General features: G+C 42.2%; 7 protein-coding genes across 7 annotated transcripts; all 7 read right to left on the bottom strand.

Annotated features, from left to right (window-relative positions):
* Nucleotides 1-22,567: 22,567 nt before the first annotated feature.
* Nucleotides 22,568-40,859, bottom strand: LOC128296814 (beta-1,4-glucuronyltransferase 1). Its single transcript, XM_053032301.1, has 4 exons — nt 40,623-40,859; nt 37,329-38,296; nt 31,014-31,167; nt 22,568-23,816 (listed from the first exon to the last, which is right to left on the bottom strand). Exons 1-4 carry the CDS (start codon nt 40,629-40,631, stop codon nt 23,532-23,534), a joined length of 1,416 nt encoding a protein of 471 aa, XP_052888261.1. The 5' UTR covers nt 40,632-40,859; the 3' UTR covers nt 22,568-23,531.
* A 2,503-nt stretch (nt 40,860-43,362) lies between these two features.
* LOC128303674 (thioester-containing protein 1 allele S3-like) lies at nt 43,363-48,632 on the bottom strand. The gene is made up of 12 exons (XM_053040720.1): nt 48,528-48,632; nt 48,248-48,443; nt 47,515-48,187; nt 47,181-47,449; nt 46,999-47,093; nt 46,668-46,923; nt 46,395-46,604; nt 45,880-46,333; nt 45,525-45,824; nt 44,190-45,460; nt 43,975-44,128; nt 43,363-43,909 (listed from the first exon to the last, which is right to left on the bottom strand). The coding sequence occupies exons 1-12, from the start codon at nt 48,587-48,589 to the stop codon at nt 43,872-43,874; spliced, it is 3,978 nt and encodes a 1,325-aa protein (XP_052896680.1). The 5' UTR covers nt 48,590-48,632; the 3' UTR covers nt 43,363-43,871.
* A 1,377-nt stretch (nt 48,633-50,009) lies between these two features.
* LOC128302971 (thioester-containing protein 1 allele S3-like) lies at nt 50,010-55,205 on the bottom strand. Its single transcript, XM_053039858.1, has 12 exons — nt 55,144-55,205; nt 54,864-55,059; nt 54,125-54,803; nt 53,786-54,054; nt 53,604-53,698; nt 53,273-53,528; nt 52,653-52,862; nt 52,138-52,591; nt 51,779-52,078; nt 50,455-51,710; nt 50,238-50,391; nt 50,010-50,172 (listed from the first exon to the last, which is right to left on the bottom strand). The coding sequence occupies exons 1-12, from the start codon at nt 55,203-55,205 to the stop codon at nt 50,078-50,080; spliced, it is 4,026 nt and encodes a 1,341-aa protein (XP_052895818.1). The 3' UTR covers nt 50,010-50,077.
* A 3,709-nt stretch (nt 55,206-58,914) lies between these two features.
* LOC128299682 (thioester-containing protein 1 allele S3-like) lies at nt 58,915-63,775 on the bottom strand. The gene is made up of 12 exons (XM_053035718.1): nt 63,714-63,775; nt 63,434-63,629; nt 62,695-63,373; nt 62,361-62,629; nt 62,178-62,272; nt 61,820-62,075; nt 61,543-61,752; nt 61,028-61,481; nt 60,673-60,972; nt 59,319-60,604; nt 59,102-59,255; nt 58,915-59,009 (listed from the first exon to the last, which is right to left on the bottom strand). Exons 1-12 carry the CDS (start codon nt 63,773-63,775, stop codon nt 58,915-58,917), a joined length of 4,056 nt encoding a protein of 1,351 aa, XP_052891678.1.
* Nucleotides 63,776-66,982: 3,207 nt separating this feature from the next.
* On the bottom strand, nt 66,983-73,179 carry LOC128302698 (thioester-containing protein 1 allele S3-like). Its single transcript, XM_053039565.1, has 13 exons — nt 73,118-73,179; nt 72,838-73,033; nt 72,099-72,777; nt 71,765-72,033; nt 71,582-71,676; nt 71,224-71,479; nt 71,052-71,156; nt 70,206-70,310; nt 69,690-70,140; nt 69,329-69,628; nt 67,999-69,269; nt 67,772-67,925; nt 66,983-67,708 (listed from the first exon to the last, which is right to left on the bottom strand). Exons 1-13 carry the CDS (start codon nt 73,177-73,179, stop codon nt 67,650-67,652), a joined length of 4,002 nt encoding a protein of 1,333 aa, XP_052895525.1. The 3' UTR covers nt 66,983-67,649.
* Nucleotides 73,180-76,385: 3,206 nt separating this feature from the next.
* LOC128299678 (thioester-containing protein 1 allele S3-like) lies at nt 76,386-81,813 on the bottom strand. The gene is made up of 10 exons (XM_053035705.1): nt 81,755-81,813; nt 81,489-81,684; nt 80,739-81,420; nt 79,886-80,067; nt 79,609-79,818; nt 79,093-79,543; nt 78,732-79,031; nt 77,402-78,672; nt 77,175-77,328; nt 76,386-77,111 (listed from the first exon to the last, which is right to left on the bottom strand). The coding sequence occupies exons 1-10, from the start codon at nt 81,811-81,813 to the stop codon at nt 77,053-77,055; spliced, it is 3,564 nt and encodes a 1,187-aa protein (XP_052891665.1). The 3' UTR covers nt 76,386-77,052.
* Nucleotides 81,814-91,825: 10,012 nt separating this feature from the next.
* Nucleotides 91,826-136,832, bottom strand: LOC128309403 (uncharacterized). The gene is made up of 10 exons (XM_053045777.1): nt 136,436-136,832; nt 109,562-109,695; nt 106,096-106,385; nt 104,716-104,793; nt 104,183-104,371; nt 96,837-97,056; nt 96,453-96,747; nt 96,266-96,385; nt 95,855-96,200; nt 91,826-95,794 (listed from the first exon to the last, which is right to left on the bottom strand). The coding sequence occupies exons 1-10, from the start codon at nt 136,830-136,832 to the stop codon at nt 94,687-94,689; spliced, it is 3,177 nt and encodes a 1,058-aa protein (XP_052901737.1). The 3' UTR covers nt 91,826-94,686.
* Between the last annotated feature and the right edge of the window lie 7,347 nt (nt 136,833-144,179).

The following is a 144,179-nucleotide window of genomic DNA, read 5'->3' as shown; positions in this document are numbered from 1 at the left end:
GAGCGTTTGGATGAGGGCTGGATGGTCCCGAACAGGTGGGGCAGGCAAGATAGAAATCATCACCGCTTCGCTTCGTGACGGTATGAGCCGCATAGTGGTTGCCATGGTGACAAATGCACAATGCTGTGCATTTATCACGCGCTCAATGGCGCTCGCCGGAAAAGGCGTCTGGCGTTTGTGGCCGGAAAACCGTTGCGTTGGAACTATTTTATCTATTTGTGGCGTTTGATGGGTGGAGCGGTTGCTGGTGCTGCCGGTCACTTTTTCACCGTGCGCGGAGGCAAAGGTGTGTCCGTTTCTTTCTATCAAACACCGACGACGCACTGATGGCTGGATTTTTTCCTAATTATTTCCATATAACCCCTTCCAGCGCACTGGTTATGATGAAGCACGGTCACTCGTCTTTCTTTGTGCTCGGGAAATGGGAAAATTGTGACCCGTTTTTTTCCTCTCTCTCTGTCTAAACTTCCTGTTTTGCTGTTCGGATGAGAGCTTCCTCCAAGACAAGTGACGCATTCTTCGTTACGCATCCGGCAACCCTATACAAACCCAACTCCCCGATGGAAAATGGACGACCCACTTTTTTGCCGCCTGGTTCACCCACTTCCGGAAGGAAGCATTTTCCGGGCGGTTTTTCCATGCGTACGGTAGCGGCACAAGGGGCACAGAAAAGCAAGATAAAAAAAATACACAAAAGCACACGGAATACTACACATGAAATTAATTACCGTCATATTCAGCTCAACCCGTCAACATTAACCGTAATCCGAAAGGGGAGTTCCAAACCCATCCAACCGACCGAACCGAACCGAACCGACCGACGTCACAGCGTTGACGGGTGACGATGGGGGGGGATGAAAAATGGCTTCTCGACAGAAGTGTTTAGTATTTTTGCCACACGAGACCCCCGTGCCAGGTGGGTACGGATCATAACGCGATGCGAGAAGATGCGTCGGACGAAGGATGGGCCCCGGTTTTCGATGCCGAGCTGCAAGTGGCAGCGGGAAAAATTAGAACCGCTCGCAACCAAATGGCGCACGCTGTTTTGCAAAACAAAACGCAACACACTTGCGTTGGACGGTTTCGGTTTTACCCCCGGCCACCAAAAAAGTCCGATGTCCTGCCGTCCGGGTTGCTTCGGTGCGGTGAGCAACTTGAACGGTGGGAAATCCGTTCCATTTCGAGCTTGACAGGCTGTGTATAATGAAGAATTTGTTTAGCGAAAATCATTTCGAATAATAATAGCGCAACGTAAAGAGGTTATAAATTATGAACGAAAAAATGTTTTTCTCAACCATCGAAGCATCACCGATTGGAGTGCAATACTTTTCCATCCCGTAAGGAAGAATCCATTAACGAAATGGCACTACAACATCAGTCCTTTATTCCATCCGTACCACTTTCATAACTTGCCAAACCGTGTGCCTTGGTGTTGCTGTCAGCGCTCGCAAACGCATCGGAACGGGCATTCATTTGCACTGTGGCACAAATTAATTGATGTTTCAATTTACAATTCGCTGTTTGCCATTTTGTGCGCAAAAGCGTCATAAATCATTCCTGCAATTTTGTTGGCGATAGAGAAAACACAGCGACGGCCCCGGGGTAACGGGCAAGGTTTAGAATTGTTGAGTGTTGCTCTATCTCTCAGGATGTTTTTTTTTTTTTGGAATCGTTCTGACTAACGTCAGATGAACAGAAAGCTGCTAACAACATTTTAAGTTCTCAGATGTAAGCGAAATCAACAACCATAACAGTCTTTTTTAATCGATTTCTTTGATGGAAACTTTTATTATCTTTTATAGTACTAGATTTATTGTTTTTTTAGAAATAACTTTATTTAGGAGTAGTGTAGTCAAAATAAATTACACAGCAATCACATAGTCAAACATTTTGGAAATAATTAATTCTAATCTGAAATTTGAACTCCCCAAAGCATTTAAACATAATCCATAGAAATCGATCTAATTTGATTTATTTTGTAATGTGAGCTGCTTCCAAATTCCCTAATATACGACACAATTTGGCTTCGTGGAAAAATAGCGTTGACTAATGTTAGCATTTTGTACTAGACATTTCGCCTTGAAAAATTGCCCAATCGTGGAAAGATTCGATTGCGATTGTGTGTTTTTTTTGTTCACTTTATTGCACACTTATTTGCATTCTTCCTAGACGCTGAAGCAAGTCAAAATTAACTTCATTATTCCTTTCAAAACACAATAAACAGTCAACATGTTTCCTTGTGTCTAGATGATAACAGTTGAAGGAAATTTTTTTAGGAGATTGAACAATTTCCACATGCGTATGAAAATTCTAAATCGCAACGTAATATGTAACATTTAATTGCATTAGTCCCTAAACAACGGTTTTCCAAATCTCATTTTATTGAAAATCCTGATAATCATTAGTACATGGTTATACGTACGTGCCTATTTTTTACAATAGTTGTAGCATTATGTGGAAACTGAAGATTGATTGATTGATTGGTAAAGATGAGGAAGATCATGATATAAAATGTAATTGAATAGTTTCGTTAGTTTTAAATTAATATAAATAAGAGTAACAAACAACTGAAAAACGTGTTTCGAGGTTTCTTGCAGCACACCAGGATCGTTAATGTAGTGCTGAAAATGTAGACCTTAAATTACACCGAAAAAACTTTTTATTTGTTGTTTAAATTATTTGTCTGTTGTCTTAAAATTTAATAATTTTCAAAAAAAAATAATAACAAAAAGGCACTAAAACTTCCCACACGATACGCAGTAAAACATTGTATAGTTAAATGGACTTCAAAACTACGATCTAACCCTTAAAGCTACAAGCGACACGACAGGTAGAATTCGAATAAGTGAAAAGAGCAATTTGAGCGAGAGCTACACAACATTGGATCAGTGCAACCTGCAGCGATGCATCATCGGGGGCAACATTTTTAACTCTTTTTAGATGAGCAAATCATTTTTTCCTATTCGTTCAGAATTCATTGGAACCAGGAAGAGAATGTAATATGCGATTGACCTATTCATGCGAATTATAATTACATTCCAATTTTCAAAAGCAAACCCAGAAGCGTTTTTCTAAAACCTTTCCAAGCTAACTTATGGCACGATAATAACAGACGGAAAATCGACAGTTAGCCAGTGCGCTGTTAATTTAACCCATTCTAGCAGTTTGCTTCATCAGGCTGTAGCATTCGCTTGTGTGCTGTGGAGGCAGTGTGATGGTGTCCCAGAATTCATCACATAAAACAGTGTTTTTCATGCTTTTATGCTATTAAAATGGTTTCAAAACGTTTTACAACATTTTTGCTTTATCCGTGATGGCATGCTGAGGAAAATATTTTCCTCTAATGTACCGTTTAAATACCCGTGAAATTGAGGGAAAATCAGTATGCCTCAAAGACCCAATTTCAACATGTCAAAACGGCTCGAAAGGGTAAATTAAGGACTTTTAAATTTATTAAAATATTGAATTAAATAACCATTAAATTACCCGATAAATTAGGGGTGAATTGAGTGTAATTTAACGAAATTTGGCTTACTGGATCGCATATTCTAATATCTACCTTATGGGCAAACAAATAATAACCGGACACAAAAGACAGCATCAGCCATGAGCGTGGCACTGTTGGCAATATGAGATCGACCAAATAACAAAGCAAAGATCATCGAAAGTGTTAATATTTTACGAAACAAAACAATTACCAAAATTCCGGACTCTTCGGACCCGGACTATCGCTTATTAAGGCTCACTTAGCAACGCATCCCAGCCGATACATAAAACATCGCCCGATGGTGATGGTGCCGTCCGAGGAAAATTTACATGCCATAATATCCTGTCTTGTTGCTGTCGTGTTTCGCGAACGGTCAGCTATGGCCGTTATATTATTCAACTTCTTTGAGCCCATGTGCTGTTATTATTGCAGCATTTACCTGTGTCTCTTCGGGCGACGGTAATGTTTTTTTATTTGTTTGCATGAGAGTTTTTTTTTGTTTTGTTTTGGGGATACCAATCTGCACTCCACTTGGAAAAAAAAGGATGACACAAATTTTCGGTACATAAAAACGGAAACATTCCACGGGGCAGATCACCTGCCGCAGCGGATAAAAAGCGAAAATGGTATGAATTTTGCATCCGGTGTCATGTGAGTCGCCCCGTACCTTGTCCGGCTTGCAACCGAATTGTCGACGGGGGGGTAGGGCCTTCACCGAACACGGGACACGTGTCCAGCTGCATGGCACCATGGTCAATCGTGTAGGCTGTTGGACCAAAGATAAGCTTCATCAATTGAGACTGTTCGCCCCGTTCCCATGACAGATGCTTGGACCGGTTCGGTAAGGGTCCCCGTAGCGACACTGCAGGGAAAACGGAAAAACGAAAAAGAAAGCTTTTCCCTCGACACACACACCCACACACACACACGCACACAAGCGGACAAGCTGCAGTGAAAATAAATAATGTTATCATATTGCTGTCCACGTGTCCACGTCTGCCAGCTTTCGTCCACGGGCGGACGACAGGGCCGTCCGCGCTGATGGATCGTTGCTAAATACCGTCCGACCGGTGGGACAGAGCGAACCGAAGGAAACAACAACGATTCTACATGCACGCCACACCTTAACCCACCGCCGACTCCCACAAACATTACGCGCGTCCATTCGCGCCCGTGTAAGTGCCCCGTGGTTGTTTGCCCGGTACCGGCAACGGCATAAATAATCAAATTCGATAAATGTACAATATTGCTCATTATTTATTGAAAACCGCGCTGCATAATTTATGGCAGTCTGCGTTTTGTCGCGTGCGTCTACGTCTGCCCACCGTGTGGCGTAGCCACACGGTCCGGTGGCTCGGGAGAGTTGATCACGGTTATCTTGTCCGGTGTTCGGTGTGCTCGCTTCACCAGCAGACGGTCCACCGGCGGTCGCGTATGATGAATTCTTTTGCCGAGTTTTCTCGCTAACTGCGAGCGGTGACATGTTCATGTCATGGCCTGGTGAAGTACTCATTATTGGGTTCACATGCAGCTACGCATGCAACGAGATTCACTAGAAATAATTTAAATTAACTTTGGATTTTTCGGCATTACACTGTTGTTGCGATGCTACGGAACCTGATTCGGTGGGATTCCTATTGCACCGAAACTAATTATCTACGTTATGAGGAATGGACAGCATCGGTTTTTCGAGGAAAACAGCCTTCGAGGCAATCTCTACCGACCGTCATGGCCAAATTACCTAGGAAATCGAAAAGCAATTTGCACTTTTAACAAACTTTTCGGACTGATTTAATATTTCTGCAAATCAAAACGGGATGATGTAAGTATAGCTGATGCGTACGCTTCACGCTTACGCTGAATCAGAGAGCATGTTGTACGTTTGCCCCTAGGCCGATTCATGTTGTTGATGGGGTATATAGTAGATGTTTTAATTAAGAAGTATTGTGCGATTTAGTACGCTTTGACGGTATTGATGAGGATTTAAACTCTGCATAGCATTTACTTGGAGCAGCCTGGAGTGGCATGATGGTATCGACGCCGATCTTTACACGAACGGATTCCCCCGTAGCAAGGACTCACTATTCGGGGAGGTGGTTAAATTAAGTCTTGTACGTCAGAAATGGCAGGCAAGTGACCTAGTAGGTCGTTACGCCAAGAAGAAATAGTAAATACTGCGTTGAAATCATACCTAGACGGTATTTTGGTTTTCACAGACTCAACAGATCGGTTCTCTCAAATAAAAAAAATAATCTTCAAAGGCCTCAACAACCCTATACGCGACAAACTCATGTCTGGCAGCTTTAAAACGCCACGCCAAACCATGATGCAGAAGAAGGCCCACTTCGCGAACAACATACGGAGAGATCAAGAAAAGGAACCGAATTTATTCACTTCGTTCACTTGGAAAAGATGGACATAAAGGAATTCACAGGGAGGACTTGGATCAACGATCTTTCACCGCCTTCAGTAAGGCCTGTTTTAGCCAATCAGGCTGCCTTCTCTTCGCAGGGAAATTCACAATAACAAGGGGTAGATATGATAGATAGGGGAACCACCTAGTTGAATATTCAATCTAGCAAATCATTAATTTTTATTATAAAAATATGGCTCTTATAGCGCTTAAGTATTTTAATACTCTTGGATAAATAGTTGCATGACTGTCTGTAAGTACTAAATATTGAAGACTATTTTCATTAAAATCATAGTTCAACTAAATTCTCTCAACTGCCTTTAGAAACTAGTATTAATTCATTAGAAATTCACAATAACAAGGGGTAGATATGAAAGATAGGGAAACCATCTTGTTGAATATTCAACCTAGCAAATCATTAATTTTTATAATAAATTTATGGCTCTTATATCGCTTGACAATTTTAGTAATCTTAGCTAAGTGACTTAGCTAAAGACTGTCTATAAATACTAAATATTGGAGATTATTTTAATTAGAAATGCAGTTCAACTAAATTTTCTTAGCTGCCCATAGAAAGTAGTTTATTGTTTAACATCTATTTATTGTATTTATATTATTACATAATATTAGGTATTTTTGATGTTTTCTTTTCTTTATCAAAAATAGGTGTAATATTTTTAAAATTTTCTAACATTCTCCTTTGTTTATGTAAATCACTCATAATTATTACTGTCATTTAACTTTCATCAGATAGGCCCAATGTAACCTATTCAAACACGAGCACCCCAGCGACCTACACAAAGAAGAGTTGAGACTTTCGTTCCTAATACACTCCCTCTTCCTGGAGGAGTTTCCCACATGTGGTATCAATTATTGTCATTAGTGCATAAAGAGTCGGAAAACCTTTTGTATCGTTTCCTGCCATTTGTTCGGTTTGCTTTCAATGGCGCATCCATGCGAAACAAAGCGTCTTCGTGGAAGTTGCTTTAAGAACAATTTCTGTACGGGGAAAAATTTCAATTAGCAAAGTTGCTGACGGTCGGGAACACTTATGGCAGGATTTTAAATTGTGTTCCGAAACCCGTACTGACTCGTGAGTTCATTCGAACACCACTCGAAAAGTGTTCCGTACCCGCGCGTAGTGCAGGCACAGCGCTGAAAGTTTAGACAAAAGAAGTTCCGTTTTTCGAGTAGATAATAAAATAACGAAAAATATTCATTAAAGGGGTACTTAGTTGTCTGTTTCATCGCACAAACGGTTGAGGCCCTTTGCTTCTAACGCATTGGACCACACAACAATTATTAATCAGCTTGAGTGACGCATGAAAATTGCAACGCAAGCCGAAAACTACTTGCTCGACCGCACTAATTAAATACAACTCTAGTGGGCATCCGACATTCCCGTCGCTCGAGAGCGCAATGCACTCGTAGTGGCGGGTATTTAAGACGAACCCTTCACTGGCCGAACTGGCTCAGTAAATGAAATATCCCGTAAACAACTGAATCGCGCCCCGGTACGACGTTGATTGAAATCAAAAACCTCAACCCACGAAAGCGCGCGACTGCAGCGGTTGAATTTTCATCAAACTCGAAACTTCAAACTTCATTCCATGGGTCATTCCTGGCTGCAGGTTGACCGCGTGCCGCGGCAGGATCGTTTCTTGTTTGGCTTTCATTTGAAAGTGCAATGAGAAAACAATAACACGCTGCAATCGGCTTTTCCTACGGGCAGGTGGTAAGGAAGCACCGTGAATTGCGATACATCCTGCCACGCCGTACTTCCGGACGCTACTCGATTGCGCGGTGCACCCCCCACTGACCGGTACGGTGAGACACGAATGTGCGCTCAAGCAAAATGGCAAAGACATCGTTCCCGGCCCGGCGATGCAGTGAAGCCAACCGATTTCACCCTTCACATACGGCCAGCGGACAGCCACACGCCTACGAACAGGCAATCCTTACGCGAAGGAGGGACCCGGTCAACCTTCTGTTTGCCTTCGCGTTGAACTTCAAAGCACTTCAAACCGGCGAGAAAAGGTTGAGTACAGCTACCTATTGCACAGGAAGTGGGGGACGCTTGTCCGGTACGCTGTCATCCACACTCGCAAGCCACAAGACACACACACACACTCGCATACACAAACGGACGCATTGCATACATACCGGCGCATCGCGAATCCGCAGTGCATCCACAAAACGGCAAAAAGGTAAACCAACAGATTGCAACCACTCTTGTGTTTTACGCTTATTTGCACCAGACCGTACGAGACCGCACGATCGTCGTAAGACATTAGAATGCTAGTGGAACTCTCTGCGTTGCTTCGTTGCACGATATTACGTCGAGGGGAACAAAAAATGGAGCCGTAAAGTATGCAATCCGCATGTCAAAAACTGCTCAAACTGTAGAATTGCATTTTGAATGTTGTTTTGTGAAAGAAAAAATCCACAAAGCATTTACAATCGATCGATTGCAGAGTGCTAAAAACACAAAAAGCGAAATAGATGTGATGAACAACTTAATTATTTAACCAAAGACACTTTGGTGCGATCGTGTACTTAAACTTCTTGAACCAAGTTGCACAACTTTGACAGTCATATCAAGCACCTACCCAAACACGGTACTCTCTTATAATAACGTCTCATCTCATCGAAACAAAAAAAAACTCATCTGTGCTTATCCTTCCTGAAACGGATGATAGCAACTTCTGCTGGATGTCGGATCCATCTACTCCACTGGACAACGAATTTCCCCCTACACAAAAAAAATAAAATCCTCACGACCACACCGCGAATGGAATGTATAACGAACGGGTTACAACCATCATTTCGCAGTACCGCCACTTGTCCACATCCTGAGAAGACATTCCCGTTTTCACGCTCCCAAATTCCCCCTTTACGCAGCGCGGTAGAACTAAGGCCCGTACCGGCCCATCGCATAATTTATTTACCAGAGTACCCCGGCTTACGAAACATCCGGCAGCTTTCGCCGGCGCACTCGCATTCGCAAAAGGGTCCTGCACTTTTGCCCAACTGCACAGCGTTAACGTCACCGTCCGCCGTTCGCCCGGCACGGCGTGGCCGTGGAGTGCAAGCAAGCGCAAAAGGATACACGCGCTTATTTCAAACGACATCATCACTTCAAATTAGGCGTCCGAAACAAGAAAAACAAAACAAACAACCAGCGTAACACACACGAATGGGAGGACAATCTCGTGGCAGCCCACGCGTTCTGCACCAGTGTGCCACTTGCTCATCATCCACTGCACCGGAAAATAAAGTTTCTGGGTTTGCGGGTGAATGCGAGATGAAAGGGCTGATACCCCCCCGGTTAAGCCTAGACGAGCTGGTACGAAAGACGACCCTAACACGGCCAAATGGACCCCTTTTTTTCTGTGCTGGTCCCAGCGAAACATGAAAATATGACTGGCAAACTTTCTGTCCCGGAAACGTCGCATTAGGTGGGTTCCGTTTTTATGCTTTATGCTTTTCTAGCATTAACATTCTCATTAAGTGTCGAGCAAACAAACAAGACAGTTGCCTTTGGGCAACGGCACAAACCATCCTGTGGTGGGGCGAACGGGTGGAAATTAAGTGTAAGCCTTGAGAAGTTTGCTTGATATGCGACACATACCAGCCCAAAAGGAATCACAAAGTGGACATTTCACTACGCCGGAAGGAGAATTTAGCAAATGCTTCAATTATACAAATAGCCTACTAAGAAAAACGTTTCGCTGTTATGCTTTTTCATTTGAAGTTAACATCAAAATAGTTCCATAAAAACAAATAATCAAATTACTGTAGCTTAGAGAATTGTTTTAATTGAATATGGAACTACGCAATGAGTACTGATAATTTTAATTATCTGTTAGCCAAACACTTTCCTTCCCTTGTCCACAGCCCATCACCTAATCGAGGTACCAATTAAACAAAAAGCTTTTTACATCAGTGCCCGTATCACGCTGGGAAGATCTGATCGAACCATCACAACCATCACACCATTACTCGAATTTGTTCATTAAACATTTATTTACACCATTTTGTGGCATGAAGGTTCTGCTTCTCACACCGGCGTGCGTGCGTGCAATAATCGGAAGTGGAATGTTGCTGGTTTAATGATAGGCATGCCAGTCGATTGACATTCCAGCGACTCAATTAAACGATGTAATGAACGGTGCACGTATGTATGAATGTTTCTATGGTTAGTCAATTCGCTGTGCCTGAATGTGCCTGAATGTGTCTGTGTGTTTGGTTAAGGCAATCAATTTGATTTAATTATAGAGTAATATAATGGAAATTGGATTAGTTGCAGCTTATCGAAATGAGAAGTTAAATATAGGGGCCAGTACCGCACACGTACACGCATTAGGATGTTAGTTTATGTTGAAAGACTTCCGAGAACTAAATGTTACGATGCACGATGTTCATTTTGCATCAAAGAGAAATCATTTAACAATCCTTATACTCTAAAATCTTACGGAATTTGCATATCTCATCTCATTTGAAATAATGCAAGAAACTCAGGTTTGGCCGTTGCTGACATTCGTAGCTACATATCATTCTATTCGATAGCCTAGTTCGCTTCCAACACTAACAAAGTGTTATCATAATGAACGATTGGCATAAATATATTTTAACAAACAAATAGATTGATTGAACCGATTAAAACAGTCATTAAACGTTGACGAGAGTCCCTAACCCAATGCAAACGTGAACGGTTGACTCACTTACTGGCTGATCCGGACAACTGCCAGAGGAATTTAATTTTCTATTCATCAAGGTAAAACGCCATCACTTTCCAATCCGTTATGTTGGACTTTCCGATCCAGGTTACTCCAAAGAGCGGTAATTGGTGGTCAGGAGTCGTCAGGGTTCAAATTCATATTCAACCAGGACAATATATCACGATCATCAATTTGTTCTCAAGGTAACGATCGTAGAAAAACGCGACTGTATTTCCTGTACAGATTGTAAATATTCAATGCTAGTTGTTGAATATTTTTCAACGGTCGATTCGAATGCGACAGCTGGTTTCGACCGTTTGACTGTAGAGGGCGCCACAGCGAGCGGTGCAGGCGATCGAGCCGAGCACGTGATTTTTTAGCTCCTCTTAAACAGCCAAATCGGAGGCAATCGATTTGGCAAATAAAGCATGCTAAAATAAGTCTTGTTTGTGTGTTTTATTATGTTTGTGCATTAGTGTTTTAAGTAGTTGAAAGATCGCTATTTGCTGTCGCAACACTATGCAACTATACTTAGATTTCGCGATACTTAGCAATTACAAAGCAAAATAGTGTCTTTGAAAATGATTGAAGGTTCCTAAGACAAGGACAGATAGTTTATTAGTTAGCTTAGATTATATTAGATTGATTGTATTAGGTTTTTTTCCAAACATGTACAAGCGCGATATACACTTATTTCACTGGGTTTTTTTTCCCACGTTGTGTTTAAATATAACTCTTCCACGGTGAGCTCGAAGGGCTCGAAGGCCAAGAGGTCTTCCTCGAAGAGCACGTCAGCCAAGAGGTCTTCCTCGATGGGCTCGAAGGCCAAAGGATCTTCCCTGAAAGGTGAACGAATGCTGGTGAAAGTCGAGGAGAGCCGAGCAATGGTTACTAGATGGCTAACTAAACACAGAGGTTTACAGAGGATCCTATTGTAGCCCTTTTTGCTGAGCAATCGGATCATGCGCTGGAAGTTGTTGAGTCTTCGCTCTAGCAGCAACATCTGATACCACAGAATCCTGCGCTAGGGACACATTAAGCACATTAAGTACGGCAGTTGATTTTTCGTCGGGTTTGTTTCTAACACAACAATGGCCATTATGATGAATGAGGATTGTGTTATTGTCACCCGTTTTTTATTCGTTTGGACCACGCTTCCAACACTATGAGACCTTGCCCTGCCGCAAAATTCCTCTAAACCGCTCACGGTCCAGCGCTGACGTCTTTGTGGGATGGATTGTTCGGTGTCATTGTCATGACATGACGTGACATAAAATGAGATTGGTTGGCAAAAAATGGGCAGTTTTCAGGAGTAAAAGTTATGAATCGCTTGGTGCTATCTACAAACTAAATGTTAAATTTCCCAATAACGCATCTTTAGTTTCGGACGAGGCTCTGTAATAAGGGATAGATAACCAGGGAAGGAAACACTCTTCATCAAGAGCCTCTTTTGTTCACGATGAGATTTATTGCTCTACAAAAAAAAACCCCGAACATCAATGCAAAACTTTTCATTGCAAATAAAGCGTAAGCCCTCATTTTTGTCGCACTTCAATTAAAAATGTAAGCCGATTCCCGATCGCGCCCAGCGCAGAGTCTCATGATTGATGATGATGATGATGATGAGTGGTTGCGTAGGGGGCCATTTTACATTGCAATCGGATCACCTCCGTTCATACGTAACTCTACCCATTTTCGGTTTTAAAATAAAAACAACTTTTGAAATGATTCTTTTTTCTCACCTCACTGGTCAACCAGTGCCAGAGTGAACCTCACAACCTCACCGGACCTCATTAAAAACGCTCATTAAGCAATCAGACACAATCAACCATATAATTGATTCCCGGGTTTGAATGTTGCCGAGCGCGCGCTCGCTCGCGCTTGCTCAAAATCATTATTCCACTTCGAATGTAATCCGGCCCGATGACCGGCGAGCACGGGTGCAAAGCTCGGGAGGGGGGTTGGAATGGGGACAGCTAACAAACGATATTAAATTGTTTGCTAGAAATTTCAAAGCAACCAAACAGTGACGGTACCGTACCCGGGGCAGCCGTAGATTGCATACGAAAACGCGAAAACGTGCGGGATGCTCGTTCCGTTCTTTTTTTTCCGTTGCTGCTGCACCTTTTTGCGAAAGCATAACTATAATTCAATCAACCCCACTTTGTTTCGGTGTGCCCCACCAGCACTGTCCCGTTTGAAGGGTGGAATAGTTTTGCGGTGCTTTTTTTTTCGTATGCCGGAGTTTGTGTTTTGTTGCTGTTTGCCATTCCACAGCGTCCTGACCCAGGCAGTGGAACGTTCGTACGTTCCTTCACTGCAGCGCTTCGAGGGCGTTAGAAAAGCGCGCGTTCCCGGTGCAGTTCGATGCAGTGATTTAGCAATAAATATATGACTTCAATTACATTAATAAGTGCTTGCGAATCGTTCGTACCTTATTTGCCGTACCCTCGGGTCGGGTGCGGACGATTCGGGCCGATTTCGCCCGCTGTGGTGACTTTCGTAGCGAACCGTTCCGCTGCAGGTCCGCAGCTTTTGTGGCATTATTTCACTTGCACGTTGCGGGTCCGGCTGTTTCGCTGCTTTTCGGGACAGCAGAAAAACCCCAACCCACAGGGCCCGGTGAACAGGTTGCCCTCGCCGTAAGGGTTCGCGACTTTCCCATCGGATGCGGATGCGGATGGATGGATGGTACGGTTCCGGTCGGTGGGAACGGGAGTTTTCGCTCGCCACACCCACACATAATCTATTGCAAACCGCAACGCAATCTCCGCAACGTTCGTGTCATCGACGGTTTTAAAATGTATTTGCTGTGAAACCGACGCACCACGCTTCGGTCCTTCCCTTCCCTTCGAGTGGCCCCATTCATTCACCACCACGCAATATGGTGAACGTAAACGTGCACGTAAAACGGCAGACCAAAAATGCAGCGTTAATGCGTACGGGTTAAAACGCGGGGTCGCGGTTTTTCCGCGATCGGTACGTGAGAACCGGCGGTAGCCTGCTGTGCTGGGCTAAACCCGAAAGACGATGCATAACTTTAGGCGTTATCGGCCTCGCGGCTGGACGTAAACTGTGTAAAACGCACGTTGTGCTGGCTGTGGGTTAGAGAATGGAAAGCCACGGTTTGGGATGACACTGTAGGTCACTTTACACGTAAGCCATCCATGGAACCAATCGCAAAATGATGCAAAACAAAGGAACCATTCAAATCGGTGCCAAAGGTGTATTATCACCGGGAGATAGTATTGTGTAGAGTGTGTTCGATTATTCGTGTTTATATTTGTTTTTTATTGAATATTTGAAAGTAATATGATACGGTGAAAAAAAATTGGAAAAATAAGAAAATATATGACTGGACATCATAAAATCGTTAAAATCCCTTTAAGTGTGCCCTAAAAAAAAAAACATTCCTATACTCTTGTTTTAAAACAAATGACAATTTATCTGATGTCAAGTAGATAAAATTTCAACGAAAATAAGAAAACAAAAGAGCCATAACATAAACCTTGATCAAAAAATTTGTGTCTTTTGCTCAAAATTTTAATAATACTATATTTATCGATTTTTAATATATTTATAAATATTTGATATAATCAACGAGAAAATAACACGAAAATGACAACATGATAATCTAAAAAAACTGTAATGATATCTCAATTATAGTTAGAAGAATAGCAAAATGAAAAACAGATAATAAATAAAACAAACAAAAAAAAATAAATAAATAAAACAAATTAATCACATTCATGATATTAATGACGAAATAAGAAAATTCTACTAAGGCCTTCCCAGGAGTCACTTACCCATTACTTGAAGCTTATGAAAATACATAAGCGAATGTACTTATTTATAACCTTTACTTATGTAATTAAACTACTCTTCATGTTTTCAATGTCTTTGAATGATTATTAGTGTCAACAATTAACAATTATCAATTAAAGAAAGTACTAGCTGTCATTAGAGGGCGCTCCTGATCGCTTTTCTATCGAGGTATGGTTGGTTTTGGAGATGAAGGTGCGTAGATCAACCAATTGCCGACGATCGACCCTGTACGAATCTTGATCATATTAAAGCATGAAGGAAGATAAGCAGAAGAAGGGAACTTATAAAATGGTTGAACGATCATTCGCATTCAAGATACGAAAAGCATGATTTTTAGCACGCCTGATAACGGATGCTTCAGATAGTATTTACATTTCTTTCTGAGTGCGTCATCCGAAAAGTGGGTAGTCTAACTCGCGCTGCGAATAATAATAAGAGTGGATTAATTAAGTCGTTTATGCTATGTTTTGGAACATGCATAGCTCGGGAAAAATCATGCCAAACAGATAAGCATTCTTATTTTTAAAAAATGACAATTTATCTGATGTCAAGTAGATAAAATTTCAACGAAAATAAGAAAACAAAAGTGCCATAACATAACCCTTGATCAAAACCTGATCAAAGCGTTGACGAAAATTCTAGTTTATTACAAATAATCAATAATTAATTTAATTATGTAAACAATTGGAATTATTGCACAACCATTTTTATAATTTGTTTAAAATAGGCCATAAATACAAGTATTGTTGATTCATCAAAATTTTCATTAAACTTTACATTGCTTCCGGTAGTACGAGTCACAGTAATCACGATTGTTTTGTTTTGATATCGTCTTTCCGATAGTATTCCTGCATTACTTTTCTTTTGTCATAACTCACAAATTTATTGTTTCATTTCCTCTTGTTTGCTATACTAACTTACACTGCTTCCATATTTGTCTGCTGCAGATCGCTATGATGTGAAATATTGAGGACAAATTTTCACGCAACGAGCCCAACGCGACTGGTATGGACCCGTTAAATGCAAGAAGAAAACTTCGTCTGTTCGACTCTTTTCGATCGGTTGGAGCCGTCGCCCAACCACCGTTCAGCTAAGAGCACAATAAAATACCTTGTATAGCAACCGCCATAAAATGTTGTACCAACCGTTCGCAACCGTGTAACGCCCTGTCCCTTCGCTAGGCATGAAAATATTCGCTAAAGAAAAACATTGTTGCCGTGCCGTGTGAATCGAAAAAATCTAGAACGGATTCTATTTCCCTATTTTTGTTATTTCTCCCTCGCACTGTAATCTAACCCACTAGGGCAGGGAAAAATAGTAAACTCATTCAATAAAACCCTACCCGAACGTCCACTCTTTATTCATTCACCAGCAATAGATACACACATACACGAAAATGCGGTGCAGCGAGCGGGAATATGCATGGTAACGCACCACCATCACTCGTTTCGGTGGAATCGCAAACAAGGATCGCTTTTTCCAATATATCTTGGCAATGAATCGAGAAATAAACGTTTGCGTAGCTAAAGTACACTAATTCATTTTTATGTTTGCTCATGTCCTGTTCGCCACGACCCGCACCCCGCCGCGGGTAGGCGGGCGTAGGGCGGAGCGGGGAACGAATCAATAAAAAGCGTCTCGGTATCAATTGTAGTGCCACACACGCTACCCAAGCTACGGTAGCTAGTGCTATCGCGTAGCAATCGTGCTGGAAGGTTGGAAGGCATTAGGAACGTTTTGGAAGCGCATCGGAAATCTATTATGCCACTTTCCAAGTGAACGATTGCACCGGTTCTGGTGCGATGCAGGTGCGACGGCTACCGAGGGAACGGTGGGGATGCGAGCCCCCGGTATGCAAATGTGGGGCCATCCCCTATCACGGATTCGGTGGGCAAACAATTAAGAAAAATTCTCTTTCACCGATCGGGAAATGAATGAACGCTGTGCCAATGTTGTGCTGGCAAAAAAGGTAGGACTGGAGAAAAAAAAAAGGACGCCAGTATGAACTAAAAGCAATCCTTTGCAAAAGGACACAAGTGCAACGGGGGGGAAAAAATGTGCAAATTCTATTCTATTTTTGCTGAATTGTAAGCACACCGTTGAGGTTTATCTGCTTTATTTTTAGTTAAATTTATAGGCCATTTTGAACAACCTTTAATTGAGTGGAAAATATGCGAGTAAAATAACTGATCGCAACAATTAACGATTGCGAAGTTAATTTAATCTAACTTCTTTTCTTCAGAGAACAAATCACAAAGGAATTCCAGAGTACCTAGGGCAAAAGGGAGCCTTTTGGAGGTGTTGTTTGATCTACAAATCTTTAGATCTACGCTGGGGGGGAATATCTTTCACTGAAGGTTACATCTGAGTTATTAGAAGTTGTGCATTTTGAACAGGGCATGCATTCTGCTACCTTGATTCCTCATGATTTTCAGCTCACTTATCTCGTCGCCTTTCTGGTCGGGCAATATCACACGGGCGGATTAAGTGGTACGCTATCCAAAATTAGTTGATGCCGCCAGGCCTCAAAGAAACTGTTTAGTATAACGGCAAGCGAAGTAAAGCCACTTGGGGCTCCGTCGTTAGGGCTCATTCAATTATTGCGTAACGCTGATAGGGGGGGGGGGGTCAGTACCAGCGTTACAATTTGTTACATAGGGGGGAGGGGGCTTTAACTTTTCGTTACGTAACATACAATAAGATTATACTTAGATTCCCGCTTCATAGTCTATGTATGAAAAATTATTTTATTAAAACGATTTTTATGCAAATTCCATATTACCTATCTACTTTTCGACTATTTAAAGGTCAAGTTTCTTGGTATCTTTTGATACCCACTCATTGATGGCTTCTGATGTCCACTCAGATGGTGATTTTGGAATCCTGTGTGTTGTAGTGGATCCAGTTTGCATCCATTGTCACATAGCAAGCATCGTCGACTCTTAAAACTTACATTGAGCTTGAAGAGCTCTAAACAGACTCAGAATGATGCATCCAAGTTATCCACTATCGTAAAGAGCTTATACATCAGTTAATTATTCGATATCATTTAGTGCTCGGAGGCTCATTTACGGTACAATGAATAACTTTTGCCAACCAGAACGTGCAACATCGTGATCGGTGCTTGTATGGCCGTGTGCGAAGTCAGGATACCGGCTAAAATTGTTGGGTCCTCTATTTTGCTGTACGACTGTAGGTTCGCCATACAACTCATAGAGCTCATCATTGTAGCGGCTCCATTGTCATTCCACACATACTGGGCCAAAAAACCTTCTGAGCATATTTATACTTTCGTTATGTTTTAGATCCTTTAAATCTGTATTTTATCAAAAAATAAGATAGTTAAAAAAGAGAATGAATAATGAGAATTAATAGAAGACTACTACGCTAAAGAAAGGTTGCTGGATAAATAAGAAAGGAATAGTACTGATAAATAATTTACGTGCGAATTCTTTCTCTTAATAGATTACGTCGATTCGTCATGTAATGTAAACTTTAAAACGAGCTTCTCCCATTCTCAGTGGACGATTAGCGCTTTTCTCAGTGGACGATTAGCGAATGAATCCTTCGTTTGGGATCTGTGGTGTTGAAGACTTTTTAACGAAGCGTCTTCCAGAAATTACTATCTTTATCCAGAACCTATCCAACCTAGGTTTAGTTCACTTTGTACATGCCAATGATGAATTATATTGATGAAAGATACGGACAGCCTGAAAACAAACATTAATGAAGTTAATGAAGTATCGTACGCAGAATCGTAGCTGTATAGATAAAAGTAGGTTCTAAAACCGCTTCAAATTATTAGCAATGAGCAATGAATTATGAGCAAGTTATTCTGGCGTGAGTAGTAAATTTATTAGGCAGCATGTTTGTTTATTTTTGCATTAGTCAAAATACGATGGGATTACATAGATTACTTAAGAAAATTTCATTTTTTTTTTCAAACAAAGGGGGGGGGGGTCAACGAAATGTTACGTAATGAATGGAGGGGGGGGGGGGTCGAAAATTGTCAATTTTTGCGTTACGTAATAATTGAATGAGCCCTTAATGCGGCCCCGCGGGAAGTTAACATCAGTACTGTGTCGAACAGAGATTTCCCCACCCAACCTACCAAACCGTGAGTTTATATCGATCAAAAACCCGCCTGTCGGTTGAGGTCCAATATTACTATCACTAGTGAGACCATCAACTACCTTCCTGCCTATGGTCTCCAATGAGGTTAATCCGCCTCTGCTCGGAAGCCGTACTAAGCTCCCACAAATAATTAACTTCCAATGCTGTTCTTCATCCAAGTAGCTCGGTTAAGCCAAATGTTGCTCATTTTAAGGCTATGCTTCTTCGAACTAAATTCTTTTTTACGTTAAACACCTCATGGCGATTGCAGATTTAATTGATTGATTCAGATTCTACATTTCCAATTATAAATAATATATAAATAATATTAAAAATGACAGTAATGATAGACCTAGAGGTTTTGAGGTTATTATGCCACTAAAATCTGTATTCCAATACAACACCGTGAGCTATGTATTCTACGCCGAAGTTGCCGATGCAAGTCCTGAGGATTATTTGAATTGGGGATTTTTTTTTGAAGAAGCCAGAAAACTGCATTGGAAAATCAAATCAAACGTGTGTCATTGTTACTTTTTATTGGTGTGTAGGAGCCCGAATTTTCGAGAGCTTTTTATGGTAACTCCGAACAACTAGAAAATGTAATATAAAATTATTGTTACTGGATATATCAAAGAACAAAAAAAGTCGAAGTTTAGAGTGTTAATGTAGAAAAATAATTGTACTTGATCGACAGTGTTTTTCTCGTAATAAATGATACGAAATGATTTACAATTTGCAACAAGAGCTGTATTTGAACAAAATTCAAAACATTTTAAAAATATTATACGATAGCATCTTCCACATGCGTCAAATACTCGATCAACCTCATCAGTGCATCCAAAACCCACCATCAAAAAGCTTACGGTAAACCAGATTATTTACTCCCGAAGGACTCATAAGCTTTACAGCGGGCACCTAGGCAGTGATGCGAAAAGTGAGATGCTAGATCATTTCCGTGCCTCGTTCGATTCCGGCACGCGGTAAAACACACGGTCCACCGACGGTGCAAGCTGCCTCAACTGTACAAACTAGCAAATTGGGAATTGAAATTGGCCGTCATTCCGATTATTGCAGGCCTCGATGGTTCGTTGTGATGTCGATGTTGCGCTAGCCGTCGATTAATGGTACTAGAAAATAGTTGGAAGTCTTTTTGCTAGGTTGCATATCGACAAAAACGCATGCAGCAATGATTTACCAAAGCAAAACAAAAAACACAACAGCATCCCTATGCTCGTGGCCGGGCCCAATCCGCTCTTCCGTGTGGTCCGAGCTGCAACTTCCGGTGCATCGGATTGCTTTCATGAAATCGGCTTTCGATGCAGCGTTGTTCGATTTGTGCTCGGTGGTCCGAGTGCATCCGAGTGTCGATGCATTTTTTGGGTGATGAAAAGTGGCACTTCACTAGGAAGCACAAAAATATCGCCCGTGGACGAACCCTCGGTTTGGGCAGGGAAACGTGGAAAAAATACCACTCCGAACCAGGGCTCTCCGGTTGATTCACTGATGCAATTCGGGCCGAGAGCCAAACAACGGGTTTGAGTTTTAGTCTGTTTGTGAGCTGTTGTTTTTTTTTTCCTGTCCCGTTTCATGTTGTATGTGCTGCTCGAAAATGGGATTTCGATTGGATGAAGTTCATCGATGAAGCTGGTATTAGTTGCGGTGAATTGGTTCCGCTTTGGTTTTATTATTTTCTTTTTTACTATCGATGCGTTTTGCAATAGCTTTCAAGTGGTACGGTCGGGCTCGGTGGATTCCAGCATGCGTTCGCTTCTAAGCACGCGTGGTCGGGCGTGAAAATTCCAACATACCCAACCCAAAGCCTCACGGGCAAGTCCTCGTGCGTGCTGGACTGGAAAGACGTCGATAGCTGGCGGAAACTAGCATGCCGAGTGTTTTGTACGGAAGCGGCCTCGGGTTCTGACCACAACCAAACCCCCGGCAGCTCCGATACGGCAAGGAACGGAACGCAGAACCATCGCATGGCACCGTTCATCGGCAGCTGGGGCTGGGCCACAATGCTAAATCACCCATCGACCAAAGACGTACCGGTACGGTCATTGAAAACCACATTTTAAATCAATGCACCGCCCAACACCCGCCCTACCCGCCCTACCCCGGCCCCCGGGACAGGCTAACCGTCAATTGATATTCACAAATTTCAATTAATTACACGCTTGACCCAATTTACACGCATCTTCACACAGATTAATTCGGTGTCGATGTGTCGGCCTCGGTCACACGGGATGCAGCAGCGAAGAAGTCACCCGGCTTGGTGATGATGATATGGCTTGGTGTTTTGCACCCGAGAGACCCGATGGTACGACCCTGGTGCACTCTGCCGCTCCTGATTAGACGGTCGGTCGATTGACGAAGGTGCTACCGTTTGTGACGATTCGATTCCATCCCGCACCAATCGGGAAAATTATCCACAAAGGTCGGGCCACACCTGCAGCCTTTGATGGAAATCTAATTTAAATCACCTAACCTCCCACCACGGATTGGTTTCGTCCTACAGGTCACAGAAGGACCCGAGAGCCTCACACGGTGATGTAGCTTCTATGAAGACATCACCCACCCGGTCCGGTAGCTCTTGAATTGTGTAGAACCGATGCAACATAAAGAATACGGCTTAGAGGCGTAATTTAGGCTCAATCAGTGACATAATTGTTCGACGATGACCCCTTCAACAGGGCAGTGATGCTTTTTTTTCATCCGATTAAGATCCTATTTGGATAGGCAAACGAGGTTCAAAATACGATCATAAAAAATATAGTAAATTTATAATGCAAACATGAAACTTTTGTGCGTGAATTCCTTGACAATTTAGCAAGTTCTCCAAATAAAGCTTAACTTAATGTTGTCAAGATGTCGATATTGTAAAGAGACTGAGTGACTCTGGAGCATTTGATAGTGAAATCAAAATGCACAAGAGTAGAAGTAATTTTAGACCAAGGTCCAACTAAACAGTCTTCTACTCACTGATAGCTCTCTTGGTTTGTGGAAAAAGTCTCCTGAATTATTAAGAAATGTTGTCGTTAGTCTAATATTAATCGCATTTAACATAATTACTTTGTGACATTCTGGGAGATTAAATATTCAGCAGCTCCGATCATCAACCTGACAAAACCAGTGCCATTTCTCTGTACGTAAGATTTATTATCCAGGTTTAGGTAAATAAGGCCATAAAAAGATCAATAATAGTAGACAAAGACCATTTGTGGTTAAAGTGTCACATAGTAAGAGGAACAACATAACCGTGCAATTAGACGGTGACAATTGTCTCGGCGACTTTTTCTCTGAGACTTTTAAAAGTAGCTCAACCCTGCAAAAAAAGCTTTTTATTTATATAGGGCTTAAATATAGTAGCTTTATATTTGTTTGTTTACAAGCCGGTTTGTGGGTGTTTTGTTATTATTTAAAACAGTGTGCGTAATAAAATTAATAAATGTAAGTTTGTTATACTATTATTAATCAGCCAGCCGCCATTGCTATCATCATCATCATTATTATCCTCACGGCGATGGTGTCATTATTATCATTCCGAAGGATGGTATCCTGCCATCGAAAAAAATATATAATAAATAAAATATTAAAATAATTAATAATTTCACGACACATCTTGAAATTAATTGTGTTTATGGATGTAACTTGTGTTTATGAACAAATGACGGCAGAACGACAGCCAAAATTGAGCTACTGCATACACGCGATGAAAATGATGTCTCCATAGATTGCTGTTCCACAATTTCCCTGCTTTGATGCTTTCCAGTAGAATGGAAAGCTCAATGAAATAATAAAGAAATGTTCTTAATAAACACAAATAAACTGTTGCGACAAGCAACAGCGTTATTGAAAGAACAATAACATTTTCAAACGGTCGATACTAGTTGTCACATTTGAATCGACCGTTGAATAATATTCAACATAAACACTATAGTTTTCTAAGAAATTACGATACTTACCAGCTTTCATTTCATTTCATTCCATTTCATGAAGAAAACCCCAGGATGAAAATTCAAAAATCGTCACATTTATTTATGGCATTTACTTTCGTCACATCCTACGCCTTACAAAATACCTATATACAACGGACGAACATCAACAAATAAGTCTAGGCGCTAGGGATTAGTTTCATTTTAGCACAAAGCATAAGACTTCGATTTTCTCCAACGCGTGAGATCAAGTTTGGGTTTACAATTTATCTAAACATGGCGCCGGTGGCTGCCATTTTGCGGCCCGTAGCCTGTACGGTTAAACGCCTTTTGGTGGTAGCATTCTTTGTACGGGGATTATAGTTTCTAGAATGTTTTTTCTTTTTTTTTTGTAAACGAGGTGACTCATAACCTAAACACCTAAAACTGCAACATTTGCACGTGAAATACAGCTCTACCCTTGGAAAACACTTACCCTTTGCCGTGCTTAAGCTTCTTAAACGGTTGGTTTTTTTTTGGGTTTTACCTTCCAATAGTTTGCTATTATCTGCCGGAACGAATGAACATAAACGAAAAATTACATAGTATTATTATGTTTTGGATAGTAATTATTGCGTGCCAGTTTGTCTGTACTTCTGGCTCGAACAAACGAACTCGGCTCGGCCTGCTTTGCTTTGCTTGGGTGGCACTACAAACAACATGGACGTGAAGAGCGAAGAGAACAATAGGGATAGTAGCCTTAAACCTGCACTGCTGCACGTGCGGAACAGCGTTTGCTCGCACACGCTCCGTGCAACACATCCTGGCGAACAGAGTACTCTAGTAGTGTGTGGAACGGTGAAAAGCTATCAACATGCCTTACTGCCAACGGGTGGACTGCCTATCATTTGTACCGGGCGCCGGGTGATGTCTTCATTTGTGATCGGTTTTTTTTTTCTTTTGTATTAATTTACATGTTTCACTGCCGTACTCGCCGACGCGACCCGATCGAATCGTGTTTATCTATAACGCAACATTCCCCGTTCTTCTGCTTCTTGTTACTAATGCTTCTCCCCAGCACCGACCGCAACACCGGCCACACCGGGCCCGACCGCACCCGGCCCGTGCTGCTGCTTCGGGGACTTCTTCGGCAGCAGCATTCGCAGCGGATCCTTGTGGTAGCGTGCAAACACTTCGCGCTTAAACACCTCGAAGTACTTGCGATTGACGTTGTTCTGACGTTCGCGCCACGCCGGTCGGCTCTTCTTGTTCTGCAGGCCCCAGTGCACGGTAAACAGGGGCGTCAGTACCTGGAACTGATAGCCTGCCACAAACATTTCGTACACCTGCAATTGAAATTGTGCGGAATAAGGGGATCGATAGCGAACGGAAATCGTATTGCATTAAGCTTGTGTTGCGTTGAGTGTGATTTAAGTATCGGACAAGATGGGCAACAAAAATAGAGAGGAATGAAACTAACACGCGCGGCGTAGCGCATCGGTAGTGAGTCAGTAATGTTGATCGCACTGATTTATTGATTTATGCAAACATTAACAGTTTGGTCGGCAGCAGCTGTTGTTGGGCAGTGAGGCATTTTATTGAGAGGCACTTGAAAGTATACAAGTATCATCTCACTTTAAGGCATGAGTGATTATTGGATTGTTATTTGATATAGATGAAGAAAAGCGCCTAAAGTTATGCAATATATTTTCAAGACATGCTCATCAACGGGACGGTTGCAGTTTGTTATTTTTATAGAGGCTTTAAGCTAGGCAGCGTCATTCGCCGCTGTCATCGTATGACTCAAGTTCAAAAGTATCAATACAGTCGTTAAGTCCTTCAATTTTTAGGCTACAAATTAATTAGTTCCTAATACTTTGAGGTATCAGAAATCCTAAATTCAACCCTTTTTTATTAAGCGCAGGATTAATGCTGGTAAATGCAAAAGAAAAGCTTTCTAGATCTATTTTATTTTTCAATTAATTGAAATTATAAATCTAACGATAGAATAAATTAATATTAACAGTAATAAAACTATTTCTAAGAGTCCATATTGCTAACCCTTATAATACGGCGAAAGCCGTAATAATGGAATTATTAAAAAATATATTGCTAACCCTTTTAAGTATAGTGATAAATAAAAAACCTAATTTTTGGAAAATAAAACAAATAACGAAAAGAAATTCTTTTTACAAATGTAAGTTCTATAAAACCTATAAATGTAACATAACTCTTCACAAACACAAGCAAAAAGTTACGATGTGTCGGTGACACGAAAATGTTCTTCCAATCCGCTACTTACACGATAAATTACAACACTCATAGTCATATTTCAGTGAAATGTTTGCTTCTCCGTTTATGTCCGCAGTAAAGCACATAAAACAACAGTCAAACCTAGTCATCGCCCGAAAAAAAAAATTGCTTTGCTTCCCTGCCACAACACTTCCCACAGTGCCGGTCCATTCAGCATTCATTGTCAGCTCGTGTGTCCTTTTCAGCCCGAAAGGGTCACGTTTCCATCATGATCGAAACAAAAAAAAAACCCCTCCAAGGGAACTGTTTATTCTGCCTTTTCGCAGCATCTTAGAACAAAAGGTGTCGATTTTTTTTTCTCCTTTCGCTTTCGGTCCAAACACTGCCGCTCGTAAAACAAGCCCCAAATCTAAACAAACCAAAGGCCCGGGCCCCACGACATATATGCCCGATAAACGGGCTTCCGATTGGTCGAATGTGTCGAACGTTGCGGGAGAAATCAATAAGATCACAGGATGCATGATGCAAAACCGGCACGTCTACGCGCTTCACGGTACATCAAACCGAATGCGGGTTTGGGGTTGGGGTTTTCGTGCTCGGGAAGGAAGAAAGAGCTAAAGTATGTCCAAGCACACAATGGAAAATTGCTCCATCAGTCGAAAGGTTCTATTAGGGGTGGCTTGTTTTACAGGTTTGAAGCGGCTATAAAGTGAGAAAACGGACAGACATGTTACGTTTGGCCTCGTAATCGGAGATGGCCGAAGCTGTCTGACGCACTTTTGCACGCACTTCTCGACTTTTGCTTACTATTCTCGTCGCCGATGGCTCTGCTGTGCTTGCTTTTTAAACAATGCATCACAAGCTTTGGTCTAGTAACCTTTGCTACCATTGGATGTGAAAAATATTAAGCTTACTGCGCTGCTAGATTCTCCACTATGCCACAAATACTTCGAGCAACGCCATGAATGCCAAAGCGTTAGCACACGCTTTACCCATAAAACAAACAACACCACTATCATAATGTGACAGAAATTGAATCATATAATATTTATTGGTGCAAACGAAAACGACCGCCAACCGCCGATCCACCGATCCGGTGTTGGTGGTAAAGGTTTTATTTTGGGGACGGGATTTTTACGTTGCGTTCCCTCGAAGATGGCGGTCGGAAAAATGCTGGCACAACCCCAGAAGTAACGAAACCCAACAACCAGTCCGAGGCCATACAAAACAAACACAAGACGATGGAGAATTATGGAGCTTGGCAGAGCGCTCCGGATGGCTCGAACACTTTCCATCTCATCACTTAACTGCTGCGGCCGCTTTCTGCCGGTTGTATTCAAACGCACGGCCATAAAGTGTTATTTTGTGAAATTTAAGAACGGAACGCACTAACGGAAGCCGATGTCGCCTTGGCCGAAGGGGCCAAAGGCTTTTGCCATTTGAGCCGGTTTCGGTTCGGTCGGGTCGGCCTATGGCCCCGGCAATGGTTTTAATATAGTTTTTATCAATTCCAAACACGCGCTAGTTAAATGTCTCCAGTGTAAGAAGCACAGGCTCTTCCTTACACTCTGTGCCATCCCGTACGCGATGACTACTGGAAAAACTACACCTCGGGAGGCAAAGTCATCGACTATTTTCCCATTCCCTCCTGCTTGCCAGTTTAATCTAAGCTGCAAAAAATGGACCGACAGCGTAAGAACGCTTCTGATTTCGGTACCGATGGTCGGGGGTTGAAAATGGAATTCTCTGCCATGTTTGCCCGGCTTGCAGAGGGGCAACCGGGCAAAAAAAAGGGGTAAGAATCTTACCTCCACTAAAGAGATCATCAGTATTCACCGATACGGGCATGTACGGGTTTACGGGAGCTCTTGTTTTGCTGGTCCCGGACCCTGGTTTTTATGCTGTCCTTTCCACTTATTGCTTCAACGGCACAAAATGAGACGAGATGCTTCGTTCGCAGGGGACATTTTTAAGGCAGTCGCCATTTATGACAGAAACCCCAGCAGCGACCGGGAAAACCGCCCACGCCCCACACGGTCGGTGGTATTATCGAAAAATTATCGAATGCAACAACCAAACCAAACCAAAAAAAAAAGGTCAAGCCGTCAAGGCGTGTTGGTGGGTCTGGGTTTTCCCGGAATATTTGAGGATATGGGACCCCGATCGCTGGTTAGGCGGTGAAATAATAATTGGATTTTTAAATTATTCATGTAAGCTGATTGGAAGTTGGGTAAAATCAAATAAACTTTGCTTGATCGAATTTGTGCGACCGGGCGATAATGGTAATGGTAAAATCTGCAAAACAACAATTCAATTGCACCGACGGTTGCCTGTCTGTGGGTATGTTCAAAAATAGTCTGTTTGACGATCATGTTCTATGCACTATACAATTTGTTCTTTGAGCTCGAACAACTGCCAATCAGCAATGAGTTATCTTGTATTCTACTGCTCTTAAACAATCTGGGTACTTTGTTGATACAAATTTAAAAAAAAATATTTTAAGTTCAACTTTTACCCCTCATTACTATTGCTTTCCTTGGCCGGACATCAAAAAGGATGATAGGCCTCCAAACTAGTGTTGGACGGATCGGATGGGATTCTAGGATGTGATTCTTTATCGGATAATAATAATCCATAACCTCGGATCCTCTGGAATGCTATCCAAAACAATCCTTCAGTCTGTCATCTGTCACAGCGAAAATCCGGGATCGAAATCCAACATAAAATCCAGATTTAGATCCCACAGGAGTATACCTTCTAAAATAGTATACCTAGTATAGTATAATAGTAATACCTTCTTTTAGTATACCGTCTAAAATTCTACTAGCTACGGCATTCTCTAAATGTACAAATTGAATACAGTGTATACTTAAACTGTACTAAATTGGTAAACCAAAGAAAATACTAATTTGCTGTATTAGCAAAATACTTATTTGGTAAAGTAGACAAATGTTTTACTGTCCTTTAAAAGTTTCCTTTTTGTACTGCTACTAAAAGCCAAATTTCAGCTAAATATACATACATGCAATGAGTATCAAAGAGCCAAAATTTAAATATTATCTTTACCTTGACATAAAATATGCAACTCGTGACACTTTATAGTACGACTGCCTGTTTACCATTTTTTAAAGAAGTAAATCGTAAAAAACAACCTATCGACATCTTACTCCAAATCGTCTTTCATAGAATTCTATGAAATTCCTGGCACTCCTGGAAGGACTATTTTTTTATGAAAAGCCGCAATGAAATTGTTGCTGCTTGCGAGCTGTAATGTACCGACCACTGCCCGAAACTATTTACCCATTTACGAGGTACAGAGGAGTTCCGATTATCCGTGCTCATCCGGACTCGACGGTTGCCGGATAATCGGATAACACGGATAATATGCACAGATCCTATTTATGATAAAATAAGCGTATAATGTGTCATAGGTGGGGTGTTTTTTTATAATTTATTTTCCCAGTGTGGTTTACTACAATGGCACACCCATCAGTTGCTCTTTTGCGCTTTTCATCACGACTGCATTTTTATTATTTTATTAAGTACAAAAATTTTTTAGTTGTTTTCTTTAAGAATTGAAGCTCATTCGATCAAACACAAATGGAGCTTTCGATTCTTCTGTCAACGGTGTTGCCGAAATATGTCAAATTTCTTTTGGATCTGTCATATCCAAGCTGCACGGATAATCCGACACCCGATTGAATGGCACCCGGATAATCGGTGCTCCACCGTGCTTTCAAACTACTAAGGCGTTTATTTTAAATTTGTTCAGAGTCATATGTCATATCTAATTGCGTGATCTTACAGGAGCCCTTATAGTCCGACTTTAATGTAGATGCTCCATTGGGGTAGATGCACACATAGGATACCCATCTTCCTCTGGATAACAATCCTTTTGAAAGAACATCGATTATTTATATTTTAAAAAGAATCCCATCAAGAACGATATGTCATTAGAATACTAATCGCGTCTAATGAATATGAGTTCATACATTGTAGCCTATTCATGGTGTATTTAGTGGCGGCGCCGGTCATTACACGCCAAAACCGAAACAAAATCCCATCCGGACCAATCCATCGTACGCAGCACTGACTAAACAGCTACAGGTAAATAAAGACAATCGCCTGCCAGTAATGACAGCCCTAGCCCTCTATCGGTTGTTGAAGCCAATAAAGAAAAAGTAGAATGATATTCGATTCGTCACTGGATATCAGACGAACCTAAACAACTTAAAAATAGCACGCAACTGCCTGTTCAGTTATAGACGAATATTTTCTTACACTGTGCCATCGCGGGAAAAGTTAAAGTCCAGTTGATACGCATCCCAGTTTTTATCAAACGTCAAGTGACATAAAATTCAGCCACAGAACACTAACAATAGAATTGTGCTGGAAAATTGTAAATTTAACATTTTCAGCTAAATTCGTTTCATAAACTTTCAGCATAAAACGTATGTTGTGAAACCTCGTTCCATGGCATGACATCCATCGTCAACGTTGCAACAAGAGCAGTGCAATGCACTCTTGTCACCAGTCACATTGTGACAACTTCTTTCATCAAGACACACACACACACATACACAAAAAAAAATACATTTGCATGGTAATGAAAATTATAAACTCATACCGAGGTAACGATGTGCATTGCGGTCGGCCAGATTAAGACGGAAAAAGCGAGGGGCTTTTCCGCGAATCTTGTATCAAACGTGTAACACAAAACTCGAAAATGGCGTGATGCACATCCACTCGGGAACGGTCGTAATTAACCGAAAATAAAAACCAAACCCGGATCCGGCATAAATGGAATAACAACAGAACGACTTTCGGCGGCTTCGGGCGCCCATAAACTACACCGTCGTTGAGCTGTTTCGCTGGTGCAAATTTCACGATTGTCTGCGGCTGGCACTGGAGTACTTCCGGCACACAGATTTAGCAGCAGCACTTCTCCCGAAGAGGTGCTTACCCGCAGGATTTGGTCCGAGGGTTCGGGCGTTTAGCCACCCATTTCGGATTCGAAATACGTACCAAAGGCAAGCCAGCCCATCAGCCGCAGCCACTCCGATTCCCGGTGCACTTCGGACGGCGCCGATGCAGGCTCTGGGAGCACAAGAGAGTGAGCGAGCAAGGGAGAGAAAGAGAAAGAGACAAAAACAGGCCACATCGAGCGTATGCAGCTTCATCCAGGCGTGAAACTAATTTCCATAGCCAATTTGCAATCGCCGAAAGTGTGCAACCGAAGCGCGGCAAGTGGCCTTCACGCGGTAAAAAACGCACGCAAGTATGGCGATTTGTCTTGCTCAAGCAGCTGGCCAACCATTATCGCAGCGGAACGCGAAATCGCCGGCTCAAACAAGGGGACACAAAAAAAACCCGGAACATGCTGCCTCCCTCCCTTCGGGGGCAATGCGTGCCACACTCACTGGAACTCGGAACTGGAAAATCGGATGACCAAAAAAAACACCCGGCCTGCAGCAAAGGCGCGGCATCAAAAGGAACTTTTAATTTTCAAGCAGTGCGTACCAGGGCGGATTATCTTTCCCGTTTTACGCGGTGGAGAAGTTTGGAACACCCCGGGGTAGGTTCGGTCTGCATTAAGTTGCCAAGTCGTTGCTGGTGCTGCTGCTGCTGCGAGCAAGATGATTTATGCGATGGATGGAAATTTCTCCAGAATCAATGAACCGGTTGATGTTTGAAACGCGCATCGAGTTGGGAAGAGCATAGGACCAGCAAAAAAAAAAGAGAAAAAAGTTTCTACACGCGCCGAAATGCGCCCGGAGCTTCTGCCGCGGACAACAATTAATTTCTGCAGCTTTCCGTATGGATGCGGATGCCGCGCATTGTTGGTCCGGAGCGCTCGCCGGTAAGCCGTAAAGCAGAATCCGATTATTGGATCCGAAGGCGCAGGTTTTTGATGTTATTGCAAGGTTGCTATTTTTCGGCCAAGTTTGCGCTAGTCGCGGTGGCATTAAGAGAAAGATTTTTTATTTTATTTAATGTTTCTAGCCACAGAAGCCTTCATTTCGATAAAGTTTGTTTTTATCTTGTATATAATACAAGTAGAATAAAAAATAAGAATTTATAATAAAAATCGTGAATTTATACTAATGCCCTGCTAACATAAATATCGAGCAACATAAAAACCAACATAAGTGCCAAAAGGAAGATAATATTTAATATGACGGGTCTTAACGGTATGCTCTCCTCCGGTTTTATGCTCGAATGGTCCCATCCAGCACGAGTAGTCTCCAAATATTTTAATATTCCCTTTCCCCATGGCCCAAAACACTTACCTGCGTATTGCGCGTGTAACCATAACCAAGGAAACGCTCATCATGCGGCGGTACCGTGTCGGGTGCAACATAAAACGGTTCATAAAGAAACTCAAAGTTCGTCACGTTGTGCGACACCTTCGTTTCGTCGCTTTCGGAAACGTCCGCCTGCCACCTGTGAAAACAGAGAAGAAGCAACAACAAAAAAAAACACAGCAGATATGAACATTGCGTTAACTGTATAGCGCATAAAATGGGACGTCATCGCTTCATAAGACCGGGCTTCATCGATCATTAACCGATTAAAACTTCCTAACCGGTCGTAAAAACGCCGTGCAATTACGGTGGATCCCTTCCGCCGTTAGGCGACGGAACGGTAGCTGCTGCTCCCTGTGCTAGTTCAGCATAAAGTGTCTAACGTACCATTTTTCAGACCCTCAAAAGTCACCAGCTCCAAGACCCCCAACATCAGGCACCAGGGAGGGGAAAAATTATGCGATCGATGTTGTAAAAATCCATTGTTCGAACAGCTCGTTTTCGGGCGAGGTATTAAAATCTGGGTTAAGATCATTTTCCCCTTCCAAACCCTGGGTCTGGGGTACACTTTTCTCGCACCATTACCCGACGACTTATTGCTTTCGTAGCTTGGCCGTACGGATGGAGGCTCCAAACATCTTCAAATATCGGACCGCACAAAAAAGAAAAACGAAAAGCCGTCCCACTTGGTCCCTTGTTTGTTGTGCGGTCCCATGTGTCAAGTCTCGCAGCATTACGGCCACGGCTCGCATGAAAATCAGAGCATCTCATCTTTTACGAGCCCTTAAATTAGAGAACTTATTTGAAGGGGCAAGCGTAACGGTTTTCGGTTTTTTTCGCAGCATCCCACCAACAACCGCCACTGCGGAACCGTACGCGGAATAAACCGCAAACGAACCGATGAGCATCGCATAAAGCATTAACCCGGCGCCGTAAGGAACCGTCGTGTTGTAGAGAAGGTGTCCAAAACCGTGGCAACACATCGAAGGGCGTAAATTATCGTAACAAACCAAAACAAAAAAATCCGAAAATAGCTGAAGAAAACCCCGAAGTCTTGTGACTTCACCGGCCAATTTCGATCGCAAATGGTCACGCTGCTGGCGTCAATGAGATATGAAAATATTATCGTCGCGCAGTTTGTCTTCCACTGCTCCTGAGGCGCGGGCTACGTTGACGACCCAGCGGCAGGTTCATTTAATGGCTTAATTGTTTAATGGTGGCAGTGGTTTATAAACCTGCCAAATGGTCGCTGCTAAGAAACTTTCCGTTCGGAAACACTTCACGCAAGTGCCTAATTTTCCCCTGCTGCAGGTTGACTGCATCATTGATTAGGGATTGCTGTGAGTTTGATAAGATATTTAATATGGCTCTTCCAATAACTTTTACCACGTTCTGTACCGCATCACCCAAACATGAAAGACGCGCAAAGTTTCCAGGGCGTCTGCGTCCACCCAAGTAAGGGTGACAAGTTTGTGCACTAAGAATACCGATTTAGTATGGGTTCTTTCAATTATTACGTAACGCTGATAGGGAGGGGAGGGGATGGGGGTGGTTAATACCAGCGTTACGATTTGTTACAATAGGGGGTAAGGGGATCGAAAATTGACCATTTTTGCGATACGTAAGAATTGAATGAGCCCTTACACGCTTTGACTTACATACATTTATAAAACACCAGGCGTCTCCATTGAGTCACATTAAATTGAATAATAAGTTATTAATTAATTATTAAAATATTTTTCTTCTGTTTACAAGTGTTTCTGTTTGTTACGAAAACACTTTTTTCAGTAAGTATAATTGAAATGAATTCCACTAGAGTGACCCAACTGCCAATGAAGCGCTTCAGGTTCAAAAGTATTTTTAGCCGTTCAAAATGCCAAGTAAACGAATTACCACGCTTTGACTTACATACATTTATAAAACACCAGGCGTCTCCATCGAGTCACATTAAATTGAATAATAAATTATTAATTAAATTTCGAAATGTATTTCTTCTGTTTACGTTTGTTCTTGTTTGTTATGAAAACACTTTTTTCAGTAAGAATATTTGAAATTAATACCATTAGAGTGACCCAGTTGACATTGAAGCGCTTCAGGTTGAAAAGTAGATTTTTTCCGTCCAAAAGACCAAAAGGTAAACGGATTAAGGGCTCATTCAATTATTACGTAACGCTTAGAAGGGTGGGAGGGGGTCAGTACCAGCGTTACGATTTGTTACATAGGGGGAGGGGGGCTTTTACTTTTTGTTGCGTAACATACAATAAAATTATACTTAGATTCCCGCTTCATAGTATATGAATGAAAAATTATCTTATTTTAGGGATTTTTATACGAATTATCTATCTACCTATTCATTGTTTAAAGGTCAAGTTTCATGACGTTATGTCCGTGCTTGAAATCAGCATACCTACTGAAATAGTTGATTTTAATGGTACTGAAATTTACGGCGCTTATCCATTCAATTTACCAGTTTTTTCCTAACGAAATGCAACTTTTTATTGATATTCTTAATCAATGATGTTCAATTGGGTGTTAAATGACAACAATGGGTTTGAGTTTTGAGTTTTCCAGCAGTTTTCCGGCCCTCTATCTTAATTTGGACCTACCAAGCCTCCTATGTCCATGAGGACGACCTAAAACGGCTTTATGGACAGGGTCGTCCGGTGTCATTCACATGATGTGACCAGCCCACCGGCACTGGTCTAAACCGCTGTACGACGGTAGGTTAGCCGTACAACTCATAGCTAATTATTGTAGCGGCTCCATTGTCCTTCCACACATACGGAGCTGTTCGCACAATGCGAAAGAAACCAACGCGCGTTACTAAACCTAGACCCACCTAGTTAACACGATCCGCTTATCCGTGTAACCCTGAAACCACACACACATTGATACACAAGAACAAGGAGTCTCTCAATAAAAGGTTTGGTGAAAACACGTGTAATTTACTGAGTTATATCGTCAGGAGCCAAATAATGAAGAATCGTATGCAGAATCGTAGCTGTATAGATTGAAGTAGGTTCTAAAACCGCTTCAACTTATTAGCAACGACCAAGCAAGTCAGCCTGGCGTGAGTAGTAAATTTATTAGGCAGTATGTTTGTTTCCTATTGCATTAGTCGAAATACGATGAAATTACGTAGATTACTTAAGAAAATGTCATTTTTTTAAACAAAGAGGGTGGGGTCAACGAAATGTTACGTAATGAATGGAGGGGGATTGCGGCCAGTGTTACGTTTTGTTACAATAGCAACTAAATTTTTACCCAACGGAATCTTCAACCATTTGCGAATAGTCGCTAAGGGTACAATAATCGTATTTGATGAAAAGATATTTTCTCCTAAAAAAAACGAGTTAATTCCCCTGTTTATTTGTTAACAAACACCGTACCCGGGTTGGTTCAATCAACATTTGCGTAGATGCTATTCCAATTCACACCATTACCACCTCGCAATACATTCCTCTAATGCTACACACAAGACAATCAATTACATCCCGGTACCGATGAGCGGTCGCACATAGATGGAGATCGTCTGCACAGACACGTAATAAGCGAAATTAAATCCTTTTTCATCCAGATCCAAACCGTTCGCGGTACCGTTTGCATCGGAGCCGGGCTCGACTGATGAATGCCCACACTCACACACAGCCACACGGTTCTCACTTTTAGCCCGATTGCAACCATCAGTTTGTTTTATTGCCCTACACTTACCTCGGCTCGGATAGCTGCCATTTTATTGGCGCACTCGTAACGTCCAACGACCATTGTACCGACTGGCCACATTTGTGGACAGATCCGACGCCGTCAGATTCATCTTCCCTTTAACCGATCACCGTTCCATGGCAATTGGATGTAGCAACTGTACGTACCCGCCAGTGCCGTGGTGTGTGCCCGGTTTTTCGGTCGGACTTCCTCACGTACGCTTAGAGGACGCATAGGGACGGAAAGTACATACGTCACGCGAGCAAGTCGCACCACTTCACGCACACACACACACAGTATTAATGATTGCATCAGAAGCGATGATAAATAACGCTGTAGTGCAAATGGCCCTTGCAATAATAAATCTTGTGCCTTGCTTTATGCGCCGTCGGTCGTGAAAATCGAAGCGAAGTGATTGTTACATGAAATAAATGAATAAACAGTCATTTGCACCATTGCGGGCACTACCGCGGGCGTACCAAACCCAATCAGCGCGGCACTGGCGTGGGCAACGGTACGCACCCATAAAAACCCCGAGCACTTGTCATGAGATACTAAAATCAATTTACTTCTTGCGGGCTTTATGAGCGGCAGCTTGCCTAAACGGCGCTCTATAAATCCTGGCTAGTTATGGTAGATGGTGGTGTGGTTTGGCTGATTGATATCGAGAGCAACACTAGCTTGAATCGGTTGAATAAAATCGTGAGTTCTTAGTCTGGTCATTCTACATGCTTATTACGATAATAAGCACGATCCGCCTTTATCGCTCAAACGCTTCTCAGGAATAGAAAACTTACAGCAAATACTAGAAAATATAATATTTTAAATTTGCTAATAATGTTGCTTTTATCACGGCCAAACACCGGAACGTTATGATAAATTGTGGCTAAACGAAAAATTTCACTACCAATGCTCTTTTTGCAATCGAAATTTTCTGCTAGTAGTTCAAGTTCAGTCGGCGAAGAATTTCCTTCATTACACTAGGTTAATTGATCGCGATCCTCAAACCAATGCAGCAACAGCTATAGGAAACAAATAAAACATTTCGGGTGAATTCGTGCTCTGCTCTGACAATTTCAACCACAATTCCTGGTTATTGTTTTATAACTCGAAAGTTTTATAACTCTATAATTTTCCCCTTCCCTTTATTAGATTGTAGGACGATACTTGTTTAGCTTGAGCTTGCATTGTAATGATCCAGGTATTATTTATTTGGTATTGCAGCGCATCCAGTGAAATTTGAAACTTCTATAACTGGTCGCCTGATAATTGTTGGGCCTAACACATAGATCGCGCTAGTAGATTTAAACTCATATCATTTTTAGTTTGTACCAATCTTCAGACAAGTTCTGTCAACTTTTGACAGCACTCGGACGATAACCTAGTGAAATAGAGTATTTTGTGTGACGCAACTTTTGTGTTTTGAGTAATCATGGAAAAGAAGGAATTTCGCGTGATGATAAAATATTGGTTTTTGAAGGGGAAAAATACAGTTGAAGCCAAAAATTGGCTTGATGAAGAGTCTTAGGACACTGTTCCACTAAAATCAATCAACAAATATTGGTATGGTGAATTTAAACGTAGTGAAATGAGCACTGAGGACAGTGAACACAGTGAACGACCGAAGAAGGTGGTTACAGGCGAAATCATAAAAAAAAATCCACAAAATTATTAAAAGCAACCGTAATGTGAAGTTGATCAAGAAAGCTGACACCCTAACGATGTCTAAGGAATGTGTTGGACATATCGTTCACAAGTATTTGGATATGAGAAAGCTCTGTGCAAAATGGCTGCCGCGCGAGCTCACATTTGACTGAAAACAACAACGAGTTGATGATTCGGTGCAGTGTTTGAAGCTGTTTAAGCGAAATAAATCCAAGTTTTTGCATCGTTATTAAACCATAGATGAGTCTTGGCTTCTCCACTTCACTCCAAAGTCCAATGGACAGTCATCCGAGTGGACTGGACGCGATGAACTTGCTCCAAAGCGGGTGAAAACGCAACAATCAGCTGGCAAGGTTATGGCCTCAGTTATTTGGGATTCACAAGGAATAATCTTCATCGACTATCTCGAGAAAGGAAAAACCATTAATTGCGACTATTATATCAAGTTATTGGAGCGTTTGAAGGACGAAATCGCCAAAAAACGGTCGCATTTGAAGAAAAAAAAAAAGATTTGTTTCATCAAGACAACTCACCGTGCCACAAATCAGTGAAAACAATGGCAAATATTCATGAATTAGACGACGAATTGCTTCACCACTCATCGTATTCCCCAGATATAGCTCCCAGTGACAATTTCCATTTATCAGATCGCAAAAGGATGCTCGCTGGGAAGAAATTTTCGTCAAATGAAGAGGTGATCGCCGAAGCAAAAGCCTTTTCTGAGGCAAGGAGGGAATGAGTATCTTATGCTCCTCTGCCATTGAGAACGATAACTTATAAGATTCCTTTCCATGCCAGTGTCAAATAATGATGCGGGCAAGTGTCCGACACACATAGCAAACGAATGAAATCATTTTCTAAACCCCATTTGATGACCTTCAATCAACCGCAAGCATAATTTCACTGAAGTAAAACCCCCGTAATTAAACTTACCGCGAAAAGTTTGTCGCAAACTGGTTGTAGATAAACACCTTGTGATGGAATGGGCGCGCCAGGCCCTTGTTTGCCAGCCGTATGAGGTCAGTCTTGTTGCGCGGGAACCGTACCCGCTCGTCCAGCTCGTACGTCGGCACGACGAACGCCGTCAGATGGTGCGGTTTCTGCTTCCGCAGGAACTTGTCCAGCTGCTCGGCAAAGTTAACGCTCGGCACGATATCAACGTCCGTCAGAAACACGTGGCTGCACTGGCAACCCTTCCGGGCGACGTTGCGCAGATGGTTCTGCGGGTACGGATTCTTGATGCGCCACTTGCTCGTGTCCGGTTTGCGCAGCTTGAGCAAATCGTTCAGGGTCGCTTCCGGTTTGGCACAGTCGAACTTGGTGAAATCGCTTACGTGTACGCTCTTCAGATGCGTTGGTGTGCGCTCCTTTGGCAGCACCAGATGAAAGCTAACCCGCTCCCGGATCGGGCGAAAGCAGGCCCGCAGGTAGGAGAGATAGATCTGCAGCAGGTACAGCTCATCGTTGCCGGCGGCAAATATTGCGGTCGAGATGGGTCCGGACCAGTGGTGGGACACCTGGACGAGCGAGTATATCTTCTCCAGCGAGCTCTGTGTCGCTAGACACACGCTGTAGCTATCGGAGAGCTCCGGGTAGCGTTCGCCCACCACAGCGAAGTCGAACACCTTGTACAGACGGCGTGTATCCCAGCGTCCCAACCGGAGATCCAGCCCGGAGAAGACGGCCTTATCCGTACTGTTGGCGAGACTTTCGGCCAGCACGTACTCCAGGCAGGTGGCCGGTGTCAGTATTGGGGCGCGCGGAACCATCGAGACGCCCTCGTCCACACCGCTGCTGTACTGGTTGCAGTCTCCGCTGTGCAGCAACCGCACCGTAAGGAACACATTGGACAGTGTTAACGCTAGCACGCTTGCAATACTGAGATTCCAGAGGCGGCATGTCTGTAAATATTGGACAAATAGACGTAGAAAATTATTCCACCCAAGATCGCTATGTTTTGTGAGATATTTCTAAGCAACTCATCGTTAAGCTAAGCTAATATTTTCGCAGTTAACTAATCGACACAAAATTCTCAACACGGTTCCCTTCTTTCTTTTCCTGTTTGCCTTATTTCATTACCGTGCTTTCTTTTTCTTTACCCTACTCCTATCTCCGCCGCCCCTACCGAACGTCCACTTCCGTAATCTTATTTTCGATTATTTCCACCTTCAAATAATCATCCATCGAATGATTGCTTTTCCGTGCCGGGCGAACAAATTGAGCAGCGTAACCGGGACAACTGTTGCATAATTTATGTGAACCCATCGTAAGATTTTTATCCCTTCGACCTGCCGCGACACGTTGGATTTGTACGCCCGTAAAGCGACGACTAATCAAAATGCAAAGCAGCGTCCCCGAGCCTTCCTTACATACCCGCGGAATGCGGAAAATTCCTCGCCTAGCGCCCAGCACGCACCCGAATTACAGACAGCTTCCTGGCCTTTCTGGCCAGCAAAGCAACAACGGGCAAGGTGAAAAAAAAACAACGGAAAAATAAACCAGCCAGGAACAAAACAAAAATAAAAATGCCATGAAATGCCGGCTAAAAGTTTCCAACCAGGTGAACAAGTCATGCCACGACTGATCATCGCGGGATTATTCAAACACCCGACTGTCGCATTCGCTGAATAATTCAGCGCCGACTTTTTCGCTTGGGGTCTGAGTTTCGTGCACTGTTTTCTTTTTTTATTTTCTGTTTTTTGTCAATCGCTTTGTTGTTGGGTGGCCCGAAAATATCCTTCACCCAAACCACGGCGTAGAGAATTATGAAACGCGATTAGTCATTCTTGCATTATTTAATTTCGCGACAGAATGAAGACAAAGATGTGCCCGGAATGGGTGGGACTTGCGTACCGGATGTAGGTGTTGCTGGGTGTCACATTTATCAATCAGGATTATCGGGCAGGTAATTTTCACGCGCAAACTGCACACGGCAGCACTCGACGGTTGGCTTTGGTTGAAACGTGTGCTACCCATCAATTGACACGCGGTTACTCATAAATCAGCGCCCGATGTTAAAGAAAGCAATGGCCCTGCCGATAGGGCTTCAGTGGTGCGCTGGTGGACGGGGAAAATGTGGCGACACATCTTGGATTATTAAAAAAAAAGAATCATTACGTTAGATATGGGTATCGTTCTTCAGGTGGAATGAAGTTTCACTTTTGCCGGCTTTGCAATTTCCATATCATAATATTGACGAAAGGCGCGACAGTGAAAATGTAGTCTATAACATGTGAACTCGGTTGTGAGTGTTATTGACAGATAGAAGTAAAGTAGTGCTGTACTTAAAGATTTGTTTTTAGAAGAGTCATTCGTAGCGAGGAGTTGGTTACATTAGGAAATGACTCTCCAATGATTCATTTACCCTCTCGCATTAATGAGTCCTCACAAATACATTCACCTTTCCGGGCACAAGCGGCTTATTTTGATAATTCAAACATGATTCGTTTTTGATTCTGGTTTAGCAATTTTTATTGCAATTGCAATTGCTATTAATTTATTTCAGTAATTGTAACAGTGTGATTTTTTTCAACTATTATAAGCAAAAATACGATGGAGAAAAGATATTGCTAACATTTTTCTTTCATAAGCAAAACTAATAAAAATAAACCAAAAATCCTCGTTCCGGAAGGATTCATGAACCTCTGAAGGTTCATAAATTTTTGGGATAGAGATTTAGATTCATTAATTCAGTTCGATGATCCATTAAGATTTATAAATCTGAAAAACATTCACTCAACACTATTTTAAAATGTATGATAAACTGCAGTTTAAAATAGTGTTGAGTGAATTTTTATTTGTTTTATAAGTTTAAGTAAGTTTTGATACATTTTTCGAAATTATGTTGGGTTCTTCTTTTAATCACAAAACGTTAGAAGATGCTCGTCCTTTCAAATTCAAGGATTTAACAGTCTTTTATATCTTTTCCCTAACATGTGTTAATATAATCATCTTGTGTAGCAATACATAAACTCAAGAAAAAGTTTACTCATACTAGTATAAGGAATTAAAACTGAAAACAAAAGCTTCGTAAACAAGTGATACTCATTTGTTTTGACTCAACAAAACTGAAATGAAAACTGATCCAATTTATTCATCTTTGAAGAAACCATTAAAAAATGTCCTTTGGGCTTCAGGACTTGACGAAGACTACGGACAGCAAATGGGTTTTTGAATCATTCACCAGTTAACAAATTAAAATAAATAAGTTATAAAATAAAACCTTACCTGAAACATTGATTATGATTGCTGATCTACTGCAAGATGAACACCACGGAGCAAATACAATCATCACTTGGTATCACCGGTCGGTAAATTCACTCTCTTACTCGCTTTCGAGTGACACAAACGTTCCCTGATCTGCACGTGCGTTCGAACTAGCAACAACTTCACTGCATTAACTCTCGCTGATTGCACGAGCGCTTGACAGTACCATCGCTAGACGGTAAACACTCCCAACCAAACTCACGCTGTGTACCGGACCGTACGACAGCAACTGTAACACGCCATACCGTAGCACGCGAGCCTAAGGCTTCGGAATTATCTGCGGTCGCATTAATGTTGCAGGACGATATTGCTTTTCCTTGATGGAATCATTTATTTTTGAAGCAACCTTTGGTTGCCGCTGCATGTAATCACGGCAACCGCAATACGTCAACGATAAGGGAAAATCAATTTATCGATCGAATTATGATGCACTTGCTCCGCAGCAGACTCAACTTGTTTTTCTTCGTCTTTGGCACGGCTACGGCTACGTGGAGAAGCGGATAAAATGTGCCGGGAAAGAATTCCTCCAGTTTCTGATCACTTTTCTTAGATTTCAAGGTCTTATCCAAGGACTTTCCGCTTGCCGATTGTTTGATCAGGTGAGTTGCACTGTTTTGTTTACTTTTTTAACGCATCAACGCTATTTATGTCGCCCTTAGTTATGAGATCCCTACGCTTGATATGACAAAGAACACCATTTGCTGGAAAACTATGTTGCAAATTATCAACCACGCGCTCTTTGAGTCGCAAATAAACTGATTTTATAGCCAAAATGCACCGTTTTCCTTTCACACGTGAACGTGCACGCCTTTATTTTCGTTTTCACGTTTTGACAAATCTCTGACAACACATTTGTGGGTCGGGGAGGTCACAAAAGGGAAACAACCATCATGATGTGGATATTTTCCGCTGTCAAAACGGAGATCCGTTCATTTCCCGGAAAAATATCCCTGCATGGGATGCGCCTGCGCACAGGCACGGGTATTTTTCCCAACAGATGATTTCCCGAGGTAAACAAACCTCATTTCACCACTTCCCGTGGTGAAATTGGGTGGTGAATAGAACAGGTTTATTTACAGAAGGCCACGTGCTTCCAAGGGGTTTGATGTGTATGAACATTTTCGAAACAACACATGGTTTAAAGAGTCATATAGTTTAATAATAACTTATGACTTCATATTTGTCATCTTCCATATAACTAAAGACACATATTTTATATAAAAAAACAACTATTAAAACTAGAAAAATATACGCTTTGTTCAAAGCATCTTTCTTTAAGATTATGTTATTTAGTAGAGAAGCAAAAGCAGATTTCACAAACTTGTAGTTAATTTGCTACGTAAAAGTAAAATGGCATTCATGTCCAAGAAAAGAAGAAAAATAAAAAAGAAAATTCGTGAAAAATGTGATAAACATACGTATCAAACACTTCGATCGACGGAATGTGCTGTAGAACCGCCTCGTCTCATCTGTAAGCCTTTTTGAACAGGGAGGTAATTTTCAAAAGACGAACACGTAAGAGGAGTTTGGATACGTTTGCCTTCAGCTTTTGTAACGTGCGGTGAACAGTTCCCGAATTCACCAGGTCCGCTCATTCCGGGGGAGGAATTAGCGAGATGCTGCTGCCGTCGCTGCTCCAATGTCCCTTTGAATCTTCTGCTGCTTCTTCGATTTCTTCATGTGTTTTTGTTGGCTTTGTTGCTTCATCTAAAAGAAAGAATAATGGAAAAAAAATAGACGCCAAACAGCATCTACAATGCTTTGTAAGGCTATACCGTCGTTGTCGTCGTCTTCGCTGTGCCGTCAGAGATCTCACTTCTTTCCAAAACTGTTGCAGTGTCATGGTGAGAAGTCCTGGAACCGTCGGTTGCGGTCTTAGCGTATCCTCGAGTTGCCGTTTCTAGATGTCCATTCGTCGTGGCAGCGAATGCCCTCGTCTATTAGAAGCACGTGCGGGATGGTACCGACGACAACACATCCTCTCTAAATACCTCACTGTAACCTGTGTACTGATCTGTTTCGTTGTCCTTCCCAGCAGGGTAAACGGCAAGTTATCCGCGAAACCGATGATGTCTGCTCGTAGTCCGTCGAGCGGTATTCAGAGTAGGTCGTCGGGTATAAAACCTGGGAACGCCTGCTCGTCATTATTCATTCATCGGTCTCGTAGTGCAGCGTCCGTCCTATGAAGCAATGCGGCAGCATGGTCAGTAGATACTTCGGGATGTCCTTCTAATGCAACGCCGCGCCGATCACCGTGTTGAATAATAATGGATACCAACTTCAACTTACTTTAACTACAGATTGTGACAACCCGTTTTTATATTAGCTGAATCTCAACAGATCATGGGCACAAATCCAGGTGAATGAGTAGCTGACGACCACCTTCTTGGCTAAAGAACGGCATCTTCCAAAATGCTCAGCTAGCTCATAGGCTCGACTCAAGAGAGCAAATATCTGCAGTCCTAACTGAATATCTTCAGGTTTTTGACGGCAAGCATAATGTTAGGTGGATAATGAACCTAAATAAATTACGCGTCCAGGGAGCCAATCGTCTAACCTACCTGAAGATGAGAGTCATCTACTGACGATGAACTAAAGGGTGTCCCACAACAAATTATATTTCAGAAATATTGTAAACAATACTCAGTAAAGTTTTTTTACTTTATAAATTTGAGTCGAAATTGTGTAGTGTTGTGTACAATATAATGAGATCGTTGCCAGTTTCATCCTCAAAGCAACGTCGCGCATAGACACCTCGCGTAAGCAACAGATGCTTATGACGCCACATTGTACCATTATAGAGAATCACCCAAAAAAAACGTATTTGTTCGGTAATTCGGTACGGTTTTTTATGGAAATTAAATGAATAGATGCGTACAATGATTAAATGAATAGAAATGAATCATAAAATATTTCGTTTCCTTCTGTTATTTTCAGTATGGACAGCGACTTTGTTAGTTGAGTTCACATGTACTAGCGCTCTGTACTTGCTCTGAACACTTGCGCGTAGCAGACGACTCCGGTTTGAAAATGTGAGTTCTGACGGGGTTCTTCTCCATGTTTAATCCTTGATTGGTTTCCACTCCCTTTCACTAAACATCCTTTCAGCATGCTCTGATGGGCACTTCCAGCAACACGTGTAAGATACGAACGATCAAAATTGCACGGTTTATGCCATCTATTACAGCATTTTCAATCCCAAGAGCTTAATTATGCGCTCACGTTGAACAGTTGAACGGTATAAAAATCTAACAAAATACAAAAAGTAAATGTATTTTTGCACTGCCTTAACATTACGAACCTAGGCACTTACTTGGGTTGTAATAGTCAGAAACGATCACATACGCTGTACGCTTCTTAGATTTATAGCCTTGTCTGTAAGCCGTCGCGGTGAAACAGGTCCATTCGTCACCCATACTGTGGTAATACACAACAACGGCTGTGCCATTATGTCTAATGTCAACATCCTGCAAATGGAAGTTTTCCTTAGTATTCCCATTTATTTGCTGATTCCTAAAACCAACTAACCTGCATCGGATTCCGCTGTGAAGTAGGCTCGAAGTAGGCTCGGTAGATCGAATTCCGATCGACAATGTACCCGCCAGGAAAGTTGACCTCAATCAGTGTCATGTTCGAATGACTGATTGATGCTTTGGGGATGAAACTAGCACACACCTTCAGGCGCAGTTCGTAGTCGAAGCGCGTGTTCTGTTTCTCAAGAACCAACTTGAATCCGTTCTCGGAGTTTACGAGATTTAAACTGTACTGATATTCCATCTTTAGCAATCCTGCTCCAATACCTTCAACGTTGATCTCCATAGACCTTGTGTCTTCCGGTAGGTTCTTGATATGTATGATGTTGTTGTTTTGTGAGTTTATGTGGAAATGTCTCGAAGCGTTCCTGAATTTCAACTGTAAAGTGTAGTTGTTTCGTGAGGAAGAGATTTTTTCCGCCAACTTTGTCAGTGCCTTCAGTCCCACGAAGGTGTCTTGAGTGCGCGGGAAGCTTCCGGTAACGTAGCGTTGGTTCACCAACCAGCGCATCACCGGTATACCGTCCAAATACTTTTCTGCTAAAACAATGGACAGCAAAGCATAAGCGGTAGTCTCGATGCTATTTGTCGTCCAGTACCGTTCCGTGCCGTTATTCGTGGCAGTAGACTTGTCTAAGAGCTTTTGCAATGCTGCATCTTTCATGCTGTGCCCATTCAACATCAACGCATAGGTCACTAGGGACAAATCGTAGGAATATTCTATGTATTTCACCTGCCTGCTTAAATAGTTCATTGCCTTTTGAATCACAACCGCGTGCTTCACTTTGGCGTTTTCATTTTCTAGCAGTGCAGTCACCACGTACGATGTCAGTGAAATTCCGTTGCGCAAACCACCTTGCATATCTTTGTACAATACGAAACCGACCTCATCGAACCCACCCGTATAATACTGCTTTGAGGCAAGCCAATCGTACGCCATCTCGACCTTAGCTGTGTCAATTTCACTTATGTACTTGGACGCTGCTTGCATCGACTTTGCAACGAAGGCGGTTAGGAACACGCTGCCACCATATTGCCACACACCAAACGAACCGTCAGTCTGACGATAGCGCATCTGATTTCGATAGCCTTCTTGAGACAGATACGTTGCATCATTAATCAGATCCTGATCCTTCGAACCAATAGCATGCAAGTAGTCGAGTACCATTATGTTTGGAACAAACTTCACCATATTATCCTCCGCATTACCGGTCGGATCGGCAAGCAGATAATTCAAGTTATTTAATACAGTTGTAGCCAAATTAGCTGTAATCACAAACAAACAATATAAAGGTACGATATTGATTACCTCTTTTCAATTTATACTTACGATTCAGACGGAACTTGATCTTTGTAGAACCACTATTGGCCTGCGAGTTGATGTATAAATTCATCAAGAACGTTCGTTTTGTGTATGTATCAAAGCAGAAGAACCGGGTTTCCATCTTTGACTGTACCAAACTTTCTGGCATAACTCGGATCACCTTTTCCAGGGCGTCCGATTCTTGGTTCATGTTAATCTTTGCCTCAATCCGTACCGTCATCTCGCCGAGCTTTCGTGCCGTTACCAGAAATGAGACCGGTACACCAATTTTCGGAGGAACCAGTACGGATTTGGTATAGCTTTTATCTGAAAACAATAATATTTAAGCTCAAACACAATTAAAGGAATTCCTAGTACCCACCTTCCACCGGTCGTCCTACGAACTCCGTCTGATTGGCCACATTGAATAGTGTCACGTCCGCAATGTACTCTCCTCCAAGATTGTTAAATAATGTAAACACCAACTCAACCGCTTCGCCTCGTTTGATGGAGTACGGTAGACTCTCCACGATGTAGAATGGCTGGATCGTTGTGAACTGGATCGGTTTTTTAATAATACCAAAGCCGTGCACCGGATCAATGGAGAATGCCGTCAAGTACCAGGAGGTGATCGTATCTGGTACTGACTCGATTAACGTGCGCGTTCCGGACCTGCCAATGGTCACATTCTGCCATAGCCACGATTCCGGAAAGTGCGTCCGATATGAGAATAGCTTGAAGGTCGGATTGCTTATCGACCTGCCATTTCGTGCTGACTTATTGTGGGTTACAGGAATCATTATGTCATCTGGTATCATACCGAACAGTCCTGTGCTCTATAAAATGAACAAATCATTAAATTGTAACCACATTGTTAGCTATACATTTTTCCCTTACATGAAACATTTCCAATTTATCCTCAATGACCTCATGAAACCCTTCAAAAACTTGCATAGCGTCCTCCCAGAACGGATCATGGTTCGTTTTGTAGTGCTGTAAAGTTTTTGCGTAGGCAGCCAATCCCACGTACGCTCCAGCTTGTCCAGATATGCGAAGTTCAATTTGATGTCCAGGCTTTACCTCCATTTCATCTATACTCAGCGAAATCTTTTTATACAAGAACACACCTATTACATTCTGCGTACTGTAACTCTATTTTTGATTACTTACATCGTTACGAAAACTTTTAAAATCAATGTCCACTAAGTCGTACACTACCGTACTGTAAATTATTGTCGCAACTATTATTTTTGATTTGGGTATCATCATTTCCGTGGCGTTCAACTGCAAAAAATATTTTTTCTGATTGTTTGGTCCTATGAAACCGGAATCAATGATATTGCCCTTCGACACTACGTAGAACACGAAGAATGACATGCGTTCGTTGCACGTCACCAACAGTCTAACTATTTGGTTCAATTTAACACTAGAAGTGAAATAAAATGTTTAGAAAACTGTACTACATTTTGCTTAAACATCCCGTAAATTAGGTGCTACTCACGGAGACTTGAGTTCCAATTTGAGGTACGCATTCGTCACGACGTCCACTTTTTCCACTCTTTCTTCGAAGAAAAATCCGATGTCATCGTCCGAAAACTGTAAAATGGACAACATCCAACAGAATTCTCATCGGCTAAATACCACAACATTGCTGTTAGAATAATCTTTCTGGGAAATACTTACGTTAATGTTCATGTCGTCTACATTGTCACTTGGATTGAGCTCTAGTTTGATCAAACCCTCGTCGTCACTAGTGGCAGTTGTTTCGTAACCAATTTCCTTTACTTCCACCTTCCCGGTGATACCTTTAGCAGGTGTTCCGTCGTGGTATCGGAACTGAAGTGCACACTTAAAGGGAAGCCCTGGGCGAAATTGTGGACTATCCTTAATCAATTCCACACCGTACTTGTATTTGTACACCGTGATGTCGGATTGCTTCACGACAGTGCGATCTAAAACAAAAACGAGCTAAAATTTACTCCTTTAAGTAAAATAAACGCATCCACCACATCTTTACTTGTAGCATGCTCGATGAATGTCGTCTTTACGAGCACATCTTGCCGATCTTCATGCACTTCGAAGTAATCCTTGAATTGTAGCTGCACCTGCATCTTCCCATACACTTCAAACACACTCTCCCGGTCCAGGATACCGTTTATCAAGTACACCTTAAACTTAGCAATTCCCTTTACCGGTTTGCCAAAGTGGTAGTTAGCATCTATCGTCAGAGTCAATCCTTGATCCTTCTCCAGAGGAACGACGGACGGTATCACCTCTACGTCAAACGAGGACAACACGTACTCCTTCACCTTGAACGTTTTTGATGCAACTACTTCCTCGTCCACCAGGGCCGAGATGAGCCAGGTTCCCAACGTTGGAGTTGACGCGATCTGAAGATCACCCTCGAACACTCCGGCGTACGGCGTCGACCACTTTCGGATTTCATTTGTTTGAGGATCACGGATTGTCACCTGAATTGATTTTACCCGTGCAGGAGGCTTCAGCTCAGAGTCCAGCACAATCACACGAAATTTTACCGTATCGCCCGGTTTGTACACGGGCTTATCGATCTGTATTAAACCGGTTATGGTTTTGCTAAGGTGTACCAATTCGGCTTCCTTATGAAAGCTAAAGCCACGTTGCCCGTCGACGATGATTTTGTAATTCCCAGCTACTAAGTCCGCAGGCATCTGCAAGAGAGTAAACGATCAACTTCCACACACTTATCTGTAGAATTACGCTCGTCCTACATTGAAAGTGATCATCCTGTTCATGTTTCGTCGCACATCAACCGTCTTCGTTAAATTCAGCACACTTCTGTCATCGTTGGATCGGCCTTCCATCTGTAGCATCAGGTCCACTTTGCTCACATTCGAGTTGAAGTTACTGATCACAACCGTGTAATCCTGGTTGGCCCGAATGAATTTGGGGCCCACAACCAGTATTCTGAAACGGAAGCACCACAGGGCATTTATTCACAAACCAATGTTAACTAGCGAACACTGCAATCACTAGAGCCTTGATTCCTACCCATGAGCAGCCCCTATGAAGATTATCACCGTAAGTATTCGTGACCTTATGAACTGCCACATGTTGTTCGAGCGTTGTGCGAAGTTGCGTCTGCTTCAGATCGTGCCTGGGATTGAACTGAATCGTGAGCTGTTTGCATCCCTATCATTGAAGCTGTGCCGTTAATGGGGAATTCCTTTTGATCAATAATCTTAGCTAGCATTCGACCTGCTACAATACTGGGTAAAGATAAGAATGATTACCCTTGTCAAGTTGATGGACGTAAAATTGCAACTCCCGCATTTGCTATCAAAATGCTTTAAATGTGTTGTTTATTAGCATACATTCAAGACCTATTTAATACGCTCAATGTTTAGCTTTCCTCAAGTACACGAAAAGAGAGTTCAGTTACCTCAAACAATTGGCATACTTTTCATGTACCCAAGCCAATGAAGTTCACCCTTGTTAGCAAATGAAGATCGTACGTAGTAATATAGAGAGTATTTGTAGCCTGAAGGGAAATATGGAAGAGGGAAGGGCGTAGTCCTGATCCACATCGTTTTTAGACCTTTTAAAAGTATCCTGAAACATAATAAGTACATGTGATTTATTCACGAACATGTTCCAAATTCCGACGGAGAAAAACTATAGCATTAATTCCTACCCATGAGCAGCACTTACAAAGTTTAGATTTCATGACCTTTTGAACAGCGTTGAGCAATTTTGGGTCTGTTTAAAATTGCGTCCAAGATTGACCAATATCAACTAACTTCCGTTTGGTCTGTTGACCTTAAGGGTCAACATCTTAACCCAACTAAGAGCAGAGTCTAGATGGCACGACTAAGAAACCTAAGCTTCTCCTATCTTGGTTAAACTCCTTCCTTAAAGATCGGTTTTGTTCAGTCAACCTCAATGTCCTTGGCTTGACCCCTTACTGTTTACCCTTTTTGTCAATGACATCTATACAAATACAAAAATACAGTGTGGATACAGTGGTCGCTTTCCTCTTTCACTCCCATCCTCAGAATCGAAAGAGTGCGGAAAGCATTCACACGCTTTGCACTTCGTAAAACTGTTGGCTCTAGTTATCATCTTCCTTAATATCCTGTCCGCCTACAGCTCATTTTACTTGACTCGCTGGAATCTCGTCGAGTCCATGATCATGCAGCTTTCATTACCTCTGTGCTGTTGAACGAAGTTGACGTCTATCGTCTTCTTTCTTCTATTAACTTCTATGTCCCGTGTCGCGTTCTCTACGTCACCGTCCCCCTAAATCTGATGCTAGACGTCGTACACAGTTTAGCAACAATGATCCTCTCCACATATGCTTTCGTCTGTTTCATGTTGTGGGCATTTTGTTTGATTTTTATTCCTCTTTTGCTGCATTTCGGGCTCGATCTTTTCTTTCGATTTTTACATGTATTACCATTAAAATATAAGAAGTTCTCTCTCATTTGCTCAAGCTTACAGATACTTCACACAATTAACAACGCATTATTGTTCAAGTTGCCAAAGTGATGGATTCTTCCGCGGAGCATTTTATTGGTTCGTTTCAAGTAAAAACAGACAAATTACTGTTTTTGGCATTCGTTTGGGCAATCACCTTTGTCACAGATGTCACAAATCTCCTGCTTGTCTACTTCGTACAATTGGATCGCATTCAAATCTAAAAAAAAATAAAAAAATTAAATTATTGTGTGCTACTTTGCGATACCCATTTAATGCACTCACTTGAACCGTAATATTCGTACACAACAACGTATGCTGCCCGCTTCAGCGCCACCTTGAACCGTCTGTAAGCCGTCACGGTGAAGCAGTTCCGTTCGATGCCCATGTTGTTGTAATACACGACAACGGATGTACCGCCGTATCTAATCTCGATGTTCTGTAAACAATTTAATCTGCTTAGTAATCTTGAACATCTCCACCTTCAATGAAATCATCTCACCTCAATCGGATTCACGGTAGTCTGTTCACTGATCGGATTCCGATCGACAACGTACCCGCTGGGAAAGTTAACCTCCACCAGTGCCATGTTCGAACGACTATCGCTCACTTTCGGTTTAAAGTTGGCGCACACCTTCAGGCGAAGTTCGTAGTCGGAGCCCGTGTTCTGTTTCTCAAGATCTAGCTGGAAGCCCTTCTCGAAATTCACAAGATTCAAACTGTACTGATAGATCACTTGCAGCATGCCGAACCCGATTCCGCCAACGTTGATCTCCATCGACTTTGTGTCCGCCGGTATATCCACGAAATTAGTCGCATTGATGTCTTGCGAGGAAACTGGGAAATATCGCGTAGTCTTCTTAAATTTCAGCTGTATGGTGTAGTCGTTTCGTGAGGGGGAGATTTTTTCCGCCAACTTGGTCAGTGCCTTCAGTCCCACGAAGGTGTCTTGAGTGCGCGGGAAGCTTCCGGTAACGTAGCGTTGGTTCACCAACCAGCGCATCACCGGTATACCGTCCAAATACTTTTCCGCCATGACAAAAGACAGCAAAGCATAAGCGGTAGCCTCGATGCTATTTGCCGTGTTCCAGTACCGTTCCGTGCCGTTATTCGTGGCAGTAGACTTGTCTAAGAGCTTTTTAAATGCTTCATCTTTCATGCTGTGCCCATTCAACATCAACGCATAGGTCGCTATGGACAGATCGTAGGGATGTTCTATGTATTTCACCTGCCCGCTTAAATAGCTCATTGCCCTTTGAATCACAACCGCGTGCTTCACTTTAGGGTTCTCATGTTCTAGAAGCGCTGTCAGTACGTAAGATGTCAATGCAATGCCGTTACGCAAACCGCCTTGCATATCTTTGTGAATGACGGACCCGACCTCATCGAACCTTCCCGAGCTGTGTTGCTTCGAAGCAAGCCAATCGTATGCCTTCTCGACCATAGCCGTATCCACATCGATGTACTTCGACGCCGTTTGCATTGACTTTGCAACGAAGGCGGTAAGAAACACGCTGCCACCATTTTGCCACACACCAAACGAACCGTCAGTCTGACGATAGCGCATCTGATTTTGATAGCCTAGGCGCAGCAGATTTGTAGCTTTATCGAGCAGACTCTGTTCCTTCGAGCCAATAGCATGCAAGTAGTCGAGCACAACGATGTTCGGTACGAACTTTACCATATTTTGCTCTCCACAACCAGAGGGCACGGCAAGCAGATTGTCTAAGTTGTCGATTACAGTGGTAAGCAGATTGGCTGAAAACACAAACAAGCAGATGAATGGAATGAAAAGAATACACTTTTTACCGATAATTTGTACTCACGAGTCAGACGGAACTCGATCTTTTTAGAACCATTGTCTGCCTTCTTATTGAAGTCCAAATTCATGGAGAACGTTTGATTGGTGTATGAATCAAAGCAGAAGAACCGGGAATCCATTTTTGGCTGTACCAAACTTTCTGGCATAACTCGGATCACCTTCTCCAGTGCGTCCGCTTCATATCCAAGCATAATGGAGGCCTTCACGCGAACCGCCATCTCTCCGAGCTTTCGTGCCTTTACCAGAAATGAGACCGGTACACCAACCTTCGGAGGAACGTTTACGGATTTGGTGTAGTTTAGATCTGCAAGCAAGACAGCGTAGTGTAATCATTCAACGCATTACAAAATCAACGATACTCACCTTCAACAGGTCGTCCTACGAACTCCGTCTGATTGGCCACATTGAATAGTGTCACGTCCGCGATGTACTCTCCTCCAAGATTGTTAAATAATGTAAACTGCAACACGACCGCTTCTTCTCGTTTGATGGAGTACGGTAGACTCTCCACGATGTAGAACGGTTGAACCGTTGTGAACTCGATAGGCTTTTTAATAATACCAAAGCCGTGCACCGGATCAATAGAGAATCCCGTCAAGTACCAAGTGGTGGTCGTATCTGGCACGGTTTCGATCATATTGCGATTCCCAGAACTTCCAATCGTCACATTCTGCCATAACCACGATTCTAGAAAGTTTGTCCTGTACGGGACCAGTCTGGTGATGGGATTTTTTGCCTGTAGACCATCACGTGCCGACTTGTCATTGGCCCCTTCAAACTGGATACCAGCTAACGTCATACCAAACAGTCCCATACTCTGCAAAGGGAACATACTATTGAAAAGTACTCATGTTCCACTCACAGTGTTTGCATCTTACATGAAACTTGTCAAACTCGTTTTCATCGATCTTATGAAATCCATCAAACTCGCGCATAACATCCTCCCAGAACAGATCGTGTTTCTTGTTGTAGTAGAGTAAAGCTTTATCGTAGGCCGCCAATCCTACGTACGCTCTTGGTCGTCCAGACATTTGGAGCTCGATTTGTCCACCCGGTTTAATTTCTACCTCATCTATGCGCAAATCAAACTGTATATAAAGAGATTAATGGTATTATAGGTACAAATATGCAATAAGTTGTTGAAAGTATTTTAAAATTTACACGAAAATTGGTAAGTGAATAATGAACGCGGTAGAAGCATAAATTAAAAACAAAAAATTGATAAATTTGCAATGCAGAAGTGACATAAGGTTGATAACAGTAGTTCATTTGTGAAAACATTTACAACAACTGATCTAGAAAAGAACGGTAGGATGAAAACTATTATCCAATTGATGAACTAGTAAATCTTACAACTTAAATGAGCAACCATCATTACTCCTTTCTTTGCTTCACCATCAGTAAAAACAATAAACTTTCACAGATAAACAACATACGACCGTCGTTCTTCTACGTACCAACAACATACGAAACATACAACGATGATTGATCTACTTACATTGTTACGAAAATCTTCGAAACTTATATCCACAACGTCATACACCACTATATGGCTTGCTACAGTCGCTACGATAAGTTTCGCCTTTGGTATCATATTCTCGGTGGCGTTCAAATTTAAGGAATATCTGTTCTGCTTGTTCGGTCTCATGTAACCGGAATCAATGATATTGCCTTTCGACACTACGTAGAACACGAAGAATGACATGCGTTCGTTGCATGTTACCGTGAATCGCAACATTCGATTCAATTTAACACTAGAAGTGAAATAAAATGTTTAGAAAACTGGACTACATTTTGCTTAAACATCCCGTAAATTAGGTGCTACTCACGGAGACTTGAGTTCCAATTTGAGGTACGCATTCGTCACGACGTCCACTTTTTCCACTCTTTCTTCGAAGAAAAATCCGATATCATCGTCCGAAAACTGTAAAATGGACAACATCCAACAGAATTCTCATCGGCTAAATACCACAACATTGCTGTTAGAATAATCTTTCTGGGAAATACTTACATAAATGTTCATGTCGTCTACATTGTCACTTGGATTGAGCTCTAGTTTGATCAAACCCTCGTCGTCACTAGTGGCAGTTGTTTCGTAACCGATTTCCATTACTTCCACCTTCCCGGTGATGCCTTTAGCAGGTGTTCCGTCGTGGTATCGGAACTGAAGCGCACACTTAAATGGAAGTCCTGAGCGAAATTGTGGACTTTCTTTAATCAATTCCACACCGTACTTGTATTTGTACACTGTGATGCCAGATTGTTTCACGACAGTTCGATCTGACGAAGAAAACACGATAAGAATCATTAAGACATTCCTAATTCTTCAACAATATTACACGATCCTTACTTGTATGCTGCTCGATGAAGGTCGTCTTTACGAGCACATCTTGGTGAAACTCGTGCACCACCAATTCGCCGACGAATCTCAACTCCACCTGTCCCATTCCGAACATTTCGAACTCTTTCTTCTGGTCCAGCCTATCATCCTCCAAATACAACTCCACCTTGACTAATCCCTTTACCGGTTTGCCAAAGTGGTAGTTAGCTGTTATCGTGAGAATCAAGCCGCGATCGTCTTCAAGCGGAACAGCAGACGGTACTACGTCTACGTCAAAAGAGGACAACACGTACTCCTTCACCTCGAACGTTTTTGATACGAGTTCTTCTCCGTCCAACTTTACCGAGATGTTCCATATTCCGAGCATTGGAGTAGGCGCGATCTGAAGATCACCCTCGAACACTCCGGCGTACAGTTTGGCCGTCGACCACTTTCGGATCTCATTTGTTTGAGGATCACGGATTGTCACCTGAATTGATTTTACCCGTGCAGGAGGCTTCAGCTCAGAGTCCAGCACAATCACACGAAATTTTACCGTATCGCCCGGTTTGTACACGGGCTTATCGATCTGTATTAAACCGGTTATGGTTTTGCTAAGGTGTACCAACTCGGCATCCTTATGAAAGCTAAAGCCACGTTGCCCGTCGACGATGATTTTGTAATTCCCAGCTACTAAGTCCGCAGGCATCTGCAAGAGAGTAAACGATCAACTTCCACACACTTATCTATAGAATTACGCTCGCCCTACATTGAAGGAGATCATCCTGTTCATGTTTCGTCGCACATCAACCGTCTTCGTTAAATTCAGCACACTTCTGTCATCGTTGGATCGGCCTTCCATCCGTAGCATCAGGTCCACTTTGCTCACATTCGAGTTGAAGTTACTGATCACAACCGTGTAATCCTGGTTGGCCCGAATGAATTTGGGGCCCACAACCAGTATTCTGAAACGGAAGCACCACAGGGCATTTATTCACAAACCAATGTTAACTAGCGAACACTGCAATCACTAGAGCCTTGATTCCTACCCGTGAGCAGCTCCTATGAAGATTATCACCGTAAGTATTCGTGACCTTATGAACTGCCACATGTTGTTCGAGCGTTGTGCAAAGTTGCGTCTGCTTCAGATGGTGTCTAAGGTTGAACTGAATCGTGAGCTGCTTGCATCCCTATCATGGAAGCTGTGCCGTTAATGGGGAATCCCTCCAAATGTTACGGTAAACATTCGACCTGCTACAATACCGCTTGTTGATAAGAATAAATCCCCTTGCCTGGATGATCGACATGAAACACCAATTCTACCGTCTTCTATCATACTGCACTGATAATGTTGAGGCTGATTACTACAGAATTTGCTCATCTAGTTTTGTTTAATGCGAATAATTTTTGAAATTCTATTTGCCCTGTAATTGAAGACGAAGCCGAGGGTTTAGTTTCGCAGAATACGCAAAATTCTTAAACTCATCATTTCAACTATTATTGTTCCATCGCGGCGAAGAGTATTTTCGTTCGTATTAAGCATTGCGTAATTCTTTACGAAGCGCCTAGAAAGAGTTCGTGAATTCCATTGCATACATTTAGGCGCACAGCTTGTGCCAGGGTTTAGTCGATGTTAACGCTAGCACTATGAAATGTTTCAATTAAAGTTATTCAGTGGATAATGTATAACACGTGTTTACCGCTTTGCTGTAAACTTCGGAATGATTTATTTCTGTGTTGCCAAGCGTTTATGTATACAGGCAGTCCCCGAGATACGCTATTATAGTGGACCGCTATAACCCAGGAAAAATCCGCGTAACTCGAATTTCCGCGTAAGTCGAATCCTGGTGCAATTTCGTTTATACCTCAAAGTCACAGAGTCGACTTCCTTCTCTGCATTTGATTTATGCAACGGAACAGGCGATTTTTAAAAAAGGTTACATTAAAATAAGCTAAAAACAAATGTTTTATGTGACATAAAAGATATTTTCGACCAATTTTTCACCATTTTGCTTAAATTTTGTGCTATAAACTAGCTCGACTGTCAAATTTCCAAAAACCGCGTATAAGAGTGTTGCTGCGGGAACAAAGTCGGACTGCTGGGTCCGCCGCCGTAGGTTGACCACGCGAAGGTTGGCCTACCCTGAGACTCTCGCGCAAGTCTCGTTCACCTTTCAGATCAGCTCGGATCAGACGTTAGGCTTCGTAGCTGGATTCCCAGGGCGAGTTTCTAACGTGGATCTTTACTTTCACTGAAAGGGCCGTAGAAGTGAAGGCGCTCGGAATTGTTCGGGTCGGACACTAGCCTGTTGTTCTGAATAATCAGAGTAAGTATCTAGTGTGGACCTCCGTTCAATTCGATTGCCAACCCAGCGACTTGAAGATACCGTGTTAGGATTTAAAGTACAAGTGAAGTTTATTGGCAATGTCTCCTGCTTATATACTAACAATGTGTCTCGAGATTTGAAAGTGAAAACGAGATGAACGATATAATCATTCTCCTTACGTTAGCAATCTTATGTTGAAAGATCGAATCATTGTTCTTACTTTAGCATATCTTGCATTGTGAGGATCGAATTATTCTTCTTATGTTGGCAAATCTATTGGTGTCGGGTGTACACGCCCGTTGACTGTCGCATTGCGTCTGCTTATTTGCGATAATTGTCGTATAGTCGATTGTATTTGTTTACAGTATCAACGGTGAGGGCTCTTATTGTTTATGCGCTTTTCGAACGGGTCTCCGGACGTTGTTTACTTACGAGCTCGCGTTTATGTCAACTGTTATGATTTGCGCCCTCACTTTGGGTGCTAGCATGCTCATTCATGAGTTCTGTTCGCGTTCTTAACATTTCGACTGATTTCGCGGTTTTCTCAATTGTTATGATTAACCCCCTTCGGATTCTAGCATGCTCATTCATGAGTTTTGTTCGCGTTCGCAACAAAGAGGATCCGCGTATCTCGGGGACTGCCTGTACATGCAAAAATAGTTACAGTAGGGTGCTTTGTTGAACTGTCAAATAGTGCAGGGTTAGCTTTCCTAACATCAACAATGCGTAGTTGCGCAATAAAGGAACCCAGGCTGGTCGTGAGACCAGCGACACGACATCGAAACTTGATAACATCCGTCCTTTCCACCACTAATATCCTGTTTTTTCATGATAATCGTGAGCTGCATTAGTCAGTCCCTGGTCTGTCGAGGCTGAATCATTGTAAAAGGAGATGAAACGTTTCAATCTTATTTATTCTCGCAACTGTACTCTATCGTTGCGTTTATCAATCTTATGCGTTGCGTTTATGTATTGTAAAACCCCAAATTATAGAGAACTTGAGTTACGCGCAGCAAGAATGATGTGAATTAGAAAATTTGACAGCACGTAAAAGGAACTGTTGTCTTTTGAACGATCTACTTATTTGTTGGCAAATATCCCAAACAGCAAGTTGTTGTTATTTAATCATAACGGACGTCCTGCCCATGTGGTATTTTACAACTTGCTTGCAGCCGGGTCAGATACTGTGTAAAATCTTAAAACACCGTGGTTTCCCCTTCTATCTTCACATGATTTATTTAACATCCGATCTCCTCGGCGGTTGACTCTAAAAAGCACTTTTTTTTCTAACTGCATCTGACAGCTCTCTCTGCCGCCAGTTTGGACCAGTGCACAACTGTCACTTTTGCGTCGCTGTCCAGACGCCTGCACAAGTTTTGTAGAATATGTAAGTGTAGTGTTTTGAATAAAAAGATCTTACTCGTCCAATTGTCTATGTGTAACTGCCTATACTTTATTGTTCTCCCAGTCATCAGTTCCCAGCTAACATACCGAGGTTTATACATTGCCAGGTTGCTACACTACAGTAAGTAGATGTAGTTTTGTGCTTGATTTTAATTTATATGATTCGAATTGTTCAAACTATACGGTGATCCCAGCACCCATGGGGCACTCTAGGCCTGGATTATTGAATTCCGTCCGAAAGATGAGAAAAAATTCAATTTTATCGCAAGAAAACTATCCGGTATAACGTGCCTGCCATTGAGTATGTCTCATTTAAACTATACATGATGACAAACACCACAATCTATTTCTAACCCAACAGATAACAAAAGATGATATTAACCAAAACGATGTTTGCGTTGCATATCAATATAACACTCACACTTGAGAAAAGTACAAAAAATTGCAAAAAAAGATCTTAGCGCCAAAGTGTTTGTTATTCCAGTTATTACGCTTTTGTGTCTCACAGAAAAAATCCATTAGTAGCGACTCGCGAACTAATAAATTAAAGGATTAAAGTGGACACGACTTCCGAGATCTGACTTCACGATGTTTATTGGTCGAAGGATCAAGAACGACTGTCAAAAGATGGCTTCGTATGCCACCAAAAACAGAGTTGCCAAACTGACAACGTCAACATACAATAAGGTTACAGATATTGTATCCCAACACGAACACAGTCATTTCAGTGTTTTAATGGATTAATACATTTGTAGTAGGTCATGTAAAACAACTTTACTCGATATTTTTATCAACCATTATATTTATTTATATGCCCATATTTATCAACCAAATGCACCGGTCTATACCGGAATCAATTAGACGACTCCTCCAATATCTACTGCCCCTTGCGCAATATAGCGGACCTCAGGGTATTCGTATTGGACTAAGTCATTGTGTATGCTGATTTCCATACACCCTAAACTTCCAACTACTTAACTACTCCATTGGGTTAAGGTTCCACCTGCGATGGAATGTGTTATTATATCTGTTAAACTATGTTATGGCATAGCCGAATTCATTTGTTAGTTTTGTTACGAAACAGACAATTTACGGATTATTGCAGTCCATTGGGCAATCACCTTTGTCGCAGATTTCACAAATATTCTGGTTGTCCACTTCGTACTGTTCAATGGCATTGTGATCTACACCAAACGAATAGAAACAAAAAGCGAAATGACTTATAGACGCTGAAATGCGAACAACGCGAACAACAACGCGCATTCAATACACTCACTTGAGTTGACAGAATCGTACACGATCACGTATGCTGGACGTCTCAGTACCACCGTGAACCGTCTGTAAGCAGTCACGGTGAAGCAGTTCGGTTCGTTGCCCATGTTGTTGTAATACACGACAACGGATGTACCGCCGTATCTAATCTCGATGTTCTGTAAACAATTTAATCTGCTTAGTAATCTTGAACATCTCCACCTTCAATGAAATCATCTCACCTGAATCGGATCCACGGTAGTCTGTTCACTGATCGGATTCCGATCGACAACGTACCCGCTGGGTAAGTTCACCTCGACCGTTGCCAAGTTTGATCGAGTATAGGCCAAAACCGGTATGAAGTTGACGCACACCTCCAGGGATAACTTATAGTTGGAGCCCGTGTTTTGTGGCTTAAGCTTCAAATTAAATTGCTTTTTGAAATTTTTAAGATTTAAACTGTATTCATAAATCACGTCAAACATTCCGAACCCGATACCAGCAACATTGACATCTAAAGTCTGTGTGTCCCCCGGTATGGTTTTATTGTTATGCAGGTAGATCTTTCCGGAGTTTATGCGCAAATGTTCCGTTATTGTTGTTATTCGTTTTGATTGGGTTGGCTTTGTACCCTTCAGCTGTACGGTGTATTCGTTTCGTGAGGGGGAGATTTTTTCCGCCAACTTGGTCAGTGCCTTCAGTCCCACGAAGGTGTCTTGAGTGCGCGGGAAGCTTCCGGTAACGTAGCGTTGGTTCACCAACCAGCGCATCAGCGGAATACCTTCCGCATATTTTTCCGCCATGACAAAAGACAGCAAAGCATAAGCGGTAGTCTCGATGCTATTTGCCGTGTTCCAGTACCGCTCTCCATCTTTATTCAAGGGAACTGCCATTCCCACAAGCTTTTCAAGTGCCGTTTTCTTCTTGCTGTGCCCATTCAACATCAACGCATAGGTCGCTATGGACAGATCGTAGGGATGTTCTATGTTCTCCACGCGGTCGCTTAAGTAGCTCATTGCCCTTTGAATCACTACCGCGTGCTTCACTTTGGCGTTCTCATGTTCTAGGAGCGCTATCAGTACGTAAGATGTCAGTGCAATGCCGTTACGCAAACCGCCTTGCATATCTTGATGGATTACGGACCCGACCTCATCGAACTTTCCCGAGCTGTGTTGCTTGGAAGCAAGCCAATCGTATGCCTTCTCGACCATAGCCGTATCCACATCGATGTACTTCGACGCCGTTTGCATTGACTTTGCAACGAAGGCGGTAAGAAACACGCTACCAATAGTATTTTGCCACACACCAAACGAACCGTCAATCTGACGATAGCGCATCTGATTTTGATAGCCTAGGCGCAGCAGATTTGTAGCTTTATCGAGCAGACTCTGTTCCTTCGAGCCAATAGCATGCAAGTAGTCGAGCACAACGATGTTCGGTACAAACTTTACCATATTATGCTCTCCACTACCCAATGGCACGGCAAGCAGATTGTCTAAGTTGTCGATTACAGTGGTAAGCAGATTGGCTGAAAACATAAACAAGCAGTTGAATGGAAAGGAAAGAATACACTTTTTACCGATAATTTGTACTCACGAGTCAGTCGGAACTCGATCTTTCTAGAACCATTGTCTGCCATTTTGTTAATGTTCAAATTCATGGAGAACGTTTGATTGGTGTATGAATCAAAGCAGAAGAACCGGGATTGTATATTTGGCTGTACCAAACTTTCTGGCATAACTCGAACCACCTTCTCGAGTGCGTCCGCTTCATATCCAAGCATTGTGGAGGCCGTCACGTGTACCACCATCTCTCCGAGCTTTCGTGCCTTTACCAGAAATGAGACCGGTACACCAACCTTCGAAGGAACCAGTACGGATTTGGTATAGCTTTTATCTGAAAACAATCATATTTAAGCTCAAACACAATTCAAGGAATTCCTAGTACCCACCTTCCAGAGGTCGTCCTATGAATTCTATCTGATTGGCCACATTGAATAGTGTCACGTCCACGATGTACTCTGCTCCAAGATCGTTAAACAATGTAAACTGCAACACGACCGCTTCGCCTCGTTTGATGGAGTACGGTAGACTCTCCACGATGTAGAACGGTTGAACCGTTGTGAACTGGATCGGTTTTTTAATAATACCAAAGCCGTGCACCGGATCAATAGAGAATCCCGTCAAGTACCAGGAGGTGGTCGTACCTGGCACATACTCGATTAATTCTTCCATTCCGGACCATCCAATAGTCACATTCTGCCATAACCACGATTCTAGAAAGTTTGTCCTGTACGGGACCAGTCTGGTGATGGGATTTTTTGCCTGTAGACCATCACGTGCCGACTTGTCATTGGCCCCTTCAAACTGGATACCAGCTAACGTCATACCAAACAGTCCCATACTCTGCAAAGGGAACATACTATTGAAAAGTACTCATGCTCCACTCACAGTGTTTGCATCTTACATGAAACTTGTCAAACTCGTTTTCATCGTTCTTATGAAATCCATCAAACTCGCGCATAACATCCTCCCAAAAAACGTCGTGGTTCGAATTGTAGTAGAGTAGAGCTTTATCGTAAGCCGCCAATCCTACGTACGCTCCTGGTCGCCCAGACATGCGAAGTACAATTTGTCCGCCCGGTTTAATTTCTGCCTCATCGATGTTCAATTCGAACTTTATTTAGTTATACATAAAAAGAGATATAGGACACAGTGTTTTCGAAAGTTGCAGTTCTACTTACATTGTTACGAAGTGTTTTGAAATCGATGGTCATTTCATCGTATACTACAGTACGGCTCGCTACAGTCGCTACAATAAGTTTCGTCTTTGGAAGCATCTCCTGTGTGGCCTGCAATTTTAATAAAAATTTTTTCTGACTGTTCAGCCTCATGTAACCGGAATCAATTATATTGCCCTTCGACACTATGTAGTACACGAAGAATGACATGCGTTCGTTGCACGTAACCATAAACTGCAAAATACTATTTGATTGTATTCTGCGAAGAAAAAGGGAACAGAACGAAACAAATCAGAGAATCGGCCAAATACGTCGTAACCACTTTACACTTTATCGTCTATTGTTAAGACGTGCTACTTACGCAGATCTTAATTCCAGTTTGAGGTACACATTCGTCACCACATCCACTCTGTGTACTATTTCGCTTAATAAATTTATATTGTCCCCAGTAGAGCACTGTAAAAGTAATTAAAATTCAGGAATTGTTCAATCTGAAGTATGCTACAAATATACGGTTGGAATCACAGAAAGCGAAACTACTTACGACTACTTCCATCTGTGTTGTATTGTCGCTTGGATTTAGTTCGAGTTTGATCAAACCTTCGTCGTCACTAGTGAGACGTTTTTCGTAATCAATTTCCAATACTTCCACCTTCCCGGTGATACCTTTAGCAGGTGTTCCATCGTGGTATCGGAACTGAAGCGCACACTTAAATGGATGTCCTGAGCGAAATTGTGGACTTTCCTTAATCAATTCCACACTGTACATATATTTGTACACCGTGATGTCGGATTGCTTCACGACAGTGCGATCTAAAACCAAAACGAGTTAAAATTAACTCCTTTAAGTAAAATAAACGCATCCACCACATCTTTACTTGTAGCATGCTCGATGAATGTCGTATTTACGATCACATCTTGCCGATATTCCTGCATTTGGAAGTAATCCTTGAATTGTAGCTGCACCTGCCTCTTCCCATACACTTCGAACACATTCTCCCGGTCCAGGATACCGTTTATCAAGTACACCTTAAACTTAGCAATTCCCTTTACCGGTTTGCCAAAGTGGTAGTTAGCATCTATCGTCAGAGTCAATCCTTGATGCTTCTCCAGAGGAACGACGGACGGTATCACCTCTACGTCAAAAGAGGACAACACGTACTCCTTCACCTCGAACGTTTTTGATACGAGTTCTTCTCCGTCCAACTTTACCGAGATGCTCCATATTCCGAGCATTGGAGTAGGCGCGATCTGAAGATCACCCTCGAACACTCCAGCGTACAGTTTGGCCGTCGACCACTTTCGGATCTCATTTGTCCGAGGATCACGGATTGTCACCTGAATTGATTTTACCCGTGCAGGAGGCTTCAGCTCAGAGTCCAGCACAATCACACGAAATTTTACCGTATCGCCCGGTTTGTACACGGGCTTATCGATCTGTATTAAACCGGTTATGGTTTTGCTAAGGTGTACCAACTCGGCTTCCTTATGAAAGCTAAAGCCACGTTGCCCGTCAACGATGATTTTGTAAATTCCAGCTGATAAGTTCGCAGGCATCTGCAAGAGAGTAAACGATCAACTTCCGCACACTTATCTGTAGAATTACGCTCGTCTTACATTGAAAGTGATCCTCCCGTTCGTGTTTCGTTGCACATCAACCGTAGTCGTTAAGTTCAGCACACTTCTGCCATCATTGGATCGGCCTTCCATCCGTAGCATCAGGTCCACTTTGCTCACATTCGAGTTGAAGTTACTGATCACAACCGTGTAATCCTGGTTGGCCCGAATGAATTTGGGGCCCACAACCAGTATTCTGAAACGGAAGCACCACAGGGCATTTATTCACAAACCAATGTTAACTAGCGAACACTGCAATCACTAGAGCCTTGATTCCTACCCGTGAGCAGCTCCTATGAAGATTATCACCGTAAGTATTCGTGACCTTATGAACTGCCACATGTTGTTCGAGCGTTGTGCAAAGTTGCGTCTGCTTCAGATGGTGTCTAAGGTTGAACTGAATCGTGAGCTGCTTGCATCCCTATCATGGAAGCTGTCGAATGATGCGGGAATTTCCGTAGACCAAATTTTACGGTAAATATACGACCAGCAGCAATTTCGAATGCTGATAAGCATGAATCTTTTTTCCAAAATATTTGACGCAAGACACCAATTCCAACGGTTTCCATCAAGCTGTGCTGATAGTATTTTAATTTTTCTCGTCTTCAAGCACTGTTTCTTGCGATTGATTTATAGCATTCCTCAAGCAAAAACCACACCGGACGGAGGTAACTTCACACTATCTGTATACTTTTCATACATTCGGCTAGTCATACTTATGCAAATTACAATGCTGTCTTCTCCTATGCGCAAACAATTCTCAGAATCAGAAAGAATTTGGAAGTTTCACAATGTTCTTGACTTGTAGATACACTAGCTTTAATGAAATACATAAACGAAGACTGAAATAAACTAAACCAGATTAAGAATAATAAAAACTTGAATATCAATTCTTACGTAATAGAAACATATATTTAGCTGTCTGGGATTGGTCCCCTGCTTTTCAACGTTAACAAAGGCAGGTTATTATGCAGATATATAACATTTATTGTTGCTCTTTTTAAAATATGGCTGCCATTGAAATATGTGAGTGGCTTAAATAAACCCAACTTTGGAACCTCATCACATCCTCGCTAGATTGTGAGCTTCTCTCACAGCTAACGATGATGGATGCAGCGTAAGTTATCAGTAACATAAGTTTATAGGTTATCAAGTGTATGTAAAGTGTAGGGTATGTAGCGTTGAAATAAAGTATAACATTAATACATCCGATGGTAAGACTCACTTTCGGTGAGGTTTGTAGACGTCAGCTACGAATTTTCTTCCAGTGCGATAATGAAGATGATTCGGCCCTGAAATCGCGAGCTTTCATCAATGGAAAGCGTGATTTTGCGAATGGATTTTGCGAACTCGCATGCACATCAACGTTGAGATGTTGACCCGCCATTATTTAAACTGACCGACGCCTATTCAACTGTCACTATGCAGTGCACGCGATACCATAATCAGTCGCCATAATCTGGTTTAGTAAAGTTTTATGTTTCTCACTATCAAACTTCTCGTTTATTTTTCGCGCGAACCAGTAAACTTTAATCATCGTATCCTGTACTTTACGGGGCCCTCCGCGCGATTAATATAAAATGACCCGACGCTTAACCCTGGACCCTGTTGGTCAAAACAAACACTTGTTCCTTAAGACATATCCTCCTTTTTAAAGACTCCCATTTCCAGTGCTTTTGCAAGACTCTCTGCAAGACCTATGTTAGGTTTTAGGTAGGATTAGAAATGAGCGCTCCGGGCCGGAATCATGATTCCGATCCGTTCCGATGCAGTACTGAGTCCGATCCGATCCATAACAGTGATTCCGATTGAGTCCGAGTGATCCGGTTTCAATAATAGCCCAGGAAATGTTTTTATAGTGAAAATGGTTCCGATCAGAATTATAATATGATTCAAAAAGGGAATAAAATGTATTGAAAACATGTGGCAACGATAAGAAAACCAATGGAAAACTTTTAAAAATCACTGAAACTACTGGACTATTATTAAAACAACAAGTAAAACTGAAGAACATCCAATATAGAACGACTAGTCCTAGAAAGTTGTTTTAAAGATTGATTTATAACATAAACCACGAAGAACACTGCTGGATGTCACATACTGCCAAAGCTATCAATGCAAACATACTTAACAATACAAAAATAGTTAATGAACCTAAGAAAAAATTGTTTAAAATAGTATCGCGAACTCAAATTCGTTCAATTTTGCTAATAATTCCATAACAAATACATCAGAACCCTACCAGTTTTGGAATTACATGGAAACTTTTGCGCTTAAAAATAATTATTAAATATTCTACTAAACCCCCCGCAAAATTCGCTAAATTTGCATATAAAACATTAATAAAATCGGTAATTAACAACAAGTAAATAAAATACAATAACAACAGTCAAAGTAAAATTATTCAAGATATTAATAATAAAATAAAAAAAAAGATAAAATTATTCATTATACAAGTCAAAGTAAAATATTATAAATTAAAGAAATATTATTATTATTTCGCAAAACGAAACAAAGAAACACACACCTGATAGATTCGACATTCCGGATCAGCCGGAGTTTTCATAGTGAGAATAATTCCACTAGGTCCGGCTGTTTTAAGTTCGGCTTTTGTATGAAGATCCGGAGCAGCCGAAGTTACTCTAGTGAGAATGATTCCGGTAGGTCCGGATTGTTTGAGTGCGGATCAGCCCATAGTAATATAAAACTTTAATGTGCATGGAATAGCATATTGGCCCCGGAGCATACCGGATTGATCCGATCCGGCAAATGGTCGGATCAACTCATCTCTAGGATTGTCTACTTCCACAACAGATGCTCTAACATATACCTTGGCCGATCAGTTCGATATTAACTCGATAACATTCAGTGAGTCTATTATCCTATCTTCTAATTCACGTCTGAAATCGTCCTATTGTCCTGGTAATGATGAAATACCCATGTCTGTCTTGAAACGTTGTAACTAGCGTTGTGACCAACTACCTCATTTTTCATTGAGTGAAATCCACAGTTGAATAGGTAAGTGAGAAATGAGCTTCTTTTTTGCTCACTAGGTGAGATTGTGTCATAAACCACCTGTTTGTAAATTATATCTGTTCCATTCGATCAGCAGGTTGTTTCCCCATGTTTCCGGAAGATTTCAAATTATTTTTGTCATTCTCTTCCTTCCCTGACGACTTACTCCTCCAACGCCATCGGGATAATTTTTTCATTTGGGAACATCTAATTCTGAAGGTTTAACGGTTTAGTACCAGCATTACAATTTGTTACATGTTGCTGGGATTTTTAAACAAATTCCTTGTCACCTATATACTTTATTAATAATCCAAAGATCAAATATCCGTTTTTCACATCTTCTGATTTCCACTCAGAAGTCGGTTTACAGTCATTGTCACATATCGACACATACAAGAAGTATCACCCATGATGAACTCCTGAGCCGTCCAAGAATCATCGTGCGTTTGAGTAAATTCGGATCCCAGTTTAGCTCACCAAGTTGTTCAAAACTATAAAAACATTATAGAACTTCAATTTTATTCATTCACGCTTATTCTCGGAACAATGATCGATCATCGACAACTAGAACGTGTATAACCTTGTTTAAAGTCAGCATACCAGCTAAAATAGTTGATTTTAATGATACTTTGAAGATCTGTCGGATGTTTCGGACGTTGCAATTTTAATTAGCTTGAACACATCCAATTTGATTTGCTTGTAAGGAGCACTTGCGGATGTAGTCCCATTGGTTAAATTTAATAACTTAACCGACGAAACTGCTAGTACAACAAGGACATAGCCATAAACCAAATTAGAACGTTAGAAAATCACCCAAAAGGATGGATTATAGTGTCTTCTGAAAACAGACTCGGAAATTAACTTCAGATGATATTTTAGGCACAATTTGAACTACTCATGGATTTTTCCTCAAACCAGTTACAATTTTAAACCCGCTTACTTTTGTGAATTCGATAGAAAAAGAAACCCTTCGCCTCGGAACCCCTTGTCGATGTCGATCGTGAGCTCAATCGCTAGCGCCCTCTACAGGAACTAACCGCTACTTCCCTGACGTTCAGGGTTGTTAAATTGTTTTATCAGAGGGGAACGGGTCCACAGTTGTCAAATTTTGCAGTAGATTTTGCGAAGCGCCGATTATTCGGGTGCAATTTAACCCGGTTCACTCATTATCCGTGCATCATAGATGCTTACCAGATGGCTCTTAATGGCAATCAACACATCTGTCTTGCGGGGCCTCGTAAGCTTTTATTGCTCTGAACACTGTTAACGATAGGAAAAGCATTAATAATAGGGTTACTTTCCAGCTTTACGCATACTACTTACGATTATGGTAGCTATCATGCACGAGAACATAAGCGGGCCGTTGAAATGCTACCCTGAACAATCTTTCTGCAGTCACCATAAAGCAGTTATCTTCCGGTCCTAAACTATAGTAGTATACCACCATCGACGTATAACCGTAGTGAAATTCGACATTCTGTGGAGAAAGAAACCAATTTGTTTCTGATTCTGATTTTTTTGTTTAGCAAAATAATCTTCATCCAGAATACCTTGACAGGGTTCCGTCGGGTGATGTCCACCATGGAATCTCTATCGACGATGTATCCGCTGGGAAAGTTCACCTCCACCTGTGCCAAATTGGAGCGCGAATGTGTCAATACCGGTGTGAAGTTGGTACACACTTTCAACTGTAGCACGTGATTAGCGTTGCTAAAATGCGGCTCTAAACGCAGGCTGAACTGTTTGTTGACGTATCTCACATCAATGCCGTACCGGTACTTGATCTCGAACAATCCAAAACCCCGACCATGCACACCCACTGTCACCGTTTTGTCCTCGCCTGTTAGCTCGTCCCGAAACTGGCGGTTTACCTCCATCGAAGCCATTTTATACACCTTTCGTGTCCTCCCGTGCTGAACGGAGACGGTGTAGTCGTTCTTGCTGGGTGAGACCGCAGCCGCCAGCATGGAAATTGCTTTCAGCCCGACAAAGGTGTCCTGTGTGTGAGGGAAGCTACCGGTTGCTTCGCGTTGGTTTACCAACCATTGCATCACACTGATTCCGTCCAGGTACCGTTTATCGTGCACTAAGCTCAGCAATCCGTACGCGGCCGTCTCAATCGCAGCCGTGTCTCGCGGCCAGTATCGCTGCTTACCGTCAGAACCTTGAACAGGTTGTGACTTTTCTATTAACAAATCGATTGCCGTCCGCTTTTGGCTGTGACCATTCAACATCAGCGCGTACGTGGCTAGTGAAAGATCGTATACATCGGTAATGTTCGGCAAATGGTTCACGATGTGCTGTATACCCCTTCGTACGACGTCCTGGTGTTTTTGCGTGGCAGCAGCATTTTCCAATAATGCAATCATCACGAACGCCGTCAGCGCTATTCCGTTGCGCGATCCATCCTGCAAACTGTGGTACGTAATCGGAGCTATCTCTTCGAACCGTCCGGAACTGTGCTGTTTCGATGCAAGCCAATCGAACAGCTGATCGACCATGGTCAAATCCACCTCCAATATATACTTCGAGGCAGTTTGCATGGATTGTCCCACCAAAGCGGTAACGAAGATACTTCCCGTCGACTTGCGCCAGTTACCGAATGAACCATCTGGCTGACGGTACTGCATCTCGAACTGGTAGCCATTTCTCAACAACGCCGTAGCTTTGTTAATCAGAACCGTTTCGGCGGACCCGACTGCATGCAGGTATTCGAGTACTACCAGGTTTGGAATGAAGTTGATCATACTGGTTGCACCCGACGCGGTAGGAACGGTGAGCAGGTTGTCCAGATTGTGTACGACTGGAGTTAGCAGGTTCGCTACAACGGTGGAAGCATAATGACCAAAGGTACAGCTACAGATTGTTTACCATACTTACGCGATAAAACGAATTCCAGTTTGATTGTTCTGAAGTTTGCTTGTTTCAGTATATCCAACGAGATTTTGTACTCTGCACTGCCATATTTGGCAAGGTTGAATACGCGCGGTACAGAACTGCTTACGATAATATTTTCCGGCATTACTCGGATCACCTTCTCTACTGCGTCCGCTTCCCGTCCGGCCATGATCGTTGCTTTTACCCGCACAGTCATCTCTCCGAGCTTTCGTGCCTTTACCAGAAATGACACCGGTGCACCAGCTTTCGAAGGAACGCTCACGGTTTTGGAGTAGCTTAGATCTGCAACCATGAAACTCAAATGCACTGAATGGAAACACTGAGAGCGATCTACGATACTCACCTTCCACCGGACGCCCTATGAATTCCGTCTGATTGGCCACATTGTACAGTGTCACCTCCGCGACGTACTCTGCTTCAAGATTGTTGAACAAAGTAAACTGCAACACGGCCGTTTCGTCTCGCTTGATGGAGTACGGTAGATTCTCCACGATGTAGAACGGTTGAGCCGTTGTAAACTGGATAGGCTTTTTAATAATACCAAAGCCGTGCACCGGATCAATGGAGAATGCCGTCAAGTACCAGGAGGTGGTCGTATCTGGCACAACCTCACTGAACTTGAGCATCCCGTCTCTTCTGATGGTCATATTCTGCCATAGCCACGATTCTAGAAAGTTTGTCCGGTAATGGACAAGATTCGAGAATGGTACGAAAGGACTTCCAAAGCGTTCTGTTTTAGCACCCATTGGTTCTAGTTTAGTTTCACCAGACAGTTTTACAAACAGGCCCATACTCTGGAAGTAACGACCATTACTTGTGACGTAACGCCTTGGTCATAGTAGACGAGCGTGTAACTTACATGAAACACATTAAACTCGTTCTTATTCACGGCATGGAAATTGTCAAACAACTGCATTACATCCTCCCAGAACAGATCGTGCTTGCTGGAGAACTGCAGCAGACCCTTGTCGTATGCAGCAAGCGCAACGTACGCTCCGGGCCGTCCTTTCAGCTGAAGGTTGATCTCGCTGCCAGGTTTTACCTCGGTTTCGTCTGTAAATAGTTGCAGCTGAAAGGAAATTTCAATGCAAAAACGTAACATAATTTCGAGTGTACCTTTACCACCGTTTACGCACATTGTTGCCCAACTGCTTCAAATCTAAATCCAACGAATCCCAAATAACAGTGTTATTCGACACGGTGGCAACCAAAATTTTCGCCTTCGGTATCATTTTCTCCGTTGCAACAATTTTCAAGTGCTCCTTTTTCTTCCTGTGCGGGTGAATGATGCCCGCATCCTGGATGGTACCTTTGGACACTACGTAAAACACGAAAAATGTCATAAGCTCGTTGCACGTCACCAACAGTCTAATTATTCGGTTTAATTTAATTCTGCAATAGGAACGTACAAAATGTGTTAATAAACTACTGTAGGCGATTGGTGGAAGAATTTCTAATACTTGCTCTGATTTTAGTTCTAGTTTTATGAACGTATTGCTACTTGTTTCTGTTCTGTATATTTGATCTTGGAAAATGATCCCACTGTTTGTTTCACTCAGCTGTAGAAATAAAATAATAAATAATATAGCGAATAAAGTAATATTTATGACAAGAATAGTGAAGCTTCTACCCAAAGCTAATAGCCTTCTTACCGTTATTTCCATTTCTTCGGTGGACTCGGATGGTTGTTATAGTAGAGTAAAGCTTTATCGTAGGCCGCCAATCCTACGTACGCTCCTGGTCGCCCAGACATGCGAAGTACAATTTGTCCGCCCGGTTTAATTTCTGCCTCATCGATGTTCAATTCGAACTTTATTTAGTTATACATTAAAAGAGATATAGGACACAGTGTTTTCGAAAGTTGCAGTTCTACTTACATTGTTACGAAGTGTTTTGAAATCGATGGTCATTTCATCGTATACTACAGTACGGCTCGCTACAGTCGCTACAATAAGTTTCGTCTTTGGAAGCATCTCCTGTGTGGCCTGCAATTTTAATAAAAATTTTTTCTGACTGTTCAGCCTCATGTAACCGGAATCAATTATATTGCCCTTCGACACTATGTAGTACACGAAGAATGACATGCGTTCGTTGCACGTAACCATAAACTGCAAAATACTATTTGATTGTATTCTGCGAAGAAAAAGGGAACAGAACGAAACAAATCAGAGAATCGGCCAAATACGTCGTAACCACTTTACACTTTATCGTCTATTGTTAAGACGTGCTACTTACGCAGATCTTAATTCCAGTTTGAGGTACACATTCGTCACCACATCCACTCTGTGTACTATTTCGCTTAATAAATTTATATTGTCCCCAGTAGAGCACTGTAAAAGTAATTAAAATTCAGGAATTGTTCAATCTGAAGTATGCTACAAATATACGGTTGGAATCACAGAAAGCGAAACTACTTACGACTACTTCCATCTGTGTTGTATTGTCGCTTGGATTTAGTTCGAGTTTGATCAAACCTTCGTCGTCACTAGTGAGACGTTTTTCGTAATCAATTTCCAATACTTCCACCTTCCCGGTGATACCTTTAGCAGGTGTTCCATCGTGGTATCGGAACTGAAGCGCACACTTAAATGGATGTCCTGAGCGAAATTGTGGACTTTCCTTAATCAATTCCACACTGTACATATATTTGTACACCGTGATGTCGGATTGCTTCACGACAGTGCGATCTAAAACCAAAACGAGTTAAAATTAACTCCTTTAAGTAAAATAAACGCATCCACTACATCTTTACTTGTAGCATGCTCGATGAATGTCGTATTTACGATCACATCTTGCCGATATTCCTGCATTTGGAAGTAATCCTTGAATTGTAGCTGCACCTGCCTCTTCCCATACACTTCGAACACATTCTCCCGGTCCAGGATACCGTTTATCAAGTACACCTTAAACTTAGCAATTCCCTTTACCGGTTTGCCAAAGTGGTAGTTAGCATCTATCGTCAGAGTCAATCCTTGATGCTTCTCCAGAGGAACGACGGACGGTATCACCTCTACGTCAAAAGAGGACAACACGTACTCCTTCACCTCGAACGTTTTTGATACGAGTTCTTCTCCGTCCAACTTTACCGAGATGCTCCATATTCCGAGCATTGGAGTAGGCGCGATCTGAAGATCACCCTCGAACACTCCAGCGTACAGTTTGGCCGTCGACCACTTTCGGATCTCATTTGTCCGAGGATCACGGATTGTCACCTGAATTGATTTTACCCGTGCAGGAGGCTTCAGCTCAGAGTCCAGCACAATCACACGAAATTTTACCGTATCGCCCGGTTTGTACACGGGCTTATCGATCTGTATTAAACCGGTTATGGTTTTGCTAAGGTGTACCAACTCGGCTTCCTTATGAAAGCTAAAGCCACGTTGCCCGTCAACGATGATTTTGTAAATTCCAGCTGATAAGTTCGCAGGCATCTGCAAGAGAGTAAACGATCAACTTCCGCACACTTATCTGTAGAATTACGCTCGTCTTACATTGAAAGTGATCCTCCCGTTCGTGTTTCGTTGCACATCAACCGTAGTCGTTAAGTTCAGCACACTTCTGCCATCATTGGATCGGCCTTCCATCCGTAGCATCAGGTCCACTTTGCTCCGGTGCGAGTTGAAGTTACTGATCACAACCGTGTAATCCTGGTTGGCCCGAATGAATTTGGGGCCCACAACCAGTATTCTGAAACGGAAGCACCACAGGGCATTTATTCACAAACCAATGTTAACTAGCGAACACTGCAATCACTAGAGCCTTGATTCCTACCCGTGAGCAGCTCCTATGAAGATTATCACCGTAAGTATTCGTGACCTTATGAACTGCCACATGTTGTTCGAGCGTTGTGCAAAGTTGCGTCTGCTTCAGATGGTGTCTAAGGTTGAACTGAATCGTGAGCTGCTTGCATCCCTATCATGGAAGCTGTCGAATGATGCGGGAATTTCCGTAGACCAAATGTTACGGTTAATATACGACCTGCAGCAATTTCGAGTGCTGATAAGCATGAATCTTTTTTCCAAAATATTTGACGCAAGACACCAATTCCAACGGTTTCCATCAAGCTGTGCTGATAGTATTTTAATTTTTCTCGTCTTCAAGCACTGTTTCTTGCGATTGATTTATAGCATTCCTCAAGCAATAACCACACCGGACGGAGGTAACTTCACACTATCTGTATACTTTTCATACATTCGGCTAGTCATACTTATGCAAATTACAATGCTGTCTTCTCCTATGCGCAAACAATTCTCAGAATCAGAAAGAATTTGGAAGTTTCACAATGTTCTTGACTTGTAGATACACTAGCTTTAATGAAATACATAAACGAAGACTGAAATAAACTAAACCAGATTAAGAATAATAAAAACTTGAATATCAATTCTTACGTAATAGAAACATATATTTAGCTGTCTGGGATTGGTCCCCTGCTTTTCAACGTTAACAAAGGCAGGTTATTATGCAGATATATAACATTTATTGTTGCTCTTTTTAAAATATGGCTGCCATTGAAATATGTGAGTGGCTTAAATAAACCCAACTTTGGAACCTCATCACATCCTCGCTAGATTGTGAGCTTCTCTCACAGCTAACGATGATGGATGCAGCGTAAGTTATCAGTATCATAAGTTTATAGGTTATCAAGTGTATGTAAAGTGTAGGGTATGTAGCGTTGAAACAAAGTATAACATTAATACATCCGATGGTAAGACTCACTTTTGGTGAGGTTTGTAGACGTCAGCTACGAATTTTCTTCCAGTGCGATAATGGAGATGATTCGGCCCTGAAATCGCGAGCTTTCATCAATGGAAAGCGTGATTTTGCGAATGGATTTTGCGAACTCGCATGCACATCAACGTTGAGATGTTGACCCGCCATTATTTAAACTGACCGATGCCTATTCAACTGTCACTGTGCATTGCACGCGATACCATAATCAGTCGCCATAATCTGATTTAGTAAAGTTTTATGTTTCTCACTATCAAACTTCTCGTTTATTTTTCGCGCGAACCAGTAAACTTTAATCATCGTATCCTGTACTTTACGGGGCCCTCCGCGCGATTAATATAAAATGACCCGACGCTTAACCCTGGACCCTGTTGGTCAAAACAAACACTTGTTCCTTAAGACATATCCTCCTTTTTAAAGACTCCCATTTCCAGTGCTTTTGCAAGACTCTCTGCAAGACCTATGTTAGGTTTTAGGTAGGATTAGAAATGAGCGCTCCGGGCCGGAATCATGATTCCGATCCGTTCCGATGCAGTACTGAGTCCGATCCGATCCATAACAGTGATTCCGATTGAGTCCGAGTGATCCGGTTTCAATAATAGCCCAGGAAATGTTTTTATAGTGAAAATGGTTCCGATCAGAGTTATAATATGATTCAAAAAGGGAATAAAATGTATTGAAAACATGTGGCAACGATAAGAAAACCAATGGAAAACTTTTAAAAATCACTGAAACTACTGGACTATTATTAAAACAACAAGTAAAACTGAAGAACATTCAATATAGGACGACTAGTCTTAGAAAGTTGATTTAAAGATTGATTTATAACATAAACCACGAAGAAAACTGCTGGATGTCACATACTGCCAAAGTTATCTATGCAAACATACTTAACAATACAAAAATAGTTAATGAACCTAAGAAAAAATTGTTTAAAATAGTATCGCGAACTCAAATTCGTTCAATTTTGCTAATAATTCCATAACAAATACATCAGAACCCTACCAGTTTTGGAATTACATGGAAACTTTTGCGCTTAAAAATAATTATTAAATATTCTACTAAACCCCCCGCAAAATTCGCTAAATTTGCATATAAAACATTAATAAAATCGGTAATTAACAACAAGTAAATAAAATACAATAACAACAGTCAAAGTAAAATTATTCAAGATATTAATAATAAAATAAAAAAAAAGATAAAATTATTCATTATACAAGTCAAAGTAAAATATTATAAATTAAAGAAATATTATTATTATTTCGCAAAACGAAACAAAGAAACACACACCTGATAGATTCGACATTCCGGATCAGCCGGAGTTTTCATAGTGAGAATAATTCCACTAGGTCCGGCTGTTTTAAGTTCGGCTTTTGTATGAAGATCCGGAGCAGCCGAAGTTACTCTAGTGAGAATGATTCCGGTAGGTCCGGATTGTTTGAGTGCGGATCAGCCCATAGTAATATAAAACTTTAATGTGCATGGAATAGCATATTGGCCCCGGAGCATACCGGATTGATCCGATCCGGCAAATGGTCGGATCAACTCATCTCTAGTATTATCTACTTCCACAACAGATGCTCTAACATATACCTTGGCCGATCAGTTCGATATTAACTCGATAACATTCAGTGAGTCTATTATCCTATCTTCTAATTCACGTCTGAAATCGTCCTATTGTCCTGGTAATGATGAAATACCCATGTCTGTCTTGAAACGTTGTAACTAGCGTTGTGACCAACTACCTCATTTTTCATTGAGTGAAATCCACAGTTGAATAGGTAAGTGAGTAATGAGCTTCTTTTTTGCTCACTAGGTGAGATTGTGTCATAAACCACCTGTTTGTAAATTATATCTGTTCCATTCGATCAGCAGGTTGTTTCCTCATGTTTCCGGAAGATTTCAAATTATTTTTGTCATTCTCTTCCTTCCCTGACGACTTACTCCTCCAACGCCATCGGGATAATTTTTTCATTTGGGAACATCTAATTCTGAAGGTTTAACGGTTTAGTACCAGCATTACAATTTGTTACATGTTGCTGGGATTTTTAAACAAATTCCTTGCCACCTATATACTTTATTAATAATCCAAAGATCAAATATCCGTTTTTCACATCTTCTGATTTCCACTCAGAAGTCGGTTTACAGTCATTGTCACATATCGACACATACAAGAAGTATCACCCATGATGAACTCCGAGCCGTCCAAGAATCATCGTGCGTTTGAGTAAATTCGGATCCCAGTTTAGCTCACCAAGTTGTTCAAAACTATAAAAACATTATAGAACTTCAATTTTATTCATTCACGCTTATTCTCGGAACAATGATCGATCATCGACAACTAGAACGTGTATAACCTTGTTTAAAGTCAGCATACCAGCTAAAATAGTTGATTTTAATGATACTTTGAAGATCTGTCGGATGTTTCGGACGTTGCAATTTTAATTAGCTTGAACACATCCAATTTGATTTGCTTGTAAGGAGCACTTGCGGATGTAGTCCCATTGGTTAAATTTAATAACTTAACCGACGAAACTGCTAGTACAACAAGGACATAGCCATAAACCAAATTAGAACGTTAGAAAATCACCCAAAAGGATGGATTATAGTGTCTTCTGAAAACAGACTCGGAAATTAACTTCAGATGATATTTTAGGCACAATTTTAACTACTCATGGATTTTTCCTCAAACCAGTTACAATTTTAAACCCGCTTACTTTTGTGAATTCGAAAGAAAAAGAAACCCTTCGCCTCGGAACCCCTTGTCGATGTCGATCGTGAGCTCAATCGCTAGCGCCCTCTACAGGAACTAACCGCTACTTCCCTGACGTTCAGGGTTGTTAAATTGTTTTATCAGAGGGGAACGGGTCCACAGTTGTCAAATTTTGCAGTAGATTTTGCGAAGCGCCGATTATTCGGGTGCAATTTAACCCGGTTCACTCATTATCCGTGCATCATAGATGCTTACCAGATGGCTCTTAATGGCAATCAACACATCTGTCTTGCGGGGCCTCGTAAGCTTTTATTGCTCTGAACGCTGTTAACGATAGGAAAAGCATTAATAATAGGGTTACTTTCCAGCTTTACGCATACTACTTACGATTATGGTAGCTATCATGCACGAGAACATAAGCGGGCCGTTGAAATGCTACCCTGAACAATCTTTCTGCAGTCACCATAAAGCAGTTATCTTCCGGTCCTAAACTATAGTAGTATACCACCATCGACGTATAACCGTAGTGAAATTCGACATTCTGTGGAGAAAGAAACCAATTTGTTTCTGATTCTGATTTTTTTGTTTAGCAAAATAATCTTCATCCAGAATACCTTGACAGGGTTCCGTCGGGTGATGTCCACCATGGAATCTCTATCGACGATGTATCCGCTGGGAAAGTTCACCTCCACCTGTGCCAAATTGGAGCGCGAATGTGTCAATTCCGGTGTGAAGTTGGTACACACTTTCAACTGTAGCACGTGATTAGCGTTGCTAAAATGCGGCTCTAAACGCAGGCTGAACTGTTTGTTGACGTATCTCACATCAATGCCGTACCGGTACTTGATCTCGAACAATCCAAAACCCCGACCATGCACACCCACTGTCACCGTTTTGCTCTCGCCTGTTAGCTCGTCCCGAAACTGGCGGTTTACCTCCATCGAAGCCATTTTGTACACCTTTCGTGTCCTCCCGTGCTGAACGGAGACGGTGTAGTCGTTCTTGCTGGGTGAGACCGCAGCCGCCAGCATGGAAATTGCTTTCAGCCCGACAAAGGTGTCCTGTGTGTGAGGGAAGCTACCGGTTGCTTCGCGTTGGTTTACCAACCATTGCATCACACTGATTCCGTCCAGGTACCGTTTATCGTGCACTAAGCTCAGCAATCCGTACGCGGCCGTCTCAATCGCAGCCGTGTCTCGCGGCCAGTATCGCTGCTTACCGTCAGAACCTTGAACAGGTTGTGACTTTTCTATTAACAAATCGATTGCCGTCCGCTTTTGGCTGTGACCATTCAACATCAGCGCGTACGTGGCTAGTGAAAGATCGTATACATCGGTAATGTTCGGCAAATGGTTCACGATGTGCTGTATACCCCTTCGTACGACGTCCTGGTGTTTTTGCGTGGCAGCAGCATTTTCCAATAATGCAATCATCACGAACGCCGTCAGCGCTATTCCGTTGCGCGATCCATCCTGCAAACTGTGGTACGTAATCGGAGCTATCTCTTCGAACCGTCCGGAACTGTGCTGTTTCGATGCAAGCCAATCGAACAGCTGATCGACCATGGTCAAATCCACCTCCAATATATACTTCGAGGCAGTTTGCATGGATTGTCCCACCAAAGCGGTAACGAAGATACTTCCCGTCGACTTGCGCCAGTTACCGAATGAACCATCTGGCTGACGGTACTGCATCTCGAACTGGTAGCCATTTCTCAACAACGCCGTAGCTTTGTTAATCAGAACCGTTTCGGCGGACCCGACTGCATGCAGGTATTCGAGTACTACCAGGTTTGGAATGAAGTTGATCATACTGGTTGCACCCGACGCGGTAGGAACGGTGAGCAGGTTGTCCAGATTGTGTACGACTGGAGTTAGCAGGTTCGCTACAACGGTGGAAGCATAATGACCAAAGGTACAGCTACAGATTGTTTACCATACTTACGCGATAAAACGAATTCCAGTTTGATTGTTCTGAAGTTTACTTGTTTCAGTATATCCAACGAGATTTTGTACTCTTCACTGCCATATTTGGCCAGGTTGAATACGCGCGGTACAGAACTGCTTACGATAATATTTTCCGGCATTACTCGGATCACCTTCTCTACTGCGTCCGCTTCCCGTCCGGCCATGATCGTTGCTTTTACCCGCACAGTCATCTCTCCGAGCTTTCGTGCCTTTACCAGAAATGACACCGGTGCACCAGCTTTCGAAGGAACGCTCACGGTTTTGGAGTAGCTTAGATCTGCAACCATGAAACTCAAATGCACTGAATGGAAACACTGAGAGCGATCTACGATACTCACCTTCCACCGGTCGCCCTATGAATTCCGTCTGATTGGCCACATTGTACAGTGTCACCTCCGCGACGTACTCTGCTCCAAGATTGTTGAACAAAGTAAACTGCAACACGGCCGTTTCGTCTCGCTTGATGGAGTACGGTAGATTCTCCACGATGTAGAACGGTTGAGCCGTTGTAAACTGGATAGGCTTTTTAATAATACCAAAGCCGTGCACCGGATCAATGGAGAATGCCGTCAAGTACCAGGAGGTGGTCGTATCTGGCACAACCTCACTGAACTTGAGCATCCCGTCTCTTCTGATGGTCATATTCTGCCATAGCCACGATTCTAGAAAGTTTGTCCGGTAATGGACAAGATTCGAGAATGGTACGAAAGGACTTCCAAAGCGTTCTGTTTTAGCACCCATTGGTTCTAGTTTAGTTTCACCAGACAGTTTTACAAACAGGCCCATACTCTGGAAGTAACGACCATTACTTGTGACGTAACGCCTTGGTCATAGTAGACGATCGTGTAACTTACATGAAACACATTAAACTCGTTCTTATTCACGGCATGGAAATTGTCAAACAACTGCATTACATCCTCCCAGAACAGATCGTGCTTGCTGGAGAACTGCAGCAGACCCTTGTCGTATGCAGCAAGCGCAACGTACGCTCCGGGCCGTCCTTTCAGCTGAAGGTTGATCTCGCTGCCAGGTTTTACCTCGGTTTCGTCTGTAAATAGTTGCAGCTGAAAGGAAATTTCAATGCAAAAACGTAACATAATTTCGAGTGTACCTTTACCACCGTTTACGCACATTGTTGCCCAACTGCTTCAAATCTAAATCCAACGAATCCCAAATAACAGTGTTATTCGACACGGTGGCAACCAAAATTTTCGCCTTCGGTATCATTTTCTCCGTTGCAACAATTTTCAAGTGCTCCTTTTTCTTCCTGTGCGGGTGAATGATGCCCGCATCCTGGATGGTACCTTTGGACACTACGTAAAACACGAAAAATGTCATAAGCTCGTTGCACGTCACCAACAGTCTAATTATTCGGTTTAATTTAATTCTGCAATAGGAACGTACAAAATGTGTTAATAAACTACTGTAGGCGATTGGTGGAAGAATTTCTAATACTTGCTCTGATTTTAGTTCTAGTTTTATGAACGTATTGCTACTTGTTTCTGTTCTGTATATTTGATCTTGGAAAATGATCCTACTGTTTGTTTCACTCAGCTGTAGAAATAAAATAATAAATAATATAGCGAATAAAGTAATATTTGTGACAAGAATAGTGAAGCTTCTACCCAAAGCTAATAGCCTTCTTACCGTTATTTCCATTTCTTCGGTGGACTCGGATGGTTGCAGTTCCAGTTTGATTGCGCCTTCTCGATCGGTAGTATACATTCGCTCCTGATCTACTGCCTCACCATCTACCTGCACCAACATACGAACATTCCTTGCTGGTGTACGATCGTGGTAGCTCACCTTCAGAACGCACTCGAAACGAAATCCTGGACTAAACTGTTCACTATCCTTTAACAACGTTACTCGATACGGATGCTTATAAATAGTGATAGTTTTCTCTTTCGTTACAGTGTGACCTAAAATGGATTTGGATTTAATTTGTACATAAAACTCGAAAGCGCCCAGCGGTTAGTTTTACCAGTATACTTCTCGACGAAGGTCGTTTTCACAAATACGTTCTGATGATGCTCCTGGTTCGGGTCCAGCTCTTCATTGAAACGGAGCTCCACCTGTCCCATCCCGAACATTTCGAGCTCTTTCTTTTGATCCAACCTGTCATCCTCCAAATACAACTCCACCTTTGCCAGCCCTTTCACTGGTTTGCCGAAGTGATAATTAGCCGTTATCGTAAGATGCAGGCTCCCATGCTCCATCAGTGGAATGGTGGACGGTATCACGTCCACGTCAAACGAGGACAACACGTACTCCTTCACCTCGAACATTTTTGATGCGAGTTCTTCTCCGTCCACCTCTGCCAAGATGCTCCACATTCCAAACATTGCTGATGGCGCGAGTTGTAGATCATTCTCGAACACACCGGCGAACAGTACCACTGAGGACCATTTGCGCATCACAATATCGTTCGGATCACGGATTGTAACGCTGATTGCTTTTACCCGTGCAGGAGGCTTCAGCTCAGTGTCCAACACAATCACACGAAATTTTACCGTATCGCCCGGTTTGTACACGGGCTTATCGATCTGTATCAGACCAGATAGGGACTTATTGAGAAACACAAGGCTCTCTTCCAGGTGAAGGCTCAACCCATGAATACCATCGATCGTCAGCTTAATGTTTGTACCAGATGAGATGGCTGGAATCTGAAGGAGACACAGTTTCGTTAGACACAACAATTGCCAGAGGTTCAACAAGAACACATCAATCTCACATTGAAGGTAACGAATCGATTCATCTTGCGGCGCACATCAACTATCTTCGGGATGGTAAAACCGCCAATTCCGTTTCCGGTCTGGCCTTCGAGCCGCAGCATTAGATCTACCTTGCTAGTTGCCTGTTCGAAGTTGCTGATTACCACGGTGAACTCTTGGTTGGAGCGTACAAATTTCGGACCCACCACCAGCACGCTGGAAATTCGACATACACAGCAACATCAACACTATGCACAAAACCATTCCGCAACCGTGACACACCTACCCGCAACTGGCACCGAAGAAGGTTATCATCACCACCACCATTCGCACGTACCACGCCATACTGTCCCACGGATCGGCACGTCCTGTGCGCTGCTGATACAAAATAGAACTGAGACCGCATTCTGCCCGACGATCGACTTGAACCTCTGCGGCTCGCATGTGCTCATTCGCTTATCTCGGGGAATTCCCAAACAAAATGGACATTCATCTCAGCAGGGATGTTATTTTTGTTCATACTTAAGCGCGTAAATACAGCCGATTTACGATGCTTTCCGCCGTGATTTGCGGCCGCTTTGTATTAAATAACATTGAGCACTAATGAAGCACTGTGCGCGGCTGATAACTCTTGTGCGCTGTGAAGAAGCGCTATTATCACTTGACTTTCGCCCTGCCATAACGATTAAGTAAAATTACTTTTACTTCCTAATCGCAGGGTATCGCAATTGACACCGGGAGAATGATTGGTAATTAATAAATAAACCGACGCGATGAAGACTCACTGTATTCTTCCGCTAACGTCAAACGAACAAGATTCGATCACCGTACAGGACAAGCACCAAGGTAACAGGGCTCATTTTTATTATTACGTAACGCTGATAGGGGAGAGAGGGTCAGTATCATTCTCAATCTACAGGCATATATGCAAAGTAATGTTTAAAATTGTAAACAAAATGGCCGCATTAAAGTTCTACGCTTTCGCAAAGAATTTCAATTCTTATCATACATCAGTTCATTGTTCAATGTCATTTAGTGCTCGGACGCTTATTCTCGGAATAATGATCTATTCTCGACAACTAGAGCAAGCGCCGCCATGAAAGTTGCTTGTATGGCCTCGTTTGAAGACAGAAGTTCCAGTTAAAATGATTGATTGTAATGGGGCTGAATTCCACGATGTTTATCAATTCAATTTAGCTGTTTTTTCCTAATCAAATGCAAGCTAGAACAGTTGATTTTAACGGGGCTGAGTTCCACGATGTTTATCAATTCACTATATCCAATTTTTCCCAACAAAATGCATTTTTATAGTAACACTTTAAATTTCTGATGTATGGGGTTAAATGACGTGGCACGGAGTCATTAAAACTGCTTTAACAACAAATGCAGTTCTATATTCTTCAAATTTTTTTAAATCTTTACAAACACAACAAGGCGAATGCATAATGAGAATGAACAGAAGGCAAAAATATAGTCGAAAATTGACAATTTTTGCGTTAAGCAGCCCACAGCTTCATTAGAGTAATTCTGTTAGTTTGCGATCTACAGTGCGAAGGTACTTCGGTCGCGTACGTTTATCGCGATGTCGGATCCCTTTCACGAGACTCAAAAGATAGTAACTTTCGAGGGTTACTTCAGAGAAGACCAAAACGCAGTGCGTCTCGGGCAAACATCCGTTCTCGAGCCCTTGTTGGTTACAACCAATTTTCAGCCAAGACTAAACGCTTTAAACGGGCGGAGGTTTCTTTCAACGGATTACTCCGGAGAAGACCAAGTGCAACTTACAACCGTTCTGGGATCCTATCAAGATCTCTACCAAATCAATCGACGAAGTCGATCGTTCTGTGTCTGGTGGAAAAAGGATGGTTAATTCTAAAATTTCGTTTCTTCTATACTAGTTTTTCAATAACAATTTTCGAACGTGTTGTTGAAATAGATCGCTACTTTTCTTTCCTATTATATTCTCATTTTGATCCAAAACAAAAAATTAGCCTAAAGTCAAGTGCTATCTCGTTGATAAATGATCAAGGATTCAATGTTTTACTTACCCAACACATTGCTTTGAAATTAATAATCAAAATGAGTTTCGTAACCGAAATATCGTTCTCTACAAATTCCGTTTCCACTAACCACAATTCACAGTGAGGGAGCGTCTGCTCTTTGATTAGCTCGGAATTTCGTCTATATGTTCATCCATTAAATTATTCTCGTTTTTCTTACTCATTAGTTGCGTAAGGTACAAATCCATGTTAGTTAATGGGTGAATAAGAAATTTTGAACCAAAGTTATGTCGAAAGTATTGGTTGATCTAATTTCGAACAGTTCATGACATATGGTAGAATAATTGGAGTTTCGTTCAGCTGTCAAGCATCAAACTGGGAATCTTACGTTGTGAAAAACCCCTTAGTGATAACCTCACGTTAACGTCGGTAGCTATAATTGGCCTTATCAAAAATTCAACTTAATCATTTGCGTTGACCCGAAAAAAAAACACAACAAATCTGTCCCAAGTTTGGCTTGTTTTCAAATTTAAATTAGCAGTAATAAAGTGTCCCAGCATCGCATACCTCTGCATATTGTGTGCCACAAACCAAGTGACGAGTGTGTGTTCCATGCTGTAACTATCAGGCCATAACCTTTCCGTTGCGCACCTGGTCGCACAATTAGCTCAAGCTTTCGGTGCTCGCAATTAAAACCATAACTTGGTGGTTTATTTTTCCCCATGTAACTTGTGCGGTGTGGCCTAGAATTTGGGGTGTTTAATTAAAATAATTTTCAGCCATCTCGACGCAATCATGTCTTCTGCTCGATGCAGTATCTTTCCACAAGAACTTTCGTTTTTATGGAGTAGTTTATAACGGTGCCTCACAGCTGTCAAGGTGCGTTTGTGAAAGATTGTTAAGCTCCGTAGAACATCCGTACTGTTTAGTGTTTTCTTTAGCAACCAGAAATGTATGGTGGCCTTAACAATTAGTGTGTTGTATCATTTAAATTAAAACGTGCCATACCGAAGAGTGCCGCATCGCATGGTTTGCCTATCCCCGGCACAGCGTATTTCCTTAAATATTCAATTTAAGTTTTCCCATTTCTTATAACTGGCGTCTCCCATGCCATTTATTCCACCACACATTCGCTGTGGATGTTCGCTTTTCCAACACAACCGAACGCGAGAGCGCACCGAAACGGACGTTGCTGCGCTGCGACACCGCAAACGGGCTGACGCTACTGTCAGCACTAGTTCGACATGTTCGTTATGTTAAAATTAAAAGCAAACATGAAATCGAACGGGGGAAAAATTATAATCAAACAAATCACACTTTTTGCTCGCCCGCTGACAACGTACCCACCGGGCGGCATACGGTCTGGGTTTTGGTTCTGCCATGTATGCGTACCGCTATGTCCACCATCATACGTGCAACCGTGCAGCTGCTATGCTAAGCTGACATTTCCATCAGAGCAATTGTCGCTCATCCGCTATGATAGCGCTGCCATTTATGGGGACAGTGAGCACACACGATGCCCGATCCGTGGGTGGTAGTGATCAAAATGGATTGCAATTTGCATACTTGCATGCTTTCTCAAAATGAATACAATTGTGAAGGAAAATCCGTAAGGAGATACCTAACACGAGATGAAGAATACAGGACATTTATGCGGATTATGTGCAGAAATATGTTTTTGACCAGTGCCCTGGATTCGTACATCTCAGCATCCGATTCATGGAGATTTCAAAGTGATCCAGGCGCGATAACGACCGCCAAAGCACACAACAGCTGCTTGATAGGGTTGAGGGACCATCAGTTTACCGTTCCCCAAGGAATACCAGCCTGTCGGAAAAGCTTCTGTCATCCAGTACCAGTGATGTCAAACCGCCATATAATGTCAACTTAGCAAGCCTGGAGAATTCAAATGCGTTCTGAAATCTTTTTCAACTATTCAACGTCTGGAGTTTCAAGGGAGTTTGAGTTGATCTATACATCTGCAGAGCTTTCGATCGGATCGCCAGTTTAAACACTCCCTGAGATCCTTTTCCGCATGCACATCGAACTCCTTCAAACTTCTCGTCTTTTCAGCCTTTGTTTTGGTTCATTCTAAGATTTTTCTCATGTACAGAAAATGTATTGCTCGTTGATGACAATATCAAGTTCTGTGGATTTTGTGCTTTTGAGATTAATTTCATCTTTTTGTTAACATGGCAATAGTTGTCAATGGTGCTTTTTTGTTGCATAAGGTGACTCAAGTCTGCCATAACTCACCATTAGCATCACTTTGAAATGATAATAGATAGTAGAAGACAGCTCAGAAATACAAAATATCTAAGCATTGAACTCCAGAAAGGTGTCAACTCGAGGATTAGCGGACGACACCGCTCGACCGTGTAGGGTTTAGAGGATTCCTGCGGACTATGCGCTTTATGTGTAAGCTAGTATCAGCTCGGGGAAACTCGTACGAGCCAGTGGATCTCTGTAATGAATCAAACATTTGACTATTATATCTGAAAAGGATCTAATGTCTAAGGGACTTTCAAACCGCCAAGAGACTATACTAGCCAGAGCAGCTGAGTTGAAGAGATCAAGTCTGATCTATTGAGCATCCCCATGGAGATCTGCCGCTGGGGGAAATTATTATGCATACACAAAAACAACTATCTGCATTTCAAAGAACAATTCATGACATTATATTGAACTGCTCCCTATTTTGTTTTACTATCAATTATTAAAATCTGCTTTGTACTTCTCTATTTTAGATTTAATGGTCCTGTCTAATAAGGCCTGTCTTAGCTACGCATCTTCAGCTGAATGGAGGGATTTCATACCGATTCTAACACATGAAAAATGCTACACTGCTACCATCTGAGTGAAGTGCTCTTTAAGCCGTTCTTCCGGGTGTTAGATTGGTTTGACATCCCTGCAGCCGTGATGCTGCCCCAGATCTATTACAACAACTGCTTCCTTACTGATTTCAACGTGTTTAAATGCGTAGATTCAATTTAGTTCTATATTATATTTAGTGTAACAGGTTTTGTTGCTTAATGTTGTACAATTTGTTGAAAATTACTACATGTCTGTTTTCTATTTCTGGATTTCAACAAAAAGCTCGCTAATGTTCTTAGAAGCTCCAAATTCTCTTACCCAACACACAAACGCACCCTCAAAGCCCAATCGAACTGCAGCAAACTAATGTTTGTATAGCGGCCTTCCATTAGCGCCATCGGACCGGGCTCCAAATACATGCCGAACGAACAGTCGGACAATTCCATTGCGCGGCAATTTGAATCTTTATTGCGACATCTGACAAGCGACAAGGCTACATCCTTCCACTGCGCGCCGATAGCGCCGAGGCTGGATAAATTTCGTTGTTTATTTACACGTCAATTGCAGATCGTGCGCTACGGCAAATCGTCCTTACACCGTACGGCGAACTGGAATTGTACTTCCAAAATGGTAAACAGCGAAAGAGAGAGAGAGAGAGAGAGAGAGAGAGAGAGAGCAAGGGAAAACGGGAACCGTTGTATGTTGGGGTTTTTAATTTTAGATGCTACCGGGACGGCATCTAAAATGCAGTGTTCAACTGTTCAAACTGCCACAATGACATCATTTATGCATTTCTATGCACCGTCTGCATACGGTGTCCATCCGGCACCGGTTACATGCTCCGTGCATCACTGTATGCCGGCAAAAATGCCAAATTTTATCGGTGGCCAATGGCACATTCCCCACCAAACCGACCCCGGGAAAAGGGACTGTGCGGGTTAGCCCTGTTGAATAATACAACTGCGCCCGGTACGATGCGATTCATGAATTTGTGATTTGTCTTATTGTGTTTATGTTCGTTCCCGCGTACGTATCACCGTACAGTGGATCGTTTCATCGCGTAAACAGTTAGCAAACGACACGCTCAACAGATGGTTCTGCGTGCTTGGCTTGATTGGGTTGAAATTGTGTACCGAAACGCCGAACATGAGCACAAGTTTGTCCGAAATTACTTCTTTAGTCGAACTGTTGTCGTTGCTGTTCCTTTGTTTATCTCAACGTGATTTAAAATATCCTTCGCTTGAGAGTCATCTAAAACTATCTGGAACCGGATCGGGGCAATATTGAAAGTATTGCAAAGCTTCGATAAACCAGTTACCTTAAGGCAGCGCAGCATAACCTCACAATTTCTTAGCATGGTTGGAAAACCAGACCAAAATCCCTTCTTTGGGGTTACATTTGATAACTTCCGGGAAGAATATAACACATCCTTTTGTAGAAGGATTTGAGCTGTCCATAACGACCAAAGAGTCGCGTTTCGTCTGAACTTCATGTCTACTGATATTTTAGACACGTTCACTGAAGCGTCATGTAATCTTCTCAGATGACATCGACTTCGTCGAGCGGAGATCGGAGGAGGTGTGAAGACTGAATCGCGAGGCCTCTAGTGAAACAGGTAGTAGAGTTCTGCTTCTAAGATCGCTTAGCAACCTAATTCCGGAGGGACATTGTGATGGGAGATCGTGCCACATACGCCAACAATAGACTGAATTCACTCTGCTACGTCCTCTAGGGCCATGGGTCTTGGACGTTGAGAGCGGAGATCGTCAAGGCTCATTTAATTTACGAACGAAGCAGGAACCGTATTATAGCGTGTATAACGACCCCCTAGATGAGTTATCCAAGATTTTTGGAACAAAAGGTTTTTAGTATTGTTTTTTACCAATTGGAACAATTTTATTGTTACAATTAATTTTGAACAATACAATTGATAATACTCTTTCATATCGTCCTCACTGGTGTTTTCAAACACATTTTCATTGTCATTATCCCCGTCATCACTACCTTCATAAATTGCATAATCCTCAGTGCCATCAAGGTTGATACTGATTACGCATTTTTTAAAGGATTTGGCGACAATCGCTTCGCTGACTGCTGACTATGCAGTAATGACCCATTGTCAACTCGCTGGAATGGTGGGTTTTTCTTATTCTTCCTGAAGGAGTCAGATTCGAATCAGCCCCTTTTATCCACTTACTCCATTCTTCTCTTATCAAACCCTTAAAACGGTAGTGGTTGCAGCTGACTGGTTAGACCTCCAGTAATGACTTCCAGAAACGTCTTGCTTGAGCAACAAGTTGTTTAACTTCTGCTGGTAGATGACCTCTAAATGCATCCAGTACTAGCATTGCTGATTTTTCATAAGAGCTCCAGGTCTCTTGTTTCAATCATTTTAAACCACAGATTCATCCTTGTCTTATCCATCCATCCTTTTTCTTCAACAAAACGACCTTTTAATCCATAAAGCTAGAACGGAAAAGTTACTACCCTTGTATAACGACCCCCTTAATTAGGCTTTGGTCATTTTTGACCTAACGGGGATCGTTATACACGCTAAAATACCGTACTTCGGACCCAATTAGGCGGTGTTTGTGAGCAGGCCGTGTGGAGAATCACGAGCTAGCTGAGCTGTTTGACAAAAAAAACGTCCTGATTGTGGTCAAGCAGGATGTCAAGAAATTGGATGCAGCCAAGGATGGAGATTAAAATATACATCTATGGTGATGGACATAAAGTGCCTTACAGTGTCCTGGCGTACATTTTCGTTGTCAATATCTCAATATCTAAAAGTTAATTTATTAATTAATTACGATTCATGAATTTTCGAATGCCGGAAGTAACGCTTACCGCTCCCTCCACCACAATCAATCCCACGAGCGTTACGTACGGAATGGATGACGCTCTTCATGAAGGAGTTTCGCCAACAAAAAAGGGATTCCGCAATACTGGCCCTTAAAATGCATTCGACTGGAAAGCGCATAAATTTTCCCAGTACTTCATCAGCTTCAACTGGCCAAGTTCGCCCCGTAAGCGCGTTACAAACTGACGAAAACATTGCACCAGCCTAATGGAGAGCCTTCCGAATGAACCATAAATCCTGCTCCGGTTCGTTCTGTACGCACCCGGTGATTATCCCAGGGGTACGGGCTCCCGTTGCTTCAGGGGAAAGGATGTTTTTGAATGGACTGTTAGCGTCGGTAAGTGTTGCATTGGTTTGAGGTTAATAATTCCTATACAATCAATCTAGTTCGAGGACAAACAGCGATCTTCATCAAATCGTACGAGGTTAAGGTAACCAGATAGGTAAAAAAACAATACCATCATCATGGCCAAACACGAATACGAAGCGATTTTGGCATCGATATTGAACATTTGACTGAGCAGCGCACTCCAATATTGTTGCTTGTAGCATATATTGCCCAACCATCTGGTTCGATACAATCTTGTGCTACTGGATATATTCGTCTCACGGCAATCTGCACACAGCAAACCCGATTCTAGCCCGGTGGATGAGGGTGGCCGTATATGCACATACCATCTAGAAACGTTTTCCAGATGTTACCTGTATTACCATGCCTGGAACCATGCTACAGGGTCGAAATTTACTCGTTTCCCCGTTTGTTTCAACACGCTTCAGGCGCAATTCCTTTTGGACCGCCTGCTTCGACACACGATGTAGATGTGTGCCATTGTGATTTTATTTCCCAATTGCACGCATACTTTGATCAATTTTTGGGGGTGGTGCGACATAAGCGACGAAGCAGGTGAGCAGACAGGGCAATTGTGGTATTATAATAAAGCTTATTATAATAACACTGCTGGCAGACAATTCGTTGTTACAAAGTGGAAATTTTAATATAAGGCTCAAAGCAATAAAATTTTCCTCACGGCCACACCAGCAAACAAACAAACACAACAATCTCTTACAACACGTGGGACCTCGACAATTGAGGCTAATTTACACGTTTCTTCCGGATTCACTAATTTCCGCTCGCAATTGTGCCCACCGAAAGTGTGATTGAAAAACTTTTCTTCGGCTCCAGTTTTTCAACTTCATTTATTGAACAATTTCTGCAATAGTTTTCCGGTTCGATTATGGTGGGGCGTAAAATGGTGCAGGAGGAACGATTCCACCATTTTTCGAATGGTGCTTCAAAAAGTTGTACTTTGCTGGTGGATGTAGCGCGTTATGGAGCTTTCAAACGAAGTGCAACGGAGCAGTCAATTAAATAAATATGTGGAAGAATGCCTTTACTTGCGCGGGAAAAGCGTCCTTCTTCCGGTAGCTTTTGTTTGCATATGCTCCACAGACGGTACCGCATATTGCTGTGCTGGCTTTTTAATGCAATAAATATTCGGGCAAGAAATGCACAATCAAAATCGACTCAGGATGGGATTAGATATTTTGGGGAAGGTTTGGGCTAAACACTACCTTTACTTTCAGCTTTTGATGTTGCTTTACGTTGGAATGCTGGGAAAATTGATTTAATATGTATTTACATCAGACAAAAAAGGCCCATTTTTGTTAAAAAGGCCATTTGTTAGTCCAATATGAAACGCTAGGCACTGGTGTGCGGTTTTGAAGTTTAAACTCAATTAAAGAATAAGTCTATAACAATAGTAAATTTTACCGCAGTGGTAAAGATCTAGATAATAGTTAATACGGAAACTGTCTGGATATGACATGTATTGTACACAGACCACCAAGGCATCATCAGGTCTATAGAATCACGCATAAAAAACCATCAATTTGAAGAGTCCTTTTATAAGGAAAAATCAATTCTAATAATATACTACACATACCAAAAAGGACAGGACTAAAAAAAGGAAAGGACAAAAAGGACATCTTTTTCCATCTAAAACGATCTAATCGGCCTTGCCGAGACACGAACACCAAATTTTAGAACAAATGAAATATTTCAGTTAAAACAGGGATAGCCAAACTCGAATAAATGTGAAAAAAATAAGCAACCTTTTTTATCATCATAATTGTATCAAACAATAGATCAAAAGGATATGTAAAATAACAAATAATTAATTCTATTTTAGTTTACAGATGTAGCTTAATTTATCAAGCCATGGATTCTTGTACATCCTGAGAGGAAAGGCTGCATGAAATATTTCACACTGTTATCACAAATGAAGTCCTTCGTCCAAGCACTGGAGTGGTATGATTTTAAGGATTGTTTTGCCAGTTGTTTATAATAAAGCATACAAAATTTTCAGCACAAACTATAATTAAACAATGCCCCAACGGTCAGTAGAACCAATTTGTGTTGCATTTGGTAATATATTAACGCTGCTGGTTCGTGTCTTTGCTAGCTCTAACGCTTCAAAGCATATAAGCGTTACATCGTTACTGTTTGCATTACAGCAAGGGTTATTGAACATAGAAAACTATACCGATTGCATAGCTTCAGGATCACGAAATTTAAAGTTGAATACAGAACAAAACCAAAACGAATGTGATTAAATGCTTTCATTCTGAATAATAAAACACATTCACAACAGTTCCATAGTTCAGTTCCAGCGGACGTACGCCGTTAGGAAAATCCGTTACTTTATTAGATCACTAGACCGATTTCGTCGCCGATGAAGCAGCAGCCTCATCGAGCAGTTTACTTACACATGTACTTCCTTCGCTTCCTTTTGCGTCTTTCGACATCTGCATCCTGCATCCGAAACGTATCTGGCCCCCTTTAGGTAGGGGGGTAACGATTCCTTTTACATAAGTGCTAATTATTTACATCATATTTTTTTTTTTAGTTTTCTTTCATTCTGCACCCGTCGCATCATGCTACAGAACTAGCACGGGTTGAAGGAAACGGGTTTTTGTTTGCCCTACACTTCACAACGGGTACCGGAGCTTACCAGCTAACGAATCGTCACCGGGGGGGGATTTGTTTTAAAAGCAGGGAACGGTAGTGGGTTGAACATCATGTAACAACATCATCGTTTGCAGGGATTGTTGCAGTGTGTGAAACAGTGTGGAAAATGTTATCGCTTCATTGTCCTTATTGCGGACAACACCACGCATGTCTTATTATCTGCACTTCTTCTAGAAATTGTCTGTGTATGGATTTTGTTGTTGTTGGTTTCAATTATTTTGTGTCAACCATTGCAGTAGTATTACATCGCCTTCTCAATCACTTCCTACCGTTTGATCATCATTCACCACTTACTGCCCTCCATTGGACAGGGCTGATTATTAACAATTACCGTAGTTTATTCTGTGTCCCTATGCAACACATACGCATCATTAGGTGGCTTAAATTAATTTCGTTTATCTGCTACCAGTAAAGGGTTACTCGTATCCACACCGTGCCATTAAGACGCTCGACGTCGGAAGAGAGATCCGTTTCACAGCCGGAGGAAGATTACGCGAGCTGGAAGCTGGACGCGGAGTATCTTCCGCCACTGGAACCGCGCGTCAGGTTCACAACCTCTCGAGGGGTTTTTTTGTTGCGTGTTTTGCTCGTTTTCTCCTGTACGTAACGTTGCATTCGATCGGTATAGTCGATCGCACGGTGTTACCATGCACCTTTACATGTTCAGGTTTAGAATTAACGACTATTTCCCACACGCCATCAAACTCTGTACAATGTTTACGGCCCAGTTGGAAGGTTCTTCTTTTCTTTTTTTTTATTGGGGAAGGAGGAAAAAGTGGATTGATTTGTTAAAAGAGGATTAGCATCCACTTTGCTATTGATCGGGTGTGTGTAAATGTTTCATCCATCCTCTCACTGCGCCCTGCACAATCGAATCAATCGCTTACGCTTGCAGCTGAGCTGCGAAACAGGGTTGGGGTGTTGCTTTACAATCATAACGGGGAAAATCCATTCCGTAAAACACCCTCTGATCGTTGCAGTGGTGTGCAATTTTGCGTTAGTTTGCTCGGTTTTTTTTTTACATTCTTCTTTGCTTATCTACTGAGAATCACATTATCATTTGACGATTTTGAGAAAAGGTTTTGCATTTTGAATTTGTATGTGTGTGTGTGTGTGTGTGTGTGTGTGTGTGTGTGTGTGTGTGTGTGTGTGTGTGTGTGTGTGTGTGTGTGTGTGTGTGTGTGTGTGTGTGTGTGTGTGTGTGTGTGTGTGTGTGTGTGTGTGTGTGTGTGTGTGTGTGTGTGTGTGTGTGTGTGTGTGTGTGTGTGTGTATTTGTGTTTGACTCTGCGTGTATGTGTGTGTATCATTAGTTTTCTAGCCACGAATGTGGCCATACTTCTGTGTTACATTTATTCGATTTGTTTTCCATGCCATCGGAAACGTTACGTACGCTTGCCCATGTACGGTACGGTAAAGAGCTAAAACATAATGAGAAATGCATACGTTTGCCTCTTTGTACAAGGTGTCATCTCATGGGGAAGGTTTTGATAGGGAACTGTACTGGTACATTGAACAGATATCAAAGCTCAGAATATCCTCCGCCAACCATTTGTTAGCAAAGCGATCGTGTACATTTTGTCGATTGTACTGAAGGGGGTGATGTTTTTTTTTCATTCTTTGCTTGTGTCGCACATCAACTCAGTTGACTACTGCACTGTACCGTTGCTGCTATTTACAGTGGAATGGAGTTCTGCTAATTGTTGATGCGCTTCTGCGCCTTCCGGATTCGCTATTTTGTTTTGCCATTTTAATCAATCTCCACCAAAAAAAAAGTGTGACCATTCCTTTCAAATCTTCTAAACGGCGCGATCTGCTCCTTATATTGAGTTTAAAAACTATAAAATTAATGTCAAAAAAGGAGTTAACGATATTAATTTCCTTGAAACAAAAATGAACCCTTTTAATAGGCCTTCCGAGTGCATGAGAACAAAAAAACCAAATCATTCTTCAAAACTAAACCCCTTGAAATACCTTTTCAAACAACGTAGTACACACCTTTTACCCCACATTTTCTTACACTGGCCATCACAACCATTTTAGTTAGTAATAATTTGCAAAATTTACAATACCACTCAAATCCTTGCCGCTTTCTGCGTGAGCATTGCGCGAACCCCTGCAATGTGGGTTAGAATTGTCTCTGCCTCAACTGATTGTCACAATTAAAAACCAACCTGTCTGTCTGTCTGTCTGTCTGTGGCCACCGAATCGACGCGACCGGCCAATACGGGGAACACTACGGGGATTACGCTACGTGTCTAAAAACAATTCCATTCCTATTGGTAACGCGCTTAAATATTCGCCCTCGGTACCGTTACGACGCTATATGCTACGTGTCAAATATCACCATGCTTGTTACGTTCGCTAGTGGGGTTACGCCACCGGGCTTGTCTACCAACAACCACGCTCGTTCGGCCACTCAGCAGCTGCTCGTGCTGGTGGCCTGCTGGTTGAACGCGAAGTAGTAAAAGTCCTGCGACGACTTCGGCATTGGCTACACCGAAGTCTCCAGCTCCTGTCAACAGAAGCTATCCTTCGACGGGTCCAGATACAGCGGCGTCAGCGCGTGGCTGGACGTCAGATGATGGTTAGCGTGCGGATAGCCGGCGCCGTGGTGTGGATGCGGCTGCCCATAACCACCACCCCGTCCGGCTGCATCGAGATGGACGCTCTGCAGGTGCTTCTTTTCGCCCCGCTTGCGGCGTGCACAGGCCGTCAAACCGGCCGCTAGTGACAGCACAAGCGTCAGGGTGGCCGCCGCCAGACCGACGTGCAGCGGCGACAGCGGCAACCGAAGGTCGCACTCCGTTGGGCTTTCGTCCTGGCCCGAGGGGCAGTGCACCTTGCCGTCGCACCACAGCTCGGACGGGATGCAGGCCTGCAGCTCCTGGCAGCGGTGCGGACAGTCGTGGGCCGGGAAGATCTCCATCCAGGAGAACTTGTACTCGATCAGCTCGACCGGTGGCCGCCGGGGGCTCTTGAACTCGATGATCAAACTCTTCGAAATCTCCATCGCGCTAAACTCGTACGCCCGGTCCCAGCCGTCCGAGAACGCGACCACATCCGGCCCGGACGGGCACAGATCGCGCGAGTTCTTCGGATTGTTCGTCGAGTACACGGTGATGCGCGCGTCTGTCGGGCAGGGTGGTGCCGACTGTAGCAGGGGCGGCATCCAGAACCCTTTCAGCTTCAGCACCAAGTAGCTACTGTCCGTCTCGGGCTCGAGCAACCAGGGCTGTATCAGGGCGGGACAAGGCGTCGGCTTCAGATAGGCATCGCCACTACGTCCCCGCAGCCGTCGCTCGGACCAATCCGTCTCGCAACCGTCGCGCGCAAACTCGTACCGTCCCTCGAAGTAAAAGTCACGGAAATCTTGATCAACCTCCATCTGCAGTGTGGTAAACTTCACCTCCACGATGCTGGCCGCCAACGGTGCGAGCGTTATCGACCCGGACACGTCCGAGCAAAGGCAATCGCGCGGCAGCGGCGATACATCCGTCCACGGTACTTCGCTGATGCGCAAATCGGACACTGGGCCGCCATGATGGTTGCAGTGCCAACGTCCAGAGCGGTTTTGCAAATTCTGACACGATCTTCCACCGAACCGGGCTCTGGTGATCGTTAACCTGGAAGAAGACGCACGCGTTAGTTTGCCGCCAATCACAAGCGCCGGAAATGCATCTCACCTAACACTCTCCCCGCCGCTCGCCTCAAACCGTATGATGCAGGAAATGTTTGGAGAACCTCCACGTCCGTACATGAACACGTTGGACGGCGAGCGGAAGATGCCACGCGATGCAGACGAAGAGCGAAAGACGCGATCGCAGGACTTGGGATGGAACTGCACTAGTGCGGCCGGTTCGGGCATGGCCGAGGGTGCGACTAGCGGTTCCAAGGGTGCTCCACCGAGCGAGTTGTCCACAAACTCGTACCTCAGCTTAAAGGCAGACGCTGGCCCGTACAGCCGGGCCGTACCGATCGGGCTGGGACGATACTCGATCGTTAGGTCGGAACCGGTGGAAAGATAGCTTTCTGCAATAGTGGGCAAGCAGTTAGTGTGACAGTCATCCTCAACATGCCCAACGCGTGGAGCCTACCTTGTGTGGAGCAGGGTCGACTACCCTTAGCTACCAACGAACGGGAACAAAGTCTCGGCACCTCCTCGCGACAGATCTGCTCGATCAGGCTCGCATTCCGCTGGTAGTCCGGTGGTGCGCCTAAAAAAACTAACATAAATATCCACCCCTCAATACCACCGGGCCAGCCAGCGCGGACGCTACTTACCGTACGGGCGCGACGTCACCGACGACCATCGTCCGTCCCAGATCCGCAGCTGCGTCACACATTCGGCCGGTGACTCGAACCCGGTCGGATCGATGGCGGAATGGTACTTGATGAATGACACCCACACCGTTTCGTGCCGTCGACCCTGGAAGTGATACAGACAGGAGCTTTCCGGTGGCAGCGTGTGCTGCGGACTCTCCAGCTCGCCCGTCTGGCTTTCGAACGCGCTGATAATGAACTCGCACCGTCCCGGTTGCCGGATGTACGACTGTGAGTTGGAGTTGACGTACAGTACCTGGGGAACAGCCGAATGGGAAAGGAAGTGTTGCACACAATTTAATCAAGATCGCTCCACCAAACAACCCAATTCCGGACGCTGCTTACGTGCACTTCCAGCTCGAAACCGGGCAGAAAGGTGACGGGATTCGGATGGAACGGCACATCGAACGGGGACGTGTGGAACTCGACACGCATCTCCGGACCACTGGACACGATATCCGGCAGGACGTCTCCACCGCAAATTCTCCCGATGGTCGGTGCTTCCGGTGTTCCACCGTCGTAAATGCTGAGATAGTCCTGCGCCTCGTCACATTGCTCCCAACTCCTGGCGGGGGTTAGCGCCCGATGAAAGAAAACACAAAATACCGTATTGTGAGTTATCAAGATTACCCTTGGATCGGTGCCGCTGATGGATTATCGCACTTTGTTTCCCAAATTCCGAACATATAAGCTTCACCCCGATGTGAAGGAAAAGATTATAAAACAAAACTACATAACCCCCCATTCCAACGCTAAAGTGTGCCATTTGACACGGTTCCAGTGGTCGTAAAAATTTACGATCAGGAAGTATTACCCTTCGGCCATCAACACGCACTTCACTAATTTGTTTATTGACCGGTGGCTAAATCAAACGGGCACGATTCGTCACGCGAACCGTTTCGTGCCCTTTTTTAATGACCAATGCGCCAGTATTTATAATGACCTACCCTCGGTTTTTTTTTTTTGGGCTCGATTTGTTCTTATTCAAACCATTTATTAGGTTAACTGGACATAGCCCGCACCTGCCCGAAGTCAATCAAATGCACGCACGATCGTTATAAAATAGTTCATCTTTTCAACACCTCGACGTTAGGTTTAAATCGACTAATTCATGTGGCTGATTTGTGGATAATTGAGGCAAAAATCGGAAGAGTTTTTTTTGTATTATAAAAAGAGCTTTTATAACTAAAATACAGTAAAAGTAATGTTCTAACTTATTTCAATCCCATTACTACACAAATAAATTAGGAGAGTTATATAAAAAGTTATAAAAAGAAACATAAATCGTGAAGGTCCATCTTGTACGATGTGTAATACAACTTTTAAACAGATTAACACGCAAAGTGTTCTACAAATGTATTACGAAAATCCCGCAATTAATTACAAAGTTAATAGTCTTTAAAGTTAAAGTTAAAGGTTTTTCAATATCTTAACAAATACTGACACCGTGCAATAAAATTGTCTCGGGGACTTTTTCTCCGAGACTTTTAAAAGTAGCTCAATCTTGCAAAAAAAACAGCGTTTTTCCGAGACATTTCTGCGCTCATTTTAGCTCTCAAATCATTTGTTTGTTTGCAAGCCGGTTTGTGGGGGTTTTTATATTATTCAATACTATAATATTATTATCATATTATTATTTGATAATATTTATACTAATATTTATATTTTATTTATATATTATTTATATTATTAAACTTATTTGGGGATTTCATTTAAAAGAGTGAGTGATAAAATTAATCAAAGTAAGTTTTTTACATTATTTATAACTAGCCAGACGCCATTTCCATCTAGGTAGGCACCCCCTCCGAATGTGCTCTCGAGAAAGGTCATTACCAACCCTCAAACGCCAATAATATTAATACCAAATCGGACATTCCAAGATCACTCGATCTTCAAAGTCGGCTAGTGGGTCGACTATCAAAGGAAATCTCAACTTAAAAGCTTAAGATTATTTCTACATTACATTTGCATTTTTCTAAAAGACTTTGCCACATAGGGCAGAGGAGGGAAAAGCTTACAGTGCATGAAAAGCTAATAACCATCACAAATGAAATTCAATCAACTCAAACGGGGCACACTGCAGCTTGCGTCATTAAAATGTCAACAAATCAACATAACCCTGTCATGATTTCGATTCCAACCAAAACCAATTTCGGAAACAATGTAGCTAACCGAATCACTCAACGCGCCTTACATTCGCTGCCCCAGATGTGTTAAATAACTTCAACCCCATCAGGGGTGTAGCATCAACCAGCCGTTTCACCCATCGAGGTAACTTTCCCTACACGTACTTTAACACCTTCCAGCGTGTAGCGAGGCCAGTACTGTTGCAAGACGCACCCAAGCGTATCCTGCTTCGTGCAACGAGTGGAAACACCTCGCGCCTCCATTCCCGAAAAACTCCAAGCGCAATATCGCCCAATTGATTTTCCAATCAAATTATCGTACCTCCTCCCAAAGCTCCCCTTTTCGGGCCATCCACTCGAACCGCCCCAACCGCTCCGTTCGCAAAGTCGCAATCAGTCGCAAAAGGAGTCGTTTCTAATGCCATGGCTAGCTGGACCGGGCCGACTAACTGGTTTTGGGGTAAAGTTTTGAGTTCTTGCCTAGCACCTATTTTCCCTTCATCCCCTAAAAGCCTCATCGCGGCCTCATACGAACCAAACTCGATAGTTGCGCCAGCTAGCCAGCTTGTGGAAAGGAACTGGAAAGGAACAACTTTCTTTCCCGCACGGAATCTGTTTCGAAATTTACCTCAAATCCTTAACCCAACAGGTTTTCCATAAATCCTTAACTTTTTCTATGTTTCCTCACTTCCATTTCCTACGCGCATGCCATCGTCCCCTAGGCCGTACCTCCCATCACAATCTTTATCCACATTTTGGCCGCCTCGAACCACAACCATCATTGCACCGAGCGGGGAGCAGGGAATGATGGATGAAAGGGCAGGGGAACTGAAAATCGCTCGATCAGAGTGAAACCTCCCCTCCGACTCCGCCACAAACCTACGAGGGTGAGAGCAAGTTTTGCCATGCCTTGCCAGCTTTCCGTGGCCAATTCGTATTCGAACAGTTCAAGGTACGTCTTGTGTAGTAAACTAGCCCCCGAACGGAAATCGGCTCACGAGAACCGAAGGTATAGCCATTTCCCTTACAATCTTGCTTAAGTAGATACACGCACACACATACAAAGTGCCATGTACACGAAGTCACGATACAATGCGAAGGGATGGGGAGGGCTTTAGATCCCCGAGCGGTTAAAATGCATCATTGCACCTATTTGCCTTTAAAATGTTTCCTAACCCAAGCAACGTGCGCTTCGCCGAAGAATGGACCATCTTTAAGTTACGTCCGCCTCCATTTTATTCTTCCCTGATGGTTAAACAGGAAGGACACACAGCCAGGATGTGCAGCAAGGTGTGTGTGTGTGGTTGGCTATAATAATTTGAAATAATAATTTACAAGTTTTGCATTGGAAATTGCTTTCGGGGCAGGATCCACCCCGGTTCGTAGTTTCGCCCGGGATCGCTTCGAGCAAACGAGTCTATTTTGGCTGCAGTCGGATAAATTTTAACGTTCTGACCGCATTCCCGACCAGCCCCCCCCCATTGCCCTGCCATTGTTGTACGTAACCCCGGGCCCTGGAACACAACCCACGGGGACGAAATGGCAAAACCCGGAGCCGAACTTTTCCCAGGTGCGCTTGGTTCGCTGGCTGCGCTGGGTCGAAGCCGAAATGGAAAGCCGTAAATTCTCGATTCGACCGAGTGGATGAGATAGTTAGCCGTTAGTTTTGCAACCATATGGAACTCGGTGTGTGTGTGTGTTCTGCCCGTGTGAAGTAGTTTGGTGCGAGATGAAAATAAGGAAATCTCGTTTTTGGTAGCTTTATCAAGAAATATCTAGCATAAGCGTTGCGCTACAGGTAAAGCAGCTACTGGCAGGGGCAATTTATAGCGTTATTATAGTAAAATATTACCACTCAACGTAGAGTGTGTTAGTAGGAGAGTGAGGTACTTTATATTATTTTTTTAAAAAAAAGATTTACTTGTCATGTTTTGCTTTTGTTCATTGTTTAATTTATGAACGACATAAACGCAGTTAATCGACACAAAACGGCAATAGAAATGATCAAAAATGCTAATGAAATGCAGTTTTTAAATTATTTTTTAACAAATACTTGTCATACATCTTATGACTTGCGAATGAAAATTGCGAAAAGTTTTATTTGCAAGAAGAAACAATAATTAGCATACCTTTAGGCGTTTTATCACTTTTATAGGCAATATGCTCCTACGTTTATGCAACCCGCTTCATCCGTTTTTCATTTAAAAAATGCTGTAAATGTAACAAGCTTTATTTATCTTTTTCTGACCTGTTTTTATAACTTTTTTGTAACTTCAACAAACCAGGAAATGTATAATAGAAAAATTCAGCAAAAAAGAACAAATCCCACTTCAATTGCAAATCGTTAGGGAATTTTGTCATTGGCTGCTAGATCTAGCTTTTTAAATTAAGCTCCTAAAAGTATGCAATCCGCACTGGTTTTAGCTGTGAATTACTATTTTTATCTATATGAAATATGAAAAGCTCATTACTTTTTCACTGCAATGAAACACGATACGGTTTTTATCTACTCTCAAGTGATCGTCAATAGCCAGAGCTGTCGGTTCTGGTCATGAGTCATGCGAAACCTGCCTTCCACAAAACAAAACCCGTGACGCAAAAGTTAACTTGCAAAAGTGCAATATGTATGCACGGCTACATTTTACATATTCCAGCAACCGGACACCCGGGTGGTGCTCATCAAAGAGCTAGGGCGCGGTTTTTCCACGAAAATGGTCATATTTAATTACATTGCTGGTTTTGTGGTTTGAAGCATGTTGCGACGCTCGCTGCCCAGGCTCGCAACACGACTCGACCGCAGGGTCATCGAGGTTGAAGCACACACTAACGGCTTTACAAGCGCTTGCCAAGAGGAAAATTGTACCTGACACGGGCTGGCAACAAAACTACCAGCCGGTGGATAAAAAAAGAAAAATACCACCACAGTTGCAATAATATACCGGTTGCAAAGTAGAAAATTAAACATTTCCATTGCTGCCGTGTTTCGATTCTGGTTTGACGATCTGATGGAGAGGATGGAAGCAGGACCAGCGTTTGGTCCGACCGCACCTTCGGATGCGTGGGTTTCATTCCGAGTGCGAGCGAGTCATTCCCATCGAGGCAAGCAATCAATTTTCATTAACAACCCTACAACCCGGTGACGCGCTGTGACGCAGATTGGCACAGTGACTGCCAGCTGTGATCGGATTTATTTTGCTCATATTTCAGGTAAGGATTACGTGGCTACCACTACCTCGTTTAAGCACTACTCTCTCTGTCTTCTCTCTGTCATTTGGGAATAGTTGGTTTAAAGTACGGTTTCAATATTACACAGTCGTTTTGTAACAATATGAGTTAAATTCACTATGGACTGTCCGACAAAAAAAAAGTTAATAAAGCAAAGAACATCAACCAGACATTGTTTTTTTTGCAATCCAACTTTTTTGTTCTTTAATCCAACCCAAATAAAACGCTCAGTTTATCAACCAATCTGACCATGAGTTCCACATTCCGACGGAACATGGTTGCGTGATTAACCAAGAAGGACGACGATGATCCGCGGTGACGGATAAACCCCTGTTCTCCGGTCAGTGTTGTGATGTATTATATGTTTTTTTCCAAACACACCTCTTTCACACCCGTTCGAACCCACTTCGGGCAGCGAACAAACGAAACAATGCAACAACAGCAAAAAAAGAGTGTAAAGGCGAAACGTTACATCGTTTAATTGTGGTTTATTACAAACACGGAATTAAATAGCTGGAAACATTATGCAGCAAGATTAAGCGACGAGGTGAAAATGGGTGTGTGTGTATGTACATGCAAATGTTGTATCCATTTTTTTTTCTGGTTCCACTTTATCAGTTACTTTGATGTTGCATGTAAATAATGCAACCTCATTTGCAGGCGCTCCTTTTACAGCAACAAAACATAATAAAACCGTCTGAGCTTGTACAAGTTTCTGTACCACGCGGGAACACGATGTGATTACAGTTTTTAATCGGACTAGAACTATTTTAAAGCAATTCTTCGTTAAATTTCTCTGGTCGTTTTGTTTATACTAAATTATTTTTATATTCTAAACCAATGAAAAAAAAATATGGGCTTGTGCAAACGTAGTAGCTTGGTTGGGTCTATAGAAGCAACACCAGTCTTCACACGGCAAGACCGGTCCAAAATCCCATTCGGACCAATCCTCCGCACACAAGATTGATTATCCAAAGGTGGGTAAATAAAGTCAAAGAAAGCAAGAATTGACAGGCCTTAACCTCTTGACACCAATGAAGAAAGAGAAGGAGTAAAAGTAAAGTTATAAATAATATACAATAAAATTGACTAGATCCCATTGATATAAGAGGTTTACAACAAATTTTTCACAGATTAATCAACAAAGAGAAAAGTTAAAGTACTTACGAAAATGTTTAAAAATTTGCAAAAAAAGATCGTAAGTTCGAAGACAATTTAGTAACCGTATTATTTCAAAAAAACATAAACTGCTGGAACACAGGAAAGTAGTTCATTGTTAACAGCATTAGTAAGAACTAACAACTCCTCGAAATATTAACTAAAAAATTAATAACAATAATTTGATAATTTAAATTTGAATAATTACTTTAAATATAATAAAAAATGTTCAATTCAAGTAGTTGAACATATCGAACACATATAATTTTTTTCCATATAGTTTTCATCATATTTTCATAAGAGCGCTATGTCTCTGTTATTTTCTAAAATTTTCAAACTTTCATTTTGATATTTCGAAAAATGAAAGCCAGACTAAAAATCCTGGTCATTTCATGACATGATAAACCATACCACTAAAAAGGTTGTAGTACTAATACAAAAATAGTTAAACTTCAATCAGGGTGTTGTATTAAGAACGTAAGAATTTTACGTCTCACTAAAAAAATAATTATCGTAAATCGTTTCAATGGCAGTTTACGATTCAATGAAATAATTTTAATAATAAAGATTAAAATGTAAAAATCATATCATAAAACGCATTATCTATTCTCTGCAACTTCGTAGATGGTAATGTTTTTTAATTAATTTTTGTTTTATATGAAAAACAATTTAAAATATTGCAAATGCCGTCATTCTGGAACAATGAATCAAACGACAAGCTTCCAATCATTAAATACTCCTTTTTGTGCGACTAAGTACGGGTTTGCAATCCTCTTTTCCAGCCCGTACAGCATGTTTATCACTAAAAGCTGTCATTCATCACCAAAAGCATCGATGACCACTGGAGACGGTAGGGGGAATCTCCATTCCACGGTACTCGCCAGAAGATAGCTCGCTCAGGCGCTCACGCAATATTTCACCAAAATCACCCACTCGGAATGCACAAACGAACGCATCAGTATTCGCCTAAGCTTTGGCGAACGGACAAACCCAAACACCCGTTCAATGTGCGTCCTTTAAATAAAACAAAAACACATGCTACCAAAAAAAAAGAATCCTTCCCTGCTGTTTAGAAATCTCCGATACATGCCACCGGAAGTATCTGGCCCAAAATTTTCACGCACCAAAATCCGCGCCGCGCGCCCTCGCGCGGTGGACACGTGGTCATCAATAATGAATTACCTTAAAATCCGGTTGTTCGCCTCGTGGTGTGTCGCCTGCTCCTTCATGTTTAATTTATGCCCGTCCGGTTGCCGTAGGACGATCATCGCGTGCAGGCCGCTGGGGGGCGCCCGATGATTAATATAATATTTACATGTTAAATTGCGCGGATAAATGCCGGGATAGTTGGGCGATCGTATTCGGCAGGTCCTGTAAATAAAACCGTACGGATGGTGTGTCGCTTTAGTACCGGCATTTCGAGACTGGGAACAGGGATGGCATCGAACAGCGCGTAGCGTTAGATTGGCTAATTTATAATCCACCCGGTACCCGGTGGCCCAGCACGGTCGGTTCTCACATACGGCGTTGCGTTTGCGAAAGGTTTTGTGCTCCAATCTCGACCCTCTAAATACGGGATTAGATGAGTCGTGGTGGGTCGTCGCTTCATCACACCTTCGGCTAGTGGACCGGTACGGACTATCGAGTTGCCGTATCCCGTGGGAATGCACATAACCCGTTCCATACACGTACCAATCCCGCGGTCCGGAACTTACCTTTTGTCACAGTCATAAAAGTTGCGATTGCAGTAGCTGCCGGGTACGAGATCTCCGTTCCATATCCGGTTGTCGTTCCTGGAAGAGACCAACAGATAGAGAAATTCTGGTGAGCACACAGAAAAAACAGGCCACACTGTATCGTGGAACCCTGCCCGGTCGCAGTAGTCCGGGATAGGAAAAAAAATGTAGGATTAACTCAACATATTATTCTCTGCCAATAAATACAAGCATTCCGTTTATATTTACTTCCACCTGTCCCAAGACGCAAAAGGGTGCGGGAGTGTCCTGAACCGAACCGATCGCAATGGATACGGTCCCATTCGTTGGGCGCATTGTATTCCAGTAAACGATTTACCGATTTCCCACCAACCCACGCCCGTCCCCCGTGCGTTATGCAATGGTGGAAAGTCAGCAAAGTGGCAGGGAAAGCGAATGAAAAAGGACAAACACACAACGTGTGTATAAAATGCAATAACCTAGATTTAATGCCAACAACATTGGGTGCCGATGTATAACTCCCAGCCTAGCGATTACTTTTTCTCCACCGCTTCGCTGTGCGAATGCGTTAACATCTTTTTATTTTCTGCCCTGCTGCTGCGACGCGGGACAACGGGGAGCGGCTTTCTTTCTTCCTTTTATTTATATTTTTGAGCTTTTATCGTTCTAGCCGAACCAGCTCGCAACAACTCATGCGAGGGCAAGATCGTAAAACCAACTTTTATAGTTTATTACTTAATGGAATTTTCAATTTTCTCTTCCGCACGCCACATGATACGGTTGTTTGCTGTTTGTTTTGTGTTTTGGTTTTGGTCTGTATTGGACGAATCTAGCTGCAAAACGCAAGGAATCCACAAACACATTCACCAATATGGACGATAGAAATTTACAATTAGATTGAACGAATCCCAAAAAAAACGATTTTAAGCTAAAGAATGTGTAATTGTAGCAAATTGTGTTCGGAATGTTGATTTATAATTATCGCTTCAGCTGTATTTTATTTAAAAAAATTAAAATGATAACCTATTTCCTGTTTAACACACTCAAAAATGGCCCAAACCTCAATTCGATGTGCATTGCATACATTTAGGCGTAAAACTTTAATGCATGCATAGATTTAGGCGCTAGAATTAAATTTACGTTTGTATAACAAACTAACAGTTACAGTTTGATTTTTTAATAATTTTCTTAACAGTTAAATTATAATTAAATTCACAATATCAACTTGAACGGGTTTGTACAGATATTACGAGACATTAATTAAACTAATCAATCACTTGACCCTAACGTGATTTGAGCACCTACATGTATGCAATCAATTGTAAAACCACATTTTGTGAGTTAATATGCGAAATAAAATATAAATTTCATTGCTCATACCTTAACTTTGCATCGCTGTGACGCAAAAACTTGTAGATTAGACGAAACTCGAACCCGTTCGACATACCACTGCTGGCCTGGGGAAGTTTGTCCAGACGCAGCGTAACGTTGACCGATCTCGTCTCGCTGTAGTATATCGTATAGCCGGATGCCGTCCCACACCACCTTCCGTCGAGATTTGGCAGACCCTGTTCGCTGATGGTCATGAACCCTTCCATACACTCACCGTGCTGTTTGAGGTCGTGGAAATTTTCCACATACTTTCCGATGCTAAACTTGGCAAGATTTAGCTGCAATGGTAGAACAAATTGGAGACGCGATTAGATAAATTTACAATATGTCATCCTCAAGGAAAATATGCGGGAAAATTAATTTTCACATTCAAAATAAATTCTGTCCAAATGGCGACGGTGTGAAAAACCTGTAGGAAACCTTTTAAGTCGCTTGTGATATAGTAACCCCAGAAACACATTGTCTACGATGTTTTAAATACACTCTTCCCAAACTTTACCTTCAAGAAAAGGAACATCTTTGGGACAAATTCTTCTACTATCCCATGTCTGGAAGGCAATAAATCTGTATCAATAAGATTAAAGACCCTTTCTTCTAGGCGGTGAAGCTTTAAATGGAAAGGTTCGGCTAATACTCTTTGACGGCCAACCGATGTTTTTTTTTATTTGTTTTTATTTTCTTCATTCTATTTAAAGGAATGTTCTTTATTCTACGCTTCTTTCATGGACAATACCTTCCAACATTTTGCTTCACATTTGATTTAAAAATTACATCACTTTGGCTACTTTTTATCTTTAAATAGGATAAACTTTAACGCAGCCTTGTTGCGCTTCTTGTTTTATGCGTTACATTAGACCATGCTGTTCACTCTGTTCGAAACCGTTTCCGAACAACCATCCACACACTGCGTGGGTGTAGCAGTGCTGGGGTGCTTTTAATGCTTCCGACTAATCCCTTCGATGGGACATTCAGGCACCAAGTACGGCCAGACAGCCGTGATTAAAAAACTTTCATTTTACTGCACTTAAGCTTTCCATTTTATCGAAGCCTTCGCTAAATCTTAGGCTGGAGGGGTTTTTTTTTGTTGTCTTCTATTTTAAGCCACGATAGTGTAGCTCATTTCTTTTCTTTTTCTTCTAAGGATTTTCCGCTCCAGTTTTGTATTCTTTTATTAAAACATGTTCCGGTAAGTGTTCGGTCGGGAAGAAAACTCTTTCTTTTGTTGAAAACTACTTATTTATTTAAGAAATAAATTATTACTAAAGCAATACTAAAATGAGCGAATTGAAAGTTAATGTAAACCTGCAATATGGAGGTAAGAAACCACAAGTTAAAACCAGGTAAGTTAAATTTCTGTTAGCGTTAGTTAATAGCGTTATTACAGCATAACAACCATTACCACCATCGTTACTATTTTGCTCCCAAAAGTATGCAAGCTGCATTTCATTTTCAGCATTTCAATTATTTAAAGCAAAGCCACTGTGCCGGGAAAGGAAACTCCACTTTCCATTTAGTAAATCAAACGTATCTGACCGTGTAACGTCTTTGAGATATCATCGTTTACTCATGATGTGAAGTTATCTACGCGTTTTCAATTAGATGATTGGCTGTTTCTTGATCGGAGCCAAAAGTTTCAATGGAAATAAACAAGCTCTGCCCCTACGCTGCGAGTCCAGTCCAGCTTTTCCAATGGCTCAACAATATCGCCCGATTGCCAGACAGCCCGATTTGTGCCACAGCCAGGAATAGCAAATCGAACGATGATTACATGAAACATTGGGCAACGGACTTTGATGCAACACAAACAAATCGCCACCAGACGTACGGTCGCTATCCATTAGATCACGAGCGCTACCGGCGATTCCATTAACAGACCCGATTTGTTCTCCAGCGAGCCCGGCATCGGCTTCATCAAAGTGTGAAACAAACTTTTCTGTTTGGCTAGCGGAATAAATTAAATAATTTGAGCGCTTTGAAGCTAACAGCAGTTCAAGGGATAAGGAGAGCCTCACGAAACTGAGGACCTGATTCGTCGATCAGGGCGGAGGATATCATTCGATGCAGGTGGAACATTCGAGTCGTGAAAGTCTATTTCACCGTTGGCCCTGTACGGGAAAACTTGCTCCTGCCCTATTAGCATAAGTCAGCGCAAATGAAAAAGTCAACAAAAATTGGAAACAAATTGAATTAAATGTAAATAAACGGGGCTCGTGCGAAAAATGGATTTGTTGATCTAATTTAGTGGCATTAGGTTTCGGTCCTGTGGAAGAATAAGCAAATTTTACTTGCTTTCAAAATAGTGCAATGTTTGTTTGTTTTTTTTTTCTTGTTGCCACAGAAAAAGCTCGGTACACGCACCTGAAAATCTGTGACCAGTAACAATGATTGACAAGTACAAGGAAAGTACATCTGCCAGACGTTTGATGGTGGGGGTGTTTTGGTTTTTCCTCTTTTCCTCGTAGCGTTCTCGGTAATTAAATTGATGGTTACCACAACGGCAGCTATGGCTTCGATAAAACTTTTCGCAAATAATCCATTGACTGGTGATCGAGCAACACAGCGAGAAGTTTTGCTTAGGCCATCGAAAGTCCTTTGCCTGCGTTGTACAAGGAAACGGTTTTGAAGACGATATTTCTTTCACCCGCAAACCACACACGCACTCGGCATGCCATCTCAGCGGCAGACAGGCCGATGTGCATAGATTCCGTTTCCCTATTTATCAATTAGCGATGAACATGAAAATTCACTCTCTCTCTTGCCGGCAACCCTCGGGCCAACGCAACAACAGTGGAAGAGAACACATTTTTCACTTTCAATTTGGTTATTGATTTCGGCGCTTCGTCCCTACCGGCGTGTGAATGAACCGAGCGGCGGGAGGCCGAACAATGTGGCAAGTTTATCTCCCTTTTCGAGAACACTGCTCGAGAACATGGGCAGCCAAAAAGAAAAATGCAGGGAACGCAAAAGCAAAATGCCCGTCGAACATGCGATTTGACGTTTGCCATAGTTTTCTCCCCCGTACAACGAAATGGAAAAGCATGATGTAGAAAAATGAGAAAGTACCATCCAGTCCCATTCCCAACCATTCGGGGGGATGGGACTGCCAATCGCCACCGTACGGTACGAGGCTAGTTTACGGAGCTGGCGGATATTTCTTCCCCAGCGAGAAGCGGCAGAAAAGAAGAAAAAAAAGAATTTATGACCGTCCATTAGTGCGGTAAAAGCAACAAGAAGCGGGCCACTTTTTGATTATCATTATGGTTGTTGAAAATTTAATTTATGAAGACGATGCGCCGTTGGCAATCTTCGACGATTCACTGTGACCATTTGTTCGTGTTCCGCGTGTGCGACGAGGGGTACAGGGTTTGATGAATGGTAGGGCAAAGCGCGAATGCATGAGCGCTCACTGCTCGCAGCATGTCGGTTCGACAGTATGGCCGGGCTCGGTGCTTACCTGAACAATGTCACCGTAGAGGCCGCCGGTGGCCGTAAAGTTTAGGTGGCACACGAACGGATACACACCGTGGGGGTTCTGTATTTGTAGCTCGTACGTTCTTCCGGCCTCACCGTGCAGGGTACGGTTGCATGCTGAAACGGAATGAAAAGAATACAAAGTATGGTAAATAATCGATATCAAACGCTAGATAAGAAAATGTCAGGAAAGAATCAGGGATTATAATCGTAAACACAAGGAGCAATCTATATTTAACCAGCAAAGGTATACAATTGTTAACAAGTTTTAAATGCATGATCTGTGGCCTTTATAGGCTTAAGCACTGCAAATTGTTCGCATATTTTACCCTCCATCTGCAGCCAAATAATCACTTTACTATATCACTACCAAAAAATATTGTTTCATAATAAAATTAACACAAGTTTTTCATATTTAAAAAAGTCATAAAAGTCTTCCTCTGAAATCGACACTATTCTGTCGTTTTTATCATGTTGCAGGTGGATTAAAAGGATCTCTCTAGCAAAATTGTGTGGATATCATTCCGGTGTTCCGATCTGCCATAGCACCCGAAAATCTTACTGGCTCCATAAAAGATTCAACTAAACTTTAATATTAGATCCCATGACAGTTGTTTGACATATGCTTTCGTATGTATTTTGGATTTCAAGCTAGATTCATCCCTGGCTTCAACGATGTATATTTATTCCTTTTTCAGTACATTATTTTTTACGATTCGCCGCTTTGCATTTTAGTGTGTGTAGTGTTCCAAATGGATAGTTTCAGTATAATGCCACTCGCGACTGATATCGTAAAATGCTTAAGGTAATGCCTTAGCAGACGACGGCACTTGAGTTTGAGTGGCATAAAAAAATCTAACAGCATGTCAAAACCCACCAAAACGGTCTTAAAAACGTCTAATAATTTTACAGTATGTTAAAATATTGAGCAACGTATAGACATTTGAGTGTTGAAAGTACACCATCATACATCAATTTGCCTAACTTTAGGCGTGCACAGGATGGGCTACCCTACTTTTGCTAAATGCAAATTAAAGAAGATAGAAATACACCTGAAGTGAAAGTAGAATCCTATTTGAATATATTATTTTGAATATTATTAATTACTTAACAATTGAAATTGTGAAGTTTCAATAGATAAGATTATTAAAAGTCTTTTTAGACTGTCGGTGTAGAGAAAGTAAGATGAAGTTAGCTCTGTTCATATTTCTTACCCAATATTACAACATTGTCCTTAAAAAAATAAATTGTGATAAATAATTGCCTACCTTTAGGCGTTTAGGATTTTTTATTATTTGGAAGCTAGTAAATATGGTTATCACGTCAATCGTTCAAATAATTCATAAATGTTACAAATCATCATTGAATTTGTCAACCAAACCGTCAACTGGTAGAAAATGAATTCCATATTTCATGTTTTAAAGAAGCGGATCTACAATTGAAACCAACTCAACATTCTTCAATTCAGCAGTAACTCTAGCGCAAGGAAAACTCGCATTCGCACACATACATTGGCAGTTTCCGTTTATGGTCAGCTCTGGTCCACGTGCAGTTGCGGTTGTTGTGGCAGGAAAGATGTTGGTCACCGGATGGAACACCCAGAATGGCTGATTTGCATTCCGCACGCGCAAACGACCGGTAACTACATCCAATTTACCCGTATGTCACACTTCACTGTATCAAATCCTTCCACCGCAATGCTACAAGAAGCCATTCCACAACTATCACCCGCAAAAACACCGGCGCCCGCGTACACGTTCGCATGCCGGCTATTCACGTCACACAAACTTCAAAGTGTCTACTACGCTTTCCAAACGCAACGTTCGTTTCGCTTCCCAAAAGCACACCTGCACAACTTTCGGTTAATTTTTCACCATCGCACCCGCAGGCCAACCGGAACCTGGGGGGGGGGGAGGTTTTGCTCCTCCCGAAAAACTTTTTCTCCGGGTGCAAATTTTCAATCGCTTAAAAGCCGAAGCACAATCATCCGTAACCGACCGGGAAAGTGGCTGTGACGACGTGAGCAAAATCCGAGAGAAGGATCACGCGCTGCCCTTCGGTGCACGTTGGCCCCTTACAATGAGGCACCTGTGCAGGGACCGGCCACGGGAACACAGCGGACCAAGGCTTTGAAACAAAAGGATGCGAATGGAATGATCCGGGAAAAATCGGAAGACGTCCCAGCAAAACTCCACCGTTTGCTGCGAAGTAAGTGCTGCGCACACACAAAGAAAGAAAGAGAACGGTGGAAAAGCGCACGAAAGTAACGCTGCCGTTAATTTAATAAATTCAATATTCTACGCCCGAAAGTTTATGCTAAATTCTCTGCACACTGCACCCGATGTACCCACCGTACCGAATCAAAACGTCACGTACCCCGGTGACCGGTTGGGGTTTTTGCAAAATCGAGGATCAAACAACTTCAGCACATTTTCCAAGGTTGGAGAAAAAAAACGCTTTCCTTGCATACTTTCGTAGCTAAAGCAGCCGGTTTCGTGATCTTCGTGTCTGCGCGCGAAACGGAAGTCAACTGTAGCAAGTTTTATGAAAATCCACCCAATACGGTAGCAAGCTTTCTCCATCGAGCACTCCCCTGCACCGGGGGAAAGTTCATTTCTTTGCAGTTATTATTTTTCGCGCAGGGGATTCTTTTTTTTTGTGTAATGCTTTGGCCTTGTTTCTGCACCGAAGAAATCCCACTTTCGCCCACCTACAGGTAAAACGCCGATTGTTTCGTGCATCGTGCTGTATTTTTTTATTCTTTTGCACGGCTCCGGAATGCACTGGTTTCGGGCTGGAGAATTCTAAGCCACGGTGGATTTTGTGGAAAAGAATGAAAAATCTACTGCAGGCAAGGGGAAAAATAATTCTTTCGCCTTCATGACTCGTCAAAACGATGGAGCAAAGTTTAATTTGTTAGCCTTCTTGTGCGTGTTAGGTTCGGATATAGTTTCATACAATTTTGCTTTGGTGGTTTTGCAAAGAATATAAAAGTCTAACTTTGTTTTATTCTTCTGTGGACAACCTTTTCTGCAATGCGTTCTAAAGGATAACAAGCCTGGCGAAGGAAATAAAAATTGCTTCTTAGTTTGCGCGTGACATTAAGTAAAAGAAGGCATGCAACCAAAAGGCATTCAAGCGGTCTACGAGATACACGATTTCTGGTACAATAACATAGCATCGTTTTGTTGTGGTTCCCTAAATTGCATCTTTCATTAATCATTTTCATAAACTTGATTGTTTCGTTATTAGCATGTGTCATTGGAATTGAAAGATTTGATCCCAAACGCTTGTTGAACTAAATTCCTCTAACTAACGGTCTAGTATACTATGAATGTACTATGTATATAGGAATGTATACTACAAAAAATATTGCTTATTGCTACACAAGGTAGGACCGATCCAGTAGCTCTTTTGGACGAATCTCCTGAACCAAGAGCTTACTATCCGAACTCCCTGTTAAAGCAAAGTCTTTTAATCCAGCAATGGTAGGCATGACCTAGTAGGTCGTAACCCCAAGAAGAAAAGAAGAAGAAGAAGCAATATAAATGGCTCCCAGATTCCAAGGATGCAGAATTTTTAAACACCATAAAACAAGATTAATGTATCTCGAGATATACCTTTAATAACTTCGTCTAGGTTTAATGCTCCTGAAAGTATGCAAAAACTCTTTCATCGGTACTGTCTTGTGAGGACGTGACATTTTATTTAAGTGTTAATTTTATTTTTGGAGAACTAGCATTAATTTATCTTCACAAATATTGCTGTTGATGTGCCAACAGTCATGATTCTAACATGATTTATGGTTTTTATTGGAAAAATAACAATCTTGCACAACAATTCACGTAAATATCAATATCGATAATGCTCGCAATCATGGTTGTGATTTAACTATCGAAGAATTAGCATTCACTTCAACGGAAAATATTCTTAAACTGAGAATGTTCATCGTTGAAACGGGAAGTTGAAGGAAAGAATCATTAGTAAGGAAGATTGCATACCTGCAGGCGTAAGTGACACACTGCGCATATGTAAAACAGAAACTCCAAGATGACACCTACTTCCTTCGTTCTTAACTACTTAATTGCCATCATTGCTGTCTTTCAGCATATTAAAGAAGGAAACACTAATTAACCGTTGCATCTATCGTGATCATAAAAATCTTTTCTTCATCGAATTACGCACAACGTCCACCGTCATCCATGGGTGTACGGAGAGTAGACACCGGCTTCTTTCCGCTCAGCAGCAATTGAGCGAACTTCCGAAGAATGGCCAGCCACCGGGCAGCATCGGTATGTTTCGCTCCTGATACCACCGTTTTGTTCCGCAGAAATTAAATGATCATTAATTAGCACGACATACGCTCGTAAGATCTGCCCACGGTGGATTAAGCGCCGGGTCCGGGATCCGTGCAGTCAAAGGTCAAGCCGGGGAAAAACCCCTCGGAACGGTGCGCAATAGCCAAGCGTTACCAGCGTCGTTGCCGTCGTGATGGCATTATTACCATTTAGCAGCAGTTAGAGCTTCCGCTGCTCATTTATAACTAAAGATTATGTCACGTATAAGTGACTAACGACGGGGAGGGTTTTTTTTGTGCTCGAAATTTTGCTTCTTTCGTAGAGTGTTGTACCGGGATAAAGGGACGGGAATGGGACATGAAAGCATTCCATACCGCTGTTCTTACTATCTTCCTTTACTGCCACACGACCAGCTGCAATTTAATTTGTTCCTTCCTAATCCGCATCCGCTCCGGTGTAATTTTAAAGGATTAAAGTTTATGCTGCCTGCATGGTTTGATAGTAAGTAAATTACTGCGGTACTTTCGCGTAACTTCCGCTGTCGCGTTTTTCTCCGCTCCTTTCCGAATGGTAAGAAAGCACGCAAAGTATCGTATCGCGCACTGCTGTCCCCCGTGATAACCGATACCACGCTCACATCCTGCTCGCTATCGCTTTCATAATGTTGATCCTCGCTTGAATTATGCGCTTCATTACGGGGGCTGGATAAACAAAACCATGAACAAAGGCACTGCCGAGTGTCTTCCTTTCTTCATGCTGTTGTCACCGGTTTGCCTGGTTGTTGCGGAACATTTTCACTAATCTCTGGCACAAACATAACCCAGCGAGAGTACACTTGTTCCGGTCAGAAGGGGGAAATTTAGTCACCATTTCCAATGACCTCTCACGGAAATGTAATGCAGGAACAGAAAAAAAAGACGATTGCCAGCAATACGACCGTCCCCGTGGGGAATTCGCCTTTCGTCCACTCTTCCTCCTCTCCTTAACTCATGTAACCGAGCCATTCATCATATTAGGGGATAAATTAATAAACCCTTCAGTGGTGATGCGGCGATGCTACAATCAAAATCAATCCGAAAGGTTTATTGACATTATCCTCGGGACCCGTTGTGGGACGGAGAGGACTCATTACGAGGACTCGGTCCACCCATACCGATACGCCCGCGAGACATTCGACGAACAGATTCTAGCCTACTTTACGTCCATCATCGTTATCGCATGAACGCCATCGACAAGCCGAACCTTTCCCGAGGGAGAAATTTGGTTATGAAAGCGTAGCCATTTGTTTACGGGATGAGTGTTGAGTCCCGTGGCAAGATACGGAAGGAAAGCGGGTGTTAATCGTGTTTGGGATGTGCTGGAATTGGTGGTTATTTAGTTGCGAAAGTAAATATGCTACAAGCCATGGGACAATTATTCAGTGTAGCTAAGTTTATGTCCAATGATGGACAATTATGGACAATCAACTCAGAAGTATTAAAGATTTTGGATTTCAACAGAAGACTTTCTAAAAAATATATCTAAAATATGATATAAATCACGTCATTAACCTTTAAGCTCTTTCATTGTTTCGTTATTATTCATCAGTTTTCAGTTACTGGTTCCTTTATTGTGTGCCCGGAAAACCGTTGGTTGGATGGCAAGGAAAATAAACTGAACAGTCATTCTCGCGCCCGGCACGTAGCAATTTGCTGCAACAAAGAAACCTCGCCGTCCGAAAAGGCTCCCGTGACCTTGGTATAAAGGTGGTCCAGTTTTTGGGTCGTGTGAACAAATGGGAAGAACATCGGTGTGCCGCATGGCTACAAGAGCACCACCCCCAGTAGCGTTCGACAACTGTTGGTGGATTCCTCCCTTTCCTCGGGATAGGCAAATAACCTTCGATGTGGAAAATCCTCACGTGCCACCGTTGGAAGATGTCGACTATTAGGAGCCACCTTGCCAGCACCGTGTCAGTGGCCGCGTGTGAGCCGCACGCTAGTGGGATGTAACGCACCGAGCGCGATAGTAACTCAGCTCCCCGGACGAACATTCCACCGGCACAGCAGTTAATGTCTCCCGGAATGGCACGCTTTCGGTAGTCCTCCGGTGCTTAAGATGCTCACTTAGCCCTGCCAAACATTGATCCGATTTGGGTTGTTAAAGTGAGCGGTTAGGTGGGTAGGTGGCCGTCCGTGCGGTGAAAAACCATGGTAAATGATCCACCCCGCAGCCGGGATGCTTGCCGCACGACGGTACCACCGTGAGCCAATGACAAATCGAGCCATAATCTGATGGTCTCGGAAATAAAGAAAAGCTCATAAGGAAAATTTGTCCCCCTCGTTTCATCCCTCACACACACACACTCACACACACATTCGCTCTCAGTGTCTGCTGAGGCGCATTATTGCATTATCTACACCGCAAGCCGAGCTGTGTTCCACCATGGGCAATCAACATCCCACTTTCGGCAGCGGCAGATAATAACATTAAGCTGCTCACTCAACCGACGATATGCAACTCGCAGCGCCTTTAGCGGAGCGGACTTTGATAGGAACAGGCAGAAGGCTCATCGTTGCTGCTGCTGCTGCTGCTGCTGCTAGAGGGATTAGCAACACTCCACTGGGCCTAGTGTCACCGCAACGCTAGGACATTTCCGGAAACGGCGACTGTCTTATCGCACGAAGCGCTTTGTGATCGTGACCATTTTCCTTTTTTTCACATGAGCAACGCTCGGAATAGTTCACTCTAGCCCTGCTGGGTACCGTGGCGTCGGAAGGTCCTCAAGCCCTCATATCCTTCACGATTTTCGCATACAGTCACGATTCGCTGGTAGCACGTGCTACCGTGCCCGTTGGCGCACTACTGCAAATCACGAACCTGCCAATTGACGTTGATTCGATTGATGAATTGATGGGTGACAATTTCTGACAGATTTATTTTATGGACGAAATATTTTATTATTTCGCCCGCTTGCCTGGTGCAGTGCATGTGAGCCACTGTCTGTGGTGTTTTAAGATGACACGTGAAGATATATTGAGTCGGGCGTGCAGATAACTTGCGACTTTTGCCGTACCGTGGGAAGAATTATGCGACATGCATTATGGAGTGGTGTAGATAAGCCAATTCAGGCCAATTTGTCTTATTCTTCGATTGATCACTGTTAAAACAATAATTTTATAGTTAAAAGGTGCTCACCACCTGTATGTACAAGTGATTGCAAACATTCAGGCGTACTAATTATACTGAGTTCGTGTATGTATTGCAAAGATTTATTAGAGCTATAACATTAGGCTTAATGATAAATGATAATAACATATGCAAATATCCGTTTGTTAACTCATTTCTACCATTGCTATACAGCTAATACAGTACGTAGTATAAATATAAACCACCCAGATACAATAATTATGTTATGATTAGTTTTAGAGCATAGAGACGCTTGAAATGCGCCTAAAGTAGTTAAACATTTTACATAAAATTAAAAGTATAAACAACATACAGAAATTAGCTAATTTTGGGCTATCTTGCAGTATTTTTTAGATTTTTCCCAGTGTCCACGGCTCGTTTTTAGAATTACTTAATTGTTTTCTGTTGTTCTCACGAACTAGCAGGATTAAGTGATGTAACGCATTGTAGCTCATTTGGTTTATTGAAGAAAGTAACCTTTTAACGCCTGAAAGTATGCAACCTCATTTAAAAAAAACATACAAAAAGTATTCACATTGCATACTTTTAGGCTGCTATCATCGAACCCAATTCCTACGTAGGCCTTTCGAAGGAAATCCTAAAATGCTTTATTGTACAATCGAACTGATGCTTTCTGGCTGATTTAAAAGCAACTTATGAACCGTGGAAAAAGACTTTACGTACAACAGGCAACAAACTACTGATCCTACTTCTTCATCACTCGTTCGCACAACGAATCATTTTAAGCTGCGTGCTGCTACCGAATGTGTTACGTGGTTTGCACCATCATCATCCATTTGACAAATGCTGGCACATGTTACCCACCGCGCCACCAGTCCAATCGACTCCAATCATTCACATCTGCTGCCTTCCATCGGTGGACAGCGCAAAAACCATCACCATAATTCATATGCGCCGTACGTTGTTGCCGCACGTCACAAGCCAACGTGTCACCTCATCGGGCGGCATGCGGTGCCAAGAAAGATTTGAAAGGAAAGCGAACGAACACACCAATCCCATCGACGCATGCAGCCCCAGGACAGACCTTTATGCAAAAACCGACCGGCCAAGAAATAATTCCAGTCATCTTCCGCGAAATTTCATCCGGATCTCGTCAGTGCCAAGTGCTGAAACGCAGCTGAACGTCAGCGTGCGGTTTGTTTCCAAAGCACCATCGAAAGGAACTGTTATTTCGCCTTTTCTGTTTCGTGGTTCTTCTTCGCCTTTAACAGCAATAATCCAATCGATCCAATCCGTGTCTTTCCGCGTCCCATGCAGTCGAAGTGAAATGCGTGGAAAAATATTGTTCCTTCCACCTTCTGCGCGCGGCTTGACAGCACCGACGCTCGAAACGTCACGTATTGTTGGAAAAGCAGTCGGCGGCAGTATGGTTGTGCCGTGCCGCGATGACGAATCTCGACAAGGCATCGACCCACCAGCTCATGCCGAATTCGAACCAACAAATATCGCTTCACAAATATTGTCCCGAGCCCGAAAGACTCCTGGAACTGGGCAGAATCTGAGGGAAAATCACCACGTCCGGCAATCGATTGGATGTGAGCGTTTCGCATAAAATCCGCTCCGCGCCGGCTTGCCGAAAGGACACGTGGCCAACACCCATGCCGTCCTCGTGCGGCTTAAGGTTTTGGGATTTTATGATTTCCCCCAGTCCCAGTTGTTTGGAGCTGTTTTTTCGGCTCAAAGCCCACCCCTGTCGGCCAGCACCAAATCCTTGATCGAAGTGTTTGTGTTTCTTTGAGCAGGCCGACTTGGTTGGTTGCTGTTTGATGGATTGAAATGTACCACTTCACCATTCCAGGTCCGTGGCGGGAAATTGTTTCCAATTTGTTGTTGTGTTTTTCGCTTCATCAACAACTACTCACTTGATTTGTTGTGCTTTTGCTTTCTGTGTGAGTGATTTGTTTTTTTTTCTTCTTGTTGTTGCCTCGTTTCCCTTAACAAATCTTTCCTTCATCAGCAGCGTGACAGTTTATCTCTTTGTTCGTGCGGTTTTGCTCCTTCTTTTTTATCTTCTCCGTACCAAAAAGCGATACAAAAAAAAAACCTCTGCTCTCGGACTCTAAATCACCGGTCCAACCAAACGCGGGTGGTGCGGAAGGTTAAAAAGATCAATTCATGTTGCCCCTTTTTTTGACGCAAGAACAAACTGACAACAATCCGCATGATCGCATACGCTTTCGGCGAATCCATTTGCAGAGATTGGATGGTTTTCTTTTCGCGCAGCTCCGGAAATCGCTTTCCGGACCGTGGAAAACAAATTGCATTTTCAAGAGAAGGAACCACCGATGATAAAGCCATTGTGGGAGAAGAGAAATCGTCTCGATTTATGTGCTTTATTCCGGTGCTAGCTCTTCGCTGCGCTTACATGATATTTTTGATTGAGACGTTTTTTTTTTATGTGCATCCGGATATATTATTCACACTTCAAGGTAGTGTGATAGATCATTTCGCAAATAAAACTAACATTTCAACATCAAAATTATAAATACTTTTCTTATAACGGGTTATAACGCCTATTGGTATGCAAACAATGGGATTGGGTACAAAGATGATATTCTTTTAGGCTATCATATAGCATAAATAGTTGTCTGTAGTTAAATAACTTTAAACAAAAGTTCACTTTTCATCAAAACTTAAAAATGCTATGACGTTCAACTGGAAACGAGAAAGTATTATAAGTGTATTCCTCACATACGAGTTACAATATCTAACAGCAGTCAGACCACGATAAAAAATAATATACGCCTGCATGTATGCAACTACTTGTCCCATCAGGCCATATAATGTTCTATCATTGTATGTAAGCCTGAAGGTAGGCAATATTCCATACTATTTGTCTCAACATGATTTATCTCCTGAAGCTAACATATGCACATTAATAAATAAACCAAGTTATTCATAATTTTGTAAATTGTAACCTAAAACTTAAATTCTAAAAAAACAAGTTAACAAAATCCGAGAAATTAAATGGAAAAATGTTTTATTTTCCCATTACAACACAGGAGTACGAAATCATGATCCAAATGGCTTGAAGGTTTGTAATCCTTCTAAAAATTATGCAAAACGGGACCTAGGACATCATTTTCATTTGACCTTCTTCGGAATTTGTGATATATCAGCATCAAAGGATACTTTTTGGATCAATTCAATTTTTTTTCTACGAATTTTATTCAAAAAGATATTCTTGTAGTTCTCTATAACCATTTTATGGTAAATTCAACCCATATTGAATCCGTCGAAACAAAAATTTCTGATTTTCAATGAAAATGTTTTCAACTCGGTTGTCCCAAAATTCGAGTAGAATATAAAGCACAATACAAACGATCATAATTCACCTACGAAGATTTACTGACACAAACGACACTCATATCGTATCATGTGATACTAATAAATACAAGCAAGGCACAATGGTTTAATAAATACAGCATTTATATGAAGAATATTTCTGCGTATGTAATTTCATACCTTGGGATGTAATTGGTTAAACTCATGGAAAATAAATAAAATTCATAATGTTACCACAGGGTTGCAATCGTCATAACCCCCTACTTCCTGTCATAAATCTTACTGGCACTGCAATCAAAACAATGCGTTTACCACACGCACGGCAACAACGTTTTTTTACTTAGAAGTTTTTACAAACACCACACCAAAATTTTCAGTTACACAATTCCAATACCTTTTCCACACAAAGCTCCCAGGTGAATGATAATATTGTTTTGTTTTTGTTGTTATTTATTGTTTCAGGCACACTCCAAACCAAACTTTCGCCCGGACAAACCCATCCATTTTCACACAATCACCAGGGCATCATGATGCGGCGGACACAGATTTATGATCCAATAACGATTAAGCCACTACACGCCCATTCAGATTGGTGGAGTGGTTTGCTGTTTTTACATTGCCAACGGGAAGCGTTTTTTTTTTCCTGGCCCCAAAAACGATACAGCGGAAGTCATACAAATATTATCCCTTCGGTACGGTACAAATCAACATCCAAAACCACAACCCTTGCCGACGGTGAAACGCCCGTTAATGGTTATCTTCTATCGAGGCATGGCAGAAGCGAGGGAGTTATTTTATGTGAGCCTCCTTTCACTCCGTCATACCCCCATTAGAACACACGACGGCCACCGAACCCGGCCACCCACAGCCGGCACAGATCACAAGGCGCCCGTAATGTTCTAAAACAGTCCAAATCCAATTTGCCCTCGCGCACATAAATAAATATCGAATGTTAACAATTTACATAAAACCGAAGCCACCAGCGGGAACGGAACGTTATCTTTGCGAGCTTTGGGGGGGTAGGCGTACAATTCCCAGCGCTTGAAAGCGCCATGAATTTGGCATAATGTTTCATGCTGGTGGGTTGTTTTTTCTTACTGCCGTTGATTTCCGTTTTCCCGTTTCGACTACTTTCGGTTGTAGTTTTCCCAGTCGGAGTCTTCTTTTTTTCCCCTGCTGTGGTACATGATTTCGCATCATATCTCGCTACCGGGGCGCATTTATGTTTGGTTAGCATGCTGAAGCTGATGGCCCGACCCCTGAGAAGACTACCAAGAAATAATTGTTCCACGGCACGAAAAATAAACCATCGCCGCTCGTCGTCGTCGTGGTGGCTTCACGGTGAAAAGCGAACGAAACGGTTACACAACCCGAAGGACACTCTCGGGGTCGGTTGGCGAAGGCGAACCGAAGCCCCGGCACCACCGGGGTACCACCGGAAACGATTGAATTTGTATTCCAGCGCAGAGTGTGCCATCAATATTTCAACCTTTTTTGGATTTCAAACTTGCTTCCGTTCGGCCCATCCGCCATCCCGCAACCCGAATGATGATTGGTCCACGGCTCAGTGCGAGAGCCACCGAGCGTTTTCGCGATGGATGCGGCCGATAAAATGTTTAAAATTCAAACCATACACATCGGGGGAAATAAAATATCCATTACATCTTTTTCGCTTGCAGCCGGACTGAGCTTTTTAGTAGCGACCGCTGGACGTGGCCAGCCGAAGCGGGAGTTTTCCTTCCCTTTTTCCGGGTGGGTTTTATTTTGCAAAACACAGCACCACATTCGCACGCTCCGGTGTATCTCAATTCCGTTTCGGAAAGTCTTGAGGTGTGCACGTTTTGCCCAGCCCAACCGAAATAGATTTGTTTGCTCGCCTCGCTCGCACACATCCCCCTCTCGCCCGCATCCAGACGCATCCCACGGTTTTTGCTCCGAGACCGGCACTTACCCGATCCAGCCAGCCATGAAAATAGTTTTAGTTTTGGAAATATTAAAAAATTCCACCATAAATCGACCCCTGCCAGACCATTAGACCCGGACGGATTCAAAGGACGGGCAGAGGGTACGGGAGTGCGGCTGGAGCTTGTCTTTCCGGTCCGACGACGGAATTCATCGATAACATCGGTTGCGCTTTTTTTGCTCGCTCCATCTCCACCGGAGGCTACAGTGGGTGCACCATTGGAAGTGGTCCATAAAATATCCTTCCTAATGGGCGATGTGCTACACGTGTGTGTTTGCTGCACTTCATACGCCCACACGACGGTCGGTCGACGGCGCAGTTGCACCGGCAGCGAGGCGTAAGTTGTGTGCTCACTGCAGCATGAAAGCTGCTGGGCGGTAATTCCCGTGCATTGCCGTCGTGCCGGAATTGTTAAAGTGGCAACGATTTCCGTTTCGTTCCGTTCGATTTGCCCGCGTGTACGTGGGGTGGAACGCACCGAACGCCCGGTAGGGAAAAATAACGTCTCGTTCGAAAGCGTATGCTCTTTTCTTGAAAGGATTAAGCGCGATTGTTGAGGCCACTCGAACGAATGCTGGATGCGAAAAAGATAGCTAAAGATAGTTAAGCACGATTGATTTTTGTTTTTGCACCGTGTGTTTCGTTCTACTGTATGTTCTATTCTGGATAAAAAAAAATGCATGTTTCGTCTGCTACTTTTATAGTTTAATACGCATAAAGAAAGTCTAGGGTCTTTAGCTAGTGTGGATTGCTGTTGGGGTTATGAATTTCCTTTCATAACAAATCCCATCCTAGCTATTCTGGAGCTTTCATTTAAATGATCCGATAGATGCTTTAAGCTGAGAATCAATAAAGCACGGAAACAATTTAAATTAATTGCGAAACAAGCTCTTCTCCTAACCTCCAAACAGATTCCTCATTGAATCAAAGAAGAATTTCAAGAATTCGTCCTTTATTTTGTATTAAGAAACGTAATACAAGTAAGGCTAAGTTGACATCTTTTATTTCTAATTGATTGTTATTGCTTCTACTTCCGGCTATTAATGATTCCCAATAAGAAAAGAGCTTTTAGAGCAGCACTAATATCATGGTTTATGACAACCGATATTTCAGAAATTGGCTCAACCATAGGCATTAACAGCATGACCCTTCTTCTGCTTTGGAATATAGAATATCTATTTGCATGACCCTGTCTGTGAGACGCTGCACCTATCTCACAGCAAAACCTATTAATACTTTATATACCGAGCTTTGCTCAATTGTAACATTCGGATGGTATTGCTAATTTAGACAAGTTTTTCAAAAACTTTATTCAAAATCTTTGAGTTTCCGTTCCTTTTTTCTTATAATATATGTTGCCCCAATACCGGCAATAGGACTAGGAATCTGTTTGTTGTGTGTATGAAGATTATGGGTACTCAATGTCATCGTGGATATTTGGGTAATAAATCCTAGAACCACAGCAAATCTTTCTAAGAACGCATTCCTCAGAGAGATTGAAATCAACAGCATTTGATGACAGAGATTTTAAATGGAAATGAAGTACTTCAGGAACACCATCTTGCATACATTTAGGCGTTCAGCTACTAGAGCAACACCACCGCAAGACCCACCGCCTACTCGTGTCGGATATAAATATCTTTTCCACGGAAAGGTATCCTGAAGCTCTCCAGAAAAAAAGTATTGTGGATATATTATTCCACTTTAAAAGTACCACAATTCGAAGGAAAAATTTAAATTCCTTCCCGTAAAAGAAGACACACATAAGCCCTATCGTTCACGTTTGTTTTTCGTTACACACATACACTGAAAAACAAATCGGCTCCTTGGAAAATGGGTAGCATAAACCGCTTTTCACTCTACGCACCCACAGTAACGTACGCACAGTTATTAGAAGCCCTTTTCGGAGATTTTTTTTGCTGCTGTTTGCATCGCCTCCATAACAAACCACGAGAAAAGCCCACAGCCTAACCACCGTCTCAGGGTGTACAACGATTGCCCCCATCCAAGGAGCCCGGTGTACAAACCTACCGGTGAAGCCGGTATCGCGTACCGTAAGCGATTTTCCCTCATCCATTATGTTTATACACTCCAGCATTGTATATTTACGTGTTAAGTCGATTGGAAAAGTGTTATTCTTTCAGCGCAAGACGTACGAGGGCAACCTTTTATGTACGGGGGAGGGGGGGGGGGGGGGGGCGCGTTGCGTGTAAACTAAAGGCAACCACCCCCCTCCCCTTTCTTTCACCCACAAGTGTTTGCAGAGCATTTCTTCGCCCCGGCTGTGGCACTGTTGTTGTATGTTTGTTGTGCGAATAATTCATCCATGCATGTTCACCGCCCGATTCGCCCCGATCCGTTGCATGGTTCCGGATGTGCGGTGGTTATTTGCATACCCGCTCGACTCGGAAACCAAAAGCCACACACACACACACGGTTTGTAAGCTATCGAAGGTAATGATTGAATTTCCCTTTAGAAAAAAAATCCAACAAAATACGACCTGTTGAGAAGGAGTCACCTATTTCAAAAAGAAGGGGCAAGGACAAGTGAAATAATACTTAGTCAGTGACATTAGAAATCCTCTATCTCGGGCAATATACATTAAGCTAATAGTTTAACGGGTTTAAAGCTGTGTCAGGGTCTAATTTCTGTTTGAGATTATGACACGTAATGAATCCGATCGAAATGAAACAGATCGATTAAAATTAAATTTAATTAATTACTAATCAAAAACACATAGTAAAATTTAATTACTTTCGAAGTGGATCAAAAATAATTCCACAAGCTCCCATTCGCCCATTAAACAACAGTTATTTTTACAAATAAAATGAAAACAATCACTTCACGCGGAAAACGTGTATTACTTCTTCCGCAAATAGCAAACTTTATTTGATTAAATATTTTGATGGAAACGCAATTATGTTTTAGCTGGAATTTTGTTCGATTTCTATTAGTTTCGAATGTGCTAATTTATAGCAAAAATCTATTCATTCATGTTCGTTTTATGTGTTTATGTTTAAGTTTTTTTTTCCCTGAATATTTACCCCCAACAGCTTATTCCATGATTCTACGATACGTACAACGAACTATCTACAAATACTCAGCCAGTCGGATTACTTTCTTTACTCGTTCATTACTTTATTAAAATGATCCTTTTCTGCGAGCTATGAGATCTTTTAACTGCGTTTTTTTTTATCATTTCGATTATAACATCTCGGTATCTACTTTTCGAACCCCGACTAATTAATGACTCCATGTAATCCTGTATGTTTAGTTTCTTTCCTCCTCCTCCTCCTCTGACGTGTTATTAGATTTAAGATTAGACTATAAGATTACTTTTGTTAAGCCTTATGGGCGGACAAATTATTTTTCCGTAAATAAATAAATAAATGAACGGTCATGATATTTAAAAACAATATGCTCAACTCTCAACTCGGTCTAGAAAATATGATTTACTTTAATTTGTTCGTCAAAAACTGCATAGTGTTTGACGTTTCAATAAATTAAACTATAATTAATTCAACCCTTCAAATATCAACCCCTAGATTCTTTCGTACTTTTAGTTCCTTCCGGCACTATTTACTCACACACACAATCCTCGCCCTTTTGCAAATGAGCATTTCAAAAACTTATTCACACCAACAACAACAACAACAACCGAAAAAGGCACACTTTAATTTGATTTGCCAAATGCTATATTTGTTTTCGTTCTTCGTCAAACTTTGCTTTACTGTGTGCAGCCGGTGCAGCACCGCTTTGCCGGGTGACCCGTACGCGGCAGGGTTCGAAATTCTTTTCACCTTGCTGTTTGCTGCACATATGCACAAATATTGCATGCATTCGTTGCTGTGATTTCGTTTACTCAACATTATTGTGTGTGTGTGGGGTGGGTGTGGGTTGGGTCTGCGCTGGATGGAGCTTTTCGGGTACTGTGCTGCAATAAATAAACGTACACACTTTTCATCCGACCGACAACACGTGAGCGGCCACAAAAAAAAAAACAAACAAAACTGCAGCAGGGAAAGAAAAAGGGTACGAACACGCTTCGCTTTCCTGCTGTGCAAATGTTCTATCTTCATTATAGTAATTAGAAAACTCCTACGATAGTTCTGACAACGCAAACAATCTACCTTTTCGTGCCAAACCAGAACCCACATTCCGGTCCCGGCCGGTTCACAGCTCGTCGTAGCGGGACGGTCTTTTACCCACCGGTGCGAGGTTGCTCCACCGGGTGGAGCCGGGTACGGTTGGTTTGTTTTATTTCTAACAAACTCGAGCGCCCGGTGACGATATATTTTCCGCACGGTGCACATTTTCCACCATGCCGGCCAACCGTCTGCCCATCTGCCGCTCTTATTTATTTCGATTGTCAAACAAACAAACTGCCAGCACAAGAAAGTATCCGGGTTGACTTTTCGTTCCTGCTTGCAAATGTTACCATTGCCAACATTGGTAGCTTTGCTGCCAGCGCCGGTCGAGGCACTCGTCGTCGTTTCGACGGGTAAAATAAACCACTTGCCCGACCACTTGTGCATGTGCGAAACAATCGAAACCCGTAGCGGATATTAGCGTGGAATGGTTTCTGTCCGGTTCCGTTTTGTTGTGCGTTGACACAGCAGTTGATTGTGGAACCTGTCGATGCGATATGTGACGGGGAATATTGCTACGAGCTGCAACTGACCTCAACCGAGCGCACGTAAAGATGACATTTCCGGCTTACAAGATGACAGCCGCAAGAGTCTTAACCTCCCGCGTGGTTCGACCCCGGCAACCGGCACAAATGGCGATAGACAAATAATTGAATTGATATTGCTCGTTAGCTTAACTGACTCGAGCCGAATGGTACGGAGTCTAATCAGTGCTTTCGACTTTCGCCCCAAAACGAAATCCTTCAACATAAATCCTCCCTCAAAAACAACGAGCAGGGGCTTAGCATCCATTCGAGCGCACCGAGTGGCTGCTTTATCTTGCCCCAGAGCAGACAATGCTGCCGAGCCGCTTCAGAGTTTACTTTAAACAAGTTTACTACGGCCAAAAGGCGAAGAAACCTTTGGGCCACGCAATGAAGCTCTTTCTACCCTCAAAATGTACGAACATTTCATCGTACTTCATGCCAAAGCCTGAAGATCTCAAAATCGCAACAGCAAACGAAAAAAAACTTTATATTTTCCCAAACCACGGAGGGTTTTTCCGGATTTTCCGATAAATGCGATTATCGGGGCATAATTCAGGGCGCCCTCAAACTTCTCCGGTGGTCCGGGTCCCGCAACGTCGGCATTGTTAGCATCGGAAATACATCGCCACCGTGCTTCACACGCGCATACATCAGCACGCTGGGACGATGGGCGTATTGATCCATATTTATGAAGCCTATACAATTTAATTATTCTTCCCCTCCAAAAAATGTCCGCCGAGCCTGGGTGGGGTTTTCCCTAATCCGGACTTTAGAGATTTTTTATTTGCGGGATGCCATCCGCCAGCGTCTAAGTCAAGCCTTCAGCTTCATAATTTGGAATTATCTGCCCCAAATAATAACCTCAGCATTATTAAATCTAAGCTTGCCTCGACGACTTGCCCCTTCGGCAGTGCTGAGCGGGAAGAAGGGCAGAAGTGAAGAACAAAGCCCAAACCCAAACCACCCCCCCTAGCACGGCTTTTACGAGCTCCTTCAGGCAGGGTGGGTGTCTTTTTGCATATCTTTCCATTCTTGCTTTTTTACTCCTTGAGTCAATTTAAATTCATAAAAAATGCAAAACGAATTCTTCAGCCGATACTCCGTAGCAGCCTTATCACTCCATCCTGTATCTAAATACATACATACAGCACCCACACACACATGTTTATTCGGCAGGCGGAATCTCGAACTGGAACGTACCAAGGACACCGCTCTAGGCGCACCGGTATGGCGCACTGTGAGTGGCACCGACTTATGATAAGAGAGAGGACAAGTGAGGCTTCTGCTCCCTTAAGCTTTTTGCCCGCCGGTACCGTCGGCATGAAGCGAACTGGAAATCAACGCAACACAACAAAAAAATATATCGACAAACAAAAAAGCCCACCACCAAAATGAGAGGAAAATTTGTGCAAACTGGCACGGCTGTGGCACAAGTTCGAAAGCTCAGTAAACACCACGGACCGCGAAACGTTGATGGGAAGCGAAACTCAAAGGGCATCCCCAACAGCAACGGAAAAAAATGCTCCCCCAAAAACCTGGGGGGGGGGGCCCGAGGGGACAAGATCGAGATTAGAGCCTTGAGTTTTCTGCCGACTGTGGCACAACGCCTCCAACAGTGGCAACGCGCGGGCAAGGCGCGGGTAAAGAATTACGGTTGCTGAATATTAATTTTCCGAATATGTCACCACAGTTTTAAGAAGTCGACGAATCGCTTTCCCACCCTGCCTCCAAAAACAGGGTCAAACCAAACAGAGGGAATGCGGCCGATAGCAGAAGCCACGGTTAAGCGGGCATAAGATTTCAGTTGCGAAATACAGCACACAATCAAACAAAGAGGAACAATCTGGAAGCGTGAGCAAAATATGTTCCTTCGAAGGAGAACAACAGAGGCGAAAATTGGGATAGGATCCCATTTTCATGCCCCTGTATTTGCTGAGCACTCCATCAAAACCATCAAACCGACCGTATTTTGATGATTCCGGTGGAAAATATGCAACGCTGGGAAAATTGTTACGGACAATGGTGACGAAACAAAGCGCACGGCTGATGAATTACTTCGTTTTTGTTTTACATTTAACGTCATTTATGAGCACACAAGGATGGATTAGAGCGGGACGAGTGCCTACTGTGTCCACAACACACCACACCAACATGCCGACATACAATGGGCCAAATGTAAGCACGGACACATAAAAAATATTCTTCATGAACATTATCTACAGGACAGGACACCCATGACTCTCGTTTTCCCTTTCCGTTTTCTACTTTTTCCTACAGCTTTCGCTTTAAATTGTATTGTTTATAATTTAATTATGTTTTTACTTTATTTTGTATTCAATATTAGCTAATTTCAACATGATTTAAATGTTTTTTCCAGTTTCGTTTGCCATTTATAGATGTTTAAGTACACTTTATTACATCTTTTTTAACCATGCTAGGCACAATTTCATGTTATGTACCTTAAACTATCCTTAGCAATTATCTACCAGTTGATTTAAGCACTTTTGTTTAGTTTTCACACTTTTATTAAAATCGTTTTATGTTTCTAGGTAAACATTTGAACAAATCCAAGCTTTGTAGCTTAAGCAATAGCGTAAGGAAATTAAAAATTACAGCAAATTAAAAAAAAAAACTTTTATATTGTCTTTTATGGAGTCGAACTCTCTGACGTTTTTTACATTATATTTGTATATATGTAAAACATTTACATTATTTATTTCTTTACATCATAAAGCCAGTTTTTTTATACTAAAATGCACAATTTTCAATGGTTTGTACAACTTTAGTGTGCGTCGGCCCGTTTGAAGATAAAGTTGTACTAAAAGTTAAGTTTTCTAGTCAATTATTTTGAAAATAATTTGTTGTAGGATGTAGTAATTGATTTCTTGTAAATCCTAGAACATAAAAACAGGTTCATATGGTAAAACAAACGTAAAATTTACTCGTGTCCAAGATTGTGTGTGGGCTACTATAAAAAGCGATTTAACTAGAAACAGCACAATGAACCTTGCATGAACAATCCCACGGTGTGTGGTTGTAGAAAAGGACGAAAATGAAGTTGAGAAAAGGATTATTAAAGTCTATTCTAAAAAGACATCAGTACGTTTGGCATTGCTGGCATTTAATTTAGAAAGAAAAAGGACACTTGGAGAAAACTTTTCATTGTTTTTCGGACCATATGGGAATAATTACTACCAAGAAGTTACTAAAAGAGTAATAAAAATAGAGAAAAATGTGGTGAATGTTTTAAGTGTATTTTGGAATGGAAAATAATTGAAAAAATAAACGGTAATCTAAAGTTTATCATTCGTTTTTATGAAAGGGTACCAATCATATAGAAATTACCTTTTCGTAACTCCATTTCGGCAAAACCATCAACCACACTCCGGCGTTAGATCATGACACTGCACTTCGGCTAGTGTTTTTCCGACCCACCAAAGGTACCGTGAAACGGATTGGTCATTCCGCACATCCGAGAGTGGCTATAAAAGCTTGCTCTGTTCCAAAGTGTTAAAAAGTTATGAGGGAAGTCAAACCGAAAATGGAAAAATCAGTATCAGTTGCGCTTTTTTCCACACATGAAAGGTATGATGAATGAGCATTGAAAGGTTCAAACAAGGGAAAAAGAAACATCCCAACTCTTCGCCGTACTAAAATTCACACAGAGGAAAACATTCCGGTCGGGAATGTGCGTGTTGGGAGCATTTCTTCCAAAACTGGATCACTTCCCTGGGAGAGGGAAAAAACCTTTTGCTTTCGAAGCGACCTCATGTTTCCGGCAGCGCTGAGACACACACACACCGGTACGTACGAATTACGATTAATGGACCGGGAAGCGCGGGCAAAACTCTGTTCCCGCCCAAGAAGCGTAATGATTTGCGGTCAAAAAGATAGTCATACAACACGGTGTGTTTCTTCCTGCGCATCGTGCACACATACAAGTTTATTATATTTCACCATAAAATTTTGATCACCGTGTCATGAGCGCATGGAGAGTGCTGTCTCCATCGTTTATTTATTTTTCTTTTTGGTTCAATACCCACTCCCTCTGTGGTCATAAAAATAATGCACTTCTCGGATATCGTGCCACCCCCGTGAACGATACAATAGTGGAAAGTTGCGCTTTCACCGCCACCCGGCGGCCATAGTGCACAGGGAGCAAACTTTTCCACTTCCGGGAGCGTAAATGTGGAGCAGGAGGAGTCGGCACCCGGGGGGGAATGATGACTGCAGCCGCGGAAAAGGGAACGTCCAACCAAGAAAAGTGGTCGCTGGCTGGTGCTAGCCGTGCAAGAGGGAAATAGCTGCTCTCGCACTACCTCCATTTTCATAATGTTGGATTGTAAGCTTTTCCAGCCGACAGCTCATTTTCCGACGGCTGAATAGTCTGCATCCTGCCCGGTCTGGTCGGCCTCCGTAAGGGCCTCACTTGAGCGATGAAATGTCCGCATCAGGAGTTTTTTTTTTTTTTTGCAACTCCAACGACGCGTTCGAATTGATGGGATGAGGTTTGAACTTTGAGCACAATTTGAGACGGCCTTGGACTGGTAGACCGGCTGATCATTTTGTGCACCATTTTTCAGACGCATGGAAACGGCGTTACGCTGGCGGAGGAGTAGGTGCTGGGAAAGATAAACTTTCCTTTCGAACCCGAGACTTAACGGAGCGCCGACTGGGGCAGCCTAGTAAAGGGATGTTGTTGTAACAAACTGCAAAAATCATGCGCCCTAAACCCTTAAGGGGCCATAAAAATATCACTTTTTGGTATTATCTGGAAGCTCTGAGTCTTGTGAAAAAAGCAAGTCCGACGAATAACGAAGTAGTTGTCGAAAGTATAAACTCATCAGCGTGTAAAAACCCATGACCTTCGTAGGTGGATTTTTTCTTCAGCAATATTCCACAAATCGATACCCAGCAATTCTCGAAACCGCCATTTTAACTCAACGTGCTAGTAATGATTTTGTAATTGTATGAAAATACTGCACATTTTATGCCCATTTCATGAATTCACTCCGATCACGAAAACGAAAACCGAATTCATCTTCAAAAAGCACGGATTCGAATCTGTATTATTGAGGAATCACGCCAGATTACTCTGGAGATTTCCCTAAAGTTTTTCGGATTTTTAACAATTTTCTACCATTTGACACATAATTTTCAGCAGCTGGCATTGAATCTAGCCCAGTTTTTCACGCATAAGCGTTTCTTCACGCATCCCGTTCTTTGGACTATCCCTCTTTTTTAACTATTCTTCTATCCTTTCTTTTCTATTCTTTTCTTTCCTTTTACTATTCTTAAAGATCTCCCACAATTTATACTGTTTTATTTCCTTCTGCTTTTTAATCGAAAACTCTAGACGTTTTCTATGCCAATTAACCACGTTTTATTTTCATTCAACAGCTGCGTGCTACTTTAACACCTTAGAAACACTTGTTCTATAATCTATAATCTATAATAATTAAATTATCTAGTATATATGGTCTTCATAATTTTAAAACACATAAATCATACAGATGGTCAGAAAACTTGTCATAAACAATTTCTAACTTGATTAACCGTCATATTCCAATCATTTAAATTACTTAAGTTATTTTATGTCGCTGTCATTTGAATTATATGGGCTTTACTGTTATGTGTTGTGGTCATACAGAACGAAGTGTCAGACATTAGAATCAACTTTAAACAAACATCACCGCTTTAAGGGTTACCCTCGTAAAGGAGAGCATCATTCTCTACATCATGGTTTAACTTCTTTCTTCATCAACTTTCCACTCATAATACACTTAACGCAAAAGTTACTTTGTCTCTCATATTCAATCATAAGTATTTTTTCGTTTCGTTGCTGCCTGTGCTGTTTTATTCTTTACAATTTCCCACACTTCGGTTTCAGGCCCTTTCGGTGCCCCTTCTTGGTGACAGCATTCGGTTTCGGAGAGTACATGTTTCAACCGGAAGGCAAAGTTTATCGGGCCTTTCCAAACTCGTCGGTCCAGACCCAGTGCGGGAAACGGTTGAACGGCTTGCCTGGAACGTGATCTTCCTTACCGGAAATCCGTCCCCGGGGCTGACCACCGCACACCAACCAGCGCAGCCACACGGTACGTCAGCACGACTCGTTGGACAACAAATTTTGGGGTGGTCATTTCCCAACCGGACGTCCGAAAGCGAAACACTGTTTTCAGCTCGCAAATGTGTGTGTTTGTGCGAGAAGGACTTAAGTTGCAATTCCTGTTCTACTTTCGCTCATGCCCACTTATTTCTCCACTAGTTTCTGGAGGCTGTTTTTTTATTTCAAGGCCCTTCGAGGCGTTTCGCATGGTCGTTAAAACTTTCGTTCCGAAAAAAAAACTTTAACACTGCTGATGGTTTTCTTGCAAAGAAGCGAGAATAAAAATTTCCCATTCGCCGGAACGGGTAAAAGCTTTGTGCATTTGAGCTTGAATGGGGGATAAAAACCAACACACACACACACACACACACAGGCTGTGGGAGAAGTTTTGTTTCCCACAAAAATCAGCGCCCTTAAGCGATCCTTCCCATTTCGATGCTGCCCGACGAAAGCGGGATCAATGATAACGACTCTACCGATGACGTTCGGTCTCTCGCTCGCGCCGTAACAGCTGCTTTGGCAAAGTGATATCAAACAGCAGTTCACTTTTAATGCACACCAAACTGCAGTGAAGTCACTCCCGGTGGGCTCTAAAATACCGACCGAGCGGCGAATGATTATTGTGGGCGATAATGATACGAGGCGGGAGGCAGCAAACAAAAAAATAAGGTACCAACTCCTGCCGTCAATGCTGATTACCGCACAGCAACGGAAGTGCGGCGTTCTTTTTTTTTTTGTCTTGTTTTCACTCCCCAAACCGAGCACAGCTGAATGGGATTTGATTGGAAAAATTGAGAACAATGTTTTTTTTCTATTCCTTCGCTTTTGCTTTTTTGTGTTGTTCAGTTGCGCGATAAAGGTGGTTTAAAGGAGACGCTGAAGGGAGAAACTTTGGCTCTGTTCGACTTTGGCTCGTCAAACCATTGCTGAAGCTTTATGTAAAGTTTTGCAAAACTCAAAACTGGAACAAACTTGTCTAGCTTGCCGGTGTGCGTCGGTTAAAATTCCATTTCTAGCTGGGAGGTTCGCTGCTACGCCCAACAGCTTGCAGTTGATAATTTAACGCTTGGTTTGCGAACTTTCCTGAAAATCAACAGCACAAGTTATGGCCACAGTTGGCCATATTGGCAACCTATTTCCACCCAATTGCACTATTAAAGTAGTTTCTTTGTTTTAAATCGATAGCAAACAACTTAACTTCAACTATAAAATATTACTTGTTGAAAATTGTTCTAATACATATAAAATATAATGGAACGCTGTTAATTGTGCTGACCCGTCACTCTTCCGTAGTCCAAGAAGTGAACCATATGAATTAAAGATTTATTTGATTTTAATGGCAGTGGATCACCGTTCATCCGTGTCTTGATCGGAATCGACCTTGATAAGCAGACAAAAAGTTATGTGATAAATAAAATAGTAAAATGCATAGGGTTTATTTAATGCTGATTGTTGCCTTTTAAGCAAGATTATTCATCAATTATTGTTCTTTTAATGATTGATTTACTATTGCTTATGACGCCATCGGTTATAGAACTGTCCTTCTTGAGAAGTGTTGATGAAACGACTCTCGGTTACATGACGATTCGATTCAAGTTTATTCGGGAATTATTATGTTTTTTTTTAGGAAAAATGGACGTTTTGTTTTACTTTGTGGTTCATTGTTGCATTAAAAAAATATAATAAACTTGCTTCGATTAAATGCTTAAACTTGAGCAAGTTTTTCTATCGCTTATAACTTGAAAGTTCCTATAGAGTTTTGACATATCCACTACAATGGATATGTCCGCAGACGGGAGAAATGAAATGATTAATAGTAAAACATATTTTTAATAATAAGAATATAAAATGTATACAAAATATATATATAAAAATATTTTAAAAAATTATAAAATAATATATTTTACAATACACTGAAATTCTGGCAAAAAGTAAAGATTTACTACAATCAAACGCAAAGTAAATATAAAGTAAACACCCGTCTATCATACTCATCAACTAATATTTAAAAGAAAATTAATATAAAAGAGAAAGATAAATATGGAAATATCCGGATTATTCGGTCAAGTCACGAATAATCGACATTTCACGATAAATTAAGTACCATCGGTGAAGCTGTAAAATCACTTTCAAAACTATCATTTACCGGGGAAAAAAGAATAAAACGGCGTCCGGAAAAACCGATGAAGAAAAGTGTACGGTTGTGCTTTTTAAATTATGAGTGCCTTCAATACCCATTTTACCTCGGCCGAATGCACACAAAGTATAACTCGCAAGCATAAAACAGCTACACAATTGCTTTATGTTTGCAGGCCAGCAAGAATAGGTATGCATTCTTTATGGCACCATGAAGTTCGTATTATAGCACGGTTTTCGAAAGACAAAACAAAACCTTTCGGTGTTTGGCTTTCGGGAAGAAAAACCTAACCACCACCACAACAAAGCACCGTGCACGACACATTGAGCCGAAAATTTAATTCAAAAGCTCAATTGCACCATTTTCCAAAGGTTCGCGTGTTGCGCCCGTGTGCCGAGCGTATCGCTCCGTTGGGGGATTGGGCAAACAATTCCCGTCCGGCAAGGAGACGAAAACAAAAAAGAATACGGAAAATACAACGAGTGAAAAACAACAATCAAACGTCCATTTGCTTCCGGCGGGTGATTCATTTTACACCGGGCGCTAGCAAGCGTCCCGCAAACAGCGCGTACGCCTGTACAACCGAACAAAGGTAATCGCGATGGAATGAAACAAAACATAAAGCTACATCAGCTTCTTTTGCTCTAATTTTGAGGGAGTTAAGAACCCACCCCAGCCCCCCGAAACGAAACAAAAAAGCTCCAAAATACGGCAGATATGGCTTACGGTTTCGCTGCACAGTTCGTTACTTTCGGTTGCGCTAAATGGAAACGAAACGACACGTGAAGCAATTCAACAATTTACGACACCGACAGCCGAGTTTGCGTTTCAGGTTTTTATGCTGCTCGCACGTAAAGGAAGCGCAACGAATTCCTTAACGGAAGGCTCAATCGCAAACACATTGCCCCGGGAACAAAGGAGTATTAACCTCTAAAGACCGCCTTTACCTACGGCTACGGCGTTCTTTATCCCTGCTTTGACAAAATGCCATCCGGCGCAGCAAAAAGCTGTCTGCCGTGCAGTGCCCAGCGAGGGAAGATAATAATAAAACCGAACGAAAAAATAAAAAGACGAAACCTCCCCCAAAACTCATAACTTGCATCTCGAAACCTTGGGCTTCCGGGGGGGGTCTGAAAAGGCAGGCAAAACAACGGCAGCAACGAACGCAATTGAAAGACGAAGTAATCAAAGCACACTTACCTGTACAAGATTTCGGCTCGTCGCTCTTATCAAGGCAATCGAAATTGCCGTCGCAGAATTTCGACGACGGTATGCAGGTCCCGTTGGCGCAGCGCAACTGAGCGATATTACATTTCCCACCGTTGCCACCGCCATTCGGGCTACCGCTTCCGCTTCCACTGCTGCTTCCGTTTCCGGTGCTGCTACCATTGCTGCTGCCGCCCGCCGCACTGCGTGAGGCAATGGCGGCCGCTATCGATGCGGACGAAAGAGACGCGATGGCCGTCGCACCGGGGGAACGTTCCCGACCACCGGACTTGGGGCGCGTTTCGGTTGCGTTCGAACCGACCGGGGCCAGCTGGGTGCTTACCAGTGCCAGCACCAACACCGCCACCAGACACTTCTTCCACCCATCCATCCGGGAGTCTCTGTAAAATGCCAACAAAAAAAAAAACAGGGTAAGTTAGCGATCGGCCGGAAGCAGAGCAGTTGGAAAAATGTCGTTAGATTGGAAAATTAAAATCACTCCAAAATGGTGGAAGCGTTGCCCTTCACACGGTGGAATGCACATTAGTGACACGTTCGAGCTTGTGTCGCCATTTCTTCGGTTTGCCAGGGCACGCAAACGCAATTTGCCCACTAACGCGAGACGTACTAATGATAGGCTTTATTGCTTTTGATGTAAGGAAATTACCACCACTGGGTATGACGCAGACGAGACCGTTTAAACTTCAATCAGTGGCGTTACAGCGACCGTGCGAGATGTTGGCTTATTCATGGTAGAAAGCATGGAACATAGTTTCTGATTGGGGTTTTCATTATTATACTTGGGGAAATTAAGAAAAAAAGACTAATTTTTAGAAATTAGGTATTTTTAAAAATAACCGGGCGTCTCCATCATTTGCACAACTAACGCTTTATATGATTTTTGGATCCGACGGAGTTCCCCGTGCCATATCAAATATTTATCGAACTTCTTATTGCATGAGATGATGTATTCGCAATAAAACTAAAGCTAAAGTGGTCGAAATTCAATGAAACCTCCAATAGAAATATTATTTGTTTTTTAATAATATATTTTAATAAACTTTACCTTTGCATTACCTTAAATTCATTTCTCACTTCACTCTAACAATCAGACAATAAAATGTTATCGCAAAATGCGACACCAACTTGTCAACTATTATTTAATATAATAAACACTTGAAAATAAATGATCCGATCGGCCTCTCCATCGGATTTTTTCTAATTCTTAAAAAATAATATAATAATAATAGTATAATAATTATAATATAATAAAATTTTCTAATTAACTAATATTTTTATAAATATTTACAGTTTTATAAATATGTGTGTGTAAATATGTATCAACAAACACATAGTTTTTTATTGAGTTTTTTAACTTCTCTTAACATCTCAGTTTAGAAGACCAAAAGTCAAATTTTACTACACAGCCGGAATAGTCGGTACGGAGGATTGGGTACTATTTTTTGCTTATCTTCATTTTCATCTTTTTATTTCATTTCGCATTTTATTTTTATTTCTTAACCTTTTTAAGTTCTATTATTTACCTCTCTTCGATTGTTACTTTTCTTTATTTTATCCTAACATTTTCTTTTTTTACAACTTCTTTATGTTTGAGCTGTTGTGAAATTATTTTTATAAATTTCAACAAAAATCTGTAATCCTTATTAATCAAAAGTCCAAGAAGTAACATTTTAGGAAAGTGCTTATTGATGTGTTTCCTTTATTGACGCTCCCCTATTTGTCACTTAAATTAACTGGACAGAGTAGAATCGACTTTTATCCCATGTTTTTAACACGATTCTTACTACTTCGTGAGTAAAAGTATACGTTGTCAGTTTTGCTAAACAAGCCTTCACTAATTAGTACCGAAGAAACATCGACCCAACTTCTAAGAAGACGCCTTACACACTCGAGATCATATGAGTGATAATTGCACACAACAAATCAGGGTTCAAATGTGCCGGCTTTATCACCCTGCCAGCATCTACCTAGAAAATGTCCTGTTTCCGTACCTTGCCAGCCATCGATCGTTTTTATATTTGACATCACCACCCCCGCTAGTAAGAGGACACTTCGACACCAAGAAAAGCAATTTTACAACAATTCCCCAAGAGCTTGGGTGTTGTGTTGCTCGAAAGATGAAGTTGCCACCCGACCGTGCAGTCGAGTGCCCTGCTGAAGGATCAATATTTCTCATCGACATTTCGCTTCGTCGATATCCATCGCACCGGGCTTTGGCACACGCACGTGCCAAAGTTGACGTGTATTGATTACGGCCACCGTCACCCTAATGCGAGGCTATCATGAAGGACCCACCCCACATCGCAAGATATTTTGGCCTCGGTCAAGAGGATATTGTTGGAATTAGCAGCAAAAATTGATTCCCACGAGCACGTACGGGTTTTGTCCACAGCTTCGCTTCTTTTTCTCTTCCTCTTCCTCTCGCTCTCGCAATTGCTGAATCCTTCTTGACAGATTTAATTTGGGTCAAACTACCACTTTAAATGACGTCAAAAGCATCCTCAAATTTTAAGCACGCTGTTGTTTTGTGTTCCTTTTCGTTCAATAGCAAATTAAAAGCACCTCCCGTCCGACCATGTACGTACGCTCTGTGCCTCTCTCTTACCCCGTTCTACGACGCTTGCTGCAGTTTGTGCAGCTTTTGTTGCCATCGAAGCGTTCCGTGGGTGTCAATTTTTCTTTCCATCACTAGCAGATCATCGCAATACAACGCGTTGTTGCACCGTAATAGAAAATTGTGCTCCGCGCTGCAACTGACACCGGACTGACACATTGTAATAGAAGCATTTAGAGGCAAATTGAGTGGACCGACGTACTGCACAATGGCTGACCGCACAATTTTTATCGAAGCAAATGGATGAAGGTTCACTTTTGCGCTATCAAACCGCTTGAATACTGGGAAAATGTTTTGCCTGCTGCAATGGACGAAAGTAATACAAACGGATGGAAATCTATTTAACAAACGCAGCAAAATATGTTTGGTCTGTGTGCTACAATTTTATAGTTTTAAACTTTTAATTTCTATACGAAACTTTTATTAATAAACTAAAGTACAAAAGAAAAATATTTAAATAATCATTTTGGAAATATTATTGAAATTGCTAACTGCCATAAGCAGCAGCAATTATGTATGATGGATTATAAATTATTACTACTAATCACAAGTAAACCTACATTCTTTTGTAGCAAATGAGCTAAACATCAATATGTTTCTCATGCATTTAATTTCATAGTCCTTTAATTCACAGTTTTTGAATTATTAGTATTATAACGAAAGACCTGATGACTAAGCATGCTCTATGAGTTAAAGATGCCGGTCTTTATGCCGGACATATAGGTCTTTAGAGCCCATCTTTCCATCATTTTTTTTACTGGTGTAAAACACAAATAAACACGACGGAAAAATGTTCGGGAGGTTGTTTCCATTGACCATTTTCTATATTATTATCTATCCTTGACGAGTCAAGATATAAAATATTAAGAAAAAAATAAACAAACATAATGGTGTTTTGCTATGGTGTAAATCAGTTTTCCATTACAAAACTCTTGTTTCGCATACTAACAAGGATTGTTTATGACTCCAAATCGAATACTTAATCTACAGACCTATCGCGTGGCAGAATAGAATAGAAAGGATCAAGTAGTGATCGCGGCACGCAAAGATTAGTAAAACACCGGGCGTCTCCATCATGCGATATTCAAAATTTGTTGAGCAATTTCATCTTTTTTATAACAAAGGGATAGGTCAACTTTGAAAGAAAATAATTTTAATTCGATTCTCATGAAATTTAAATTTTAAATATTTGAACATAAAATTAGCAATGAGTTCCCTTAACTGTAATAACTATTATTCTTCTAAATCCCTGAAATTACCATTTCCATTTATGCTCTTTGCAGCTAATATTTCGAATGTAACTCCAATCAAATGATCAAATCGTCAGTACAACCATCATCAAATAAGAGCGTTCCGGCTCTGCACTGGACTGTGCTAAAACTCCGGAGAATTCTAACAAACCATACTTCATCTAGAAAAGGGCACACTGAATGCCTTTCTAATCCCACCGAATCCGTACGAAAGCCTTCCACAATCTCACGGACAACCCTCGCCGTTGTGATCAATCACGTCAGCGCTGGTTATGAGATATTTATCATTCAATTAGCGATCGATCCCTAATCGTGGGAACCGATTGGAAAACGTTTACCCGGAAAAATCAATCAAACTAATTAAATTTTGTACCGAAACAGAAACCCCCGTCATTGTTCACCTTTCCCCCCGGATGCTTTACCGAAAACTAGCCACAAAACCTCCAAGCATCCCTTCCACCTCCTTCAGCGTGGTTTCGCGTCCTTCGCCTTATTCAATGCATTCCACGGCACGGTTAACGGCGATCAACGTACCAACCCACACCGACCACATCCACCGCTGGTGTAACGGTGTTGGTTTATGCGGATGAGAAATTATCTCTCCGTGTGCGCGAACCCACGCGCGCGCGCGTGTGTGTGTGTGTGTATGAAGAAACGAAAGTCCGCACGTTTGCGAAAACTTTATCACCACTCATCTGCGGCATATCGAACGCAAAACCGCATCAAACACTGTTTATCATCGTTCGCTCACTTACACCACACCCACCAACACCGCACAGATGCGTCCCGCAATCCACCGGGAGGGAAGCATAAATCATTAAGCACACTCCATCGCACACCCTCGTCGCACCTGCCACCGCATCGAGAAAGAAACAACAAAAGCCCTCCACCGTGAAAGCCGTCCCGGCGAAAGACGATATTGTGTCTATTAGCTTATTTTCGAGTGATAATATTAAACATAGCGCTTCGATTTCTTCGGGGTCTTGCGTAGGGATGACATTCCCAACCCACATTCACCCGCGATTCCCCATCCTTCCTGCCCATTCCCACCGATGCCGTAATGGCGACCCGGCGAGAATCGATTTAGAACCCCTCGACGTTCGGGATGGTTCATAATTAATTTCGCCCTACTTAATGTTCGCCGCGATGCGAAAGCGGAAAAGGATTACGCCAATCAGTTCGGAAACGTGCTCATTTTTTGGAAATTCGCGCTTTGCTACATCCAAGCACGGGATGGTGTTAGTGTTTTGCCAAGAATTAAAGTGCTCCGGTGATAAATGGGACTTGAACCGGAATCAGGGATTTCTCTAATAAAGAGAGTCCCGGTGAAGAAATGGTATGGTTTATCGCTACATTAAGTGCAGCAGAGTGGAACGTGCTGCTTGACGCATGGTTAGTGTCAACGAGCTATGTTTTACTATTCTTGTTAAATTTTTCTACAGCAGTGCATTGAAAAATATCATTAAAAAATTGTAATTCACAGTTTTAATATAAATAGGAAACATATTTTATCTTTAAACACACTAATACATCCATCCAAATTTATATGAAGATTTTCAGTATTCTATACTTAATAATCTAAAGACAGGAAAATGGCACTGCACTAACTACGGTAACATCTAAACGCATAAAATTACTAAGGAACTCTGCTTAATAAACCAAAGTACAAAAGTCAAATATTTAAATAATCATTTTGAAATTATCATTTATCTTCCTAATTGCTCTAAGCAGCAGCAATTATGTGTTATAGATTATGTATTATTACTACTAATTACAAGTAACCGTACATTCTTTCCTAGCAAGTGAGCTAAACTACTTTAATTCATAAAGTCCTTACATTCACAGTTTTTAAAATATTAGTATTATAACGAACCTGATGATTAAGCATGCATAAAACATTAACAAAACAAAAAAAAACAATTTATTGCATCGAATTATAAGACCATTGTTTTACTATTCTTCATGAATTTTAAGAAATAAATCATTGGTTAAACCATGAAAAATGAAAGCATAGAACACGTGAAGGTATTCAAGGGAGTAGTTCTCGAGATACATGGTTTCTACGCGGTTTTTCGAAATGTAACAGCTGAAATAATTTATAATAAGCACAAAATTTAGCCACAAAGTTAAAACTTTAGTTGGAAATATCTTCCTTTGTGATGTAAAGCCTTTTTTCAATTTTTGATACCGTTGTCTTTCTAAACGTCGTCTGAAATGCTCAATAAATAAAGAACTGAGAACAAAGTCGACTCTGTAACTATTTAGTATAAACGATATTACACCCCGGTTTATGTAAAATCAGTTTTATATAAACTATATGTAAATTTTTTATGAACAATTTAAATATCTAAACATTTACATTCAAACACTCCTTATTCAATAGCGAAAAATACTTAATGGTTACTACAATTCCCGACAAATTTCCCACCATTTTTTCCATTGTCTAGAGCTTTATATTTTAAAACAATGTTTAAAATATGAACAAAAACATTTATGTTTCTATTCCAACGTGTTTCATTCTACACTTCCACCAGATCTACCTTCCTACCAAGTTACACCAAATAATTCACCGTTGTCGAAGCCCATTACCTTTATGACTGCCAGCTGTACATCGAAGATGCACCGGGTGGTAGATTGATGTCGAAGATTTGTCAAAACGTTCGAATACTAACGTCACAAAAACAGATCTAAACACATCCAACTTCACACGAATTGTACACGAATTCCGAGGGGGACGGGGTCGTTTTTTTTAAATCTCCCAACCACGAGCGCTCTCGCTTCCTGCCGGTGAGGATTTATGGTTCCTTCAAACCACTCATCACCACTTCCTCGTCAGCGCTCATCAACAGCACGGCATCATAACAATTGCACCAACACTATCACTACGCGCGAATCGCCGAAAACCTCGGGCATACCCGAAAAGTGCATCCGGAGCATCGGTGGGTGCCCAGCATGGCGCAAAACCATCTCCCAGCCGGGTTTACGGAATGCCAGCATAAATTATGCCATTCGGCAGCTGGACGATAAATCACTGGTGCCGGAATTCCATCTGTTCGAATGCAGCCGACCCTTTCAGCGTGCTGGTTGTTCGCGCCCAGCGCCCAGTCCGGAACACTTCACCTTTCCCGGGGAGGGTGTGGGATGCAAAAGGGCCGAACTTCCGAAAATGGGAATGTGTGTATGATGTTTCTTTTTTGCTCTTTTATTTAAAATTTAAACGTTAAGCTTGTTTCCGACAGAAAATTACAAATTCTCAAAACAGGAACACACACACACTGTAGTATGAATGCCATCACATCCGCATGAAGCGCCCAATGTGTATGTGGCTCAGCCAGCACAACCGTTCACAAAACTGAACTTTCCCTTCTTTATGCTGTCCATCATTAACACAAAAACACACCGACACGTGCTAAGTGTCTCAAATACCCCATGCTCTAGGCAAGTGATACACCACTAGCGTGCAGCGTCAACGGCAAAAGAAAAAAAACACGCACACACTCTGACACACACGGAAAGATTTCGATTTTTGCAAGCCAAACACAAACCCACACACACACACACACATGAAATACACAATTTCGTGGCGAATTTCACAACGCAAGTTGGAAGCTTTTTGCCATCCCAATCACTAGCCTCGAAAGTCCTTTTTGTTTACGTGCCGTACGGACAGTACGGCGACACCGTGTGTAGTCGAATCGCAGCACACGGCCAGGGCGCCACGAAGCTGACCCAGAACAAAACCGAACCGCACTCGAGCAGGGTCAAGCAAGGACTAAAGTCGCGAATGTCGACTTTACCGTCGCCCTGGTCATATGGGAGAAGAAAAGCTACCGCAGCTACCGAGTGAGAGAGA

The sequence above is a fragment of the Anopheles moucheti genome, chromosome 2, assembly GCF_943734755.1.
Source record: "Anopheles moucheti chromosome 2, idAnoMoucSN_F20_07, whole genome shotgun sequence".
Taxonomy (NCBI): Eukaryota; Metazoa; Arthropoda; class Insecta; order Diptera; family Culicidae; genus Anopheles; species Anopheles moucheti.
The sequence above is the reverse complement of the archived record's forward strand: the minus strand, read 5'-3'. Positions and strand labels throughout refer to the sequence as shown.

Excerpts from the sequence above, each read along its gene's own strand:
- LOC128296814 (XM_053032301.1), bottom strand. Across the intron at positions 31,168-37,328 it reads TTTGCGACAAACTTTTCGCG|GTGGCAGGCGGACGTTTCCG; the intron begins GTAAGTTTAATT and ends CTGTTTTCACAG. Across the intron at positions 23,817-31,013 it reads GTTACACGCGCAATACGCAG|GTGTACGAAATGTTTGTGGC; the intron begins GTAAGTGTTTTG and ends TTTCAATTGCAG.
- LOC128303674 (XM_053040720.1), bottom strand. The coding sequence starts at position 48,589 with ATGTGGCAGTTCATAAGGTCACGAATACTTACGGTGATAATCTTCATA. Across the intron at positions 48,188-48,247 it reads ACAGGATGATCACTTTCAAT|ATGCCTGCGGACTTAGTAGC; the intron begins GTAGGACGAGCG and ends ACTCTCTTGCAG. Across the intron at positions 46,334-46,394 it reads ATAAATTGGAAATGTTTCAT|AGCACAGGACTGTTCGGTAT; the intron begins GTAAGGGAAAAA and ends TTCATTTTATAG.
- LOC128302971 (XM_053039858.1), bottom strand. The coding sequence starts at position 55,205 with ATGTGGCAGTTCATAAGGTCACGAATACTTACGGTGATAATCTTCATA. Across the intron at positions 52,863-53,272 it reads TCGAAGATTTTCGTAACAAT|TTTGATTTGCGCATAGATGA; the intron begins GTAAGTAGATCA and ends CTTTATATACAG. Across the intron at positions 51,711-51,778 it reads GATCGAGTTCCGTCTGACTC|CCAATCTGCTTACCACTGTA; the intron begins GTGAGTACAAAT and ends TTGTGTTTTCAG.
- LOC128299682 (XM_053035718.1), bottom strand. The coding sequence starts at position 63,775 with ATGTGGCAGTTCATAAGGTCACGAATACTTACGGTGATAATCTTCATA. Across the intron at positions 61,753-61,819 it reads TCAAAACACTTCGTAACAAT|TTCGAATTGAACATCGATGA; the intron begins GTAAGTAGAACT and ends AACTAAATAAAG. Across the intron at positions 59,010-59,101 it reads GTACGATTCTGTCAACTCAA|ATCACAATGCCATTGAACAG; the intron begins GTGAGTGTATTG and ends CGTTTGGTGTAG.
- LOC128302698 (XM_053039565.1), bottom strand. The coding sequence starts at position 73,179 with ATGTGGCAGTTCATAAGGTCACGAATACTTACGGTGATAATCTTCATA. Across the intron at positions 71,157-71,223 it reads TCAAAACACTTCGTAACAAT|TTCGAATTGAACATCGATGA; the intron begins GTAAGTAGAACT and ends AACTAAATAAAG. Across the intron at positions 69,270-69,328 it reads ACTGGAATTCGTTTTATCGC|CGAACCTGCTAACTCCAGTC; the intron begins GTAAGTATGGTA and ends CCACCGTTGTAG.
- LOC128299678 (XM_053035705.1), bottom strand. The coding sequence starts at position 81,813 with ATGGCGTGGTACGTGCGAATGGTGGTGGTGATGATAACCTTCTTCGGT. Across the intron at positions 81,685-81,754 it reads TTCTTCGGTGCCAGTTGCGG|CGTGCTGGTGGTGGGTCCGA; the intron begins GTAGGTGTGTCA and ends TCGAATTTCCAG. Across the intron at positions 81,421-81,488 it reads ATCGATTCGTTACCTTCAAT|ATTCCAGCCATCTCATCTGG; the intron begins GTGAGATTGATG and ends TGTCTCCTTCAG.
- LOC128309403 (XM_053045777.1), bottom strand. The coding sequence starts at position 136,832 with ATGGATGGGTGGAAGAAGTGTCTGGTGGCGGTGTTGGTGCTGGCACTG. Across the intron at positions 109,696-136,435 it reads CGAGCCGAAATCTTGTACAG|CATGCAACCGTACCCTGCAC; the intron begins GTAAGTGTGCTT and ends ATTCCGTTTCAG. Across the intron at positions 96,386-96,452 it reads GGTGACGTCGCGCCCGTACG|GCGCACCACCGGACTACCAG; the intron begins GTAAGTAGCGTC and ends TAGTTTTTTTAG.